Source organism: Heteronotia binoei, chromosome 9, assembly GCF_032191835.1.
Source record: "Heteronotia binoei isolate CCM8104 ecotype False Entrance Well chromosome 9, APGP_CSIRO_Hbin_v1, whole genome shotgun sequence".
NCBI lineage: Eukaryota > Metazoa > Chordata > Lepidosauria > Squamata > Gekkonidae > Heteronotia > Heteronotia binoei.
The window spans coordinates 104,107,042-104,221,652 of NC_083231.1; the positions used below are offsets into that span (position 1 = coordinate 104,107,042).

General features: G+C 44.7%; 2 protein-coding genes across 2 annotated transcripts; both read left to right on the forward strand.

Annotated features, from left to right (window-relative positions):
- Nucleotides 1-1,893: 1,893 nt before the first annotated feature.
- HPSE (heparanase) lies at nt 1,894-41,246 on the forward strand. The gene is made up of 12 exons (XM_060247398.1): nt 1,894-2,114; nt 14,292-14,437; nt 18,403-18,537; nt 25,452-25,625; nt 28,157-28,328; nt 29,860-29,907; nt 30,460-30,553; nt 32,467-32,573; nt 34,229-34,343; nt 36,639-36,757; nt 37,365-37,511; nt 40,762-41,246. Exons 1-12 carry the CDS (start codon nt 1,894-1,896, stop codon nt 40,919-40,921), a joined length of 1,638 nt encoding a protein of 545 aa, XP_060103381.1. The 3' UTR covers nt 40,922-41,246.
- Nucleotides 41,247-45,325: 4,079 nt separating this feature from the next.
- On the forward strand, nt 45,326-72,609 carry COQ2 (coenzyme Q2, polyprenyltransferase). Its single transcript, XM_060247114.1, has 7 exons — nt 45,326-45,913; nt 57,129-57,295; nt 61,177-61,298; nt 62,929-63,014; nt 65,321-65,454; nt 68,082-68,270; nt 72,105-72,609. The coding sequence occupies exons 1-7, from the start codon at nt 45,610-45,612 to the stop codon at nt 72,246-72,248; spliced, it is 1,146 nt and encodes a 381-aa protein (XP_060103097.1). The 5' UTR covers nt 45,326-45,609; the 3' UTR covers nt 72,249-72,609.
- Nucleotides 72,610-114,611: the final 42,002 nt, after the last annotated feature.

Genomic DNA, 114,611 nt, shown 5'->3' on the forward strand with positions numbered 1-114,611 from the left:
CAACCCAGAGTTAGCAAGCTGGATGACTCATTCTTCTCATCTTTTTGTTTGCAAAAGAGCAAAAACCACACAACCCATACAATATTGGTTCTAAAATAAAAGCCTGATGGTAAAAGAAATCTGTGTCAAGCTATCTGATTCGCACGGCCTGTCCCAATAAACAGAACTGTGGACTGCCTGGTTTCAAAAACCAGGTTTATTTAATATAAGCGAGTGAGCAAACTGATCTTTCAAAAAAAATAAATGAAGTAGATTTGAATTTGCAATTAGCTTAGAAAGTAAAGTTTGCAGTGCCTTCCTCTTCTCCTTTTGCTGCCACTTTTTCTTCGGAACAGAGATCCTCAATCTGCCTTTCGCTATCTGTTTAGACAAGTCAAAGTCAACCACTATCTTAACTTTCAAAGGATGAGATTTAAAGAAAACAGTGCATGACAAAGCAGAGAGGGAGAGAAAAAGCTTGGGGGATAAGAAGATGACTGCAGATTTATACCCCACACCTCTCTGAATCAGAGACTTAGAGCTGCTTACAATCTCCTATATCTTCTCCCCCCACAACAGACACCCTATGAGGTGGATGGGGCTGAGAGGGCTCTCACAGCAGCTGCCTTTTCAAGGACAACTCCTGCGATAGCTATGGCTGACCCAAGGCCATTCCAAGCAGGTGCAAGTGAAGGAGTGGGGAATCAAACCCGGTTCTCCCAGATAAGAGTCCACACACTTAACCACTACACCAAACTGGCTCCCTCTGCAAACATTAGTATGATGATTTCAAAGGCATTCCTGCTTCTATGCATGACATGTAAGGGTTGCCAGCTCTGGGCTGAGAAATTCCTGGAGATTTGGGGGGGGGGTGAAGAATAACAAAGGAATGGATGCTGCAGCCAAATCAAGAAGCTCAGAACCAGTTTCGGTAAAGACACCTTCTTCAACTTTTAGGCTCCACCTGCAGCCATTACAATCACGAATATCTGTTGGCTATGGAAGTTCCAGTCAATATTCATAATAAAACCGGTTCTGAGCTTCTTGATTTGGCTGCAGCGTCCGTCCCTTTGTTATTCTTCAACGATCCACTTCAGGATAATTTTGGAATAGTACCTGGACTGTTTATGGACATTACTTGTTATAGACAGTGCCTATTGGTCAGCTACATTTATTTTCTTTTATTATAATATACTAGAGGTTGGCTACAGAAATTGTCATCATCGTTGTTCCTTAATGACACAGTATTATGGTGCTACACAGTTTTCCATTGTTTACCAGTGAGCCCCACTGAACAGACTGGAGTTTAGATTCTGACAGGGCCGGATCTAGGGGTGGGGGCAGAGGGGGGGGGGCTTGCCCCAGGCGCCGACGGACGGGCCGCCAAATTGGGTATGGAGCCCATTGTATTCTATGGGACCAGGAAACTGAATGGCCCATAAGGGGGCGCCATTTTTTATTTTGCCCCCCCCCTCAAAAAACATGTAGATCCGGTCCTGGACAGTGCAGTCCTAGATTCTGAGTGCAGTCCTAGTTTCTGACAGTGCAATCCTTTAAAACACTTTCCCGGGAGTAAGCCTCATTGAACAGACTGGAGTTAGATTCTGGGTAGACCTGCCTGTTCTTCGCACAGGAGAGAGTCCAGGAAGGCTGCGGTGCCGGAGTGCCCCGGTTTGCCTCCTCCAAAAGGTAGAGAGACCCCACCTTCCTAGGGCTGCGCCTCGACCGGGCGTGGGACCGCCTCCCTCCCTCCGCCAGGCCTGGTGGCCTCTGCTCCCGATCCGAGGCAGGCGGCGGGGTTTCCCTTTCCTGCTCGCGAGTAGCAGAAGGAGGCGGCCGGGCAGAGGCAGAAATGCGCGCTCCTTCCTCCTTGGGCGGCCAGTGGCGACCGGCGGTGGCGCCTGCAGGAGCTGCATGCCGGAGCCTGGGAAGAGGAGGAGGAGGATGCCGCTGCCCGGGCTGCTGGCTTGGGCGCTGCTGCTGCTGCTGAGCGCGGCCGCGCCTCCGGGAGCCGGCGGGGCAGAGCTGAGCTTCAGCCTGCGGAGCCCTCCGCTGCGCCAGGTCAGCCCGGCTTTCCTGTCGCTCACCCTGGATGCCAACCTGGCCACCGATCCCCGCTACATCACCTTCCTCAGGTGAGTCGCCCGCCAGCCGCCCAGCCCCACATCGCGGGAGGGGGTGGGGTGGGAATCGGCGGGCAGGTCGGGGCTGGCAGGCGGACGTTCAACAGGCAAAGCGGTTTCTCCATCTGTTGAATGGCTGCCCGGGAAGGGACACACCAAGGGAAGTGACAAATCCAAACAGAGAGGTTACTGGTTTGTCCCAAAGTTTTAGTTCTTTGGGGTTTTGTTAAAGAATTCTGCATGCCTTTCAATAATAGTCTTTATTACTTTTGTAGTCTTTATTATTATTAATAGTCTTTAAATTTTTTTGCCCTTTTCCCCATGTTACTCTATGAAGGTGAACTCAGTGTGTAAACAGGGGGACTGGGCTGGTATCAGAATCATAGAAACATAGAGTTGGAAGGTACCTCCAGGGCCATCTAGTCCAACCCCCTGCACAAGACAAGAAATTCACAAATACCTCTCCCACACACACACTCAGTGACCCTCTGATAATAATAATAGTTGCTGTTGCTGTTCTTAAATAAAACTGCTGACTTTGCTAGCCAAAAAAGCCTTTAAATGATTTTTCTCTCTCCCAGATAGACCTTTGGGGGGGGGGGTTCATTAGGTTTAAAGGGGAAATCTTTTTACAGGTTTTTTTTCCATTTTTTGGTGTTTTTTGGGGGGCGGGGGCTAGAATGGGAAGAGAACCACAGCTGAAATTTAGACATAGTGGATGGCTGCCTTGCTGTTCTGTAAACTAAAGCTTGCCCTGCACAGATCAGTTGCTCCAGTCTCTCGACCAAGAAGGGCTAAGATCCAGTCCGATGTTCTGTCCCCCTCCTACCAGGCTGGCCATGGTTTCCCATGCTATTTCTCTACTGCCTTTTTATCCCACCAAGGTGCTGTCTATTTGACTCATTCGTTTTTTATCCTCACAACAACCCTGTGAGGAAAGTTAAGCTGCAAGTGTGTGACTGGCCCACGGACACCAAGCTAACTGCCGCGGCAGAGTGACAGTTTGATGCTGGGCCTTCCAGATCCTCGAATGCTGCTCTAGCCACTACACCACACAGGGGCTACATGTTCTCGGGCTATGCCTTCGACCCTGAAAACCAGTTTTAAGGCCTTTATCCTCTCACAGAGTCCAGGGAAGTCTTGCCTTCTCCCCCACGTGATCTGATAGCATCATCCTTGCTAGCCCTGCTTTTGCTGTCATCCCTCGTCCAACAGATTTATCTTTGTAGCACTTCTACAACGTGCACCATCTGTTTAACTGGAAGCAACGACGAAACAAACAGAAAGGGAAGTGGTACCCCCATGAGCAATGACAACACATGTATTAATTTTAAATTGTATATGCCTTCCTTTTCTTCTAGTAAGAGCCCCGTGGCGCAGAGTGTTAAGGCTGCAGTACTGCAGTCCTAAGCTCTGCTCATGACCTGAGTTCAATCCCCAGTGGAAGCTGGGTTTTCAGGTAGCTGACTTGAGGTTGACTCAGCCTTTCATCTTTCCGAGGTTGGTAAAATGAGCGCCCAGCTTGCTGGGGGGAAGTGTAGATGACTGGGGAAGGCAATGGCAAACCACCCCATAAAAAGTCTGCTGTGAAAACGTTGTGAAAGCAACGTCACCCCAGAATCGGAAACAGCTGGTGCTTGCACAGGGGACCTTTCCTTTCCTTTCCTTCTTCTAGTGGGGGCCCAACAGTGCTTACAACACTTTTATCCCTTTTCTTACTAAATATTATTCTTGCAACAACCATGTGAGGCAGGTTAGGCTCAGAGGCATTGTTTGTCCCCAAGTCACCATCCATGTCAGAGTGGCGATTTGATCCTAGTCTGTGACTGTAATCACTGCACTACACTGCCTCTTACCTCCTCCTGTTTCTTTCCAGAAGATTTACCTGATAAAGGTAAAGGTGCACGCACCATGTCATTATTGACCCATAGGGTGATGTCACATCACAGTGTTTTCTTGGCAGACTTTTTGTTAAGGGGTGGTTTGCCATTGCCTTCCCCAGTCATCTACACTTTACCCCCAACAAGCTGGGTACTCATTTTACTGACCTTGGAAGGATAGAAGGCTGAGTCAACCTTGAGCCAGCTTCCTGAACCCAGCTTCTGCTGGGATCGAACATAGGTCATGTGCAGAGCTTGGACTGCAGTACTGCAGCTTACCACTCTGTTCATTAGAACCCATCTCCTCCTCCTCCTCCTCCTCCTCCTCCTCCTCCTCCTCCTCCTCCTCTTCTTCTTCTTCTTCTTCTTCTTCTTCTTCTTCTTCTTCTTCTTCTTCTTCTTCTTCTTCTTCTTCTTCTTCTTCTTCTTCTTCTTCTTCTTCTTCTTCTTCTTCTTCTTCTTCTTCTTCTTCTTCTTCTTCTCTTAATCTCCCCTCTTACTAAGCCCATGTAAAGCTTACATATTCTCTCCTGAGAACCTCACTCACCTTGTTTCCTAATGACATGTTTTTTCTGCCAAGCATTCAGATGGCTCAGCTACTGCTTTTAGTATTCATTTTATTGTCAATTTTACAGTTTGTCCCATGCTGAATCAGACCATCATCCATCAAGTCTAGCATCCTGTTTCCCAGACTGGCCAACCATACACTTCCACAAGGCTTACAAGCAGAGCACGGAGGCTGGAGCCTCCTCCTGTTGTTTACCCGAACACTAGTATTCACATGATTACTGCCTCTGGATATGGAGGTTCCATTTAATCATGGTTAATCGCCATTGATGAACCTGTCCTCCATGAATCTGTCTAATCCTCTTTTATAGCCATTAAACTATTGCCCATGACTACATCCTGGGCTGTGGCTTGGTGGAAGAGCATCTGCTTGGCATGCGGAAAGTCTCAGGTTCAATCCCTGGAATCTCCAGTTAAAAGATCTGGTGGCAGGTGATGGGAAAGACCTCTGCCTGAGACCCTGAAGAGCTGCTGCCAGTCTGAGTAGACAATACTGGCTTTGATGGACCAAAGGTTTGATTCAGTATCTTGTGACTGTGCGCTCCACCAGCTGAGTGAAGAAATGCACATCACACTGCTAATGTTTTATTTGGATTTTTACATCTTTTGGTGTGTTTTTTTCTTGCTATGCTGTATGTCACTTTATGGCTCTCAAAAGGCAGGTTATAAATGCTCTTAATAATGCACAGAAATATTTGGATGTACACAGGGCTTTTATTTTGTAGCATATCCATTGCATATTAGGCCACCCTTCCCTGATATAGCCAATCCTTCTAGAGCTTACAGGGGTCTTAGTGCAGGGCCTGCTATAAGCTCATCAGGGGAGTGTGGCCTAATATGCAAAGGAGCTCCTGCTACAAAAAAAGCCCTGGATGTATGCTTATCCTTGGCTACCTTTGCCTCTCTCTCCTCTCCCTCTCTCTCCCCCGGTGTCACCTTTAGATTTGTAATCTCCATGCAGTTTTGTCTTTTTGTGCTTTATAGAACTCTGTAAAGAGCCAGACATATGGATGGCATTCTACCATAAACGAACATGAAGTAATGGCCTGTCTCTAGCTGTAAGGTGATAAAAGCGATCTGTAACAGAGTGCAATGGGTATTCCCAGTCTTTCAACAGCTGATAAAGAGGTGGGGAATCTACAAGAACTCCAATGCTAAAGGTTGTTTAGTGCAGCCAACTTATCTCTAGATGAACTACTTGTAGGTCAGCCCCATCCCCCCATGAGATCCTCACATCTTCCCTCTCCCACTTACTTTGAAAGGGGGACCACCCCCAAGAAGTAACCAGCCTCATATTGTATTCTTTTAATCAGGGTCCTTCTTGTAACGTTTAAACTTTACCAGGCTTCTCTTCTGCCTTCTCACTGTTGGCTAGTAAGGATGAATGGGATGAAACATGAACCCGTGAAGCTGCCTTCTACTGAATCAGACCGTCGGTTCCATCAAGATCAGTATTGTCTGCTCAGACTGGCAGAGGCTCTCCAGGGTCACAGACAGAAAAGGGTCTTTCATATCATCATTTTAACTAGGGTTGCCAGCCTCCAGGTGGGGCCTGGAGATCTCCTGCTTTTACAACTGATCTCCAGCTAAGAGGGAACATTTGCTAGTAACCGTATTTTTAACTGGAGATGCCAGGGATTGAACCTAGAATGTGCATGCCAAGCAGATGCTCTACCACTGCCATGGCCCCTCCCCTCTCCATCTTCTTAGTTAAGCATTTTGCCTTGCCATTTCCTGTGGTTCCCTCCTGATGCTTTGGCTTTTGAGATACTGTCCATTCCAGGAACACTGGCTTCCAAGAAGCTGAAATGCTTGTCATTTTCTCAGACTCAAGGCAGTTTCACCACCTGGCAAGCATTGCTATGACCTAGTTCCTACAAGCCCTGACCCAAATGGCCATGGCTAGCCCAGTCTCATCAGAACTTGGAAGCCAAGCAGGGCCAGCTCTGGTTAGTGCTTGGATGGGAGCAGGGCTTTTTTTGTAGCAGGAACTCCTTTGCATATTAGGCCACCCCCCCACCCCCCCGATGTAGCCAATCCTCCTGGAGCTTACAGTAGGCCCTGTAAGAAGAGCCCTGTAAGCTCTTGGAAGATTGGCTACATCAGGGGGTGTGGCTTAATATGCAAAGGAGTTCCTTGGTGGGAGACCACCACAGAAGTCTGGGATTGCCAATCAGAGGCAGGCAATGTTAAAATACTGCTGTTCCCCTGAGCTGGATGGCCAGGCTAGCCTGATCTCATCAGATCTCAGAGGCTAAGCAGGGTCAGCTCTGGCTAGGACTTGGATGGGAGACCACCAAGGAAGTCCAGAGTTGCGAAGCAGGCAATGGCAAGTCACCTCTGTTTATCTCTTGCCTTGAAAACCACATAGGCTGTGATTTGACAGCACTTTCCACCAAGCCAGACAAAGATGTGGCTCTTTTACTACCAGCACAAACCAGACTCGTCTTCTATACATAAGCAGCCGTGCATGTGACTGTTTATGGGTGTAAACTAGGCGTTGAGTCCCATTTACGTCAACAGCATATCTTGTGACAGAGCTGTTGCTCTAGTGTAGTCCTTCAGGCCATACATCTTTGGGTGCTTTCTGTGAACATGAAATCCCTGTTCATAGCAAATAGATCAGTAAGAAGGCCTTTCTCTTTGCCATCTAGATGGGTAGCCGTGTTAGTCTGTCTGCAGCAGCAGAAAAGAGCAAGAGTGCTGTAATACCTTAGACAAGCTCAGTTTGTGGCAGGGAACAAGCTGTTGTGAGTCACTGCTCATTTCTTCAGATACGGCAAGATTCTAGTTGGTTATTCAGATCCAGCTGTAGCTGAAGAACTGAACACTGACTCACAAAAGCTTGTCCCCTGCTACAAATTTTATTAGTTTTCAAGGCACTACTGGACTCTTGCTCTTTCCTTCCTATTTACCGTAGTTTGTACATCTAGGAAGGGTTTTTTTCATTTGCTGTTGTTGTTAGAACATTGTTTGGTTGAAATTTCCCCACATGGCTGTCGGGTAGCCACATTAGTTCATTGCAAAATCTCAAAACCAAAAGTGGAAACATGTCTCTTATTTGGCACCAACCCAAATAACACAAAAGAATGGGCCAGGCTTTGAGTCCTTCATAGGTCTTGATCAGACTTGATGCTAAAGATGGGGGGAGAGGAAAAAGATGTTTCAAGCCTTGATCATAAGTCTTCTTGTCTGCATTCAGAATAAACTTTTTTGGCACAGAATGTGGATTACTTTGTCACAAGGATTTTGTTTGAGTGCCACATATGTACAGCATTAGGGTTTCCAGCCTCCTGGTGGGACCTGGAGATCTGCCTTTACAGTTGATCTCCAGCTGGTAGAGATTAGCACTCCTGAAGAAAATGGCTGCTTTGAAGGTGGACCCTATGGCATTGTACCATACCGAAGCCCAGGGGTGGAATTCTAGCAGGAGCTCTTTTGCATATTAGGCCACACACACACTGATGTAGCCAATCTTCTAAGAGCTTACAAGGCTCTTTTTTGTAAGGTCTTGGAGGATTGGCTACATCAGGGGTATGTGGCCTAATATGTAAAGGAGCTCCTGCTAGAATTCTACCCCTGCTGAAGCCCCTCCTCTTCCTAAACCCCGCCCTCTCCTGGCTCCACCTCCAAAGTCTTCAGGTATTTTCCAGCACAGACCTGACAACTCTATATAGCACTGATGTATTCGTGGCCTAGGGCTGAATGTTGTCCAGAGCCATAGACTGGCTGGCTACTAGACAGTTCACTCAGCTTACCTGTAATGTCTCTGTATCTGCACACATTTAAATCTCCTTTACCACATTGAGAACTAAAAACTTAAAGAACATAAGAGAAGCCATGTTAGATCATATATATACACACTGTGGCTAATAGCCACTGATGGACCTCTGCTCCATATTTTTATCTAAACCCCTCTTGAAGGTGGCTATGCTTGTGGCCGCCACCACCTCCTGTGGCAGTGAATTCCACATGTTAATCGCTCTTTGGGTGAAGAAGTACTTCCTTTTATCCGTTTTAACCTGTCTGCTCAGCAATTTCATTAAATGCCCACGAGTTCTTGTATTGTGAGAAAGAGAGAAAAGTACTTCTTTCTCTACTTTCTCCATCCCATGCATTATCTTGTAAACCTCTATCATGTCACCCCGCAGTCGATGTTTCTCCAAGCTAAAGAGTCCCAAGCGTTTCAACCTTTCTTCATAGGGAAAGTGCTCCAGCCCTTTAATCATTCTAGTTGCCCTTTTCTGGACTTTCTCCAGAAAGAAAACTCCAGAAAACTTACTTTAAAAAGGGACGCTGACATTGTAATGGTGCCACATCATATAAGCCTGTGTGGTGATTCTGCATATGCAGGAGATTTGCTCACCTTTATATCTCCCCACTCCTCTGTTTACCCCAGGCCCTTTGAAAGTCTTTGTGTACAATGGATTTGTTGTTTCCTTCCTCTTTTCACTCGCTGCCCTTTGAGCCTTTGCCCTTGAGAGCTGTTGCTGCTGTTGCCACTAACCAGCAGAAACCACAATTTAAGTTGCAAGGCTTTATCAGCTCCAATGAGGAAGTAGTTGGAGCCTGATAATCTGCCACGGGCACATTGCCCTTTAACTGATGCAGAATTGTATGGTAACCAGGGGTGGAATTCTAGCAGGAGCTCCTTTGCATATTAGGCCATCCCCCCTAATCTAGCCAATCCTCCAAGAGCTTACAAAAAAGAGCCTTGTAAGCTCTAGGAGGATTGGCAACATCAGGGGTGTGTGGCCTAATATGCAAAGGAGCTCCTGCTAGAATTCCACCCCTGGTGGTAACTCACATCAGCCCCATGAAGAATTCTGCCAGCCCAGGCAGGCAGGGATGTTCAGATGGGGCTGCTTGGGGGCGTGGAGCCTGGGGAGGGCGGGATTTAGAGAGGGGAGGGACCTCAGCAGGGTATAACACCAGAGAGTCCACCCTCACAAGCAGCCATTTCTCCAGGAGGAACTGATGCCTGTCTTCTGGAGATCAGTTGTAATCCCAGGAGATCTCCAGCCCCCACTTGGTGGTTGGCAGCCCTATTTCAGAGCACATTCACACATGAGGAGTAAATCTGGTGTCTGCTGGTTTCTCCTACCAGAGAGGAAAGGAAATGGTTCCTTGACATGGTAATGTCAACATAAGCACATCTCAAAGAAGGGACAGCTCCCAGATACAGTCTTAGATCCTTCAGAAGAAGGGCAAAGAGCAGAAGAGAGAAAGGGAGGAATAGGAGTAACAAGGTACGTATACAGGGCTTTTTTGGTAGAAAAAGCCCACCAAGAACGTATTTGCATATTAAGCCGCACCCCTGACATCAGCATTGCTTCACACAAGGCTTTTTTTGTAGAAAAATTCCAGCAGGGATTCATTTGCATATTAGGCTACACCCCCTGATGCCAAGCCAGTTCCTGTGCATTCCTGCTAAAAAAAAGCCCTATGTTTATTTATTTATTTTATCAAATTTATATCCCATCCTCCCCTGGCGGGCTCAGGGCATGTAAAAGTTGTGGTGTAGTAGTTATGATAGCGTGTCAGGCTGCATCTAAGGAGGTGGGGGGAGGTATTTATGAGTTTCCAGTGCTGTACAGGGGGGTGGACTAGATTACTCTGGAGGTCCCTCCCAGCTCTATGATTCTATGAGACCCTGGTTCAAATTCCCACTCAGCCATGCAGCTCGCTGTGTTACTTTGGGCCAGACTCTTAGCCTAGACTACCTCACAGGGTTATTGAGAAGATCAAATTTTTGAGGGAACAAGCATACATCTTGAGATTCTGAGTTCTTTGGAGGAAGGTGGGATACAGGTACAATAAATATCTCACTTCTGAACATGGATGTTCTTGTTAACCATCTTGGCTAATAATGTTGGCAGTCCAATCCTCCATGAGGGCCGGTGTGGTGTAGGGGTGGGATCTACCTGGAACTAGACAGACCAGATGTCAGACTCCAATGTTGGGCTGGAGTCCGGGGCTGTCTGACCCTGTACACTGGGGTTCAAACCCCTGCTGTCCATGACATTTACTGAGTAACCTTGGGCAAGTCATTCCTTTTAGTCCAACCTCCTTCACGGGGTTGTTGAGAGAATAAACTGGAGATCAGGAGAACTATATATGCCCCACAGAGGAATAAAAAGTGTTATAATTGTCCTCGCTTTGGAAACCCTAAGTTAGGTGGAAAGGTGCCATATTGAACTTCTAAATAAATAACAAAAATAATATATGGGAACACATTGATTTGAGACATTTTTAGCCTCCCTGCCTTCCTCCTAAGGACACAAAACACATTACAGTGATTTTTACAATGCTCTGGTAGAAAACAAACAATGCAACATACTTCTAACGCAGATTAAAACTTCAGATAACTAAAAAGCCTTTATCTCTTGGAAGGATCATCTAAATTATTTGGTCTTGCCCTGCCATCAGAGCACAATGTGGAGGCCGTCCTGACATGACTTCACTTTTGTTTGGCTAGATAGTTTAAGCCAAGCCATTAAGGAAAAGATTTGAGGAGAGATTTGCAGGAAGGGAAAGACACGTAATGGGAGCACTCTCTGGCTCCACTATTAGATAGGGAAAAGAGGGAGAGATGGATATGGTCGGGGTGGGGGGTTGTAGATGAAGCCCAGCAGGAACTCATTTGCATATTAAGCCACACCCCCTGACATCACCATCATTTCACACGGGGCTTTTTTGTAGAAAAAGCTCAGCAGGGACTCATTTCCATACTAGGCCACACCCCCTGACACCAAGGCAGCTGGAACTGACTGAGAGCCAGTTTGGTGTAGTGGTTAAGTGAGTGGACTCTTATCTGGGAGAACCGGGTTTGATTCCCCACTCTTCCACTTGCACCTGCTGGAATGGCCTTGGGTCAGCCATAGCTCTTGTAGGAGTTGCTGCTATAAGAGCTCTCTTAGCCCCACCTACCTCACAGGGCCGTCTGTTGTGGGGGAGGAAGTTAAAGGAGATTGTGAGCCGCTCTGAAACTCTGAGATTCGGAGTGGAGGGTGGGATATAAATCCAATATCATTTTCTTCTTCTTCCTGTGAGTTCCCATTCAAAAAAAGCCCTGGATATAGTACTTTTGTAGCTTTATGTGAAAGTATAATTTTTGAATACTCTATGGGCTAACAACCTATAGAAATATAGGTCTTTGGGGTTGGGGTGGGGGAGAGACTCATAGGCTTGCCTTGGACATTCTGTTTTCCCATGTGGAAAAGGGGGGAGGTTTGCTGATACTGTTCCTCACTTGCAATTGGAATAGGTGTAGTTTCTGAACAGTTTCATCATGAGAAGAGCCAGATTCAGTGGGTAGCTTTGTTAGTCTGAACAGGGCTTTTTTTTAAAAAAAGAAAAAGCCCAGCAGGAACTCATTTGCATATTAGGCCACACCTCCTGATGCCAAGCCAGCCAGGACTGCATTCCTGCTCAAAAAAAGCCCTGAGTCTGAGGCAACAGAACAAATTTTTGAGTCCAGTGGTACCTTTAAGACCAACAAGTTTAATTCTGGGACTAAGCTTTTGTTTGCATGCACTTGAAAACTTATACCCAGAATTAAACTGGTTGGTCGTAAGATGGCACAGGGCTCAAACTTTGTTCATGAGATGAGCTGTTTCCCTAGAAAAGATTTAATGTATTTCAAAAGTGACTTCCATATCATGGGATGGCAACAGCTATGTGTAATTTAGCTTTAAACAGCACATTTCCAAACCAGATTGGTTCTGCATAGGAGAATCATAAAAAAAGTGGTAAGGTTAACATAAGAAAGTTCTAGAACAAAGCAGTAGACAAGTGCACCTTTAAGACCCACTAAGTTTTATTTAGAATGTAAGCTTTCGTATGCTCGTCCGCTTAAGAGCATACGAAAGCTTACATTCTAAATAAAACTTAGTGGGTCTTAAAGGTGCACTTGTCTACTGCGTTGTTCTACTGCTTCAGTCCAACACAGCTGCCTACTGGGATCTATCTGCAAGCAAAGTTCTGTTACTTTTCAACTGCTGATGCGTGTATATGACCAAAAGAAAAAAAACCCCACCAACACCAACTTGGTACTCGTGACTCAATTGCAGCTGCATCTGGAAATTCTCGTCTTGTCAGCCGCTAATGGCTCTTTGTGCTTTGAAGTACCAGTGTCAGATTCTTTGAGAGGAAATAGGCTATGGGGAGGAGGAGGACTGAAAATGTCAGTCATTCATCATTAACAAACAGTAAATACCAATTAGCCACCATTCTGGCTGCACCAGAGGCATACTGAGAATCTTCCATGGCTGCACTGCGGGGTGGGGGCTGTCATACAGCAAATGTGGTGTTTTGATGTTTATTATCAGAAATCCAAATTCTACAAAATGGAGTAAGTGGTCCAAAGCTTCATATATATTCCGGACTTGGTTCATATGTTCCTGCAGAGGTATAGGGCATCACTTCCCTGTGGCTAACGCATGAAGCTGCTTTGTACTGAATACTTGGGAGCTGTCTTACGCCAAATCAGATCATCGGCCTGTCTAAAGGTCAGTTTTGTCCAGAGGTTGTTTTGTAGAAAAATAGGTGGTGGAGCTCATCCAGGGATTGTTATGCAGCTATTCAATGGACAAGGAGGCGGAACTCTCAGAAGGAGGACGTGGAACTCTCAGAAAGGTTCAGGAGCTGTGCTCCTGTGAGCTCCCACTGAATCTGAGGCCTGGCTTTGTCTATTCTGACTGGCAGTGGCTCTCCCAGGTTTCAGGCAGCTCTCTTTCGCATCACCTACTACTTGTGCTTTTTAACTGGAGATGCTGGGGATTGAACGTTGAACTTCAGAGCTTCTGTGTACAAGGCAGATGCTTTACAGCTTGAGCTCTTGTGACGTTTTCCCATGCTGCGCCAATAATGTGGATGAAGGAATTATGGAGCAAGTGCTATAGTTCCTTCCTGAGCATATGTTCCTTCCTTCCGTAATTCCACAGTGGAATGTGCTGCCTGGGGAGGTAGTGAACTCCCCTTACTGGCAGTCTTTAAGCAGCGATTGGACAAACACTTGACAGGGATGCTCTAGGCTGATCCTGCATTGAGCAGGAGGTTGGACTAGATGGCCTGTATGCAGGGGTCATTTAATAGGAAAAGAGGTGCTGGAGCTCATTAGCACAGCTCATTAGCATAGTTCATTTGCATATGCCACAAACTCCTGACATCACCAGAAGGTGTACTGAATTATATCAGCTCAGCATCAACCTTAAAATGCTTCTTGAATTAAAATTGCCATCATAAAACCATCATACTTTTAATATTACTTTCTCCTATGTGGCCCCAGTGGCATGATGGAGATTTCCATCTCTCTGCTTCATATGTTTTGGTTATCTTTCCCATTTTTTAACGAAGAAAAATATTAGAAAGTTTGTCAAATCTTACAGTTCAGTAAAATTCTCACAATGGAGCCCAGAAGCAAGTATTTTTTTTGGGGGGGGAGGGTAAGAAAGAAGGACAATAAGATTTGGAGGTTCCGGAGCTCTGTTCCTGTGAGCTCCTGCCAAAATGAGGCCTGCCTGTATGGCCCCTTCAACTCTATGATTTTATGACTCTATGCCAGCTCTTCCCTCTCTTTGGATTTGACATTTGTGTAGGCAAAAGCCATTTCACCAGCTATCTTCTGCCTTCCAATGGAGGCGAATTGAGAAGAGGCATGATGACATCCTATTTGTTGGGGTAGTGCTTTTGGTTCACATAAGTTTCTGATTCCTTCAATTCTTGGGATTTGCTTCCCCAGTTCTCTGAAGTTGCGGACCTTAGCGAGAGGTTTATCGCCCGGCTTTCTGAGATTTGGAGGCACCAAAACAGACTTCTTGATCTTCGACCCCAAAAAGGAACCCACCTTTGAAGAGGAGATCTTCTCAGACTTGTTGGCGAAACAAGGTAAGTTGGCTGGTAAATATGTTTTTAAAAGTACCTGATTTTATGATTGGAAAAACTCCCAGACATAGACTTTGTCTGCAGCCATTCATAATCCATCACTGAACTTGTGGGGTGTCCGTGCATTCAGTTTCAGTGGCGTTTACAGTTTTGGCTGCCCAGGGAAGATGAAGGTGGCAAAGATCCCATCTCCTAGTTCTCCTCTGCTCATCATACTTTGGATCCAGCCAAGGGTTGCCAGCTTCCAGGTGGCAGTTGGAGATCTCCCGCTGTTACAGTTGATCTTCAGGCAACAGATCAGTTCAGCTGGCAAAAATGCATTTCCCAACCCAGAGCTGGGAATCTAATCAAGCCATTATTCCCCCTGTTGAATCCTTGTTAGGCATAAGAGGAAACGATTTTTGAGAACTGAACATTCCATATTAGGGCTGATTTATATGCTCACAAGGCCATCCTAGGCAGCGCTACACTCTTCTAAGCAGATGACTTTGAAGGGTAATTCTGCTTAAGATAATCCTGTTAAGAGCCCAATGTATGCATTTTCATGCCCTGCTAAGTATTATTTAGAGCTGAAACCGATACACTAAAGCCTGCAAAATGCTCTACCCTTTGAAACCACAGGTGAAGCACCAAAGAGAATTTCCCCTCCCCAGTGATTTATTTATTGTATTTATACTCGGCCTTTCTCTCCAAAGGTGACTCAAAGCAACTCACATTGTTCTTCATTTTATCCTCAGAATAGATCTGTGAGGTAGGTTAGGCTGCAAGGGTGTGACTGGCCCAAGGTTGAGTGGGGGTTTGAACGTGAGTTGCCCAAGATCCTAGTCCAAAATTCTAATCACTACACCACACTGGCCCACTGCTGAAAAATTAGATATTAAGGAGAAGGCCTTAATGCAAATTTCCCCCCTGACATGCTAATTTGCTTTGGGCTGGGAGCATTTTGTATGGGATGCTTTTCAGACATTCAGTGCTGCATGAAATGCCCAGTGACAGGTACTTCAGGGGAAAAGCATTTTTAGGACTTTGAAAACACGATTGGATGGCAGTCCAATCAAAGTTCATTGTGACTTAGATTTGTGACGCCTGCAAATCAGGTGCATAAGTGATTTGCTTTTGATAGGTATTTGTCAGTGTAACACTAGGGAACACCCAAGACTAGAAAGCCTGCAAATCATTTTATACTAATCTGGGATTCAGCTGAAAAGACTGAAGCAGAAAACAAGTTAGGTTGCAATTTTCTGGCACTTGTCTTTTTAGAAATTAAGCTCTGAGCCTTAGACTACTTTCTGCAAGGGCTGCTTCCTTGTGTGTAGGTGCTAAGATTGCCAGCTCGTGGCTTGAGAAATTATTTGAGATTTAGGGTCAGTGTCTAGAGCAGGGGTGGCCAAACTGCGGCTCGGGACCCACAAGTGTCTCTTTCACATATATTGTGCATCTCTCAAAGACCTCACCACCCTGTCGACTGGCTTGGAGAAGACATCTGTCTCTTTAAATCACTTCTCCAAGCCAAGCCAGCCTGCAGCTTGGAGAATGCATTTAAAGTTAAAGTTGCTTTCTTTCCACCTCTCCCTCCTTTCTCCTTCCCCATCTATTTTCCTTCCTTCCTTCCTATCTGATGTTCATTCTGTGTGGCTCTTATGGTGAGCAAGCCTTGATCTAGAGAGCGTGGAATTTGGAATAGGAAGGTGGAGCTGCGAGAATGTCACTCTAGGACTTCCGTTTCTCCTAGACTCTGTGTTAGATCTTAGAGTTCCCCCTCTTCCAAAGCTGTTGTTTCCGTCAGGGGAGCTGAGCTCCAAAGTATAGAGATCAGTTGTATTTCCAGGAAAATTCCAGAGCTCACCTTGAGATTAGTTACTCCAGTAGCCCCTCCCCACTCCATATCCCTCTCTTTGTGTTACTAGAATTTATCTGGGCATTGAAGTGAAAAAGTCAAGCTTTCTAGAAGTTCTGGTCTGGCTTTTTCACAGAGGACTGTCAGCAGTTCTATTATATTAGAGCTGTGAGTGTCAATTTCATCCTGTTACAAGAGTTCAGAGCTGCTGACCGGCATGGAATTCCTGAGCGAGGTTCGATCATTTGTTCAAACATCTATTTAGCACTTGGCAGGTTAATAAAACACAGTATCACTGTTACTATCAATGTCAAGACAATTCATGTTTTCTAGGCATTCAGTTTCCATTCTTTCCCAGCTATTTTCAGGTATTGTGGGTTATATTGCATGTAGGGTTGCCAGATCCCCTGGTGGAGGTGGGTGTCCTCCACCACCAGGCCTTACCCCCAGCTGCCAATCAACTGGTGGGCAGGGAAGACTTACCAGGAAAAAGGAGAAGGCCTAGGCCTCATGGCCTGCACTGCACAGGAAGTGACATCACCATGCCAGTAATGTCTGGGCAGCACTCTGGCATTTGGGCAAAAACTCTATGGTAAAATTGATTTCTACCATAGATTTCTGCCCATATACCAGGGCATTACCTAGACATCATTGAAGTGATGATGTCACTGCCTGTGTGACACCAGCAATGAGGCCCAGGCCTTTCCCTTTCTCCTTATAAGTCCTCGTATGCCCTGCTGGTTGTCAGGAGAGACCTAACAACCCTAATTGTTCCCCAGAGAGTACTGCGATCTGGCTCCCAAAATCTGCTCACAATCCCCGTGCCAAAGGAGGCCCGGTTGAAGTCAACCAGGGACAGGGCCTTCTCAATAACAGCCCCTTGCTGGTGGAACCAGTTACCGGAAGAGGTCAGGGCCCTGCGGGATATTGGACAATTCCGCAGAGCCTGTAAGACAGTCCTCTTCCGGTTGGCCTATAACTGACCAGCATCAAACCACCAAACTATCAAAATGTTGAAGGAAGTGTATAGATTGTATGCTGTTGGACTGATGCACTGTTTTAATGTTTTTAATGTTTTAATGTTCTAATTATGTATATTCTTATTATATTTAAAATATGATTTTTATGTTAGAATCCTTGTGTTGTAAGCCGCCCTGAGCCCGCTTTGGTGGGGTAGGGCGGGATATAAATCAAATAAAATAAATAAATAAATAAAATAATTGTGCATGGGGTGCATTAATGCTTTTTATTCTAGTGAACTGCCTCAGGCATTTTTGATGAGTAGCAATATATACTTTTTAAAAAATGCTCAAGCTGTTTAATGGGAAAGAGGGGTCTGTCTCAACAACACACATTCCATTATGGACTGGGAAGTCATGACACCATCCATCCATCCATCCATCCATCCATCCATCCATCCATCCATCCATCCATCCATCATCTTTCTAACCTATGGTGGCCATAGAGAATGCCCCCTACCTGTCCCAGGCATATCAATGGATATACAAACTGTGTTCTACTCATGTGCTGAATGCCTAGAAACAAACCATAACTACAGAAGCAAGCAGTTCTAAAAAGGATCAACTTCAGTGCAACCTAGGCATGGCATCCTAACCAGATTTTGGAGGGCAGGGGGAGAAGATTCAATTAAATTCAATGACCTTTATTGGCATATCTGCAGTCAGAAGCAAATAAAGCATTGTAACATAGCAATAAGGTCTAGGGAAAATTAAGTGCTTTTAAAAGCAGAAGAGACCGAACCCAGAGTTCCTCCTCAGGGCTGTAATACTGTTGGTTCCACTCTGAAGAAGGCTTTACGCCATACATCTTAGCTTCCAGTACAAGAAACACGAAGAGTGAAGCCTACCCTCTGGATTGTAGTGAACAAGGAAGTTCATAAGGGTGAAAGATGCTCAGGATTTAGTTTAATATTCCAGTGCCTTTGGGCATCTTCAGCTTAGTGGTCTCATTCAGTCCATGGAGAAATAGGTCACAGGGAAGTGGTTGCTTGTGCAGCGGCTATATTTCCTTGCAAAAGAAATGCATTTGGGAAAGGCTGCCATCAGTCTCTGGTTCTCCCTAAGATGTCTCTTTTCTCTCTCTGTGCATCTCTGTCTCTCAAATGTGCTAGATGCTGCAGACCCTTGTGGATTCAGACCGGCACCTTTGGACCTAATAGAGTACTTGGAGCTGCAATGGCCCTTCCAGGAGCTGCTGATCCGTGGGGAGCTGGACAAGAAGAAACACAAAAATACCACCATCACAAGTAAAATGCTTGCGGTCATTATATGCTCCTTAGAATGTCTTGCTTTGGCTGTTACTGGAAATAATGGAGCATGGGAACAGGAACTGAGAGCCAGTTTGGTGTAGTGGTTAAGTGTGCGGACTCTTATCTGGGAGAACTGGGTTTGATTCCCCACTCTTCCACTTTCAGCTGCTGGAATGGCCTTGGGTTAGCCATAGCTCTTGCAGAGTTGTCCTTGAAAAGGCAGCTTCTGGGAGAGCTCTCCCAGTCCCACCTACCTCACAGGGTATCTGTTGTGGGGAAAGAAGATAAAGGAGATTGTAAGCTGCTCTGAGACTCTGAGATTTGGAGTATAGGGCGGGGAGCCCTCTGCTCATGACCTGAGTTCGATCCCAGCGGAAGCTGGTTCAGGTAGCTGGCTCCAGGTTGACTCAGCCTTCCATTGTTCTGAAGTCGGTAAAATGAGTACCCAGCTTGCTGGGGGGAAAGTGTAGATGACTGGGGAAGGTAATGGCAAACCACCCCGTAAAAAGTCTGCTGTGAAAACGTGAAAGCAACGTCACCCCAGAGTTGAAAATGACTGGTGCTTGCACAGAGGACTACCTCTACCTTTTATAAATCCAATATCTTCTTCTTCTAATAGGGATAGGGGCCCTGGTCACCCATGGATTGAATGTGCCCCCCTTTGCCCCAAGGCCTCCTTAATATGTACCTTAGTTGCATTCTCTCTGCATGGTCTTCAGCTTATGCATATCAGCTGTGCATAAGGCACCAGAGCTGGAAAATGCTGCAAGAGAGTGGCTCTGGTGTGTAATTGGTGGGATCCACCAGGGCCTCTATTACTGTTCCTGCAGGGGAGGACGAGACTTAAAGAGCCCTTTGCCCACATCGTGGCTTGTGCAAGAGTGAGTCAGTCGGTGTTCGGAGCCAATGTTGCGGGCCCTCCGGTTTTCATATACTTCAGAACAGTGCACCTGGGGAAATTAAGTGCCGATCAGAGACTTCCTTGGATGCTTTGGATATGACATTTGTTTATTCAGGGCAGACCTCTTTTGGATCTGATGGAAATAGGGTTGCCAATCCCCAGGTGGGCAAACTGGAAACTGCAGTGTACTGATTAGCAAACACTAGAAATAAACCTCTGCGCTTTTATGATGCAAATAAGTGCTTAAGCAATTTCTTTCATAATGATGCAATTATATTATTATCATCACAAACCAAAGTTCATTAAATGTCCATAGAAAAATCAAAAAGTTATTTCACACCACTCTTGTAAGGCAGTACTTTCAAAATCAGAATGTTATTTCACATCATTCTTGTAAGGTAGTACTTTACAGTCCACTGTCTCAGTTCTCCTTTGCTTGAAAGACGTAGACAGTGCCACGCTTGTATATGATTCCTCCTGTGGGTAGCAGACCGAAGTCTGACAGGTGCGGCGGTTACACAGGTCCTGTGTTTCGTTCACCTTCCACTGGCTGCTTTCTTTTAGCTTTGGAACCCGTGCTAAAGGCAATTGCTCACACATTACAATACAATGTTACTTTGCAACTTGCACTAATGGAGAACCAAAGTAACATTGTATTGTAACGTGTGAGCAATTCCCTTTAGCAGAGGTTCCAAAGCTAAAAGAAAGCAGCCAGTGGAAGGTGAACAAAACACAGAACTGAACCTAGGACCTGTGTAGCCGCTGCACCTGTCAGACTTCAGTCTGCTACCCATAGGAGGAATCATATACAAGCGTGGCACTGTCTACGTCTTTCAAGCAAAGGAGAACTGAGACCGTGGACTGTAAAGTACTACCTTACAAGAGTGATGTGATGATGATGAAGATATTGGATTTATATCCCGCCCTCCACTCCGAAGAGTCTCAGAGCGGCTCACAACCTCCTTTACCTTCCTCCCCCACAACAGACACCCTGTGAGGTGGGTGGGGCTGGAGAGGGCTCTCACAGCAGCTGCCCTTTCAAGGACAACCTCTGCCAGGGCTATGGCTGACCCAAGGCCATTCCAGCAGCTGCAAGTGGAGGAGTGGGGAATCAAACCCGGTTCTCCCAGATAAGAGTCCGCACACTTAACCACTACACCAAACTGGCTCTCACAGAATGTTATGTGAAATAACATTCTGATTTTGAAAGTACTGCCTTGCAAGAGTGGTGTGAAATAACTTTTTGATTTTTCTATGGACATTTACTGAATTTTTGTTTGTGATGATAATAATATGATTGCATCATTATGAAAGAAATTGCTTAAGCATTTATTTGCATCATAAAAGTGCAGTGGTTTATTTCTAGTGTTTGCTAATCCCCAGGTGGGGGCAGGGGATCTCCTGGTTTGGAGGCCCTCCTCCTGCTTCAGAGTCATCAGAAAGCAAGGGGGTGAGGGAAAAGTCTGCTGGGCACTCCATTATTCCCTATGGAGATAGGGTATAATGGAGAATTGATCCATGGGTATCTGGGGCTTTGGGGGGCGGCTGTTTTTTTTTAGGTAAAGGCACCAAATTTCCAGCATAGCATCCAGTGCCTCTCCTCAAAACACCTACCAAGTTTCAAAAATATTAGACCAGGGTGTCCAATTCTATGAACCCCAAAAGAAGGTGCTCCATCCTTCATTATTTCCAATGGAGGGAACACGTTTAAAAGGTGTGCGGTTCCTTTAAATGTGATGGCCACAACTCCCTTTGGAGTTCAGTTATGCTTGTCACAACCTTGCTCCTGGTTCCACCTCCAAAGTCCCCAGATATTTCTTCAATTGGACTTGGCAACCCTAGACGGAAATACTGTGGGCAACCACAAAGGGCTGTACTAGAGCTGATAAAGCACTCTGGATCTCTCTCGGATTACAACGTTAAAATCCAGAGGTGATTAGAAGGTTTTTCTGCTTCTCTGACCAGAAATAGGAAGTTTGATAAACTAGTTTGCAGGAATGTCACCATCATTTAATGTGTGTGTGTGGGGGGGGAATAACCAGAAGGAAATTTGGCAGAGACCCACACATACATGTTTCCGGAATCTGTACTATAAATAAAAGGTGGTGGTGGAAAGTGCTGTCAAGTCACAGCAGATTTAGGATCAATGTTCCCTCTAAGCTGCAGAGTCTTGTGAGCAAAAATTCTACTTTGTGAGCTACTGGCATTAAAGTGGTGAGCTACTGCATAAATTATTGTGCTCTGGGGTCATCCTTCCTGAGCTAAGACAAAAATGTGCAAGCTGGAGGCTAAAAATCTGTGAGCTGGCTCACGCGAACTCAGCTTAGAGGGAACACTGCTTATGACCACTAAATAACTCAGACAGTATGGAAGCAAGCCTTAGTGAGTCTACTCTGGAATAAGGAGTAAGATATTTAACGGGGTGTGCTCCCAGGAAAGCATCCTTGGGATTGTAAACCTAAATGTACTGTGCTGTGCTTGCCAGGTGACCGTGACACCCAAAAGCGCCTTTGTTTTGGACAATGTTTTGTCTAACAGAGGTTATGCAATTTTAGCACATCGTAATCTTTGGTTTTGGGGCCCAGCCCTGATGTTGCGTTTGCACAAGGCCGAACTCTTAGCAGGCCTTGATCAGGTTCCAAAAGAAACCGCCCAATTTGCCTGTCAAGCTCCGTGCAGTTAACTCTGGCCATAAGCAGGCAGTGAAAGTTCTTCCTCATCTCTGCTGCATAAGACCCTTTTCTCTAGAGAAGTCCAGAATTAACCAGGGCTGGTCTTTATGTCATAAAAACCGAGTTGTGGAATTAGAAACAGGGCTCTTTTTTTTGTAGCAGGAACTCTTTTGCATATTAGGCCACACACCCCTGATGTAGCCAATCCTCCAAGTGCTTACACTAGGCCCTGTAAGAAAAGCCCTGTAAGCTCTTGGAGGACTGCAAAGGAGCTCTCGCTGAAAAGAAAAAAAAAAAGCCCTGATTAGAACTGAACTGGGCTTGGCCTTTTATAGGGTAAGTAAAGAAACATCCGTCCACCTGGTTCCTGGACATTTGGTAGGGTTGCCAATCCCCAGGTGGGGGCAGGGGATCCCCCGGTTTGGAGGCCCTCCCCCCATTTCAGGGTCGTCAGAAAGCGGGGGGAGGGGAGGGGAGGGAAATGTCTGCTGGGAACTCTATTATTCCCTAGGGAGATTTATTCCCATAGAAAATAACGGAGAATTGATCCGCGGATATCTGGGGCTCTAGAGGGGCTTTTTTTGAAGCAGAGGCAACAAATTTTCAGTATAACATCTATTGCCTCTCCCCAAAATATCCCCCAAGTTTCAAAAAGATTGGACCAGGGGGTCCAATTCTATGAGCCCCAAAAGAAGGTGCCCCTATCCTTCATTATTTCCTATGGAAGGAAGGCATTGAAAAGGCGTGCCATCCCTTTAAATGTGATGGCCAGAACTCCCTTTGGAGTTCAATTATGCTTGTCACACCCTTGATCTTGGCTCCACCCCTAATGTCTCCTGGCTCCACCCCCAAAGTCTCCTGGCTCCACCCCCAAAGTCCCCAGATATTTCTTAAATTGGACTTGGCAACCCTAATGAAATCAGAAATACTGGAAGCAGTTCCCACGACAATAAAGAGCAAGATTCAAGTCCAGTAGTGCCTTAAAGAGCAACAAGATTTCCAAGGTAGAAGAATTTTGACTTACAACAGCTTATATTCCAGAAATCTTGTTAGTCCTTAAGGGGCTTCTGGCCATGAATCTTGCACTTTTCTTGCAGACCAGTCCTGAAACAAGACAATGAAATACAATATATGCGTCCCCTCGCCCAGATTGCCCGAAGGTACGGGCTGGGTTGTCACCAGTATGCTGATGACACCCAGCTTTATCTGCTTATGGATGACCGGCCGGTCTGCGCCTCACAAAATCTGGACCGGGCATTACAGGCTGTGGCTGGGTGGCTCAAGCAGAGCGGGCTGAAGCTAAACCCGGCGAAGACAGAGGTCCTTTGCTTGGGCCGTCGGGGTCCGGGAAGGGAAATACCCCTTCCGGTTTTTGACGGTGCGCCGCTGACGGCGACGCACAGAGTCAGGAGCCTGGGGGTACTTCTGGAGCCTTCCCTAACAATGGAGGCCCAGATAGCAGCCACCGCCAAGTCCGCATTTTTCTATCTTAGGCGGGCAAGGCAGTTGGCTCCCTTCCTGAAGCACGACGATCTAGCAACGGTGATCCATGCTACGGTCACCTCGAGGTTGGACTACTGCAATGCCCTCTACATGGGGCTGCCCCTGTGCCGAACCCGGAAATTGCAGCTGGTGCAGAACGCTGCCGCCCGGTTGTTATTAGGGCTCCCAAGGTGGGAGCACATTCAGCCGGGACTTCGGGCTCTGCACTGGCTGCCAATATCTTACCGAGTTCGGTACAAGGTGCTGGTTATTACCTTTAAAGCCCTATATGGCCTAGGACCTGCCTACCTGAGGGACCGTCTCTTCCCACATGTTCCCCAGCGAGCACTAAGATCGGGGACCCAAAACCTCCTGGTCGTCCCCGAGCCAAAGGAAGCCCGTTTGAAAGTTACAAGAGACCGGGCCTTCTCCGTAATGGCTCCATCTTGGTGGAACCAGCTGCCGGAAGAGGTAAGGGCCCTGTGAGATCTTACCCAATTCCGCAGGGCCTGTAAGACATCCCTCTTCCGGCTGGCCCACAACTAATCGGCACAGAACACTGAGTACTGAACATCGAACACGGAACATCGAATATTGAACATGCAACCGATGAGTGTAGCTGTAGGTCCGCTTTGTGATTTTAATGTCTATGTATATAACAAATGTTTAGATTTTTAACTATAACTTATGAAATGTGGATTTTAATGCTTAATTTTAGATTTTATGTTAGTTTTATATGTTGTAAGCCGCCCTGAGCCACCTAGTGGGAAGGGCGGGATATAAATCTTAGATAAATAAAAATAAAAATACAATATGGGGTGAACATCTGAGACTGCCTTATGCTGCAGCTGTTACTGCTCCATCTAGCTCAATATCTGACTGACCGCATGTTAGGCCATGAAGGACCTTTCCCATCATCTACCACTTAAGTGTCAAACAACACATCGCCTATGGCACATGTCGGTTGGGATTCCCCTCACACCATACACTTTGTGCAGACAGACATGATGTTGGGGAACAACTGAGGGCCAGTTTGGTGTAGTGGCTAAGAGCTGCGGACTCTAATCTGGGAGAACTGGGTTTTATTCCCCACTCCTCCTCCACATGATTCCAGCTGGGTGACCTTGGGCCAGTTACAGTTCTCTCAGAACTGTTCTCTCAAGAGCAGCTCCCTCAGCCCCACCTACCTCACAGTGTGTCTGTTGTGGGGAGGGGAAGGGAAAGGAGTTTGTGAGCCGCTCTTGAGTGAAGGGCAGGATATAAATCCAATCTCCTCCTCCTCCTCCTCTTCTTTTCACAAGCACGCTGGGGCCTGATGCTGCTCAGGCTTCCCTCCAGCACACTTTTCTCAAGCTGAAATGGCCCCAGTGTGGGGCTCCACGTGCTGCAGTCATTGCATGTGGTCTCCACACAGTCGGAACTGTGACCCAGCTTGCAGGTAGTTTGGGACATATAAGATTCTTGCATTAGGTGTAGCAGAGACTGAACCTGGGATCTTCTCAATGCAAAAGCAATTGCTGACCCAACAAGCCACAGCTTTTTCCTATGGGATTTCTACAGCAGCAAAGTATCTTCCTTTGCAAGCTGCAGGTTGCCCATGCTCAGTCTGCCCTGGTCCGTGAACAACTCACAATTCCCTGTGCCTTCTGTACAGACAGTCAGGAGGCCAGGGTGCTGTGTGCTGAGATATGAATTAAGCGCACTGAACACATCTGCCAGATGACTTACAGATCGCCATAAATTGAATTCAGTCATTTGCGACTGGAAAAATTCCATAGAAACTCAGCCTTGTAATATGGGTGTGGGGTTTTTTTTTGGAGTGGGGGCTCTTATTTCCTCCCTCCCTCTCTTCACAGGAAGCACGCTGGACATTCTTTACAACTTTGCCTACTGTTCAGAGCTACATCTAATCTTTGGACTCAATGCGCTGCTCCGGACGCACAGATCCCACTGGGACAGCTCGAACGCTCGGTTCGTTTTGGATTATTGTGATTCTCAGAACTACAACATGTCTTGGGAACTTGGGAATGGTATGTCCAAAACGGGTGCATGTGAACGTGCGTCGTGTGAAAATGAACGCCAGGGAGATGGGAAAATAATTAATTCAGCTTTACAAAACTGCAGGATTGTGACAAATGGCCTTTCAGACCAGGCTCATAGCTCTGATCTGGATACCCAGGCTAACCCGATTTTGGAAGCTAAGGACAAGCCGTAGCTGGTATTAGGAAGAGTGACTTCCAAGGAAAACCTGGGCCAGGACACAGGGGCAAGCAATGGCAAACCACCTCTGAATCATCTCTTGCCTAAAAAACAAGTGTAGCTTGTCACCGAATGGTGCATAACACTAAAGAGCTAGAACTTCTCACTGCCAGACAATCTTAGGATCTCCTGGCAATACTACGCAAAATGCCATGCATTAATAATTTAGTTTAGTTTAGTTTATTTACGATTTATATCCCGCCCTTCCCACCAAAGTGGCTCAGGGCGGCTTACAGCATATAAAATCTAACATAAAAATATTAAATTTAAACATTTTATACAGTTAAAACATTAAAAAGCATAACTACACTCAGTTTTCAATGCCGGTTAGTTATAAGCCAGCCGGAAGAGGGCTGTCTTGCAGGCCCTGTGGAACTGGGCAAGGTCCCGCAGGGCCCTCACCTCTTCTGGCAGCTGGTTCCACCAGGAAGGGGCCATTACAGAGAAGGCCCTGTCCCTAGTAGATTTCAGGCAGGCTTCCTTTGGCCCGGGGACAACGAGAAGATTTTGGGTTCCCGATCTCAGTACTCTCTGGGTTCCCGATCTCAGTACTCTCTGGGGAACATAATAACATAATTGTTATTATTCATCACTTGCTGTCCTGTGACTTGATACCATCAAAGCAGGGTTCCAGTGGATGGCTGCTCAGTCCAGAGTTACAGCTGGAGATAATATACAATTGGCGGCTACACAAGTTACAACAGTCAAATTCAGTAACATAAAACATATTTCAAAGTAAATCCTGATATTACCCTATTCCTAGCCACCAAAAGACCACTTGAAATTAGTGGTTCCAGAAAACGTACAGGCCTAGATGTCACAAAAACTTGATCTATATAGCAAAGGAGGAAGGGCTTTTTTTGTAGCAGGAACGCCTTTGTGTATTAGGCCACACACTCCTGATGGAGCCAATCCTCCAAGAGCTTACAGGGCTCTTCGTACAGGGCCTACTGTAAGCTCCAGGAGGATTGGCTACATCAGGGGTGTGTGGCCTAATATGCAAAAGAGTCCCTGCTACAAAAAAAAGCCCTGAAAGGAGGCAACAACAAAACAATACATCCCTGCGTGTCTTGGTGGTGGAAAGTCCCATCATATTGCAGCTGACAGATGGTGACCCCTAGTGGAGTTTTCTAGGCAAGAGACAAGCAGAGGTGATTTTCTATTGCTTGCCTCTGTGTAATGACCCTGGACTTCTTTGGGGGTCTCCCATCCATATACCAACCAGGGCTGACCCTGCTTAACTTACAGGATCTGACAAGATCAGGCTAACCTAGGCCACACAGGTCAGAGCCTGAGCATCTTACTGATCTTGTGTCTGAGCTGTATGTAACATTTGAGATCATTCCTTGCTAACAGAAACAGCAAACAGCGCTGTCTGAAATGGCTCGTAGCGAGATGCAGTGGGATTTCTGAGATTAGAGTCTTGGAATCAGTATTATTATTGTTAGGGAGGTATATATGTAAATATTCCAACTAATCCTTCTTATGGGGCAAAATCCCTTCACTCACCAGGTGTAGGATAGTTCCACCTCTTCATTTATAGCAGAGTCTGTAGTGTGAAGTAATATCATTCGGCACACATATTTGCTTAAGTAATATTGAACATTGTTTAATAACTATGTACAGGTTGACTCAGCCTTCCGTCCTTCCGAGGTCGGTAAAATAAGTACCCAGCTTGCTGGGGGGAAAGTGTAGATGACTGGGGAAGGCAATGGCAAACCACCCCGTAAAAGTCTGCCGTGAAAACGTTGTGAAAGCAACGTCACCCCAGCGTCGGAAACGACTGGTGCTTGCACAGGGGACTACCTTGACCTTTTTTCAGTGAAGCAAACAGTAAACTGTGAGAGAAAACATGCTTATGTGACAAATAGTAGCAGTTACTTCTCTTCAATTGACAAAAAGAATGTTCCTTCACAGCAGAGAGGGGCCAGTTCAACAGCAACAGATAAACAAACTGACACTATACAATGTATCAAGCCCCCTTTCCACCTGCAATTACTCTTCATTCTTTCTATTCAAATTAGGCTATAGTGAACTACACTAACAATTATCTGGCGGATATTTCTGCTCACTGCTTTGCATGGTTCTGGGAAATGTCATTTTCAGGGCAACCCTGAACTAGAGGGCTTCATTTGTCTCTTGTTCTGAGTGTTCTCTGTGGCTTTGAAGCTTATGTCATGGTAGTTTTGATATTCTATACTTTGGGTTGATTATTACCACAGTACACATTTTGAATGAGTCACAGCGAGCCCTTCCTTGGGAAATTATCTGAAGGAAGCAACTGTCTCTGTGTTTTCTTTAGAGCCAAACAGCTTCAGGCTGAAGTCTGGCATTCATATCGATGGCTTCCAGTTAGGACAAGACTTCATACAGCTTCGTCACCTTTTGAGCAACTACAGCCACTATAGGGATTCCAAACTCTACGGGCCTGACGTAGGCAGGCCTCGAAAGCAGACTCAGAGGCTGCTGAGAAGGTGAGAAGAAAGTATTTTGTCAGGTTGGGTGGATCAGCTGACAAACTGATACTTTGGCCGAACGCAGGCATGATGACTAACCGTGGTTTGCTTTAACCTGTGCTTGTCGCCTGAATGCCCGTTAAAATTTTTTTTTTTAAATGTATTGTGCAGCTATGCTTTCACTTGCACACATAAGCCCTATCTTGGAGGTGAGGTCATAGCTCAATGACAGAGCATCTGCTTTGAATGCAGAAGGTACCAGAAAATACAGAAAGTATCACAATCCACAATAACAAGTCTCTATTCAAACTATTTATGCGGATTCATTCAATCTAGTAAATTTAAGCAAATGCATTCAGTCATATTGAATTCATTCAGTGTAAAATCACAATATTCAAAGGCATTTAAATGCACATCAGTATCTTCTTAGAGAAAGAGTACATATCTCTCTCTCTCTGAAAGCTGAAAATAAATAGAAAATGTTGAAGAAGTCAGTTCATTCCATAAACAAATTGGCCTATGAGCAGCCCCGAGCCTGTCGTGGTGGGGAGGGTAGGATGCAAATCTAATCTAATAAATAAATAATTTGCAAAGTTCTCTTATATATGCTTCTCACAGCCCCAGATGGGTGCATTAGAAACAGCTCTGACCAACAAGCGGTTGACTTGGTTACTTATTTCATCCACACTTCATAATAGGGTGGGACCTTCCAAAAAATATCCAAAAGTTCAAACAGCTCTGTAAAGCAAAAGCATTCATAATCACATCATGGCCATCCAATAGCATGTCAATTGGTCTGGGCTGTTCTAATGCACCCATTTGGGGCTTTGAGAATTTTCTATCCTTTAAGGCTTTGACAGCCCTCTCCCTTTGCTGCTGCTTATTGCACGAAGAAGGGCCTCGGGTCAATCTCTGGCAGGGGATGTGAAAGACTTCTGTCCAAAATACATGAGAGCAGCTGCCGGTCTGAGTAGACAATACTACCAGTGGTCTGATCCATCTGCTCATTGACTCACCACGTGGAGTTCTAAAGTGGGCACGAGCCTGCCCCACCATCTCCACCTGGTCATGGGGTTTATCTGTGTGTTAGGTATCTGTTCAGGCTGGCACACAACCTAGAGTTGCCAACTCTGGTTTGGGAAATTCTTGGAGACTTGGGGGCAGAGGCTAGGGATGGCAGAATTTGGGGAAGGAAGGGAGCTCAACAGGGATGTGTTGCCATAGAACCCACCCTCCAAAACTGCCATTTTCTCCACAGGGACTGATCTCTGTAGTCTGGAGATCAACTGTAATTCTGAGGGAACTCCAGGCCCCACCTGGAGGTTGACAACCCAGATGCCTTCCATCACCTGCCAACCTCCTCACAAATCATTTAGCCACTGAAATGCCCAGTGACTGACCGCCTTGCAGCCCCTGATTTGGTTTCTGGGTCTGATATCAGTTGTGGGCATTTTTGCCTAGTCAGCTTGTCGCACTTCCCACAAATGTAGACTTTGAGGTGAAAAGCGAGAGCGAGCAATGAAATCATCCCTCTTCTTTCCTTTTGCAGCTTCCTGAAATCGGGAGGGAAAGTAATCGATTCTGTCACATGGCACCAGTGAGTACACCATTTCCACCCAGCAGCTTTGTTCTTCAGCCATTCCCTAATGAGAATGTCCTATGCTGGGCTGCATCAAGGATTGTCCAGACCAGGGGTGGCCAAACTTGCTTAACTTAAGAGTCACATAGAATAAACACAAGTCTGTTGCACGTCCATGCTCTTTTGAGATCCATGACCCCTCCCTTAAGTTTTTATGACGTGGGAGTGCCTCTAGAACCTTGAGAACATCAAACAGGTGGCCAGGTTGGACAAACATCAAGGACGGCTATAACAGTGCAACCACTTAAAACTACAGGGAGATCTGCCAAGAAGGGGAAAAAGCACAACGGAACACCTCTAACTCTTGTTATTGTCTGAGATACTAGGAGGAATGATACATGCAGCAATATGATTTTAGGCAATTCATTCATTAATGCTGTTTGCTCTGCTTCTGTATGGCTTGCAGGCCATAACAAAGATTAACTTGGCTTGACTTCACAATTGAGAACCAGGTTGAATAGAAACAGCAGTGAGCCTCAGGTCTATATGTGTACCTCTTGGTTTTTGCAGTTACTATGTAAATGGACGGAATGCCACTCGAGAGGATTTCCTCAGTCCAGATGTGCTGGATACCTTCATTGCAGACATACAGAGTGTCCAGCAGGTACAAGGCATCTCTGTGGGTGGGTGGATTTGGGGGTGGAGCACAAAATATAGTCTAATAAACACTGTTTGGAGGAAGGCCTGGATTCTCCACTCCAGCGGCTTAAAGCTTCTCACCTCCCTCACTTCCTTCCAGTTTGCTCTCAAAGCCCATCTTTTTCGTAAAGCTTTTGGCTGAATCTCTGTTGCTCATCCCCCTGGAACAGGGGTGGCCTAACTGTAGCTCAGGAGCCAGATGTGGCTCTTTCACACCTATTGTGTGGTCCTTGAAGTCCCCACCACCCTGTTGGCTGGCTTGGAGAAGGCATTTGTCTCTTTAAATCACTTCTCCAAGCCAGCCAGTGGCTTGGGGAAAGCATTTAAACTTGCTTTCTTTCTACCTTTCTCCCTCCCGATCTATTTTCCTTCCTTCCTTCCTTCCTCCCCTCAAACATCTGACGTTCATGTCTTGTGGCTCTCAAACATCAGATGTTTAGTCTATGTGGCTCTTACGTTAACCAAGTTTGGCTACCCCTCCCCTGGAACTTAATCCTCCCAAGTACAAGTCACCAAATCTGTGCTTATTCTTCCCGATTTAATTCATTCGTACCCTGCCTTTCCTCCAGATGGGGACCCAAGGAACTTTACATCATTCTCCTCTCCTCCATTTTATCCTCACAGCACCCCTGTGGGATAGGTTAGGCCGAGAAAGTGTGACTGGCCCAAGGTCACCCAGCCAGCTTCTGCTGCACGAGTGAGGGTTTGAATTCAGGTCTCCCAGATACTAGTCCAACACTCTTGACCATTACACCACACTGGCTCTCATTAGCCTTGCCTCTTTCTCCCATCTTTTTTTTTTTATATTACCCTTTCTGACTCTTCCAGGTGAACGTCTCTTTTTTATTCCATGGGGGGTACCTGTGTCAGTCTGTTCCGTCAAGTAGAAGTCCAGGGGCACATTAAAGGCTAGCATCATTCATTTCAGCATATGTTGGCTTGAGTCACTCACTTCATCAGAGGCGAGCAGCATACATTCATACCTGCTGTCAGAGCTTTTTTTGTAGCAGGAGCTCCTTTGCATATTAGGCCACATACCCCGGATGTAGCCAATCCTCCTGGAGCTTACAGTAGGCCCTGTAAGCTCTTGGAGGATTGGTTACATCAGGGATGTGTGGCTTAATATGCAAAGGAGTTCCTGCTACCAAAAAAAAAGCCCTGATTGTTGTTGTTATTATTTATTGGTATGTAGCCAACCATCCAGGGACTTTACAGAGCAGAACTTTCTAGCTTCTCCTTTCTGATGCAGCACACTTCCCCCCTCCCACCATTTTGTTCCTGGAGGTCATCAGGCTCTCCACAACAGAACAGGGAAGGGGGGAATCAGCGGAAATCGCCACCCTCCCTTCTGCTAAAGGAAATGCCTCTTTCTAGGAGGAACTGCCTGACTACAACTAAGCAGTTATTAGTTCTGCATTTGTGGCACATTAAAAATGTTAATTTAGCAGCATAAAACGCAGTGGGTACACCATAGTTACAGAACAAGCCCGCAGAAGTAATCTCTAAGTAGTTTGTGAACATCTGTCCCTTCAGTCCTCCCTCCGCGAAGTCCTCCCTTCCACATTTTATCCTCACAACAACCCTGTGAGGTAGGTTAGGCCGAGCATATGTGTGACTAGCCCAAGGTCACCCAGCAAGCTTCCATAGCAGAGTGGGGATTTGAACTCAGATACAGCAAGGTAAAAGTATTTTTGGCGGCATAGCAAAGACTGAATCCTGCACCAGCTAGCAGATGCACGCAATAAGCTCAACAAAGCCAACTTAAGTGGGCAGCTCAAATGCTTGTTCTGTGGCTGGGATGAGCCTTCAGCTCCACGGCCCTCTGGTGTCTCCCAGGGCCAGGATCTTATACTGATTTTCCCTTCTGTGTCTTCCTAGATTGTCGATGCCACAGTACCAGGGAAGAAAGTGTGGCTGGGAGAGACAAGTTCGGCCTATGGAGGGGGCGCTCCTCGACTGTCCAATACATACCTTGCTGGTTTTATGTAAGGATAGTGGTACCTATTTGAAACACACCTGAACATCCCATTTATTGAGAGATCGCATCTGTCCGCAGCCGACACACTGGCAACTTTTCCTTGGGCCAAACAGGAGACATTCTTGTATTCGCTGAAGTCTGAGGACATCCTTCCAACCCAAAGCTGCTAGGATCATGACACTCTTGGAAACTCACCCCTATTGCATGGGTGAACCATAGGGCGAGCCCTAAAGGAAACAAAATAGACATAATTGTTTCTTTTATTAGCCTGATGTTGTAATGTATAAGCAGGCCCATTTCTGAGTTACACAGAGCTCTCCTTTTGATCAACGTCTGCCCAAGAGTTCTGTATGCTCTTGCACTTTCTGTTTAAACAAAAAGAAGTCACGCGTGTGGATTGCTGTGGAGCTCAAGAATTCTTTTTAAAGGACAGACCTTTGAAATAAGTGTTTGTTCTCTCTACCAAGGCCTGAAGATGGCCTCCTTCAATGCCCACTTCTCCTCTCAGCTACAGTTACTGACCCAAAGTTAAAACACCACAGCTGCAATTCAACGCATAGTTTCCTGGGAAACTAATGTGTTGAATTGGCCTAATGAATTAAGTGGGTTTACTTATGAGTAACCCTGCTTAGGTTTGCTCCTTCCACATCATTCAAGAATATGTAGAATCCTAGAAGCGGCCATACAAGCCATCTAATCCAACTCCCTGCTCAATTAAGGATCCACCTAAAGGAGTGGTGGCCAAACTGTGGCTCTTTCACATATATTGTGTGGCTCTCAAAGCCCCCACCATCCCGTTGGCTGGCTTGAAGAAGGCATTTCTCTCTTTAAATCACTTCTCCAAGCCAACCAGCAGCTTGGAGAATGCATTTAAAGTTGCTTTTTTCCATCTCTCCCTCCCCATCTATTTTCCTTCCTTCTGTCCATCCGTTCATCTTGCACCTCTCAAACATCTGACATTCATGTCTTGCAGCTCTTAAGTTAAGAAAGTTTGGCCTCCCCTGGCCTAAAGCATCCATGAGACGTGTTCGTACAACTGCTGCTTGAAGACTGGCAAGGGAGCTTGCCACCTCCCTAGGCAGCCGATTCCACTGCTGAACTTGGAACTACTCTTACTGTAGACAAAAATTGCCCCAAATATACATGAACACATGAAGCTGCTTCATACTGAATCAGACCCCTTGGTCCATCAAGGACAGTCTTCTCTACTCAGACTGGCAGCAGCTCTCCAGGGTTTCAGGCAGAGGTCTTTCCCATCACCTACTGCCTGGTCCTTTTTTAAAAACCAGAGATGCTGAGAATTGAACCTGGGACCTTCTGCATGCAAAGCAGATGTTCTACCACTGAGCCACAGCCCTTCCATCCTACAGCCAGCATCTTTCTGCCCATAATTTAAAACCATTTTTGTGAGTCCTATCCTCTGCTGCCAACAGGAACAGCTCCCTGCCCTCCTCTAAGTAACAGTCTTTCAAATGTATTTCTCTGATCTTGTGGAATGACTCAGAGGTAGCACTTGTGGATGATTGCATTGGCCAGCGTTTCTGCATGCAGCGGAGGGGAAAAAACCACCCAATTTTGCCTAGAATATATTCCTTCCCACTTTCTAACCCTTTTAAGATTTTTTTTCCGCATTGAAGTTTGTCTCCTATCTCTGTTTGCCAGGTGGCTGGACAAACTAGGACTGTCTGCTAAGCTGGGTATCGATGTGGTGATGAGACAGGTTTTCTTTGGAGCAGGGACATACCATCTGGTGGATGCCAACTTTGAACCGCTGCCAGTATGTATACAATAATAATGTTCTTTAAACAGATCCAGGTGGGCAGCCATGTTAGCCTGAAGCAGTAGAACAAAGCTGGACTTCAGTGGCACCTTTAAGACCAACAAAGTTTTATTAAAAGTATGAACATTTGTGCAAACGCACACTTCCTCAGATACACTGAAACAGAAGTTAACGGTCCATACATATAGGTAGAGGGTGAGCAGCAGATTAGCATACAACATAACGAAGATGTTTAACAGATGCAGAGACCAAACAGGAATAACAAGCTAAGTTTATGTGGTCACCATCAGTGTTCTCTCTAAGCTGAGCTAATGTGAGCTAGCTCAGTTTTTTAGCCTCTGACTCACAGTTTTGTCTTAGTTCAGGAAAAATGGCCCCAGAACAAACTAATTTATTCAGTAGCTCACAACTTTAATGCCAGTAGCTCACGAAGTAGAATTTTTGCTCATGAGACTCCATAGCTTAAAGGGAGCATTGGTCACCATTTGTTTAGATTTAATTATGGAGGGGGGGGGGACACAGCAAAGCAAATAAATATGCCAATATAAAAAGGTAAAGGTAGTCCTCTGTGCAAGCACCAGTCGTTTCCGACTCTGGGGTGACGTTGCTTTCGCAGCATTTTCACGGCAGTCTTTTTACGGGGTGGTTTGCCATTGCCTTGCCCAGTCATCTACACTTTCCCCCCAGCAAGCTGGGGACTCATTTTACCGACCTCGGAAGGATGGAAGGCTGAGTCAACCTGGAGCCGGCTACCTGAACCAGCTTTCACTGGGATCAAACTCAGGTCGTGAGCAGAGGGCTCCGACTGCAGTACTGCAGCTTTACCACTCTGCACCGCGGGGCTCTCTGCCAATATAGGAGACAAAAATGTAAATATATCCTTAATTGTGGGATGCTAAGAGTAATTAACTTGGATCCTGTTGTTATGCTCCATTCATCTCCTCTCAAGCAAACATCCAAACAAATGGTAACCATATAAACTTAGCTTGTTGTTCCTGTTTGGTCTCTGCATCTGTTAAAACATCTTCATTATGTTGTATGCTAATCTGCTGTTCATCCTCTACCTATACATATGGACTGTTAACTTCCACTTCAATGTATCTGAGGAAGTGTGTGTGCACACAAATGCTTGTACCCTGAATAGTCAGAGTGTTGGAAGGGATCTCCAGGGTTATTTAGTTCAACCCCTTGCACAATGCAGGAAATTCACAAATACCTCCTTCCACACACACACACCCAGTGACCCCTGCTCCATTGTTGGTTTTAAAGGTGCCACTGGACTCTTCTTGTATGTTTTTTGCTATATGCTTTCTGTATTCTATCCTGCTATGGCACAAATTATGCATTATCTGCATCCAGATCAGGAAGAGCAATTTAGAACCAGCCTCAGGGCCGATCCAAGGGCTTTTTGCACCCTAAGCTAGATGGCTTGGGCACAGGTGGGAAGTGCTATTTTGACAATGAAATTCTGGAAGAGCGAATGGCCAGTGTTCCTTCTAAGATGAGTTAGCATGAGCTAGCTCACAGATTTTAAGCCTCCAGCTCACACATTTTTGTCTAAGCTCAGGAAGGATGACCCGAGCACAATAATTTATGCTGTAGCTCACAACTTTAATACAAGTAGCTCACAAAGTAGAACTTTTGCTCACAAGACTCTGCAGCTTAGAGGGAACACTGTGCCACTGGTTGATATATGGCTTCCTAAAGCTATGAGTGTTCTTCTGGTGAATAAATTGACCTGTTAAATACCCACGAGAAGGAAACGAATATGAAAAAGGAATTCATGAACAATGTTATCCATCTGGTATTATCCTTCTCTTGTGTTGTTTACCTAGGAGAAATCCCCTCAAGCTGCTACTAGACATAGCTGGTGAAAAATACATATATTCATATTGCAATTGTCTTTTTGGCTGAACTGTTCTAATAACTCTTGCGAGGGCAATTACTTTCAGAGAAATGGGGTTGGAGGGGAAAGACTGAACACCTGCCTGCCCCACAATGCTTTTCAAGTTTAATCAATTCAATGCTAGAACACACCAAAAGCACTAGACGAGGCTACCACCAAAAGCACTAGACAAGGCTAACAGTAGAACAAGGGGATCTACTGTGTGGCCTGTTATGCAAATGAGTTCCTGCTGGGCTTTTGCTGCAGAAAAAAATCTCCTGGGATAACTCTTTGCTCAGCGGACTTCAAGGGATTATTTTTTTAGGGCAGCAGTTCTTGGAATATGTTATGTTTATGTACGGTATATTGTGTTTATGATGCCATCTATCTTTTAAAATACAAAATAGGATTATTGGCTCTCTTTGCTGTACAAGAAACTGGTGGGCAACAAAGTCCTGAACATCAGCCTGACAGGTGAAGACCACAGGCGGCTTCGGGTGTATCTTCACTGCACAAATGAGCACCAGTAAGCATTCAGTTCCAATGGGCGTTGTTAAGAATAGTGATGGCTCCATCATGTTGGTTTGCTACCCAGAGAAGAAAGTGGCAGGGAGAAAGGCTCTTGCATTAGTGCGGATTTAGCAAGTTCTGCCATCGATCTGGTGGAACAACTCAGGAAGGCTTGTATATGTCTCATGTGGTACTTTATGGCTGCAGTGAAGGACGTGTGATTCAATCAAAGCCACACTTTGATCTTTGCATTTGAAAATTTGGCACCGTGCGAAATGAGTTTTGGAAGCCTCCTTTTTGCAGATACCTGCCTGGGCCGGGAGACTCTTTAGTTTAGTTTACCATGGATGGAGCTGCAAATGATGTGTGTGTGTGCAAAGTGCCTTCAAATTGCAACCAATGTATGGCAACCCCCTTAGAGTAATCAAGGCAATGGATGTTCAGAGGTGGTTTGCCATTGCTTGCCTCTGTGTAATGACCTTGGACTTCCTTGGTAGTCTCCCATCCAAGTACTCACTACGGCCAACCTTGCTTAGCTTCTGCAATCTGACAAACACCTGCATTTTGTAGTGCACTTGCTGTATGTATTCATTCATGAGATGTTCATTTATCTCCCCTTCTAGTCCAAAATACAGAGATGGTGACATCACCCTGTTTGCCTTAAACCTCTACAACAGCACAAAATACCTGCGGCTCCCCTCTTACCTCTCTGGCAAGACTGTTGATGAATACCTTTTACTGCCTTATGGAAGCGAAACCATCCTTTCCAGGTAAGCCAGCCAGCATTTCCTGGCTTTCTAAACCAGGTTTCTCCAACATGGGGTCTGTGGGTGGCCTGGCACCTGCCAATGCCTTTCCTTGGACCCACCAAATGATTTTAGAAAGCCAGCAGGGTCAGGTGGGGCTTTTCTCTAGCGAGGCTTCTAATTAGCTGGGCAGATGTTTTTTAAATGTTGCTTTGGCAGCAGATGCCACCAAAGCACAAGGACTTTTACTGTGTGACTGAAGATAAGTTGTGGCAGCCATTTTGTGGCTGGTTCTGTCTCCCATGGCTGCCATTTTGTGGCTGCTGCAACCACACCACACTGTGTCAGAATTCCAAAGGTGCCAGTAGCATGACTATTTAAGATCTGGGGCTCTTTCACAGGAAACAGGGATGCTTTGTTGTCCCCAACATGTCTTAAAAATCTTTTCCCATGTATGAATATGGCATATGACATGGAAAAATGTAATTTAACTTTATGAAGCAGCTGCAGGGCCTCTCAGTTTGGATCAGAGTCACTGCACTGGGGCAGTGGGAAATAATCCTTTCCCTTGTGTTGGTTACCCAGGAGAAATCCCCTCAAGTTGCTATTAGACATAAGTTTGTGGAAAATACATATATTCGTATTGCAATTGTCTTTTTGGCTGAACTGTTGTAATAACTCTTGGGAGGACAATTACTTTCAGGGAGATGAGGTTGGAGGGGAAAGATTGAACACCTACCTGCCCCACAATGTGGATCCAGTGCTTTTCAAGATTAATTTACACACGGGAAGAACTGATCATAGATCCCCAAACATATCTTGTTAGATGGGCTGCTGAATAATTATTGGATTCAGTTGCCTTGATCTCACAAGTTAGGTCATGGTTTGTACTTGGATGGGAGACCACCAAGGGAGTTCAGGGTTGCTGTGCAGAGGCAAGCAATGGCTAATCAGTTCAGTTCATCTCTTTCCTTTAAAACGCTATGGGGTCATCCTGAGTCAGCTCCTACTTGACAGCATTTTCCAACAACAGTGAAATGCAACTATTTTAACACCACTATTTTAATTACAACAAATGTGCTGTAAGTATGCAGCTGGAAAGCAGCAAGACACAGTTGTCAAGAGTCACTCCATCTTGTTCCTCTCGTCATATGTATCCAGCTATACAATAATGTGCTTGTGCTAGCTACACTGCTTTGATGTAGTTGCTGCTTGCTGCTTATCTGAAGGGAGGATGGTATGTCTGGGAGTTGGCTAGTTGCTATGTAACCAAGGCCATGAACAGGAGGAGATGCGACCTGAGAACTGATAATGACACCTGTGGTGATGAGAGCTTAATAGAAACCCCGCGCAAAACCCCCGCTTTAGCTTGGCGCGCTTTGGCTTGAATTATAACAATCAGGGCAAAGGTTTATAAGTTGGGGGAACTGGCAGGCTTGTCTGTTCTGACAACGCGTGTATATGCCCATGAAGCTGAAATAAAGATCTTGAACTCTGTCTTTGCCTTGGCTCTGGGTCTGACAATGCCCTACTTGAAGGCGGGTGATGGGATTGTTGAAAATGGTTCACTCAAAGGTGAGTGTGGATCAATTAGGGTAAGGAAGAGCTTGATTAGGAAAAGGTTGTCATAGATCACTGCAAAAGTTTATTCTGTCACCTTCAGTGGAATGCATATATTTAAGCACCTCAAGCTTTTACAGGTATTAAAATTACTTCTTGTCCTAGCTGGTTGAAATTCCTCATGATTCAAAAATGAGGCCAATAGAAGGAAATGTGTCCACTTTGCTGTATTTATTATGTCATGTCTTATGATGGTGTTGGATGCTCCTTTGCCCTCTATAATCTACAGTTATACAATTTAACTAACTTCAAGGATTTAGAAGGGCATAATTGTTTCAGAGTGCATTCTTAATTTAAAAAAAACAACAACCCTGTAGCCATGCAGTGAATGGACAATGCTTTATCCAATTATTGCTCTATCCACAGTCATTTCAAAACACAAGGCTCTCAGGTAAAGTGCCCTGTTATGGTACTTGACCCTAGAATTTTTATAATCCCATATGAAAAACATGCTGCAAACTGATACTGTTCCCCCGCTTCCTATTGCTGGTATGCTCACAGCTGTTATGTTTAGAGTGGATTTTGTTTGTTCAATTTCCTAGAAAAGTGACTTAGTTGGAGACTATAAATTGTCCCTTTCAGTTCTTTGATGCAAGTAAGAATTCTCAGAAATTGAATCTTGTGGTTCTTGCAGTGTTTTGTCTGACTAATCCAAAGTTTTTATGGACTTCTGATCAGTTTGGCGGGGGCGGGGACTTCCATTCAGTCTGATTCTGTTCTGCAGAGAGGAAGGAAACTGAAGTTTGCCCAATATTGTACCGTCTCATGACTTGGTAATGCTGAATTTCTAGAATTTCGGGATTTCTAGAATTGCTTCTCCCTACTCTGCCCTTCCATTTCTGGTCACCCCCTCCCCATGTGACCTGCAAGGGATTGCTCCCTGTCAACATGGGCTTCCTGATTCAATTTAATTGGCCACCTTTCCACCGGCCACCTGGTGAATGGACAGTGTCCGTCAAATTTTACCATCCAGATTCAGTTTTCTGGAAACGCTTGGATTATTTTCTGCATGATAGGAGCATTCAGCTTAAAAAGAGGGAGTTTGGTGTAGTGGTTAAATGCGCGGACTCTTATCTGGGAGAACCAGGTTTGATTCCCCACTCCTCCATCTGCAGCTGCTGGAATGGCCTTGGGTCAACCATAGCTCTCACAGAGTTGTCCTTGAAAGCGCAGCTTCTGGGAAAGCTCTCTCAGTCCCACCTACCTCACAGAGTGTTTGTTGTGGAGGAGGAAGTTAAAGGAGATTGTGAGCAGCTCTGAGACTCTGATTCAGGGTGGAGGGTGGAATATAAATTCAATGTCGTCTTCTTGTTTGTTTTACAAATGCAACTGACAGCTGTTCTTCCTTCAGGGGGCTTCAAGTGTGAAGGTAAAAGCTTACCTGTTGGCCAGAATGCCCTTTTGTGTAACAAATTCCTCTTCTGCACAAATGATGTTCATATAAATAGTTAAGTTAGGTTAGAGAAAATTTAAGCATCATGCAAACAACAGGAAACTCTGCAATCACTTCTCTTACTCTATTCTAATGGAATCCGGAAATGTGTTCAAAATGTCATGTTCTGGAGACTTATATTTCAGTATGATTTATGATTCTGCACTTACAGACATTCTGGACTAGAGTTTCCTCTAAAATGTTCATTGCTTCCTCTTGCAGGTCTGTTCAGCTAAACGGTCACATCCTTAAAATGCTGAATGATGAAACCTTGCCAACACTCAGGGAGAAGCCTCTTAGCCCAGGAACCAGTCTTGGACTTCCAGCTTTTTCTTACGGCTTTTTTGTAATCCAAAATGCCAAAGCTATAGCTTGCATCTAGCCAGCGAATGCATATTCCGAGAATCCCATGGAAGGTTTTGTAAGAATGTCTCCCGGGCAGTCCTGCTCCAGATTTGCAGAAACCAAGGGCTTATCATGAACCTGATAGCTTGGGAGCTGGCTAAGGTTTGGTGTTCTTCCATCTCTCAGGTTTTTTAAAATGGTTCACTTGGCAGCACTTTATTGTCCCCACCATTGTCTGCAGTGATCAGAGTCATTCTCATTGAGTCCCAGAGTTTTGTAGTGGTCTGACTAGGATCTGAGAGACCAGGGTTCAGATCCGTACTTGGTTCACAGAGTGACCTTAGGCCAGTCGCTTTCTCTCAGCCTCACTACCTCACAGGGTTGTTTGAGGAAAAAATGGGGACAGGGGATGTATACCACCCCAAACTTCGTGGAAGGATGGGATAGTGCTAGATTGAATAGCATATCCGGTACCTTGTCATGGGGCAAGCTGGAGGCACAGGTGGTATAAGTGATGAAGGGAACGCTAAGGCAAGGACCATGAAGGCATGGCAAAGCAAAGGCAACAGAGGAATGAGCAAGCAGGTTAATGCCACAGACCAGAATCATGAAATGGGAGCTGTTGACCTGCATGCCTGTAGGGTCTGTTTCTTTCTATAGGAGCTGCTGGTGGGCCAGAACTAAAATTCTTGGTCATTGTGTTTTTAAGTTCTAATTTTCTGGTGAGGTCCTAGATCCAATCTCAGGTGAATTTGCATTCCAAGGGAGGAAAAAGCCAAGAAACTTAGTGATAGGCTCTTCCACAAATCAGCAGCCCAAATAGCCCAGGCTAGCCTGAGCTTGTAAGACCTTGCAAGCCAAACAGAGACAGTGCTTAGTGGTGAGTGCTTGGATGGCAGACCACTGAGGAGAACTCCTCCCGCTAGAAACCCAATTGACCCTCTCATTCCTGGGCTTCCAGAAACCCATTAAGACTGTTGGTGCCTTGAGGGTCCTTGAAGAGAGCTAACCTAACCTCACACAAGTGAATAGCTTGTGTGCCAAGCTTTTCTTTTGTGGTTTTGTCATCTTTGGGTATTTGTACTGCTGGGTTTTCTTAACTATAATAGGGAATTCTTGGTCATTGCTGTTTTTAAGTTCTAATTTTCTGGTGAGGTCTTAGTTTTGGTTGTTGTAGCCATTTTGTTGATTCAATTTATTTAATACTTTAAATGTTACTATTGCTATTCTGTGATTTAGTATTTATGATGGGATCCAAACAGTTTTCCTGGCAGCCTCCCCTTTGCCTACCAAAAAAAGCTTTTATAGGGATCACAGGATCTCCCTGTACAGAAGTCCTGGGGGCTATAGTACAGTGGGGAATTAGGGGAGACTGAGAGAAGAACCTGGTGGTATCCAACCCGGTAATTAAAAAAAAATGTGCAAAGGCCAGCTGTCCTGAGGACTGCAGCTCAGACTTAGCAGGCAATAGCTGTAAACAGCCATTCTTGGATACATCTGGATGCAGTCTACACCTGAATACAAGGGCAAAACCACCTTGGATTCCAACTACATATATCTGGATGCTTTTCACGGATCACCTATTTTTCTTTTTGGTCGTGATGCGACCTCATCCCAGAGTCAGAAACGCCTGGTGCTTGCACAGGGGACTACCTTTACATATATATAGATTTTAAAGAAAATATGAAATTTTAACAGCCAAAACACCTAACTACCTAAGAGAATGCAAACCGTCCTTAAACCTGTGCAATGGGAAACAATTAAGCAGAAACACAGCCCTTTAGGAAAGACTTTGATATGACGCCATCAAATGCAATCCTACAGACTACCCCCCCCCCCGCAACTTTATCTTGCTTTGATGTTTGTATGCGACTTTTGATATTTCCACATTTGAAATAAACTAATTTATATCAATATCTCTTCTACTGACTGTTCTGCCGGTTGGCTATCACATTAGTCTCCTTAGGACCTCAATCTCTTAAATGGTATGTTGTAGACCATTTTCACACATAACACGAGACAGTTATGCCACCTCTGAAGAATGCTCTTCCTGTGCCCCACCCCAGTCAGGACCATACCAAGGGGAGCCCCAGAGAAGTTCTGGAGCACTTCATGGACCTTGGTAGCAGCAGGGATGCTCTGGTAAGTGACAACTGGTAGAAGTCACACCCATCATTTTCTCCCATATCACCAACTGTGATGCTCCAAGTGACTAATTTCTTTGAAAAAGTATATGCATTTATTGAGCAAAAAAAATCATCCTGAAGACTTTGAAGATTCACCATGTTGCAAAAAGAAAAACAAAGAGAGGAATGAAAGAGACTTGGGAAGTATAACATTCCAGAAATGTAGAAGTCTGTTGCAGCCAAAATAGGAAGCAGAGAAAGTCTGGCAGCACCTTCAAGATTCCCAGATTTGTTATGAATTTAACTTTCGTTGACTGTACTTCCTTCTTCTAGTTGCAGAGCTCCCTCTGGTGGACAAATTATACACTCTTTTGCCATTGGATTTTAACTTTGTACCATTTTGCATTCTAAACTTCTGCCCACCAGCTATATGCAGCTCTGCTCACTGTACTTCATTCCTCGTCTGAAGAAGTATGCGTGAATACGAAAGCTTACATTCCAAATAAAACTCTGTTGGTCTTAAAGGTGCTACTTGACTCCGACTTTATTCTACCAATTTCTTCAGTTTTGCTCTTACCAAGTTGTTTTTTCCAGGTTTGGGGCTCTGCGCGCAACAGGTCCCAAAACTGACCCTAAGTCCAGCACTTTTGCCTTCTGACTGGTGGATGATCGTCACTGGAGGATATGGAGGTTGCTGATCTTCCTGAATCCCACTATAACTAATGTAAATAAATGAATAAATAAATCCTTCAGGAGCCATGGTAATTTTGTATTGCTGACATAACAAGCAATTTGTCGCCAACAACCTGTGGGGGGGGGGGGAATGACAGGCAGTTTAAACCTCAGTAAAACCAGCTTGATTAAAAAGAATAGACTGGTTTTCTAAAAAAAAAAAAAAAAGGATTACTCCAGGATCAGTGACACAAATAAGGATGCCAACATCCAGGTGGGGCCTGGAGATCTGGAATTACAGCCAATCACCAGGCTGCAGAAACCTTGGAGAAAATGGCTGTTTTGGAGAGCAGACCCAATTGTATTATACCCAACTTAGGACCCTCAAATCTCCAGGAATCTCTAACCCAGAGTTGGCAACTCTACCTGCATAGTACTACCTTAAAAACTTAACAGAGTGGGTTAAAATATTATTATTATTATTAAAATATTTTTGAATACTATGTTTATTATGAAATGTACAGATATTGCTAATATAAATAAGTTTAAACAAATGAATGGGTATGCTGTGTTTTAGCATGCTGTCATGAAAATTATTGATTCTGATCAAAATTTCATCTATTACCTCCCCACTGAACTGCGAGCTAACAGGCATTGCTATGCAATCTTAAGAACAAAGTTTGAGTTCAGGGGCACCTTTAAGACCACCAAAGTTTTATTCCTAGTATAAGCTTTCATGTGCACGTACACTTCTTCAGATACAATCTTTAGAATACTTTCTTGGATGGAACTTGACTAACTCCTGTAGGATTCCAAGTACACCTGCTAAGATTGCACTGTTACGTCCCCTTTAAAGCTGTCTAAACTAGTGTTCACTGTCCCACCTTGTGGCAGTGAATGGCATAAAATATTAAAGTAGTTTCACAATCCTGATACCTCCAAGTCAGTCAAGTGAGGCCCAACCATCTCTGCACTGCATATGGGCTGATATCACTAATTGGATATGTATGAATATTCCAAATATCAGAAATCAGTGGACAACGCATTCCACTGCTAAAGAAAAAAAAATCTGTATCATTCGGAGGCACAGCTGTTTTGGCTCACGTTTCCCTGCGTTTTTAAGATTGTCAAATAGAGAGCAACAATAACGTGTGTGTAGTTTTAATTGGATTAGAAACCCATACACCGCAGCAGTCCCTATTTTTCAAGCAGCTGCCCCTATCAACTTCTCGCCTCATTGTGCCTTTGGGGACATTGGGAAATATATTTTGCAAATAAACCATTAGTGTGTTTAATGGAGATCTATTGTAAATCTAGGAACTCTCCAGGCAGGTCCCACTTGGAAGTTGGCAACCTTTCTGCCTGGAGGTGTGGCCATATAGAACATAAGGCACACACGGGGTGGGTGAGAGGGAACGTAAATTAGTCTGACCCAACATCGAGCGCCAACTGCGGAAAGCGCACCCATTCACAGGAGCGACGGTTAACGGCTGCGTTTTCCCGTCAGCCATCACGCGCCTCCATTAAAGGCGGGAATTCTACTGCGCACGCGCAAAACACATCACCCAACACTGTCTAGCACAAACCCGATTAAGGTAAGGCGCCTGGAGAAATTATAAAATGAGAGTCCGGAGCCGCCTTAAAGATACTTTATTCTTTCCTCCTTGCCTTTCTACCCTCATAGAGCCCTCAAAACCTACTCTCGTATCAGCTTTTATTGAGTCAAATGAATAAAATAAATAAATAAACCCAAGCTTCTTCCTGCTAAAAAAGCTCGCCGATATCAGCCAGGATCCCTTCCGGCTGGGTCTCGAGTGGTGCCTCTCTAGCCATGTCATCTCTATGGTGAGATTAAAGGTTCAAATCCGGTTGCGGAAGCACCTCTGCGGACGGAGATAGAAAATAACCATAGGCCCGCGCTATCTCTATGGAGACGGCCGCCGACATTCGTCGTGACGTCAGAAGAAGGCCGGCAAACATGGCGGCCCTGCCGCTGCTCTCCCGCCTAAGTAGGCCGCTTCGTCTCAAGTGCTGTCTCCTCGCGCAAGCAAGCGCGGCGCGCGTCCCCGAGGCCGCGTCCTGCGCCTTGGCCAATCGCCACCAGCCTCCCCACCCTTCGCTCCAGAGTGCTCGGAGGCCTCTCAGTACAGTCTCCACGGAGGGCCTCGTCCGTGCGGCTCCCGCCTCTCTTCAGCCCTACCTACGCCTCATGAGGCTGGACAAGCCCATTGGTGAGTTTATTTGTCATTCAAGGGGCAGGGAAGTTCTTTTATAATCTCCGCCCTCAACGTAGTTTCCGCACTGTGATTGGTTTCTTTGCTTGGAATTTCGCGAGGCTCGGCAGTCCCATTGGTGAATACAGTTGTCATTCAACGGGCGGGAACGGGACGTGTAACAGGCTCTTCCTCTTGGGTGTGCATCAATCGAGAGTAGGGGAATGAGAGCACGTTTTTTAACTTCCTCATTTGTTTTCTCAAAAGTAAAACCGGTTCCTTGGATTTACTTCCAAGTATGTTTAGCGCTGGAGTCTCTGGATGTAATTCTGCGGGGTAAATTCATATGCCCTTATGGGCCACACTGAGGTGCCTGTGTGATGAATTGGTTTAGACAGCAGAACAAAGAAAGAGTCAAGTTGCACCTTAAAGACCAACGAAGTTTTGTTCAGAATGTAAGCTTTCGTGTGCTAGAAGCACACTTCATCAGACAACAGTATGGCATGGCAAGCAGCCCCAAATACAGAGAAAGTGGGCAGTGAGTTAGTGAGTCATGGAAATGTTTTTTAGCAGATAAAAAGAATCACAAGTTGGGGTCTGCATGCTAACTCACGGCCCACTTTCTCTATATTTAGGACTGCTTGCCATTCCATACTATTGTCTGATAAAGTGTGCTTAGAGCACACGAAAGCTTACATTCTGAATAATTGGTCTTAAAGGTGCAACTTGACTCTTTCTTGTTCTACTGCTTCAGTCCAATATGGCTGCCCACCTGGTTTAGATAGCATTGGCTTAAATCTAGCGATAGCCAGCATCAAATTTCCTCTTGGTCATGAGACTCTGGTTGGCCCTAGGCTCAGTTTACCATATTTTGAAAAACAAAAAGAGGGCATATTTCCCAACTACTTCAAACGCAAATGATCACTATGACAAATCTCACTTTAAATACCCCTACTGTGATAATCACTAATAACTAGGACTATTCCAAACCTTTCAACCCCAAGAGAGGACATTTTCATCAGGTTTTTTTAAGCAAGCCTGAAAGGATGAAAACTAAAAAGAGAATGTCTCCTTTAAAAACAGGACATCTGGTAACCCAGCCGTAGGCTAATCAACTTAACATACCTTCAAGAGCTGTTGTAAGAATGAAATAGGTGAGGTGAGAACAGCCCAGAGCTTCGTAGAGAAAGGATGCCATCAATATAATGTAAGTGTTTGGACTTAAACTTCGTTGTATTGCTTCAGAACAACACCACTACCCACCTGAATCAAAATAATGTGTGTTTGTGGTTACATATCATAGAATCATAGAGTTGGAAAGTACTTCCAGGATCATCTAGTCCAACCCCCTGCACAATGCAGGAAACTCACAAATGCCCCCCCCCCCCCCAAATTCACAGGATCTTCATTGCTGTCAGACGGCCACCTAGCCTCTCTTTAAAAACCTCCAAGGAAAGAGAGCCCGCCACCTGAGGAAGCATGTTCCAAGATGCTTCTGTTCAACATTGTAGATTCAAAAACGTCTCCAAGCCCTGGTTCGATAAAGAATGCAAGCAAACAAGAAGAGATCTAAAAATAGTGTATCATGCATATAAGAATTCCGTGGGCCTTGATACTCTGTGTACACAACACCATCTCTCACGTTCTAAGAAGTTTTATAAAGAACTGATTGCCACAAAGAAGCATGAGGCCATGAAAGTGCTGTTGAATAGCATTATACAGTCATCCAAGCAGAAGATCTCAACAGAGTTTTGGAAATTGATCTCGAGTCACTCCTACAAAGATATCTCCCCCCTTGACTCTTTTGTTACCCCTAAGAATTGGGAATCATTTTTTCCAAGAGCTGTATTCTGATCCCCACCATTCTGCAGTTCCCCTGATTCATGAGGCCCTTTCAGACCTGCCACCTTGGCCTCCGGTGACGGTTGGAGAAGTCAGATCTCTGATCAGCAAACTCAAGAGAGGCAAAGCTCCAGGCCCGGATTTCATACCCCTAGATCTATTGAAAGATAATATTGACTGGTGGGCCTCTCTCTTGGCCCCATTGTTCACATATATTGATTCAATGGGATATTCCTGAGGCCTGGAGAGAGGCTATCATCATCCCTTTTTTCAAGTCCGGGCAGAAGGATGATCCAGCCAGTTATAGGCCAATTAGCCTCCTGAGTATTTTGGGCAAATTATACGCTAGTCATCTCAGAGAAATTGCAGTGCTGGCTGATTCAGGAAATGTATTTAGTAGATGAGCGGGCTGGGTTTAGGGAAGGTCGATCCACGTTGGGACATAATTTGATCCTATCCCATTTGATTGACAAATATACAACCAGTAGAACGGTCTCTCTTTATGCAGCCTTTATCGGCCTAAAATCTGCTTTTGACTCCATTTCCAGAGGGAAATTATGAGAGAAGTTAAGTGCCACCTCAATTGACAGGAGACTTTTATTCCTGATCCAGGCATTATATACCAACACGTCTATCAGGGTCAGATGTAATAAGCAAGGTCTCCTTACTGACCCTATCCCATCACAGAAAGGAGTCAAGCAAGGCTGCGTCCTGGCCCCTTCCCTTTTTGTCATCTTTATTAACGATATGATCAGCAACCTCCATCTAGTCGATACTCATCCCCCCTCCTTGGCCAATAGGCAAATGGTAGCCCTACTCTATGCAGATGATACACTGAGGAACTGCTCTAACGGTCAGAAAGTTCTTCCTAATGTTGAGCTGGAAACTCTTTGATGATGCATTGGACTTTCCTGTAAAATATTTAGCACAAATCTTGGTGTTATTTCTCAGAGCCTTTTTAGTTGGCTAAGGGTGCCTGTTGCTTTTGGCTGCAGGCTTGTTGTACCCTTCTTTGGACTTCCTCTACCTATTACTTAACAAGATCTTTGCAAAAATATCAGTACTAAGTTTCTCACAGGCCTGGTACAATTATGATGCCTGCCTTTTAGAACACACTGAACATTGCAGATGAATCTCGTCAGTTAACTGCTCTGACACTCAAACTTCTACAGGATCCGTGGTTTTCTAGTCTTTAGACATCGCCTTTAGGTTCTTGCCTCACTGTCACACACTCTTAGCCTGATCTATTTCACGGTGTTGTGATAATAAAGTGGAAGACTGGAAAATGATACAAGCCTCTTTATGCCCCCATTAGGGAGAAAGGCAGGGTAGAAATGAATTACGTATATAAATAAATATCTATCATTGTGATTTTCTTTGGAGGTATATCAAGATACTTTGTACTGAAAAATGTATAAACGAATATTGTCAACTTTTCCTGGTTAAAACAATTTTATTTGGTAACATATAGTAACAAATTGTATTTCTTGCATCATTAATAACTTCTTTTATCTATCCCATATATTACTTTCTACCCACCCCTCCCCCCGTTACTTGACCCTCGCCGGTGTTATTTATTTAAAGTACTAATGTTTAAAGGTACCCTTAACTAATAAAAACAAAAATTCATATTCTTTTTTCTAAGATTTAATCATTATCAAAAATTGTCAAATGTCCTTTTATTTTCCTATATGTCCTACTCTTTTTCTACATATCTTCTGAACTTTTTCCACTCCATCTTAAAAACTTCTAAATCATAGTCTCTTAAAATTCTTGTTAATTTGTCCATTTCACTCCATGTCATAACTTTTACAATCCAATCCCATTTCTCTGGTATTTTTTCTTGCTTCCACAACTGCGCATATAATGTCCTAGCAGCTGAAAGCAAGTACCAAATTATAGTTCTATCTTCTTTTGGAAATTTTTCCATTTGTAATCCCAACAGAAAAGTCTCTGCAACTTTCTTAAATTCATATCCCAAGATCCTAGAAATTTCTTGTTGAATCATCTGCCAATACTTTTTTGTTCTTTCACAAGTCTACTACATATGGTAGAAAGAACCTACATGTTTTTTACATTTCCAACATCTGTCTGGCATCTTCTTATTCATCTTTGCCAATTTCTTAGGAGTTATATACCATCTATACATCATTTTAAAACAGTTCTCTTTAATACTATGATACGTTGAAAGCCTCATAGAGTTCTTCCACAAACATTCCCAAGTTTCCATCTGTATTTCTTTATTTACATTAATTGCCCACTTAATCATTTGAGATTTCACTACTTCATCTTCCGTAGACCATTTTAAAAGTAATTTATATAATTTTGAAATTAATTTTTCGTTGTCTCCAAGCAGAACTTTTTCCATTTCTGTTTGCTCTTATTTCTTATTCCTTCATTCTCCACCAAACTCTTTATTTGTTGCATTTGAAACCAATCATATTTATTATTCAGCTCTTCAGCAGTTTTCAATTCTATTTTGCCACTTTGCATTTTTAATAGTTGATTATATGACAACCACTTTTCTTCACCCGTCTCAGCTGTTATTTTTTTCACTTCGGCTGGCACTATCCATAACGGTTTTCTCTCATCTCCGTATTTCTTATATTTCATCCATGTATTTAGCAAGCTGTTTCTTATATAATGGTGAGAGAAAAAGCCATCTATCTTTTTCCCCCCATAATACATATAAGTGTGCCAGCCAAATTTATTTCCATGACCTTCCAACGCTAAGAGTTTTTTGTTTAACAACATTATCCACTCTTTTATACATACTAAGCAAACTGCTTCATGATATACTTTTAAGTCTGGTAACTGAAATCTGCCTCTCTCTTTTGCATCTGTAAAAATTTTCATTTTAATTCTTGGTTTCTTCCCCGCCAATACAAACTCTGAAATTTTTCTTTGCCATCAATTAAATTGTTTACTGTCTTTTACAATGGGAATAGTTTGAAACAAATACATTATTCTTGGTAGAATATTCATTTTAATTGCGGCTATTCTACCCAACAGTGACAAATTTAAGTTTATTCCACTTTAACATATCTTCATCCATTTTACACCATAGCTTCTCATAATTATTTTTGAACAAATCAATATTCTTCATTGTTATCTCCACACCCAAATATTTTACCTTGGAGGTAACTTCACAGCCCGTTAGTCTCTGCAATTCCTGTTGCTTATTTATTTGCATATTTTTACATAGAAGATTTGATTTTTCTTTATTAATACCAAGTCCCACCAACTCCCCATATTCTTGTATTTTGGCTAACAACAAAGGTGTGACTTGTATGGGGTTTTCATTTATAAACATTATATTATCTGCAAATGCTCTGTATTTGTAAGTAAATCCTTTTACTTTTAATCCTTCTATTTGTTTATCTTCTTGAATTTTCATCAGTAATATTTCAAGAGTCATTATAAACAACAGTGGGGAAAGTGGACAATCTTGTCTTGTACCTTTACTAATTATCATGTCTTCTGTAAGATCAGCATTTATACATAGCCTTGCACGTTGTTCAGTATATATTGCTTTTATCATTCTTATAAAGCTTTCTCCCAGCTCCATTTTCTCCATTACTGCAAACATAAAATCCCAATTTAAATTGTCAAATGCTTTCTCTGCGTCTGCAAAGATTAATGCTACTTCCTTTTCTGGATATCTTTCATAATATTCTACAATATTTACAACAGTTCTGATATTGTCTCTTATTTGCCTTTTGGGAAGAAACCCCGCTTGATCTTCCTCTATAAAATTTATCAAATATTGTTTAAACTGTTCTGCCAGGATTCTTGTATATATTTTATAGTCATTATTTAATAATGAAATTGGTCTTTAATTTTTTACGTTCGTAACATCTCTATCTTCCTTTGGAATAAAAAATATAACAGCTTCCTTCCACGTATTTGGTATTTTCCTTTTTGTTCTTATCATATTCATCAATTTCTGAAGTTTTGGGATTAACTCCTTTTTGAGGGTTTTAAAAAATTTAGCCGTATATCCATCTGGCCCAGGTGCTTTTCCATTTTTCATTGCATTAATTGCTGCTTCAGTTTCTATTTTTTCAATTGGATCGTTCAAAACTTTTTGCATATTTTCTGCTAAGGGTGCTATTTTTAACTTTTGTAAGTACTCATCCATCTTTTCTTTCCTTATTTTAACACCTTTAAATAACTTGGCATAATACTTAAAGAATTCTCTTTTTATTCCTTCTTGATCTACCACCTCTCTTCCATCCACCACAATTTCATTAATAATTTTACTTTCTCTCTTTTTCTTCAGTTGCCAGGCCAAATATTTTCTGGGTTTGTTTGCTCCCTCAAAAGATTTCTGCTGCAGTCTTTTCAGATTCCATTTCAGTTCTTTATTTAACAAATGTCTCATTTGCATTTGTAATATTGTAATCTCCCTTATAATTTTCTTTTTCCCTGGCCTTTTTCTCAGTTCCCCTTCTTTTTTCTTTATTTCATTTTGAATGTCCAATATCTGTTTTTCTTTTGCCCTCTTATCTTTGTTATTCAATGTAATCAATATTCCTCTCATTACTGCTTTATAAGCATCCCAGACTGTCTGAAATTCTATATCCTCTTTATCGTTTATTTGGAAGAAAGCTTTAGTTTCATTTTCTAGAGATGTCACTATTTCTTTATTCTGTATTGAATCTTCATTCAATCTCCATCTTCTCAACTTCTTAGACAATTTTGTAATCCACATTATTGGGTCAGCCCCAATTTTAGGTAAAATCTCTATTTTCTTTGTTATAAGGCCTAAGTCTTTAGTGCCCCACAACATGTCAATTCTGGAAAAAGTTTTGTCTTGCTGAAAAAAAGGTATAGTCCCGCATTTCAGGATTAAATTTCCTCCATATATCCTCCAAATTTTCTTGTTTGACCAGTTCAAAAAAAGACTTTGGCAATTTTCCTTCCTTGTTTTTTTTTTTTACCCCCAGACCTATCCAGTGTGTTCTTAATTGTTCCATTAAAGTCCCCCATTATCAAAACTTGGTCTTAAGTCATTTCATCAAATTGTTGTATAATGTCTTTTAGAAAAGCATCCTTTGCACCATTTGGTGCATACAGTCCCAATAACAGTGGGTTTTTTGCATTTAATATTATTTCTACCGCTACAAATCTTCCATCTTCATCTTTAAACGCTAATTTCGGCTCCAATTCTTGTTTAATATAGAAAATCCCCTTTTCTTCTCTTCAGCCAATGAATAAAATTCTAGTCCCAGTTGTTTATTCCATAAAAATTTGTAATCCTTTTGTTTGATATGCACTTCTTGTAAACAAACTATATTACAATTTTGCTTTTTAATCCAATGAAACGTTGCCTTTCTTTTTTGTGGTGAATTTAGTCCATTTACATTCCAAGATAATAATTTGTAATCTATCATGGTGCAAATTCTTTATGTTCTTCATAAAACCTATGCAGTTCCTGTGTGCTTGTAATTGCAGTCCTTTTTCCTTGCAGCTCAAAGCTCAGACCTTCAGGTATTATCCATCTATACCTCATTTCATTGTCACGTAGTTTTTCTGTCAATTTTTTGTATGCTTTTCTGTCATTTATCACTTGTCTTGGCAATTCTTTCATGATTCTTACTCTGCTGCCTCCCACTATCAATGTCTTTTCAAAATTTTTCCCACCATTTCTTTTGTTATATATCTTATAACCACATCTCTTGGTAGATTATTTTTCTTGGCGTATAGTGAGTTCACTCTATACATATAGTCATACATGCTTCTAGTTCCTTCAGGATCTTCCTCCAAAAATTCTGCAATTATTCTTATTATATATCCTTTCAAATCAGTCTCTTCATCCTCAGGTACTCCTCTCAGATGTATCTGGGTTTCCATCAATTTGCAGTCATAAATTGCCATCTTTTCTTGCATTTTTAGCAAGGTGGAATCATGTACTTTCACTCTCTTATCCACCTCTTGCACTTTCTTTGATGTTACCACAATCTCATTTCTGAGATCTTCTGTATCTTTCCTTAGCTCTTCAATGTCTTTTCTAATTTCTTTTTTAGAAGCAGTTATCATGTCTCTCACCCCTTTCATCATCCTGGTTTCCATTGCTTCTAATTGCTCTTCCATTTTCTCCATTGAGGCAATCCTTGCATGGGTTAACTTATGCTCTGACATTTAAAAAAACATCAAAAATGTTAACCAAATTAAATTTAAACTATCAGGTTTGATAGAGTAAGGCTTGCCCTTTTCAATACGCCTAATTTTGCCATCCTCAGAGCCTCCTGGGCTCAGATATTAATTTTTAAAGTTTTTATTTCTTCCAAAATGGCGGTCACGACTTTCTGCTTCCCTTTAAAAAAAAATTTCCTTCAAAAGGCTTCTAAAATAATTATCAGCGATAATGTCCAATAGTATTTACCTTATAATTGTCACCACTGTCAGCTTCATCAATTTTTAATGTCCTTGAACACTTTAAAAAAACTTTGTTTAAATTTTGACCTGCTAGCAATGACCGCCGATGTTTCTCTATGATATTATAGTCCTAGAGTAGGCTAGCTGCTTCAATGATTTCCCTTTTCCATCCGACACTTCCTGCTTTTCTTGAGACCAAATCCCGTTTTCACTGGTAAAAAGATCTCGTGATGTTTGATGTATTTCCTGTGTTGACTGTGAGAGCTGCAAATCTGTGATGATGGGGCTTTTTTCACCAAAACCGCAAGTAGACAAAACAATAAATTCCTTTCCACTTTTTAGCACTGTCCTTTAAATTTACAAAACTCAAATTTCACCCCTTCTCCCCTTCTTCTTCCAAGCTTTCTGAATCTCTATTTCCCACCTTCTGATTTTATTTTGTTTAACGAATATTACACCGCCTGGATAAACAGAGAACTGTAGCACCACTGTATTGTTTTAGCATACTCTTAAATTAATTTATATTTTATAATTTTATTGTTGACTGTTTTTATCTGTTATTGTTGTATCATGATATGGTATCATGCTCTGTAAGCCGCCCTGAGCCTGCTTTGGCGGGGAGGGCGGGGTATAAATAAAAACTTATTATTATTATTAACTTTAAATAGTCCCAGAATGAAGATAGTCATCAGTACCTTTTTCTGCAGTTATCCAGATCCAACACCAGTCTTGTATAGCTTTAGATGTTTAGCAGTCTCAAAGAAGGTTAGGATCCTGTTGAGCTTATGTCAAATAAATGACTCTGGAAACTTCTGCAGATTATGAATATGCAACTCGTCTCCGGAGACCCCTCCAAGCCTCAAAGGAGCCTCCCCCCGGGACTCCCTTTTAGCCAAAGTAAATCTCCTCAGAGTTTCCTGTGCATATCTTGGACTGATCTCTGACTGAGAAAAGTAGGCAGTAGGCATTAAATTGCCCTCCACTACCCCGAACAGAAGCCCCAGCCTGCTCCCCTTCTAAGAAGCAATTCAGCTCGGCATTTTCCAACCCCGGAAGTCAGTATTGTCAACTTTTCAACTTACCCTTGTTCCTGTGTCTCCAATACTAGCTTAGTGTAGATGCACTGGTATGCAGTTACGCATCTCTGTGTTGTGGAAAGCTACTGTAGACGTCAAGATGTGTGCTCAAGAGCAAGCCAGTTTCTAGCTGACAACCCTAACTAGCACCCTGTAGATAGATATGAGTGAGTAGCTGTGTTGGCCTGAAGCAGCAGAACAAAGTTTGAGTCTAGTGGCACCTTTAAGACTAACAAAGTTTTATTCAAGGTATAAGCTTTTGACATGAAATCTTATACCTTGAATAAAACTTTGTTGGGCTTAAAGGTGCTATTGGATTCAGACTTCGTTCTGTAACTCCTTGTGTTCTTCTTATGGAAAAACTGACTCTTGTGAGTAGCAAGAGAGAACTTGCAAAGCAGCCAGTCTCCTCCCTTACAAGTAGGAGTTTCAGCATACCTTACCTTTTCTGTGTTTGCCTCATTTCCTGTTGCCATATGATGCTGGTCACACAGAACTAGATGGGAGTTTCCCTAGTTCTGTCTCTTAAAATCTCCACCCTGCAAACAGGAGACTGAACTTTCTAGGATTCAAAATTGCTAGGTGTCCTACTACTGTGGTTTACCAACCTAGCAAGCTGTTAGGGATGTTTTCATAAGGGAGTGGATGGTGTCAAGTAAGCCACAACTCCATGCCAACTCTGCCAGACGCCCTGCTGCCAAGGCCTGGGGTTGCTGTTGGTACTCTCCCATACTTTATTTATAGCCTACTTTTTTCACTGAGAGTCAAGGCAGATTAAACAGTGTAGATCATGCAATCAATAGCATATCTGATGAGCAATGAAATAGGACTAAAGCAATCTATACTGAGGTGGCAATTGAAGGGCTGACAGGCAGCATTAAGGGGAGGGGCTGGGTTAGGTCAGGACCTGCTGGTTGCTGCTGACCCATATATTAGTACCCACAGGTGTTGCACAGAAGACAGCCGGTGCTGCTGTCTGAAATGCATATCCTCAACACCATTTCATTCAAGGGAGGAGGGTTCCTTTGAGTGCAAAGACAAAATTATTCTGTGTTCAGGGACTCAGTAAAAGTTGACATCACTGCTTCTCGGCTTAAAAAAAATGGGGGAAAGCCCAGTTGCATTAACAGCTCTATCTGAATGTAGTACTCATGACTGGGGTATCTGAGTTTCATTTGGTGGAACTTCACCACCAAGGATTGTAGTGTAGTGTAGTGTATTCAGAATGCAGCGCCAATACATGATCCTAGCTATCATCATTGGCAGCCACTGTGGTCCAGTTCTCAGAGCTCCTCAGAAGGGTGCTATTAGCAGGACATATTCCACTACTAGCAAAAACATGGAAGCATGATCATAAGTAGGAGAGCTGGTAGTTTCTGCCCCATGCAGTGTATTTTGTATACTACTGCTTTTGTACATTGTGAACAGTTTGTAAAGTTGTTGGGGAAATAACTGTCTGTGTGGTGGGAACTCCGGGGAGGAATTGCTCCTGTGTTGTTTCCCTAATTCTCTTTCACGAGAAGTTGTGAAATACCAAATAAGGAAGTGTTCTCTTGAAAACAAAGTTTCACAATGAATCATCTGCTTTTTTTCTTGGAAAGGTTAGTGTTAACATCTACTCCTACCCCTTCCTATTTACTTTTCTCTTGTGCCAGTTCCTCTTCCGCTGTGCATTATTCTATGCATGTATGCACTGTCTCATGGCTGTGGATTTATGTCTAAATTCTCAAATCTGGGATCTACTCCCCTTCCCTTTAACTGTTCAATTTTCCACTGTCTTCTCCCCCACTCCTTGCCAAAGGGAAAGGAAATGCCAGTAAAGAAGAAAGTAAAACTGGGAAGTGGGATTTAATTAAGGCATTTACATCTTGATCTGATATTGATTTCCCCTACAGTTCTCTGTCCTTTAATTTCATTTATAATTTCTGTTGCAGGGACATGGTTGCTGTATCTTCCTTGCACGTGGAGTATAGGCCTTGCAGCAGAACCAGGCTGTCTGCCCTCCTTGTACATGCTGTTACTCTTTGGCACTGGAGCGGTCCTGATGCGGGGAGCAGGCTGTACAATTAATGACATGTGGGATCAGGACTATGACAAAAAGGTAGAGAGAACTCCATGGACTTGAAAAGAACAGGCAGGCTCATAGTGTTTTGCTAAGTAAGTAAACTAGCCTTTTTGTAAAGTGAGTTTTCTTATCTAGGAAAAGCTGAATGAAGGCAACAGCATTATCACCATCTGCACTCCACAGCAAGGGTTCAATGGATACACATCAGGCTTCCTCCATTGCTCCCAATACTAAACAGCCAAACATCTTTCTTGCATCCAGGACGTTTTTGTAGAAAAAGCCCCACAGGAACTCATTTGCATATTAGGCCACACCTCCTGGAGCCAAGCCAACCAGAACTGTGTTCTTGTGCATTTCTGCTTGCATCCCTGCTTCCCAAATTTAAAAGCAGCTTGCTGAGCTGTGCTGGAAGTTGCAGAGAGAGAAAGCTAAAGTAAAACCTGAAATTCAGAACTGTTTTCCATTGCTTTTCCTGATTGAAGCAAGTTGAAATCATTTGCTTTTTGTTAGCTTCGTTTATTGTATTTGCAATTTGTGTGGGGTTTATGTAAATGGTTATTTTTGAGAACAGAACATCTGCATTTCTGAGCAAAACATAATTCACAGCCAGCCAGAGGCCTTTGTCCTCTGTAGGTTCCCCAGCAGATATAATGCTGATGACATCAGAAAAGCAAGCTAGCCTTCCCGATGCAGTCTCTCAAATTGATAGGCATGTTGCCAGCATCTTTCAGAACAAGCCATAAATAAATCCAGAAAACAGAAGCAGAAATACAGTATGAAATGAGCCAAACAACAACTGTGTGCACAAATATGAATATAGAAAAAAAAATTGAATATGGTAACAATTGATTTTATAAATGTATGAAAAATTGGAAATTAGGCTGAAAAGTCGCCAATTGCAAAATAAAAGGAATATAGATGACCTCAGAAAATTCCTCATGAGCCCAAGTAAGGGAACACAGTCACTATTTCAAATAAAGCAGTCCTCCAAAAGTCCACAGTAGGATTTTCAAAAGTTCATCTTTGGTCCCAGGAAAATCAATCCAATGAAGAGTGTAATCTTGTTGTGGAATGGAATTATAAATCCATGCTCTCTACGTGTTTGCCACCTAGTTATTCCCATGTTTCGGGACTGTATCTTGCAACCAAAAATTTAAGAGCCTACAAACATAACATCCCATATTAAAACATAATGAAAACCCACTCTCTCTTAAACAACATACATACCACTATCCAAACCAAATAACTTATCTCCAGGTTGCAAGCACACTCACAGGTAATTCATTCCATAGTACATTTCTTATAATAGCTTGTTCCATAGTGCATTCCATTTCATATATTTATAAAATCAATTGTTATGATATTCAAAGTTGTCTCTATATTCATAGTTGTGCACACAGTTGTTGTTTTGCTCATAAATACAGAGCAGGTACTTAAACATTAGAAAATGCTGCTCAGGGATGTTGTGAAACTTTTGATTTGTGTACCCGAATCTAGACTTAAAATGAAAACTTTACAAATATTTGGAAATCAGTCGGATAGCTCAGCAGCCTATTCCAGAATAAACTGTTCAGAGCCTATCACTACAGATAAAATGAAGCTTTCATTTGTGATTCTCAGGTTCCACAGTCACTTTAAAGGTAAAGCTAGTCCCCTGTGCAAGCACCAATCATTTCCAACTCTGGGTGACGTTGCATCACTACGTTTTCACGGCAGATTTTTTAATGGGGTGGTTTACCATTGCCTTTCACAGTCATCTACACTTTCCCCCCAGCAAGCTGGATACTCATTTGACTGACCTCAGAAGGATGGAAGGCTGAGTCAACCTTGAGCCAGCCACTTGAACCCATCTTCCACCGGGATTGAACTTAGATCATGAGCAGAGAGCTTGGACTGCAGTACTGGAGCTTTACCACTCTGCACCATGGAGCTCCTGTTACAGTCACTTTATATAAAATCATAAAGCATATGATGCTTCCCCTGCAGATGATGAGTGATGTGCCATCAGTATTGAAGGGCGGTGGGGAAGGTGTGCCCCAGTCACACTTCAGTCTTTCCTTGTTGAGGGCTGTTTGTGGTGGCTCTGCTCAGAGTGCCATCTTGCCTCCACTGCAAGGTTGCCAACTTCAAGCTGGGGCCTGCAGTTCTCCTTGAATTACAGCTGGTCTCCATACTTCTCTTGGAGGAAATGGCAGCTTCAGAGAACGGACTGTATGGCACCACAACCCCACTGAGCTCCCCCTTCTGTCCGAACTTCCCCTTCTCCAGGCACTGCTCCCAAATCTCCAGAAATTTCCTGAGCCAGAGTTGAGATGGGGAAGCTGCTATAAAGTTGAGGTGGGTGGGGCTGAGAGAGCTCTGACAGAAGCCGCCCTTTCAAGGACTGGGCCTCTAACAGGCACTTAAGTTGGCAAAGTGTTGTAGGAATGAGAAGTCCCAGTTTCCCAGGGCACAGTGTGTTATATCACACTGCAGAGCATAGATGAAAACAAGCTGTAGTCAAAGGAATAAATGATTCCCGGAGTGGGTGTGGACGATTCCCAGCTGTTGATGCATTGATAATTCCATTATTAAATGGTCCATTGACCTCTTTCAAAATACAGTAGACCAATTAAGACAAACCGGATTTTACGAAATACTTTCATCATTTAGGCTGTAGTCTCAAAGGCTACATAAAAAAATAGCTGCTGTTTCAGTAATACAGACTTTGTCTCCCGAAAGAAAAAAGAGTAACTAGATCTTCTGCTGAATGGCCTGGCACAGTAGCCAAAAATAGAGCAATTATGTTCTCTCGAACTCCTTTATAGCACAGTAATCACACAATAACAGGACATAGTGAGTGTGAAGTCTCTACAACTCCAGGACCACATGGGGGAAAAGGATCATTTGAAGGAATTTGCTTATAAAGATCCTCAAGGATAACTGGTAGCAAAATGTTATAGCCTAATTTAAAAGCTCACCTGTATTTTGGTACACTTACGATGTTTAAATCATTTGCATTAGATTGTTACACCCAACAAGGTGCCTTTACTCAGGCTTGCCATTCTGATAAAGGTCATCTTATTAATTCCATCCCCCCACTAGCTTTGTATGGCAAAGCTGGGTACTTGTTCCTGGTTTTGTTTAGCCTATATTTAAGTGATCTGATCGCCAGTCCGTAAAAAGTTGATTCCTGTCCTCCATAATTAGCTGAAACTGAGATTAATGCCTAATGGTATGTTGACGATGCAGTAATTCTTTCTAAAACTAGACTGGGCCTCTAACAGGCACTTAAGAAGTTGGCAAAGTGTTGTAGGAATGAGAAGTTGGAACCTAATAATGACAAAAGTAGACTTCTGATCTTCTGAACTGTCGATGAATTGACAAAGCAGGATGAATCTGAATAATGGACATATACCTCGAAGGGGAGAAAATATTTTTATAGTAAGCTATAGGGACCCAAGTCCCTACTGATTCCAAAAGTCGAATAGTATCAGATCTTCATATGCATTGCAATTCAGCAGCTTCTTCCTGATCTCTCCCTTGGAAACTTCTGCAGAAGTACAGCAAGCTAATCTGGGGAAAATAGAAGTGCTTCCCGAGTGGTACTTCAGTGGTGGAAAGTGCCATCAAGTTGCAGCTGACTTATGGCAACCCTGTAGGGTTTTCAAGGCAAGAGATGACCAGAGGTGATGTAGGGACCCTGGACTTCCATGGTGGTCTCCCATCCAGGTGCTAACCAGGGCTGACCCTGCTTAGCTTTTGACAAGATCAGGCTAACCTGAGACATCCAGCTGGAACTTTACTGAGGTTCATCTATGAGGAAGAATTATTTGATATATGGTCTAAAGTGACAAAGCTTGTGTGTAGTGTGTGTGTGTATGCGTGCACATTACTGATGAAATAACATAATAACTGAAACACTTCTCTGCCTTTAGGTTGCAAGAACAGCATGTCGGCCACTGGCTGCTGGAAAGATTTCAACTTTTCAGTCTCTTGTTTTCCTTGGAGGACAGCTCAGCTTGGCGTTATGTATACTTCTGTGTTTAAATTATTACAGGTGAGTAAAGTGCTCTGGCCATTCCATCATAAGACTTGAGCCCCTTGAAATCCTTGCACAGGCCTGAATGTGGAAATGCTGTATCAGAATTCAGCAGTGTTTTTAGGAAATGTGTGTGAGCAAGAATGTAGCTGCTTTGTGGATCGCTCTGGGAAATCTGCATGGCTGATCCATTCTAATATTGATCCCTAGTGTCCCCAGTGAGCTTCATGAATGAGCAGGGGCTTAAACCCCGGTATCAGCACTCCTCCTCCTTAGCTTGGGCCCTGTGTCAAGCTAAGCCATTCTGGAGCAGCAGCTTTTTGTTTCTGAAATTGAAAAGTTCTGTCCAGAATTATTTTGTTGGGGTGGAGGGGGTTGGCCTGAGTCTTTATTAGACCTTCAGTGCAATAATATGTGTTGCAGTAGTAAACGTAGGTAGGACATATGTATATGTGGTGGTAGAAACTGGCATCATGCCGCAGCTGACGTACAGCAACTTCAGAGGGTTTTCATGGCTAAAGATGGTCAGAGGTGGTCTGCTATTGCCTGCCTCTGTGTAGTGATCCTGGGCTCCCATCTGAGTACTAATCAGGGTACACCTGCATAGTTTACAAGCTCTAATGAGATCAAGTTCACCAGGTGATCACCAAGTATTTGAAGGGCTGTCATGTAGAGGATGGTGTGGAATTGTTTTCTGTGGCCCCAGAAGGTAGGACCAGAACCAATGGATTAAAATTAAATCAAAAGAGTTTCCGGCTCAACATTAGGGAGAACTTCCTGACCGTTAGAGCGGTTCCTCAGTGGAACAGGCTTCCTCGGGAGGTGGTGGGCTCTCCTTCCTTGGAGGTTTTAAACATAGGCTAGATGGACATCTGACAGCAATGAGGATCCTGTGAATTTAGGGGGAGGTATTAGTGAGTTTCCTGCGTTATGCAGGGGGTTGGACTAGGTGACCCTGGAGTTCCCTTCCAACTCTATGATTCTAAGCTAGCCTGGGCCATCCACATCAGGGCATCTATGGATAGTAAATTATTACTTATAAAATTATTTTAAAATGCAATACTGTTAAAGTACATGCATAGTAAATTATGATTTTTAAATTATTTTATTTTTTAACAGTATTGCTTTTTAAAAGCAGTACATTTTGTGTCCTTCCTACTAGGCACCCAGGAAGGCATGTGTGGCATTCTTTCTTTTTCTTAAAAGTGGGTGGGGGAAGACTTGAACAAACCCCTCTGAAAGAGGTTAGGTTGGGTGTGACTGTCCCTGGTGTCCTCAGTGAGCTTCATGAATGAGCAGGGGTTTAAACCCCGGTATCAGCACTCCTCACTATCTGACACTGGTTGTGAGTTAATCTTTCACAATGTTGTGCTCTGTGGGATGATATCCATTCATCTGTTTCGTTAGCTCATGCACCTTCCTCTTGTGCCTTGGACTGGAGGAAGGCACTATTAGAAGAACAGACCTATGGGATCTGACTCTCCATCTGCTGTAAAACATATCATTATGTACTCTGAATCGCCTTAGCAGATGGGGCCGCAGATGCAATCAAAAGCTGTTCTTAAAGCTAAGGGAAAAAATGTGTACAATAGTAATTACTTGCACTAGAAAAACCTCGTTTTGAACGCTTTTCTTCCTCCACATACAGTATTGTGCTAGGAGCAGCCTCTCTGTCTCTTGTGGTGACCTATCCCCTTATGAAGAGAATAACATACTGGCCTCAGCTGGTCTTGGGTGAGCTTCAGAATTTATTTTTCTTGCAAGTGGCTTGTACCTCCCAACTCTGTTATGTTTTGGAAGAATTCAGCAGCGTTTATTTATGGAATTTAGGTTCTACTTCTCCTGAGGCCTCAGAGAATTCTCAGGATGCCTCTTGGGCGCACATGACTAGTAGGGCAGTTGCTTAGCTGAGAAATATTGTGGTGCTTGCTGCCTTTATGATGGCTCAGTCCCGTGGCATTTAGTGCATTTTTGAAAAGAACGAAAAAAGAAGTTGATGCTGGCAAAGGTAGAATGGGAAAATTAAAATCCTTTCCCTGTTCTGCGCTCCCGCTCCCTGCCACTGCCCCATACTTCTATTTCTATATGTATTATCCTAACATCCCTTTTACCAGTAGGGCTTGAGAGCTATGTAGAAATCCTGGGCCAGTGCCACTTATTGCATCCCAGAACTTGGAAGTGTGGAAAGCTTATCTGCATAACCATTAAAGAAACAAGAGCCCTGCCCTCCTTTAACATCTGGCCATGTCACAGGATGGAATTAAAGTCACATACCATGTCCAGTAAGGTTCAGAAATGGGAGGGGCAGGGCTTGAGCAATATCTTTGTCTGATGGGAATCACATCCCTCCTTATGTAGCTCTGACTCACTTCCATAGAACTGTGTGAAAGAAGTCCTCCTTCTGCTGAGGCCCGGTGCTGGAGTAATGTTGCATTTCGCTATGCAGAGGGAGATGCTTATTCTGGGCCATGGTGTGGGCGAGGCTACTATGCACACTTCCCACACCTTGCATTACTAGTGAATTACTTGTGATATGTGGTTCTTTTTGCCCAGAAGCCACAGAGGGTGAAAAGAGCTGAGGCTGACTGGCTTGTGGGCAAAGACGCAGTATTTTGCCAACAAAACTGAGATCTCAGTGCTCAAGATTCTCTAAGCAGCCATGGAACTTTTTATTGCTCCTAACTAACATTGCAGCTCTTCTGAAGTTTAATAAAAAGGGTTTCACATCTGCCTGTCTCACAGGTTATTTTGAATCTGATTCCATGCATAGTCTTCTCAAAATACTGTTAAAAATATTTATATACCCACCATTCTCTTGGGTATCTCAGAATCCAAGGTGGGTAACAATAAGGTAAGTACAACTTTGTAAAAAAAAAAAAAAAGATTAAAACTGTGGATATAAAAAGAGCCCCATGGCGCAGAGTGGTAAAGCTGCAGTACTGCAGTCCTAAGCTCTGCTCACGACCTGAATTCGATCCCGGCAGAAGCTGGGTTCAGGTAGCCAGATTGAGGTTGACTCAGCCTTCCATCCTTCGAGGATGGTAAAATGAGTACCCAGCTTGCTGGGGGGAAGTGTAGATGACTGGGGAAGGCAATGGCAAACCACCCCATAAAAAGTCTGCCATGAAAACGTTGTGATGCAACATCACCCCAGAGTCGGAAACTATTGGTGCTTGCACAGGGGACTGCCTTAACTTTTAAAATAAAAACATTAAGGCCAATGGGAAAACACCTTATGCCCTCCTCCTGCCCACAGGTAGTTTTCAGGCTCAGACTGCCCCCAGAATATCTGGACCAGCTTTGTTTTGTTGATGGATAGGAGCATCCTAACCATTTCCAAGAGGCTGTTCCAGAGAGACATAATAGGTACAGAAAGGCCGTATAATGCAGTGTAGTGGTTAGAGCAGTGCTTCTCAATCTTTTTGCATAAGGACTCCTTTTTACCATCAAAAAATTTCATGGACCTCATGTGATAATCGTTGTACTCAATACTCCCTCTGTGGAAACTTCTGAGCAAAAATTCTACTTCATGAGCTACTAGCATTGAAGTTGTGAGCTGCTGCATGAATTAGTTTGCTCTGGAGCCATTTTTTCTGAGCAAAGACAAAAATGTGGGAGCCAGAGGCCAAAAAAACTGTGAGCTAGCTCACACTAACTCAGCTTAGAGGGAACACTGGTTGTACTATAAATACTCATTGATTGAGGAAATAGAAAGGTAGTGGTATACAACATGACAAAAAGATCAAAATGGCAGTGCTTAGTGTATAAATACATTTGTGGACCCTTGCAATTATTCCATGCCCCCTCCAAGGGTCGCCACCCTCCAGGTTAGACTAGGATCTGGGAGTCCTGAATTCAAATTCTTGCTCTACCATGAAGCACTGAACCCTAGTCACTTTTGCTCAGCCTAACCTACCTCAGAGGGTAGTTGTGAGAAGATAATGGGGAATGAAGACCCATTTATACTTTCCTGAGTTCCGTGGAGGAAAGGCAGATAGAAATGTAGTAGATAACTTTGTTTTTTCTTTGTAATCTCGTAGGTCTTACTTTTAACTGGGGTGCATTACTGGGGTGGTCGGCCATCAGAGGCTCTTGCGACTGGTCTGTTTGCTTGCCCCTGTATTTATCAGGAGTTCTGTGGACGCTGATATATGACACCATTTACGCTCATCAGGTATATAACTTTTTTCTTCCTGGTTTGCTGTAAAACCTGTGTTCTGGGATGAACTTCCTTCCTGGTGGTGCTTTTTGATAGAATTCAGCTCTACAACTTTTAGGCTTTTAGGCAATTGCCACCTGCACATTAATAAACAATGTACAGCCAAGATGATAGCCACGTTAGTCTGTCTGTAGTAGTAGAAAAGAGCAAAAGTCCAGTAGAACCTTAAGGATTAACAAAATTTTTGGCAGGAGGATGAGCTTTCATGAGTCACTGCACACTTCAGCTCATGAAAATGACTCTTGAAAGTTCCTAACCTTCCATAAATTGTTAGTCTTTGATGCTACTGGACTGTTGCTCTTTTCTAAAGTACAGCCACTTACTCAACACAGTTTCCTTTCTGCAAGCAAAAAAGTACAGAATACCCCCACAAAAATAAACTGAATTTGCATTTTAGGCTGTTTTCCCCCCCTCCCAAATAGCAGAATTATTTAGAGTGTCCTGCTTGGGTCAGCTTATAGTTAAAAACTACAGTGTAAAGCACAAGCCATTAAAAAGCCCCACAAGAATTAATGAGAGTATCTGGATTAAAAATGTACAAACAGAATTCATTCTTCTAGAAAACTGTAATCTAGGGGAACATTAAGCACTCTGGCGAGATACAGCCTCTCCCACTTTTCACAGAACAATATTATATATGCAAAATTGGTGGTGGGAAATAACATGAGAAGGCGGATATTAAGGCTACTGGTGTGGAACACCCTGACCTCTGCCACTAAAAACAAAACATGGTGGTGGGAAGGGGCAGATATTTTATTACTCATAGATACATTGGAATTTGATTTAGGGCATTAAATACATCCCAAATAACAACTTGTATAAGCTGTGTCACACAAGTGTCCAAGGTTTAAGTGTGAAAAGCCCTCATCTGAACATAAGAGCATAAGAGAAGCCATGTTGGATCAGGCCAATGGCCCATCCATTCCAACACTGAGTCACACAGTGGCCAAAAAAATTATTTATACACACACACACACTGTGGCTAATAGCCACTGATGGATCTCTGCTCCATATTTTTATCTAACCCCCTCTTGAAACTGGCTATGCTTGTAGCCGCCACCACCTCCTGTGGCAGTGAATTCCACATGTTAATCACCCTTTGGGCGAAGAAGTACTTTTATCCGTTTTAACCCGACTGCTCAGCAATTTCATCGAATGCCCACAACTTCTTGTATTGTGAGAAAGGGAGAAAAGTACTTCTTTCTCTACTTTCTCCATCCCATGCATAATCTTGTAAACCTCTATCATGTCATCCCACAGTCGACGTTTCTCCAAGCTAAAGAGCCCCAAGCGTTTCAACCTTTCTTCATAGGGAAAGTGTTCCAACCCTTTAATCATTCTAGTTGCCCTTTTCTGGACTTTTTCCAGTGCTATAATAATACTGATGCTGATTAACTTTGTACTGCGTTGCTGTGGGGTGCTCTGTTTCTGTGGAATGCAAAAGCAGATTTTAAAAATGTTGGTTTTTGATTCCTTGGGCTGCTTTACCCACCACGATTTTCTTTTGCCTGCACTGTTGATGTTTTTATGTTGGTGATCAAGAGCTATCTGGGGCTAAAAAGGCAGGATAGATATACAAAAATAAAATTTCCATTGCTATGGATGCTTATAGGCTGTCCTTATCAGCTGCCCTCTTTATTCGTGATGATGATGTGAAGACTTTGGAATGACTACGCATTAGATATTATCCATAGCTGAGAATGATTAATTGGGGGCTTGTTAATCATACAGCTTCTGGCTGTCCCTAAGTAAAAAAGCAATGGCAGGGGATTACATCAAAATCTGCCTTACCCCTTAAAATTCCCCCCAAGCATTCTCTACTTTCTTAGGAGTTGGAGCAGGGGGATTTCTCCTCCCCTCCTTTTTTCTTGACAATTCTTTGCCTACATTGGCTGTTTCATTTGCTTACATTGTTTTCCAGTTCTTCTGTCTGAGCCCCCACTGCATTGTTTTGTTTATTAGAGATTTGTGTTTTCTGAATTGGTTTTATGTTTTATAATCTGCCTTGAGTCTCAGTGAGAAAGGTGGGCTATAAATGAATAATAATTGACCTTTCCCCCCTTCAGCTGATGCTCAGATGCTCCAACATTCTGTGTTTCCAAAATGTATCCCAGGGCTTTTCTTGTAGCAGAAACTCCTTTGCATATTAGGCCACACACCCCTGATGTAGCCAATCCTCCAAGAGTTTACAAGGTTCTTAGTACAGGGCCTACTGTAAACTCCAGGAAGATTGGCTACATCAGAGGTGTGTGGCCTAATATGCAAAGGAGTTCCTGGTGTATCCAGTGCTCAACTGGCTAATATTTTTTGTGGGGACTGTGATAGTCTTTGATTCAGGAGCTTCTGGCTATGTACATCATGCTCTTAACTGATGCTCAACAAAGGCTGTTAATCATCTTTGCTTGCTTTTTTCCACCTAAGATGCTGTCTGTTAGAGGAAATGTCTTTACATGTCAGTAATATACTTGAATGCAAATGGTTTAGGTTGCGTATATTTTTTATAATAGATTCCTCATGATTTGGCAGCTTTTCTTCAACCACTGACATTTGACTTCTATGCCTATACCAACTTCCATTTGTAGGATAAAAAAGATGACGTTGCCATTGGTGTGAAATCCACAGCATTACGATTCAATGAAAACACAAAGCAGTGGCTCAGTGGCTTCAGCGCTCTGATGCTTCTGGGACTGACTGTGACAGGAATGAACTGTGATCAGACTTTCCCCTACTATGCAGCTGTGGCAGCTGTAGGCATTCACTTGGCACAGCAGGTTAGACTCCCAATGTTATGCTATCGTTTGACGCAATAAATGTTCTATCTGATGTAGATTAAGTATCTTTACTGCAGCAGCCAGATAAAATGCTTTGTTTTGTATCTTTTGGCTTTCCTAAGAATAGTGTTAGTTTTTTTTCCTGTGCAATTTACTTTTATCAACTTTTCTGAAAGGTGAGTTCCAGTGTAAACCAGTTAGACTACAAATATTAGCTGACTCACTCCTCTCTTCCCTTGCAGTGGAAGATGGGGACTGTACAAGGGAAAGAGAAGGAAGTCCAGTTCTTCTGACCTTGATTTCTTTTCTCAGTCTTGGAGATTTCTGGGGATGGGGAGGTGAGATGCCACTGCCTGCAGTGTGGCTTGTGGGCCAGGTCATGCGCTCAGCAGAATCAGGTGTGTGTGTGGCATCTTGACCTGGATGGCCCAGGCTAGCCCAATCTCATCAGATCTGAGAAGCTAAGCAGGGTCAGCCTTGGCTAGTTATTTGGTTAAGAGACCTCCAAGAAATACCAGGAGTGTGACGTGGATGCAGGCAATGGCCAACCACCTCTTAACGTCCCTTGCCTTGAAAACCCCACTGGGTTGCCATAAATCTGCTGTGACTTGACAGCACTTGCCACCACCACATATGCCTACGGCAAGGAACTCCCAGCATGTAGAAGAAAAGCCTAGCAGAGAGAGAATGAATCCTTCTCCCTGACTTTTTAGCCTTGAACATGCACTGTGTAGCCCATTATTGGCTATGGACTGATGGAGAAATTTATCAGGGTTCTTTCCAACGAGAGATTCAATAAGAATGGCAGACTTCAGTGAAAAAGAATTTATTTAATGGTTTGAACTGGAGAGAGAAAAGCCCATCTGGGCATTCTCTGCACATTACACGCATCTCACATATTATGTAGTACTTTAATTCAGCCTTCTGTCCCTATAGGGTGTCATCACCGTGTTTCCCAATCGTGTTTCTTATTCACCTTGACACATGTTCCGGTTCTTAAGTTTCTCTTGTTTCCCTTACAAATTTCTTCATCAAGCGGCATAAGCGCTGAAAGCAGAGTGGGAAGGATTCTTTTTCCAATGCTGAGGGTGTGAGTTCCCCCAATTCTGTATTCAGTTTTCCCCCTTATTAGTTCCCAAGCATGATGCAGACAGGAAGGAGGAAAGGAAGTGGCAAAATCAGCACACTACTCATCTCAATATGGTGGGATAAGGTCATGTGTTGAGAAATTCCAATGATTTGGGTGTGTGGGGAGAACAGACTACAGGGTATAGGCTGACACTGAGGAGTTGTAAGTGCAGCCTTCTGCCCCACCCAGGTATTCTTTATGACCCTGAGCAGTCACTTTACAATCTTTAGTTCCTTTAGTCATCACATGATAATACTGGCTCAGGCAGGGAGTTGTTTGCTTGCAGGTATACTTAAAAATGTAGTTATCCTACCTGCAGTCTCATGTACTACAATCACATAAATGTTTATTTTACTTTATTTTTAAACACCCTCAGAGCAGCTTATGACAACATAAAGGTTTTTTTAATTCACAGCACCCTGAAGCTCAGCTGCTTGTTGAAACAACATTGTTTGCACCGCCCTTATAAAAACATCAGTTGCCTAGCTGTGACTGAACAACTTCAGTGGGCAATTCTAAGGCTGTCACTGATAAAGCCTTGGGGTGGATCATAATTCACTGTTCTGTTGGCACTGCAGACATTCCGCTGGTGGAAGAAGAAGAAAACTGCAGATTTATACCCTGCCCTTCTCTCTGAATCAGACTCAGAGCGGCTTACAATCGCCTTTATCTCCTTCCCCCACAACAGACATCCTGTGAGGTGGGTGGGGCTGAGAGAGCTCTCCCCAGAAGCTGCCCTTTCAAGGACAACTCCTGCGATAGCTGTGGCTAACCCAAGGCCATTCCAGCAGCTGCAAGTGGAGGAGTGGGGAATCAAACCCGGTTCTCCCAGATAAAGAGTCCGCACACTTAACCACTACACCAAACTAGAAGGGAGGGCTATTTCCCCTGAATTCTCCTTCCCACTACAAACCTCTGCTTTGTCCCTCCCACTGTTCCTGGGGGGTTCATTGACTAGCAGGAACCCAAGTTCAGGGGCACAGAAGGGTCATTGGATGTGGGGGGAAGTCACCTTCTTCTAACATGACTTCACTCACACTATGAATCAATGGAGCCAAGGCACTAGAAGCCCTCCCACTGTCCCCCCACCCCAGCCAAAGAATATGGAGCATCACTTGCTCTCTGTCTGGGGCAAATGATTCTCTGTATTCTTGGTGCTTGGGGGACACAGTGGGGGGGCTTCTAGTGTCCTGGCCCCTCTGATGGACCTCTTGATGACACCTGGTTTTTTGGCTACTGTGTGACACAGTGTTGGACTGGATGGGCCATTGGCCTGATCCAGCATGGCTTCTCTTATGTTCCTCTTATGTTCCATCCTAGCTTCAGGTAGTGCCTGTACACAAAGAGGAGACTCGTCCCCTGATCTTGGGCTTGATGCATGGCTTTTTTTGTAGCAAGAACTCCTTTGCATATTAAGCCATACCTCCCTGATGTAGCCAGTCTTCCAAGAGCTTACAGGGCTCTTAGTACAGGGCTTCCTGTAAGCTCCAGGAGGATTGGCTACATCAGAGGAGTGTGACCTAATATGCAAAGAAGTTCCTGCCACAAAAAAAGCACTGGCTGAATGTACAAACTAGGCCCTGAATTCATCACTGCCCCTGTGTGTCACAGGCTTATACGAGGCTACATTGTTTGATTTTAATTTAGCTGGACTGAGAGAGAGCCTTGCCAGCTGTAAGATGGCACATAACGATAAGCATTATGAGCGTCTTTCCCATCTACCTTTGATGTCTAGTCATTGAACCTTGGCACATCTTCTATTACCACCGTTAAAAACGTTGGGAGGATCAGCCCTTGATTTGTCTCTTTAATCACCCTTTAGTGATAAATTTATCTTTATTGTGCTTATGGTAACATGGGCAGGTGGTCATTGGGAGGGGTGGAGTCTGCAGATGAGGCTTTTACTGCCTTCCCTGCCACCCCCAGGTTTGTCTTAAGCACTCATTCATAGTAGAGTCCTCATCTCCCTTCCCCCCCCCCCCCCGGCAAGAATTACAGCTGATGAGCTACCATGTAGATCTGTGACCTGGATGGCACAGGCTAGTCCAGTCTCCTCAGAGCCCTGGTTAGTACTTGGATGGGTGACCACCAGAAAGTCCATGCTTGTCATGCAGAGGCAGGCAGTGGTGAACCACCGCTGTTAATCTCTAGCCTTGAAAATCATCTCAGGTCGGCATAATTTGGTTGTGACCTGACAGCCTTTTAAACTCACACACGAGTTACCACGTGGTTGACAGGAGCCATCCCTATTGGCATTGGCATTGCAAAGCCAGAGCTTAAGGGGTGTGTTGTACTGATTACTGGAATAATTCTACCTATTTCTCTTCTCCCCCACCCTCATTTTGGTGTGCTAACTTTTTGGTTAGTGACAGAATTGATGGTAGCTGTGGTGATTTTGTCTAGTGCTGTCCCTGTATTTCTGTAGAGTGTAACAAACGGAAAAAGGTTTCTGTTTTAGTGGTTTACCATCTGTCAGCAGTGAGAAGAAAAGAAGAAGAGAGAGGCAGGGGGAAAAGACTGTTGATAAAGAGCTGCAAAAAATTGATGGAAGACTGTGGCCGCACATAATATGAGCAGTAAACTGACAACCTGGAAAAGGACTCTGAAGGGGAGATCTGAGGGGGGAGGGGTCCAACGAGGCTCACAGAGTCAGCAAATAATAAAAGCAGATAACTTTCAGTTTTAATATATGTCTCTTTCTCCAGATATACACTTTGGATATACACAGTTCTGAAGATTGCTGGAAAAAGTTTTCTTCTAATCGCACAATAGGACTCTTGCTTTTCGTAGGGATTGTTCTGGGGAATTTACAGAAAAAGAAAAATACAGAAGAAACAAGGAAACTTTAGGTAGTACTTAGTGCGAACATACTGAACTTCGTTTTGTGGTCAAGAAAATGATTCCAAAGAGATTTTTTTTTAAAGTTCTGCACAATTAATTTTTTTCTTTGCCCTTGCAAGACTTTGTGGAAGTGGTCCTTTGTTTGGAAGATCATGCATCTTTTTTTGTCTAAAGTCTGTCAATGAAATAAAAATGTGTGAGATTTTCCTACTGAAGTTCCAGGAAAATGCTTACAGGTCTACACCCACATCTGAGTACTGTAAAAATGTAGCTGGTGTTCTGGAATTATTTTGTGAATACAACCCATTATTTTGCAGTTGTAACACTATTTCAAATATTTAAACTTATTAAACATTGAGTCGGTGTAAACAGTTCTATTGTGATGCATTTGGGAACAATGAAGCATAAACTATACTGTGACTTTTGTCAAGGTGACATTTGGTTTTACTGGATTCTCACACCATGTAAGTGCTAGATCAGGGGTGTCAAACTCATGAGGGCTGAATCTTACATAAATGAGACCTTGTCAGGCCAGGCCATTTCGGTAACAGAGATATAAACTTTATGAAGGACACAGACAAACGCAAAGATTTTTTTAAAAAAACCTTAAAACATCCTTAAAACATTAGCACTTGGTCTTAAAGGTGCTTTCTTGGTATTTTCCCCATGGGATCCAGGGAACTGGGCAAAGGAAGCTCTGGCTCTTTTCTTCCTTCCCTAGGGGACCAAGAGGGGGAGGTGCCTCAGGCAATAGAAGAAAGAGAGGCTTGGATCAGTAGGTCTGTGTGATTGAGAGAGCCTGGCAAAGCGAGCTATTCCTCCCCAAGGGAGGAGCCTCAGCCAATGGAGAAAACAGAGGCTTTGCTCTGTAGTTCCTGTGCAATTGAGCAAGCCTGGCAAAGCAAGCTGTTATGCAGAAGGAATCAAGAGAAGGAGAAGGAAACAGATGACAGCCAGTTACTCAGGGGCCTGATAGGAGCCTTCAGGGGGCCTGATTCGCCCCCAGGACGCTTGTTTGACACCCCTCTTTAGATCCACATGGCAGGCTCCTGCTCAACAGTGTAATACTGGGATAGCCGCCAGCAAGGGTCGACCGTGAAGTGTCAGGCTAGTACCTGGGAGACCCAGGTTCAGATCCCCACTCTGCCTGGGAAGCTTGCTGAGTGATCTTGGGCCAGTCACATAAAGGGGTGTTGTGAGGATAGAATGGAGGAGGGGAGAAAGAGGTGAGCCTCTCGACCTCCGTTACGGTATAAGTAAAGTCAATTAAAAAGCTGCTACAGGCTGTGCTTGGGCAATCGCTTTGGGTAGGTTTGTCTGTCTCAGGATGATCTGGCAGGCCCCAGTCTCCGTGCATTCACTGGAGCCGTGGGTCATAAGTCTCAGTCAAGATTTACAGCATACCAAGCAGGTGTACTGGAGGCTTAGCTCTTCATTTACTTCTTTGACTCACACAGGTCGTAATTCTGCCCCCAGGTGCCAAGACTACTTTTATTTAACATGAAGTAATAGGGTTGCCAGGTCTCCCCCACCCAGCCAGCCACTGGCAGGGAATGAGGGGGTGTAGGGCTGCCAGATCCAGGTTGGGAAACTCCTGGAGGTTTAGAGATTGAGCCTGGGGAGAACAGGGACCTCAGTGGGGTACAATGCCCTCAAGTCCACCCTCCATAGCAGCCATTTTCTTCAGTGCAACTGATGTCTGTAGTCTGGAGATGAGTTGTAACTCCAGGGGATCCCCAGGTCCCACTTGGAGAACTGGCAACCCTGCAAAATACTAGCTTCCTTTTTGTGGAGCTCTTCTTAGACAAATTATTGCTTCTTTTTTTTTACTTTGTTTATACCATACCTTTCTCCTCAAAGGGGACACAAATTGGTTTACATTGTTCTCCCCTTTTGCATTTTGTCCTCACGACCTGTGAGGTTGAGGGGAACTTTTTTCACCATGTGAAAGTAAACTTTCCTTGGTCTAAAGTTGTGAATGCCTGCCGCGGCAAAGCCTTATGTGGTTTGGTACTGACCAATGTTCCCTCTAAGCTGCAGTCTTGTGAGCAAAAATTCTGCTTTGTGAGCTACTGCATAAATTATTGTGTTCTGGGGTCATCCTTCCTGAGCGAAGACAAAAATGTGTGAGCTGGAGGCTAAAAATCTGTGAGCTAGCTCACGCTAACTCAGCTTAGAGGGAACACTAGTACTGACATAATGGAAGGGCCACGTAATTCCTTAAGAATGGGGTTGCCAGCTCCAGGTTGAAAAATACCTGGCGATTGGAGGGGTGGAGCCTGAGGAAGTTGGTGTTGGGGGGGAGGGACTTCACTGCTTAGGTCAACAAATGCTTTATTTTCAGATTGCTCTAAGGGTATTAGCCGCACCCAGAAACTCTGCCCTTGTAGCAGAGCAGCAACTGAAACTTTATCCCGTTTCCTATTTAGTTGCCATCTGTAGTCTATAGCCAGTTTCATCCTGCCTTTATTGAACAGGTTTCCCTGCTGGTCGCTTGATTTCCATCTGTTACATCTTTTAGCTATGATAGGAGTGTAACTCTGGCTATGGCAAAGTTATTTCCCATGCTCTTAGAATCTGGCAGGCATACATTTAAAATAATAACTCTGGGCTTAAGTACTAATAGTGGAACTGTAGATTTTATTTGTCTCGCCAAAGTGCCTTGGGGCACATAGGTGTTCTGATTTTGGCACAGGAACAGGAGTATAAAGCCATAACCTTCCAAAGCAGCCATTTTTTCCAGATGAAATATTATCACCTGGAGATCAGTTGTAGTAGTGGGAGATCTCCAGCCACCATCTGGAGACTGGCAACCATACTTATGAACCTGCCCAACCACTATGATCATCTTTGGAGGCCCTGCTTCAGCATGCTTCCCCCTTCTGAGATTAGGCAGGTGGCAACCTGGGAGAGGGCCTTCTTAGTCATGGCACCAAAACTCTGAAACTCTCTCCCCAGGGAGTCACCTGACCCCTTCTGTTGTCATCTTCTGCTAGCAGGTGAAGACTGTTTTGTTTCATTTGGCATTCCATGACTGATGTCTCCTTCTTAGCCAATGTTTTTATGTTCTATGTGTATTTTAGCTCTGTTTTTTAATAGTTTTAATGATGGGTGTCTGGAGAGGGTTGTGATTAATGGTTTTAAAATCTGCTGTTACAATGTATTTTTAATTTCTTTACTGCCTTGGTGGCCCTTGTAAGGCCCTTGTATTTTGTAAGTCAAAGAAATGAATCCGTTGCTGAGGTTTCCCAGTGCTATCTGCAAACCAACTTGCATAGGTGAAAGCTCCCATATAAAGAATTGGAACCCGTGGCTTATCCAAACTAATTTGTCAATTAACTGATTACAGCTTTTTAAAGTTGCTCCCAGTTCTTTTTCAGGGAGGTAGACTCCTGTCTGGGATTATCCAGAAAACAATTTAAATTGCTACAGGCCACACAACGCCTTTAATCTGACACACAACAGAACTGGATTGTCAGATAAAAAAGGATTAATTACATTGCAGAAATTGCAGAACACTCCAGCAGCTGATTTAGAAGGGCACTCTTCAGCCAGTAAGGTAGCCATGCTTCCAGTAGACTTCTGAACTGGGCCTGCAGAGATCAGGTTCATAGGATTTCTGAGTTCTTTAGCGGCGAATGACTTTGTATTTTTCCCCCCAAGGCTAAGCAACCAAGTTGAGTTGCCCTTCCCTGGGTTAAGGAAGCTGTGTAGCACTGCAAAAACACCTTGCACAATCATTCTTGGAAGTCATTTCTGTAGAAGGTGTGGTCTGTACACCAAGAATAGTGACAAGGTCACTTCTGTGGCATTTTATTTGACTGGGTGCATACCGTTTCTTGCTGTGATGAGATTAACGAGGTTTTCCCCCTGAGTCTGAATAGGGGCAGGTGCGCTGTTCATAAAAAGAATCACGTGGTGTTCACCTTGATGTGAACATTGGCTTCGTTGACTCAACCAATAGTTTATGGATGTTAAAAGGCTCTCCTGTCAGGTCCCTTTATTCCAGGAACTTTTGCATGTTGGCCCTTGTATGTAGTCTAACATATTTGTTGAGACATGGCAGGAGTGTAACTAAATCAGACTGCAGATTCTCAAAACAGCTAATCTGCCACATGTCTATAAATGGGGATAATCTCACTGCCTTTCAAAGTACGTTCCTTTTGGACTTAACATTTCTGTGTCACCTTTCCACCCAGATAGGGTCCCCAAGTCAGCAAACGTAGGAAAGTTGACGTGAGCTTTCAAAGACTCCTTAAAGTCTAACAAAATCTGTGGCAGGGTATGAGCTTTCGCGACTCACGAAAGCTCATTCTTGCTTTTGTTGAATACAGATAAACCAGGGGGTTTTTTGTAGCAGGAACTCCTTTGCATATTAGACCACACACCCCTAATACAGCCAGTCCTCGTGGAGTTTACTATAGGCCCTGCACTAAGAGCCTTGTAAGCTCTTGGAGGATTGGCTACATCAGGGGCGTGTGCACTAATATGCAAAGGAGTTCCTGCTACAAAAAAAGTCCTGCATATAGCAGAGCTATGTTCCACAACAGAAATAAAGCATCGCAGAGACATGTGTTTGGCTTATAATAAGATTTAACGCAAAAACAGAAAGGTTACATAGAGAAAAAATAATAACATCCTAACTAGTTCTACATCTTGCTCAGAACTTATATCTAGTGTGCCCATTCCTGCCGCTGTGTCCATTCATCAGGTTAATATGGGGAGAAGATGATGATATTGGATTTATATCCCACCCTATACTTTGAATCTCAGAGTAGTCACAATCTCCTTTACCTCCCCCCTCCCACAACAGTCACCCTGTGAGGTGGGTGAGGCTGAGGGAACTCTCACAGAAGCTGCCCTTTCAAGGACAACAACTACAAGAGCTATGGCTGACCCAAGGCCATTCCAGCATGGAATCCATGCTTGAATGCTAAGCAGTATCAGTACTTGTATGAGAGATCACCAAGGAAGTTTTTGCAGAGGAAGGCAACGGCAAACCATCTCTGCTTAACGACATGACCTGGAACCCCCTTGGCGGTTGCTGTAAGTTGGCTATGACTTGATGGAACGTGATAATACACACACAGAGAAGGGGTTAAAAACCTTGTGGCAATTGGATGATTGTAGTGATTTCTGTAGCTACTTGCGATTATCGTATGTTTTTATTACTTTTTTTCATTTACACCTCGCTGTTCTCCCCAATGTGGCTTGCAACATCCTCTCCTCCATTTTACCCTTGGAACAACCATGTGAGGCATGTTAAGCCAAGTGTGTGACTGGCCCAAGATCAGGGAGAGATTTGAACCCGAGTGTCTCAGATCCTTGTCTGGCACTCTAAACCACCAGACCATCATGGCATATTTTGTTCTGCTGAGGCATTTTTTTAAGAAAGGCAATCTATAAATGCGTTAAGATTCTTCCATTTTTAGAAGGGTGTTTAATATATATATTTTTAAGAAAATGGTAAAGGTGGTGCCAGCCCAAGCATGTCTAGAAGTGATGGAGGTGGAAAGTGCTGTCAAACTGCAGATGATTGATAGTGACCCCATAGTGTTTTCAAGGCAAGAGAAGAGCTACTCAAAGGCTCTTACTCCCAAGGAAATGTCATTTAGATAGCAGCAGAATGTCATAAGCATGCACCACTGGGTAACTGTTGGTGTCTCACTGGGCAGTAGCCATTAGGTACCCACAATGCTAATCCAACCACAGTCCAAACCATCCAAACGATTTTGTTGCAACTGGTGAGATATGTGATTGCTTCTCTCCCCCCACCCCAGCTTCTCACCCATTCAATCTTAAGTCCTGAAAAACATCTGGGAAAAGATCTGGTCTTCAGTTGCAGTTCAGACCACTCACAGGAAAAGTTTCATGTGTCCAAATCCACTGGGACATTCAAGTTTAAATGATGCTGCAGAAAAGAACTATGAATTCCTGGTTAGATCTTTTTCGCTGCGGCTAACCATTTTTTAATGGTGGGGGTTTTTTTAGGTGATCAGTTGCACCAAGAGAAAGTGATAAACACACTTCCGGTTCCCCTTCACATGGCTTCCCATGTCAAATACCACTTCCTCTCATTTACAAGAACAGTCCTCATGCAGTTACCGTTTTAAACTGTGGTAGGCTGCTCTTTTGGGGCCATTAGGCAATATTAGTCTGCTGTAGAGCATTTTGGATTAACTGGTGTTGATAGATGATCCCAAGCCCTTTTTACCCCTAGGTATGTAAGGCAATCCATTTCTAAGGTTTGCCAGCCTCCAGGGGGTACCTGGAGATCTCCTACTCTTATAGCTGATCTCCAGCTGGCAGAGATCAGCTCCCCTGGAGAAAATGGCTGCTTTGAAGGGTGGACTATATGGCATTGTACCATGTTGAGGCCCCTCCTCTTCCCAAACCCTGCTCTCTCTCAGCTCCACCCACAAAGTCTCCAGGTATTTTCCAACACAGATCTTTTCTTCTATAAGGCAAGTGCATATTGCCAGAGGGCTTTGGGGCAGAATGAAAGGACTCCATACCCCTGGGAGGGGGTTGTAGAAAAAGCCCAGCAGGCACTCATTTGCATATTAGCCACCCCCCCCCGATGTTACCATTGTCTCCCACAAAAAGCCCATCAGGAATTTATTTGCATATTAGGCCACACCCCTGACACCAAGCCAGTCGAAACTGCGTTCCTGCTGAAAAAAAGCCCTGCGTATGCCCCCGTGCCTTCAACACACGGTTGATCAGACCTGTGGTGTGACAGGGAAAATACACAGTCACAGATCCAAAGCTCATAGTTGTAGGTGCATCTCAAACTAAGGGCCATAGTCCATAAAAAATTTGATCAGGTATTAGAACCCAAGTCCTTGAGAGCTGGTGCCAAGTAACAGCACAAGAAGAACCTTGTCAGACCAGTCCATTGAGTCCAGCATTGTGTTACCCATGGTGACCAACCAGATGCTTATGGGAAGCCCACACAGACCTGTTCTGTTTTTGCTCCAACCACACCAATAACTGATTTCAGTGGCATGGAGTTTTCATTTAGTCATCTTGGCTAATAGGTATTGGTGGGCCTATCTTTCATGAATGTGCCTAATCTAGTTTTAGAGCCACTTGGCAGCAAATTCGGTAAATTAGTTGTACATTATTCTGAATTGGCTGCCCCCAAGATTGCCAGCCTCAAAGTAGGGCCCAGAGTTCTCCTGGAATTACAAGTCATATCCAAACTGAAGAAGAAAGAGTTGGGATTTCATAGACTCATAAGAGTTGGAAGGGACCTCTAGGGTCATCTTGTCCAACCCCCTGCACAATGCAGGAAACTCACAAACACTTCCCCCTAAATTCACAGGATCTTCATTGCTGTCAGATGGCCATCTAGCCTCTGTTTAAAAACCTCCAAGGACGGAGAGCCCACCACCTCCCGAGGAAGCCTATTCCACTGAGGAATCGCTCTAACGGTCAGGAAGTTCTTCCTAATGTTGAGCCGGAAACTCTTTTGATTTAATTTCAACCCATTGGTTCTGGTCCTACCTTCTGGGGCCACAGAAAACAATTCCACACCATCCTCTATATGACAGCCCTTCAAGTACTTGAAGATGGTGATGATATCACCTCTGAACCGCCTGCTCTCCAGGCTAAACATGCCCAGCTCCTTCAACCTTTCCTCATAGGACTTGGTCTCCAGACCCCTCACCATCTTCATCGCCCTCCTCTGGACCCGTATATTTATACCACGGCTTTCACTTGGAGTCTCAGAGCAGCTTACAATCTCCTTCCCATTCTCTCCCCACAACAGACACCTTGTGAGGTACGTGGGGCTGAGAGAGCTCTGACAGAAACTGCTCTTGAGAGAACAGCTCTGAGAGAACCATGACTGACCCAAGGTCATCCAGCTGGCTGCCTGTGAAGAAGTGGGGAATCAAACCCAGTTCTCCAGATCAGAGTCCACCACTCTTAACCATACACCAAACTGTCTCTCTATAGAGGCTCACTCCCCTGGAAGGGACAGCAGTTTCAGATGGTGACACTATGGTATACCACAGATTCTAGGAGAAACTGAAGTCCTAGATGGCAACACATTCCCACTGAGCCCTTGTCTCTCCACATGCTTCACTTTCTCCAGGCACCACCCTCAAACTTCCAGAAATGACCCAAGGCAAAATGGCAGCCCAAACTGCCCATCAACTTCATTGGGTAATCCTGAGTTTGGCCAGACTATATGTCATTTTATATATCTCTGCCATGCCAAACCATATACCCCAACCCCATCAAACATAATAGTTAAGAGTGTGAGTTAGGAAGACCCCACATTGAATCTCACATCTCTGCTATGAACTTATTGGGGGCTTTGACAAACCACTTTCTCTAAGGCTCAAACCTGGCATCCTATGGATAATATTAACTAGCAGTGGCCTACCTCACAAGATGGTGGGAGTTGTAAAAATGTCTGAAAAAACAAACAGAGGGAAGAGATCTTCCAAGCAAGAAAAAAAAAAGACACAAATAAGGACCTCTAAAGTAAAGGCAAGTAATCATGATATGAATCATTACATGGATAACATAGACATAAAAATTGTTCATAACAAATATTGTACTAATGAATGTTTGCAGAACAAAACCACCCAGTGTAATTACAAAATAATTAACCGCATATAAACAATAAGGGGAAAAGGATATCAACATTTATAGGGAATAATAGAGAACAGCAAAAAGAACATAGATGTATCAACGCAATACAAAAAAGACAAGGTCCCAGATAGGGTTCTTTTCAATACTGACAAGATCTTCCTCAGTTTGTACAATAGCATGTCTTCATGGATCCAAACTGTGACGAGGAAAAATAACCAACCTTCTGGCACAGTTGTGGCAGCATTCTGATAGAGGTCTGTAGAATTAATTGGTGGTGGTAGAACGTACTGTCAAGTCACAGCTGATTTATGGCACCTCTGTAGGGTTACTGAGGCAAGAAATATTCCGAGGTGGTTGGCCCTTGTCTGGCTCTGTATAGCAACCTTGCTGGTCTCCCATCTATTGGGATATTTGGTTAAAATACTTTCTATACAATCTATGCTTTTGCGTATTGGTAGGGTGGCCATAATTTCTGCAGGCCAGCCAGGGACACCTTGAGGGGGGAATAAATGTGCGTGTGCGCGCGGCTTGTGCGCACGCCGCCGGAAACAGGAAGTGACGTCACTTCCGGTGACAGCATGCCGCCGCCAGAAACTGGAAGTGACATCACTTCCTGTGACATCATTCCCCCCTGCGCCACCTGCCGGAAGCAGGAAGTGACATCACTTCCTGTGACATCATTTCCCCCCGCGCCACCTGCCGGAAGCAGGAAGTGACTTCACAGGACTTCCTGTGACGTCCCCAAAAATCCCCCAAATATCACTGCCGGAAACACCAAGATTATTTATAGAGAGGGAAAGGGAAAAATAAAGTTAAATAAAACTCTTTTTTTTTACTTTTTTCAAAGTAAGAAGACTAGAGAGAACGGGTTCCACGCTGAGAAGCCAGTCAGATTCCAGTGAGATTCCAGGGGAAATTCTCCAAGAGAGTTATGCCTACACTATTAGTACAGTGTAGTGAAGCAGAATTACAGAAATCCTGACTGTCATTTGGAATAAAAAGAGAGCTGTTCCTCAAGGACAGAGTCAACCATGCTTTGCTGTTATGTATGAATGCAGCTAAGGGACCATTTGCAAAGGTGGTATTGATGTAAAAATTCCCCCATCTACTGACTATTCCATAAGATGTCCCTTAATCTTTAAACCTATATTAGAAGCATCTCTGCTTTAGATGGTGGGAAAGTGGTACACTGTAGGAGGGCACTAGAGCAGAGACACTGTACACATCTTGTTTTTTGACCTCTAAAATACCAATGGAGGCTAGATACTTGCCCATTTATAATGTGGGACCCAAATTCTCCAGTCTCCTGCAAATGCTACTGTTATTTTAGAAACTAATGTATTAGGTTTCTTCTTGCTCACCATGAACTCAACTGCTTGGGATGACACTATCAGAGACTTTAAAAGTTTGTGCAGCTATCTCCAGCTGAGGAATGGCAACTCAATGGAGTGGAGCCACTTGGTGTACAGCAGGGATGGTCAAACTGTGGCTTGGGAGCTAATATTGTGAGGCTCTCAAAGCCCCCATCAGTCATCTTGGAGAAGGCATTTCTCTCTTTAAATCACTTCTCCAAGCCAAGACACTTGGCAGCTGGGAGAATGCATTTAAAGTTGCTTTCTTCCCACCTCCACCTCCCATCTATTTGCCTTCCTTCCTTCCTTCCTTCCTTCCCTGTGGCTTTCAAGCATCTGCCATTCATGTCTTAGGAATTTTACTTTGTGACCTACTGGCATTAAAGTTGTGAACTACTGGCATTGAGAGAGCCAGTTTGGTGTAGTGGTTAAGTGTGCGGTCTCTTATCTGGAAGAATTGGATTTGATTCCCCACTCCTCCACTTGCAGCTGCTGGAATGGCCTTGGGTCAGTCATAGCTATCGCAGGAGTTGTCCTTGAAAGGGCAGCTGCTGTGAGAGCCTTCTCAGTCCCACCTACCTCACAGGGTGTCTGTTGTGGGGGGAGAAGATATAGGAGATTGTAAACTGCTCTAGTCTCTGATTCAGAGAGAAGGGCGGGGTATAAATCTGCAGTCTTCTTCTTAAAGTTGTGAGCTACTGCATAAATTAGTGTGCTCTGAGGTCATCCTTCCTGAGCTAAGACAGAAATATGTGAGCTGGAGGCTAAACATCTATGAGTTAGCTCACGCCAACTCAACTTAGAGGGAACACTGAATGAGACTTCCCCCCATATGAACTCACTCCCCTCCCCAAACACAGGGATACCATACCAGGGAGATCCCCAGCCTAGCCATCTTTCTTAATTCAGGGGAGAAGTTTCATGACTGATTGGAGATTTGAATGTGGGTCTCCCAGACACTTCAGCCATACCACCATGCTAGCTCTAAATTGAGTTGTTAAGGGAAGACAGAATCTACAAGTTTGTAAAGTAATTTTCAAAACTCACTTCAGTGTGGGGGGCTTCCCCCATAAGCAGCATTTTGGGCTGCAGAGGGAGGGGGGAAAGTAAATCAGCAAGTCCTGCTTTGCCAATTCCCTTCAGAATCCAAGCCACTTTTACTGAATGTACACAATACTTGGAGTTCCTCAGATTGCAGTCAGATGCTGCTGAAACAGGTAGACAATGGGCACTTTTTGATTTAGCCTAGGGGTCCCCAGTGCAGTGCCCATGGGTGCCATGGTGCCTGCCAATACCTTTCCTAAAAAAACACTAATAAAATCAGTTTCACCAGCAAGTTTAAAATAGGGTTTTTGACATTTGAAATGTAATGCACCATGTTCTCTCTGTAACTTAATCACTTGTGAAGAAACAAGCATTGGGGTGCTGCCTCAGCACCCTTAATACCTTCCAGAAATGATGCAACTTTCCCAGTTTTTGCCGTATTCCACCACCAATTTCCCTTACTAGTTCTGGCCATCAGGAGACTGTAATTCTGCCCCAGAAAAATTGGTAGAAAAGGATGAGTCATTGGACTAATAAATAAAGTGTCCCACAGTGTGATCCTAACAATACTTTCTTGGGGGTAAGCCTCACTGAGTAGATTGTAGTAGGATTCTGAATAGACCTGCTTGGGATGACACTATCAGAGAATTTAAAAGTTTGTGCAACTATCTCCAGCTGAGGAATGGCAACTCAATGGAGTGGAGCCACTTGGTGTACAGCAGGGATGGTCAAACTGTGGCTTGGGAGCTAATATTGTGAGGCTCTCAAAGCCCCCATCAATCATCTTGGAGAAGGCATTTCTCTCTTTAAATCACTTCTCCAAGCCAAGACACCTGGCAGCTGGGAGAATGCATTTAAAGTTGCTTTCTTCCCACCTCCACCTCCCATCTATTTGCCTTCCTTCCTTCCTTCCTTCCTTCCTTCCTTCCTTCCTTCCTTCCTTCCTTCCTTCCTTCCTTCCTTCCTTCCTTCCTTCCTTCCTTCCTTCCTTCCTTCCTTCCTTCCTTCCTTCCTTCCTTCCTTCCTTCCTTCCTTCCCTGTGGCTTTCAAGCATCTGCCATTCATGTCTTGCAGATCTCAAACATCTAACATTTATTCTATGTGGCTCTTATGTTAAGCAAGTTTGGCCACCCCTGGTGTAGAGCAAAGATGGGAAAGAAACAGTTGGTTCTGTATGTCATGTTTAAACTACCCAGTATTAACAGCATGACTAAGAGTTCACACTGACTTGTTTACTTTACTCTTTGTCTTTTGGCAGCAGCAAGAGTGTGTTATAGTTATTCCAGTGATTTATATTCTCCACGTATAAACATATAAATATTGATAAGGCATGATAACAAACCAAGTTTGTAAAGACTGGTACAAAGAAGCATAAACTATTCAGTACAAATATTAAACATGAATATTCTGCATTGTCCAAGATCAATTTTCCAAAACTTTTACTGTTAAATGCCTGCTCTGTTTTTCAATGTACACCAAGCTAAACACGACTCCTACAAATCAAATGATCTTCAGTACATTCAAAACTATTTGGATTTCTCCAAGACATTTAGGTTAGTGAGACTGAGCTTCCATTTATCTCATGCAAGCTTCAAACAGAATAATCTCAACTGAATAAAATCTCAACTGACTTTCGTACAAGAGCATCTAAACCAGTCAAAAGACCAAAGTTCTCCTTTCTGCCTCTGAACACTGTGTTCTTTTTCACATAAATACTGTAGAAGGAAGTCTTTCTGTTGTTTCCAGGAAAGCCATTATGAACTAACTGCTAGAGCCTATTTCATTTGTTCCTGTACGCCTAAATTATATCATTTTTAATTTTTTTTTAAATGCAAGTTGTTTGCATTAATGTATTCTTCCACAGTCCCACAACCATAACTTTGAAGGAAGGAGGGAGGGAAGGAAGGGAGGAGGGAGGGAGGGAGGGAAGGAAGGAAGAAAGGAAGGAAGGGAGGAGGGAAGGAAGGGAGGAGGGAGGGAAGGAAGGAAGGAAGGAAGGAAGGAAGGAAGGAAGGAAGGAAGGAAGGAAGGAAGGCCGGCCGCCCCCTCCCGCCAGCCGCCCCCCCCGCTTTCGGCCCCCTCCCTCCCTGCCTGCCTGCTTACCTTCTTCGAGGGCGGGTGGCGGCCTCCCCGGCGGGCGGGCTGGCCAGGAGGCGCAGCGGCGGCTGGTGCTGCCACTCCCTGGCCTCCGCCGCCGGGCCGCGCGCGTGGGCCTCCAGTGACCAGCGCCGGCCTCTCCGCCGCTCCCCGGCCTCCACCGCCGCCGGGCCGCGCGCGCAGGCGGGGAAGGCGGTGAGTGAGGGAGGGAGCGTCCCCACGCATGCGCAGAGCCCGCCACACCGCCGCCAATCGCCGTGCGCAGGTGCAGGGACGCTCCCTCCCTCACTCGCCGCCTTCCCCGCGCGCGGCCCGCCAGCTCTCTGGCTGGCTAAACCGGGATCTCTAATGGTCCCAGTATAGCCAGCCCGGGAGGCGGGAATTTGCGGGACTTTCCCGGGCACCCGGGACGATCTGGCCACCCTACGTATTGGTTTGACATCAATCAATCAATATCCTTATTACGATCATAGATCATAGTAAAACAAAGAGGTATTAGTCAGGGGAGATAATATAAAACTAGATGAAAATTCTATTTTGCCCTGAAATAAAACAAATCAACTTGTTGCTGTGGATCTCTGGCATATTCTATAAAAAGCTGCGAAGAATTTTGCACAGTTAATGGTTGTTTCAGAGTTAGTCCCTTTCAGAAGACTCCCTGTGATTTCTTTATCTGAACATCCTCGGGCAAGATGAACTTCACACAGATATCCTTGTACATACCACAGTGTAAAGGATATGCTCAACTGATTCAGTCTCATTAGATTCACAGAGACATAGACCGATTTCGCACACAGCTTACCCCGTGGTCACGTTCCTCTTTTCTGCACAGCGTCCGTCAGATTTCCCACTATCTGCACTGGAGTTACAGGAAGTGCCGCGGCTTTTGCATAGCAAACATAAACTGGGTTTTAGCAGGTTACGTTTGCTATGCGAAAGCCTTGACACTTCCTGTAACTTTGGTGCAGATAGTGGGAAATCTGATGTACGCTGCGCAGAGAAGAGGAACGTGACTGTGGGGTAAGCTGTGTGCGAAATCGGTAATAGTCTTTGATCCAAGGAAATCTTCTTGAATTTTCCATCAAGGACTGTAAAAGGAAGAGCCTGCCATCTTGCCCATGTATAGGCTCTTCTATGTTTGGGTACCACCAATAATGAGAGATATGCAGCCGGTGCAAATAAGCACTTGCGGTTCTCTGGAATTAAAAAATGAGGTACTTCAGTGTTATCTTCCTGCCTCTCAATATCAAGTATCCTTTGTTGAATCAGTGCTTTGGCATGGGAGCTGTCTAGTCGGAGGATACTGTCTTCTGCCAGTCCAATAGACTGGAGATTCTGAAGAACCCCTTTTGCCCAGGACAAATAAAATCCGACTTTTAAAAATAAAGTCATAAGACCCTGTAGATTTTGCTTTAGTGTCAGCCAGTAAAGAATGGAGGTAAGTTTCACCTTTGCTTCAACTTTATTTGGTTAAAATAGAAAAGTTTTGCCCAGTCATAGCGGCTTACAATCTCCTATATCTTCCTTCCCCACAACAGACACCCTGGGACATAGATGGGGCTGAGAGGGCTCTCCCAGCAGCTGCTCTTTCAAGGACAACTTCTGCCATGGCTGACCCAAGGCCATTCCAGCAGGTGCAAGTGGAGGAGCAGGGAATCAAACCCGGTTCTCCCAGATAAGAGTCCGCACACAACCACTACACCAAACTGGCTCTTTTGGGGGAAAGGGTGGATAAGTAATAAATTATTAGTATGTTCTGCATCTCTGAAACTTAATCTCTTTGTATGCCCCTCTGTAATTAATACCTCTGTAAGCCATAACCTGGATAGCCCAGGCTAGCCTGATCTCATCAGATCTAGGTAGGGCTGGCCCTGGTTAGTACTCAGATAGAAATACCAGAGATGGGCAACGGCAAACCACCTCGGAACATCTCTTGCCTTGAAAACATGTCAACTGAGACTAGATGGCAAAAACACAAAATGACACATTTATGAATTGACTTTATGTATTTGCTGTTCTGCTGTTTTGACAATGTGAATATTGAAAAAGCTCTCCTCACCGGAAGACTTCACTTTTTCGTATTTCTTCTTCTCAATCCTGTGTTTCTATATGACACAATTTTGAGTGACAAAGAGCAGTATATAAAAGGTTCAGTATTATTGTTATTCCTGGACACTATCTTTCGGGTCTCTTCAGGGGTTTTTTTCTGAGCAGGAACGCAGAGGAACGCAGTTCCAGCTGGCTTGGCATCAGGGGTGTGGCCTAATATGCAAATGAGTTCCTGCTGGGCTTTCCCTACCAAAATAAGCCTTGTGTGAAACAATGGTGACATCATCGACAGGCCTTCAACACCTGAATCTGGGAAAGAATCACCACCTCTCACTGCTGAGGAGCTACGAATATAATGGGATCATTAACAGAAAAATAGAGATCCCACCATATCAAAGTGTATAGCACCACAAAATGTTTTAAATGTATTTTATTGGTTTTAAATTGTTTTATATAATTGATTGTCAGCCACCCTGAGTCCGCTTGCGGAGAGGGCGGGATACAAATTTAAAGTAATAAATGAATAAATAATCGGGTATGGTCTGATATGCAAAAAAAGTCCCTGCTGGGCTTTTTCTACAAAGAAAAGAAAAAGATCCTTCCATTTGAATTTTTTTTCCCTTTAGGCTTTCATTTCATCTTCTTTTTTTTCTTTTTTGTTGGGGGGCAACCTGAGCTGCTGGGTTGGATCCTCCGGAAGAGACAGACAGGATCCAACCTTACACAATTTGGTTCTCCCCCTGAAACTTTAAAATGAATCTGTTCAATTTGCTTTCTTTTCATTTCCCATTCATCGCCTTTAGAGCAGCATTGCAAACCTGATTTCCTCTGGCAGCAGACATATAAGCCACGCCTCTCCAAATATAGAACCACGACATTCTGGAGGAGTGTGTAATCCAAAGGTGACTGAAGGACCGAGCCTTGATGTTTCCTGGATGGTGCAATACAAATAACCTCAGCGACTAATTTACTATTTTGTCATGAAGGGCTGTTGACTGTTCCCCACTATTAGCATGTCAGGTCAATTATTGCAACTATTAATTAAATTGCCAGCACATTAAATAGCCACTGACATCTCTGAAAACACCAGAGCTCTTTCGATGTGATGCCAGAACCTCCTTAGATATAAAAGGTTTGTTGGTTGAATCCCAAAAAGGAAAAAGAAACCTTTCTTACTGGAATAATTCAGCAAACGGTACGTGTACACGGTGGTGTTTTTTTTGTTTGTTTGTTTCCTGCTTAACTGGAGATATTTGAAAGTTTTTAACACACTACCAGCAAGGCACAGGGGCTATAGGGCCAGACTAGAATCTGAGAGACCTGAGATCACATCTTCGCTTTGCCATGAAGTTTTTTGGTTGAGCTTGGACCAGTCAGGCTCCGCTACCATGTAGGGTAGTTGTGAGGACGAACGGGAAGAGGCAGGAAATGATGGAAGCTACCCTGAACAACTTAGAGGGAGGGCAGGGTAAAAATATACTAAATACATATCACTTCAGAGAGAGATTCAGGTAGGGAGCTGTGTTGGTCTGAAGTAGCAGAACCGAGTTTGAGTCCGAGGAGACCTTTAAGACCAACAAAGTTTTATTCAAGGTCTCGGCTTTCGTGTGCCTCTAAGTGGACATGCACAGGAAAGCTTATTGTTTCAGAAGTCAACCATGTTGATCGGCAGCAGAAGAGCTAGATTCGAGTCCAGTGGCATCTTGTTGTTCTCTAAGGTGCAACTGGATCCAAGTCTAAATAAATCTCAATATATTCTGGGCAATGCTCCCTCTAAGCCAGGGTGGCCAAACTTGCTTAACATGAGAGCCGCAATATATGAATGCCAGATGTGGGAGAGAGGGAGGAAGGAAGGAGAGGTGGAAAGAAAGCAACTTTAAATGCATTCTCCAAATCACTGGTTGGCCTGGCTTGGAGAAGTGATTTGAAGAGACAAATGCCTTCTCTGAGCTAGCTGACAGGGCAATGGGGAATTCAAGAGCCACACAATGTGTGTGAAAGATCCACATGTGGCTCCCAAGTCACAGTTTGGCCACCCCTACTCTAAGATATGGAGTCTTGTGAGCAAAAATTCTACTTTGTAAGCTACTGGCATTCAGTGAGCGATTTGACTGTTGCATCAATTAGTTTGCTCTGAGGCCATCCTTCCTGAGCTAAGACAAAAAAATGTGTAAACAAGAGACTGTGAGCTAGCTCACACGAACTCAGCTTAGAGGGAACACTGATTCTAGGCAAGATAGAAAGCATTTTTACCAACCAATAGGTTGGTGGCAGAAAAATCCCAGTCCGTTGCTTCCATTGATATGTTTCCGCCTAGAAAACTCTCTAAAGCCTCTGAAATTTTTAATAGTCTCTATCTGAAATGGGCATCTCTGTCATAAAACTTTTTTATCCAGCGGCCATCAAGTGGTGTGAAGAATTAAAAACGGTTGTTAATGCAATGCAACTTAACAAGCAGAGACAAGCCAGTTACTGGCCAGGGCTGACGGCATTGCTCGTGTTAGATTTCAGCGGATTCTTGGTTTTGCCTGGGGGGGTACCCCGTCATTCTCCGTACCCCATCATTCTCCTACCTGATGACACAGCAGACTCTCCCACGTATAAAGTCTTTTCACCTATTCAGTTCGATTGCTTCAGTTTAGACCTCGTCACAGCTAAAGTTTGCTGGACGGAGCCAGACTTTCAGTTGAGGACGGCAACTGTTACCGTCTTAGCCAGCACCCTGCTCAGCTCTCTAGATGTGTTTCGCCTCCTCCCCCTGCCTGCGAAGTAGCCAAAAGCCTGGACTGGGATTAACTATCACCATCTGATTTTTAAAATGTTTGTGAGTTATTGTTTTACTTGTATGTTTTCTCATGACCTTGGACATCACCTAGAATCCTGCAGTAGCAGGGCCTGGGCGATTCATAAATACAATTGATGATGATGATGATGATGATGATGATGATGATGATGTTGTTGATGATGTCTTCAATAATTCAAGTCATTAGCGATAGCAGAATGAATTGTTTTACCTTTTATTTCAGCTGTCTAGCCACCTCTCATAGGGTTGCCAATCCCCAGGTGGGGGCAGGGGATCCCCCAGTTTGGAGGCCCTCCCCCCATTTTAGGGTCATCAGAAAGTGGGGGAGGAGAGGGAAATGTCTGCTGGGCACTCCATTATTCTCTATGGAGATCAATTCCCATAGGGTATAATGGAGAATTGATCTGTGGTTATCTGGGGCTTTGGGGGGGGCTGTTTTTTGAGGTAGAGGCACCAAATCTTTAGCATAGCATCCAATGCTTCTCCTTAAAATACCCTCCATGTTTCAAAAGGATTGGACCAGGGGTCCAATTCTATGAGTCCCCGAAGAAGGTGCCCCTATCCTTCATTCTTTCCAATAGAGGGAAGGCATTTAAAAGGTGTTCTGTCCCTTTAAATGTGAAGGCCAGAACTCCCTTTGGAGTTCAATTATGCTTGTCACAACCTTGATCCTGGCTCCACCCCCAAAGTCTCCTGGTTCCACCCCTAAAATCCCCAGATATTTCTTGAATTGGCAACCCTAAGCTCTCATGGCTGTATGGTCGTGTAGCTCCAGCAAGATCAAATGGCAAAGCTTTTTTCAGAATGTTCCACTCCAGGCTGCAGAGAGTGGAGGGGGTGAGTTTCACATTAGAACCAGTGTGGTGTAGTGATTAGAGAATCATAGGGTCAGGGGAGTTGACCGGTTGACTTGGTGCTGGTCACTTTCTCCTAGCCTAAACTAGCAGAGGATGTTCTAGAGAGAAAGTCAGAGAGCGAAGAATTATGGATGTTGCTCTGAGTTCCTTAAAGGAACAGTGGAATAAAAATGTAATAGACAGTTCACATTAAAACAACAACCCCCTCTAGATAAAGAGATGAATAACAAGGCATAGATTTAGCACAAACCAAGTGCTGTCCAACAAGCGTGCCAAGGGCCGCAGTTAAGAGAGCCACGATCAGATCCCTGAATATTTTATTTCGTATTAAAAAGGGTGACAGGGACCTCCATTTGGACTGGTTCAGTTCAAGTTCATTGTTACAGTCAACGACCAGTTCACACAATTGAATTACATAAAGCTTTTGCATACAAAACGTATGATGAAACCAATGATGGTATTCATAAAATTGAGTGTCTATGACCATAACAAAGAAATCAGATAAGAACCCCATAACATTCATTTAAAATTTGGATGAAAGATTTACCTCATGTTTTACGTTCCTTAAGGACCAGAGCACAGAGATGATCACCCATCTTGTTGTCCGATGGCTCCTGTCAGACAGGAGATAGTCAAGTTTAATATTGTTTGATCTGCCAGGAAACCTTTCAAGCAATGAACTAAATAATCTCCATACGGATTGACCTGTGGTATAGGTGGCTGAAGAATACATGTTCCAGGGAGTCTGTTTCAGGCAGGGGGCAGGAACAGAGTCAGAGTATATAAGGGATCCCTTTAAGTTTCCCCTCCAATACAGCAGGACATACTTCTGGCTAGAGTAAATGCCCTTCTAAGAGTTATTGGATTCGAGAAACTATAAGTAGGCTGCAGGAGCGGCTACATATCTGGTGTTTGCTGGGGAGAAATAACCTGAAGAACTAAGAATATCCATTTATCTTTTGGTGTCCGTCACTTTCTGCTTAATAGGTGATTTTGCCTTATCGATGCCAAGATCCAGAAGGGCTTGGGGAGAGAAGCCTAATGTCTCAAATGGTATTCAAGACTGCTCTATGCCACTTGGGCTGAAATTGGTCCTGAAGGGTTAGAGGGAACAGACCTCTGGGGGTTATACTTCCTGATATCCATTGGAAAATTGAGAGGATACAAATTCTAGCCTCTACCTGAAGCATTTCTGTTTCCAGTCTAATCCAAGTGTTTGGCACACACTTAGATACTTGTAATACTGCTGTAAGGAATTTGGGATTGGGATTGGAATTGTGGCAGCAAGATGGGGGGGGGTGTTAACCTCCCTCCTCATCTCTTGCTATTAGAGCGCCAGTGCAGTATACTGGTTAGAATGTCAGACTAGGGTTCCCACTCCGCAGTGAAATTCAGTGGGTCACTTTGGGCTACTCACTTTCTTTGAATCGTGCCTACCCTGTAGGGTCGCTGTGAGGATAACAAGGGGAAGAAAGTATATGAACACATATGAAGTTGCCTTATACTGAATCAGACCCTCGGTCCATCAAAGTCAGTATTGTCTACTCAGACTGGCAGTGGCTCTCCAGGGTCTCAAGCTGAGATTTTTCATGCCTATTTGCCTGGACTCTTTTTAGTTGGAGATGCCGGTGATTGAACCTGGGACCTTCTGCTTCCCAAGCAGATGCTCTACTACTGAGCCACTGTCCCTCTCATTAAGCTTCTTCCTTGAAGGGTGAAATTCAAAACACATGAGATAGAAAGAAACTAGAGTTACTTTTACTGGGGGAGTGATCACTTCCTCTGACATTCCTGCACTTAGCAGCTCAAGAGGTGATTTACAAGGGCTTTTTTTGTTTGTAGAAAAAGCCCAGCAGGAACTCATTTGCATATTAGACCACACCCCCTGACATCACCATTGTTTCACACAGGGCTTTTGGGGTAGAAAAAGTCCAGCAGGAACTCATTTGCATATTAGGCTACCACCACCACCCCAACACCAAGCCGGCCGGAACTGCATTCCTGTGCGTTCCTGCTCAAAAAAAGCCCTGGTGATCTATATGGGGAAATGCCATGGGAGAGCTACAGTCCCTTGATCCAGATGAGGAACATTCACAGATTTTTTTTTCCACGTGAGGAGATTGCAACTCATATTCTTTGTCTCTGACAAGAAGAAACAGTGCATAAACCCTTTATGAGTTGCTCCTTATATACAAATCTCTCTTCGCTTCCTGACATTTAAAAGGCAGGGTGTGCCTGGCTGGAAATGTAGCATGCAGCCTCCCACAGCTCCTTTGTTTTGGCTAGTATTTGAAAAATCAGAAGGGTGATCTAACCGAAAAGCATTCTGATTCCCATTGGCTTCAGCAGGGGCTTAACATAGTCCCTACTCTGACATCAGGGGATATTAAAAAGGAACTTCACTGTGATCCTGCAGTGCCTGCTTTTATGCCAGCAACTTGATTCCCATCAATCAATCGTCTACTGGCTTGTAGAGTTGCCAGCTTTGCTTTGGGAAATCCTCGTAAATCCTTCATGAGAACTTTACTGCAGGCATCATTGAGAGGACGACGTTTGTTACATCACTAATCGAGCAGTGGTTCCACAGAATTACTCACAACCTGATGAAGATGGTGTGTTGAAACATGCTGATTTAAAACCTAGGTTGCGTGTGGTCGTCGTCATTTCACCTACAGCAATCACTGCACAACTTTGTGCTGCAAGCAGCTGCCCCAGTGCCGGATTAAACCCTGTGGAGGCTCCTAGGGCAGTCAAAATCTCACGGGCCCCCTCGCAAATTATCTCAGCGTCAGAGTGCCCACTCCACCGCCCATGGCCCCCACTGCAGTCTGCAGACACCTTCTCAAAAGCCCCTTTGACAAAGCTGTGGGAGAGAGGCAGAGACGGGCAAACTTGGCAACAACGACAGCAGCAGATGCACCAGGCAAGTTGGGCAAAGAGCGGCTCAGTTTCTGGCTGCGTGTGCAGGCTGGGAGAGCTGCATGCAGGGGGGAAACCAGGGGAAAAAGCCAGTCCGGGGTCCCTGAAGGTGTGGGGGCCCATAGGCCAGTGCCTACTTGGCCTAATTGTTAATCCAGCCCTGCCCAGTGCTAGTGTGAATTACAGGACATTGTACTATGGGCTTTAAATACTTACATGTTAATACAGTGAATTCTTGAATGTGTTAATTTCTGTGGAATTGACATGATATATGGCTCTGTAGTAGATACTGGAGAATCAAGACGTAAACAGATTTTGTAAAGAAGGACTGGACACTGAGGTATAAATTGTTGAATAAGTGCTTTATTTGATACACACTGTTGCTCTTGTTTTGCTACAACTTCTAGGTGGGGCCTGGAGATCTCCCAGAATTACAGGTGACAGAGATCAGGTCCCCTGGAGAAAAGGGCTACTTTGACAGGTAGCCTCTATGGAATTATACCCAACCTCTCACCCTCCCCAAACTCTATTCCCTCTAGGCTCCACCCTCAACATCTCCAGAATTTCTCAGCCCATGGATGGCAACCTTAAGAATTCCATAGAGCCCACTCTCCCAAGCTGCCATTTTCTCTAGGGGGACGGATCCCTAATGCCTGGAGAAAAGTTGTAATTCTGGGAGATCTCCAGTAACTCTGGAAGGTCTCCCTACAATTTGTATCATACCATTCTGTTCAACTAATGGTAATGCATTCCACTGGCACAAAGAGCCTTCACCTTGCGCCAGAGGAAAGCACCACCCTTAGCTGAGCAGAGAGGTGGGATACACCTTGTTTTGTTTTAGGTGTGATCGAAGCTGCAGGGAAGCCTATCCACAGGACATTGGGCAGTCACTGTATTCAGTTATTGCAGCTATTACTGTAGCCATCGCAACTGCCGATGTTGGCATGGGCAGGGTTCTAGTCCTCATTGCTGGGGGGGTGGAGCTTGAAATTATATAGGCAATATATATAGAAGAAGAAGACAAAGATATTGGATTTATATCCTACCCTATACTCTGAATCTCAGAGCCTCAGAGCAGTCACAATCCCCTTTATCTCACTCCCTCACAACAGACGCCCTGTGAGGTAGGTGGGGGTGAGAGGGCTCCTACAGAAGCTGCCCTTTCAAGGACAACTCCTACAAGAGCTACGGCTGACCCAAGGCCATTCTAGCAGTTGCAAGTGGAGGAGGGGGGAATCAAACCTGGTTCTCCCAGATAAGAGTCCGTGCACTTAACCGCTACACCAAGCTGGATTTGAAGCAAGGGCCAGGCCCCATTAATAGGCTGAGGCAGCCCTCCTCAGGGAGCAGCATCTGGGGTACTACTGAAGGGAAGCAAATTATCAGGTTTTTTGCATAACATCTTGACTTTTTTTTTGAGCAGTGGAGGCTGTTCTGAAAGGGTAAAAAAATCTGCTCGTCATTTTCTCGGCAAAGTGCAACTGAAGAATAACTAGCCATATGATAGATCCAAATGGGCAGCCGTGTTGGTCTGAAGCAGTAGAACAAAGTAGGAGTCAAGTGTCACCTTTAAGACCAACAACATTTTATTCAGAACGTAAGCTTTTATGTGCTCTAGGCGCACTTTGTCAGACAAGGAATCAGGTACCGTGAGCAGAGCTGCATATAGCTGGTAGGCACACCCGACAAGGCATCTGCTTCATTGAGCCATATGATATAAGCCACTGAGTCCCGTAGATCAGGACCAAAATGGGAGATAACTATTGTAACATCACAAGCGGAACTGTTAAGGACTCCACCCTATAGCACTTAGCTATGGACTACGTTAAGGCTGTTTCCTATGTAGAAATTTCAGAGTGCACAAACTGGGGGAGTACAGATACCTTATTGTTCCTTTGTATTATTTTGTCTTATATTTGCACTAAATCAAATGCACATACACACACTGAGAGTGTGAATATCTTTATTGTTGACCGGTGGTTTTTGCACATGTTCCACCTGGAGAACATGGCTGCTTTGGGGGGTGGATTCTTATGGCATCACAACCTTGCTGAGGTCCCTCCCCTCCCCAAACCCAACACTTCCCAAGCTCCACCCCAAAATCTCCAGGTATTTCTCAGCCCAGAGTAGGTGACCCAGAGTCAAAAGTAAACGGGAGAGGCCTTATTATGGACATCTGCTTTCAAGCTGCCAACCTAGGGGTGGAACCTGGAGTAGGGTTGCCAAGTCCAATTCAACAAATATCTGGGGACTTTGGGGGTAGAGCCAGAAGGGTGTGACAAGCAGAATTGAACGCCAAAGGGAGTTCTGGCCATCACATTTAAAGGGGCTGCACACCTTCTAAATGCCTTCCCTCCATTGGAAATAATGGAGGATAGGGGCACCTTCTTTGGGGGCTCAGAGAATTGGACCCCCTGGTCCAAACCTTTTTGAAACTTGGAGGGTGTTTTGAGGAGAGGCATTGGATGCTGTGCTGAACATTTGGTGCTTCTACCTCGAAAAACAGCCCCTCTCCAAGCCCCAGATACCCACAGATCAATTCACCATTATACCCTATGGGAATCAGTCTCCATAGGGAACAATGGAGTGCCCAACAGACATCCCACCCCGCTTTCTGATGCTCCTGAAGTTGGGGGAGGGCCTCCAAACCAAGGGATCCACTGCCCCACCTGGGGATTGGCAACCTTAACTTAGAGATCTCCCATTATTATAAGTCAGGGGTGGCCAGCACTAGCTCTCCAGATGTTTTTTTGCCATACAACTCCCATCAGCCCCAGCCAGCATGGCCAATGACTGGGGCTGATGGGAGTTGTAGGCAAAAAAACATCTGGAGAGCTACCATTGGCCACCCTTGTTCTAAGTGATCTCTAGATGAGCAAGATCAGTTCCCCTGGAAAAAAGGTCACCCTTGGAGGGTGGACTTTGCAGTATTATACCCCACTGAGGTCCCTCATCTCCTCAAACCTCAATATCCCCAGGGTCTACCTCCCAATCTCCAGTAATCCCGTTTCTCATAGTTGACAGCTTTTCTTATTAGAGGAGTGATTGGCAGTGACTTACAGGAGGGCCATACCTGTTGCCATCCTCAAGTCATGGAATTCCCTCCTTCAAGAGCAGAGGCTGGTGCTATGGTTGCTGCTGGTATGTGCTCTGATCATGCTACTTGTAAGGCTGTGTGTCAAAGATGCCACTGAGTGAGCAGAGTTCCCTCTGAGTTAATGTGAGCTCATTCACAGTCTTCTTGCCTTTGGCTCACACATTTTTGTCTTAACTCAGAAAAGATGACCCCAGAGCACAATAACCTATGCATTAGCCAAATCTCTCGCTCACAACTTTAATGCCAGTAGCTTGCAAAACAGAATTTTTGCTCACAAGATGCCACAGCTTAGAGGGAGCACTGCTGCTGAGTATGCTCAGTTTCAAGAGAGCAAACGCCGTCGCAATTGAACTCTGTGCCTTTTTCTTGCTCACAATCAGTATCAGATGTGTAGGTTAACAAAGTATGAGTCCAGTGGCACCTTTAAGTTTCTTTCAAGGTATAAGCTTTCCTGTGCACACACTTCTCTAGATACAGTGAAATGGAAGTTACCAGTCCATACATACAGGCAGAGCGTTTTTTTTAGCAGGAATGCAGTTCCAGCTGGCTTGCCATCGGGGGTGTGGCCTAATATGCAAATGAGTCCCTGCTGGGCTTTTTCTACAAAAAAGTGCTGTGTGGAACAATGGTGATGTGGCCTAATATGCAAATGAGTTTCTGCATATAGGTAGCAGCCCTTTCCAGTTCTATGGATTTATGTTTCCCTCAAGGTACAAATAAAAGTTTTTATAGGGAGCAAACAAAAGAAATCAGTTCCCTTGTGGAAAAAGGCTGTTTTGGAGGATGGGCTAGACTCGGCATTCTACCTTTCTGAGGTCCCTTCCCTATCCAAATCCCACCCTCCACATGCTTCTCCAAATCTCCAGGAATCTCTCAGCCTGGAGTTGGCAACTAATGACTTGCTAACTCTCACATAGTCCATGACAGAGGCCCAGGGGTAGAGCAACAGAAATTCAGAATATTAAAACCAATTCTCCAGGTCATAGTTGTGTATAACCAGGGCTTTTTTTTTTAACGCAGAAAAAGCCCAGCAGGAACTCATTTGCATATTAGGCCACACCCATCATGTCACCATTGTTTTGCACAGGGCTTTTTTGCTGAAAAAGCCCAGCAGGACTCATTTGCATATAAGGCACACCCCCGACACCAAGCCAGCCAGAACTGCATTCCTGTGCATTCCTGCTTAAAAAGAAAAAAGGCCTGTGTATAACCAAAGCCATCTTGCTTAGGGGAATCCTTTTCTGAACCTTGAAAATGCTGCTATGGTTTCTTTAATTATGACCCTTGACTGCCTGCATTTTTTGAAAGTCCCAAATGGATTAATCTTTTTTTTCTTTTTAGAGTATAAAATACCATCCCAACAACGTTGTGACCTTGGAAATGGCATCCCAACCTGTGATTATGGCTCAGCCACAATATTTCACATCCACACGGAGTTTTGAGTGGCAGTCGGATCTCTGTGATTGTGGCGGCGATGGCCAGATCTGTGAGTGAACCCCTTGCTGTTGGGATGACACCATCTTTAATTCCTGTGAATCTCAGACACAATCTGCTCTGATAGGGTTGCCAACCTTCAGGTGGTAGCTGAAGATCTCCTGCTATTACAACTGATCTCCAAGTGACAGAGAAGTTCACCTGGAGAAAATGGCCACTTTGGAAGGTGGACTCTATGGCCCTTTTCACATTACCATTCTAAACCAGACGTTCTTTGCTGTTGGCCAGATTTTGAGTGAAGTGATACAGACTTCGAGTAAAGTGATAAAAAGCAATGCTTTTAAAAAGTACTTGAAGAACTGTCATATAGAGGATGGTGCAGAATTGTTTGCCCCAGAAGGTAGGACCAGAACCAATGGGTTGAAATTAAATCAAAAGTTTCTGGATAAACATTAGGAAGAACTTCCTGACAGTTAGAGCGGTTCCTCAGTGGAACAGGCTTCCTTGGGAGATGGTGAGGATTTGGGGTATGGCGCCTGGGGAGAACAGGGACTTCAGCTGGGTACAATGCCATAGAGGCCACCCTTCAAAGCAGCCATTTTCTCCAGGGGACCTGATCCCTGTTGCCTGGAGATCAGTTGAAATCCCATGGAATCTCCAGGCACTACCTATAGTAGGGGTGGCCAAATTGTAGCTCAGGAGCCACACGTGGCTCTTTCACACAGATTGTGTGACTCTTGAAGCCCCCACCACCCCATTGGCTGGATTGGAGAAGGCATTTGTCTCTTTAAATCACTTCTCCAAGCCAACCCAGCTGGCAGCTTGGAAAAGGCATTTAAAGCTAATTTCTTTCTAACACCTCCCTCCCTCCCCCCTCCTCCCCCCATCTATTCTCCTTCCTTCCTTCCTTCCTTCCTTCCTTCCTTCCTTCCTTCCTTCCTTCCTTCCTTCCTTCCTTCCTTCCTTCCTTCCTTCCTTCCTTCCTTCCTTCCTTCCTTCCTTCCTCTCTATAAGTGGGAGTTGGACTAGATGACCCTGGAGGCCCTGTATGATTCTATTATTCCTTCCTTTCTTCCTTTGTGGTTCTCAAACATCTGACATTTATTCTGTGTGGCTCTTATGTTAAGCAAGTTTGGCCACCCCTGACCTAGAGGCTGGCTACACTCCCTTTCCCTCAGAAGCAAACTGTTGTGAACTACACTGTCCGCCTAAAGCCATTTTACCTTTCCGCAGGCCTCTGTGGATTTTTCTGCTTCTTCTGTCTGGGGTGTAAAGTTGCCAGTGACATGGATGAATGCTGCTGCTGTGGACCAAGTGTGGCTATGAGGACTCGCTACCGGACCCAGTACAGGATCCCGGTAAGAGGATGTCATCATTTCATTTTCATGTTTCAGGGAATCCCACAAGCAATCCTTTAAAACAACCACCCATGTCCTTCAGAATCCAATTCATTCTTGCCACTTTGTTTCTTTCCATTTCTATCTCCAGGACAGATAAATCATAATCCTCAATTTACATATTGTGTCGTGGGAATAGCATAACAGAAAAAATAAGACTTGTCAGCGTTTACCTTGGAATGATTTGTTTACTAAACTATCTGGAACATCCAAGAGATAATTGCAATTGCAAAAATATCTGCTACCAGTTTGTCCTTTTCTGGCAGGCTCCTCCTATATGCATATCCAGTCTAAGATGGAGGCATGCTTGGAGTGTGTTTCAGACCAGCTGGGTGGCTTAAAACCTGTTTCAGGGTTTCGATTTCAAGCAGGGCTCACTTTGTAGCAGGAGCTCCTTTGCATATTAGGCCACACACCCCTGATGTAGCCAATCCTCCAAGAGCTTACAGGGCTGTTTTTACAGGGCCTACTGTAAACCCTTGGAGGATTGGCTACATCAGGGATGTGTGGCCCAGGCCTCAGATTCAGCAGAAGCTCACAGGAGCACAGCTCCAGAACCTGTCTGACAGTTCCCCCTCTTCCTCCACACCTACCTTTAGGTTGCCAAGTCCCCCACAGCCTCTGGCGAGAGACTTTTTTCGTGCGTGCGGCATGATGACATCACTCGCAAGTGATGTCATCGCACCGGCGACATAATGTGCCGGGCACTCTACGAGCTTCCAGGAAACCTCTATGGTTTTCCTGAATGCTCTAGCAATTTGGGAGTTAAAACTCTATGGGACAATAGGTACCATAGAGTTTCCCCTCCCAAATTACTAGACTGTCCGAGAAAACAATAGAGTTTTGGGCAGCTGGTGGCTTGATGGCCTTTTGACCCACACATGGATCTCTAGCCAGCCCAAGCAGACCTTGCTCACCTGGGGCTCTCCTTTCTTGCATTGGGTTGCTGTTGGCTGGGGGGGGCATATGCTAATAAGCTCCACCGCCTATTTTTCTACAAAACTCCCCCTGATGTGGCCTAATATGCAAAGGAGCTCCTGCTACAAAGTGAGCCCTGATTCCAAGTTGTACAGATGTGTAGAGTGTTCTGGTGTACACCAGTCCTCTAACACTGTGTAGCCTGTACGGTTTGTGCCGTTTGCAGCAGGAGCGCATCCCGGAGAACCAGCATAACCTTCTCCTAGGGATTCTTCTATCTCTTGAGCTGTGCCCCCAAGTGCACAGTTGTGAACACAAAAATCCGCAGTGTGGGCACATTCATAGTGTAAGGTCTCTCCTTCCAGTACTGTCGATGCACATCAAAACCGCAACCAAGTCTCTGTGCAGGCCTTTGACATCTTGCCCTTTTATACTCCACAGGGATCCATCTGTTCAGACTGCCTCACTACCACCTGTTGCGCTCCCTGCAATCTTTGTCAGCTGAAGCGGGATATCAACAGGAGAAAACAATTAGGAATATTCTAAAAAGGTTTGTGACTATATCGATCAGCAGGAAGGAGTAAAGTACTATCAGGGGTGTCAAACATACAGCCCGCGGGCCTGATCTGGCCCCCAGAGGGCTCCAATCAGTCCCGCCAGCAACTGACTATCATCTGCTTCCTTCTCCTGTGCCTGCTTTCTTTGGTCGCCATTTTGTGTTTCTCCCCTGCACTAAGCCAGCCAAGCAGCCTCTCCTCCCACTTTTCCTCCTCCACCTCTCTTTTCCCAAAGTGAGGAGGAGGAACCTCAGCCAACGAAGGAGCTTGGCTCTGTAGCTCTGCTAAGTGATTAAGTTTGCTAGGCTCGATCAGTCACATTGCAGATCTACTGAGCCAAGCCTCCCTTCCTTCTAGTCGCTGAGGCTCCTCCTTCTCCTTGTCCCCTGGGGGAGGAAGGAAAGAGCCAGAATTTCCTTTGCCCAGTCCCCACCCAAAGAGCACAAAAGACTAGTGACGTTTTATTGAAAGTGTGAGCTTTTTGCCTTGCTACAAAGAGAGAAAGAGAGCTTTGTTGCACTGGTTATGGGTGCAACTGGGTCCCTGTATTAATGCCCTCCAGTCTTTCTCAATAGGAAAGCACATGAACTATTGAGAACAGAAATAACAACAAGCCAGGATTAGTCTGAGAGTGTGTGTCCAGCCTTGGTTTACTCAGCAAATTTCCCTTGATTTTTCTTTCACATTTTCCTTTGATTGGGGATCTTGAACTTCCCAGATAGTAGGCTGATATTGACCACTGTACATGGCTGTTCTTGCACTGCCACATAGGAATTGTAGTTATTTTTCTGGGGAAGACTATGGTTTTGTAGATAAGCACATAGCCTAGTCTGCGCCATGGTGCCTTCACATGTTCTTGACCAGAACATGAAGCAACTTATGTCCAAAAGCTCACAATGCCCAGCTGCTTCATGTTTTCCTCTGGCTCAAAGTGCTTGGACTCTCTGTAATGAGATCTCTGTAATGAATGTCAATAAATAAAAGTAGGTTTGCAACTTATAGATTTGCACACCTGAACAGCACATTCAAGATTGGTACAGGCAAAGACATTGTCTGCAGTTTTTGATGCAATAATTCACAGCAAGAAATGGCATTTATCAGATATTGTAAAACAATATATTGCAAGTATGCTAATGTTTTAAGCATGTTTTATTTTAAGTTAAAAAATCTTTGTGTTTGTGCCCTTTATAAATTTTATATGTCTGCTACCTGGCATTACATTTTATGACACACATGGCCTGGCCCGACAAGGTCTCATTTATGTCACTTCCGGCCCTCACAACAAATGAGTTCGACACCTCTGTTTCAGAGCCAGACCATCCACTAGGCAAATTAGGCAATTACCTAGGGCACTGACAGTCCAGGGGTGCAGAATTGGATGTGGCGCCCCCAGTGCCTCCCAGAGTCTCTGAGACGTGCAGGCTGCAGGGATTTCTTCTTGCTTTTGCACCCTGGGTTGCAAAAGCAGGAAAAAGATCTCCTCACCCCCTGTACCTCTTGGAGTCTCCAAAGGTGTGGGATGGTGGGGCAACTCCTTCTCTGGGGTCATGCTGCAGCAGCAGCCCAATCTCTTCATTCTATCCTATGGGCCCATAGTATAGAATGGAGTCCATTCTATCCTATGGGCCCATAGGATAGAACTGAGAGATTGGGCCATCACTGCAGCGGCACCCCAGAGAAGGGGTTTAAAGTGGACTCCATTCTATCCTGTGGGCCCATAAGAGAATGGAGAGATCGGGCCACCACTGCGGCATCATGCTAAGGAAAGGGTTTTTACTTTAAACCCCTTCTCTGGGGTCAGACTGCAGTGGTGGCCTGATCTCTCCATTCTATCCTTATGGGCCCGTGTGTGTGTGTATGTGTGGTTGTAGGGTGTGTGTGTGTGTGTGCAAGTAGTTAGGGTGCCAAACAGTCTAGGCCCAGCCTTCATTGCCTTAGTACTTAATGGTGCCCCAGTTGACTGGAGTGACCCCACAGTTTTCTGTAACTAAATCACTTTCCCCCTCGTTTCAGTTGTTCCTGCCTTTATCATTTCAGAAATTCCTCTAACCAGAAGCCCGGCCTTCAGTCTTCCACTCTGCTTCATTACAGTATCCAGAAAATATGATAACACTCAGGCTGCCACCCCACCAGAAAGAAAAGAAGGCCCGGGTCTTCCAAACCAGCTGTCAGATGTAGTGTTTGTATCAAATCCAGATTCTGGGAGCCAGGGCTGGCATAAAGATTCTGGGTGGCCTACTATGTTGCCAACCTCCAGGTGGCACCTGGAGTTCTCCTGCTATAACAAGTTGATCTTCAGATGGCCAAGATCAGTTCCCCTGGAGAAAATGGCTGCTTTGGAGGACGGGTTCCATGACACTGTGACCTGCTGAGGTCCCTCCCCAAACCTCACCCTTCTCAGGCTCCACCTCCCAAATCTCCCATCCCAGAGCTGGCAACCCGAATTGCCCTAGGCTAGGGAGGGAGAGCTGCCCACCCATGCTGCAAGATAGTGGGAAGATGCTGCTACCCCGACCCCCCCACGGGCACCTCCCATTGCTGCCAGTAGCCACAGCAGATGAGGGATAACAGAACTGGCCAAGACGCCTACAACTCCCCAAGGTCAGGGTGGCCAAACTTGCTTAACCCAAGAGCCAGATGTCAGATGTTTAGAGCCACAGATGTTTGAGAGACACAAGATCAGAAGGGAGAGAGGGAGGCAGGCAGGCAGACAAGTAGATGGGGAGGGAGGTGGAGGTGGAAAGAAAGCAACTTTACCTTTAAATGCATTCTCCAAGCTGTCGGCTGGCTTGGAGCAGGGGTTTAAAGAGAGAAATGCCTTCTCCAAGCCAGCCAATGGGACAGTGGAGGCTTTGAGAGCAACACAATATGTGTGAAAGAACCACACGTGGCTCCCGAGCTGCAGTTTGGCCACCCCTGCCCTAGGTGAGCCTAATGGATAAGTTAGCCGTGTCTGCAGTTAGTTGCCCCTGGTGCCGGATTCAACCCTGTGGAGGCCCTAGGCAGTCAAAAACTCGGGGGCCCCTTTGCAAATTATCTCAGAATCAGAGCGCCCACTCCACTGCCCACAGCCCTCGCTGCAGCCTGTAGACACAGACGCACCAGGCAAGTTGGGCAAAGAGCGGCTCAGTTTCTGGCTGTGTGTGCAGGCTGGGAGGGCTGCGTACAGGGGGGAAACGGTGTGTGTGGGGGGCAGCCCTGGGCCCCTAAAGGCGTGGGGGCCCATAGGCCAGTGCCTACTTGGCCTAATTGTTAAACCAGCCCTGGTTGCCCCAGAGCTTTTTTGGGGGAAATGGCCAGTAGCTACTCCAATCCCCAGACTGACTGTGGACACCTGGAGCTGCTTTACACTGAATCCATCAAGGTCAGTATTGTCTACGCAGACTGGCAGCTGCTCACATCTCCTACTACTGGGTCCTTTCCACTGGAGTGTCAGGGGTTGAACCTTGGACCTTCTGCATGCAAAGCAGCTGCTTTACCGCTCAGCCACAGTCCCTCCCATACAATGACATTTGATCAGACTTGAGCCTGAAGCACAATCCGATGCTGCAAACACACCAAGAGGACTGCAAGATGACTCTTCCGAGGCACTCTGTTTCCATTGCACCCTACTTACCCTCTGCTGGTAGGGCTGGGACATCAGCCAAGGGACTGTTTATTAGTTGCTTGCAGTCCAACAGGGCCCGATATTACACGCAGTGAAGAATACCCTTCTGTGAGTCAACCTTTTTATTGCAGTTTTTCCTCCTAGCCCTGCAGGATCAGGGTCACGTGGATACTCACCTCACTTGCAAGCAGGAAAAAACTGCCGTGCATCTCTCTCCTCTCCTCTGGATTAAGCCACACGGCTTAGTTTTTTTGACTGGCCACATGCTGTAACATCAAGGAGACTGCGACTAGGAGGACATGAAGAAGAATGACCCACCAGCCATCATTGCAGGGACCCGCATGTCACACACGCTCAGCTCTTTGTTACTGTTTCAATAAAACAATTTAAACCTTGGACTGGTATTTTTTAAAAATTATTGTCTATGTGAGAGCCAGTTTGGTGCGGTGGTTAAGTGTGCAGACTCTTATTTGGGAGAACTGGGTTTGATTCCCCACTCCCATCACATGCACCTTCTGTTGTGACTTTGAGCCAGTCACAAGTTCTCATAGAACTTTTCCTCTCGAGAAGTTTTTGTTCAAACTCTCTCAGCCCCATCTACCTCACAGGGTGTCTGTTGTGGGGAGGGGAAGGGAAAGGAAAGGAAATTGTAAGCCGCTCTGAGACACCTTCAGGTAGTGAATGGCCAGGTATACATCCAATCTCACCCCTCCCTCCCTCCCTCCCTCCCTCCCTCCCTTCCTTCCTTCCTTCCTTCCTTCCTTCCTTCCTTCCTTCCTTCCTTCCTTCCTTCCTTCCTTCCTTCCTTCCTTCCTTCCCTGGCCATTGAATGCAATTTGGATCCAGTGACACCTTCAAGACCAAACTTTGTTCTGCTGCTTCAGACCAACATGGCTGCCCACCTGCCCATTATTGTTTTATTTCATGATCTCATTTTCTAGCCATTAATATTATTTTATTTCATGATTATTCATAAAAATAATTTTGTCTTATAGAGGAGGGGTCCTGACCTGGTTAGCCCCAGTCTAGCCGGATCTCAAAAAATTAAGCAGGGCCAACGTGGAGACAGGCAACGGGAAGCCACCTCTGAAGATCTCTTGCCTTGGAAAACCTGCAGGGGTACCATAAATCAGCTGTAGCTTGATGGCCAAAAAATTAGAGGGGGGTGACAAAAAATTACCAGCCCCGGGCACCAAATAGGCTAGGTATGCCATGGGTTTATCAGTTGGTGTGATCGCATGGATTGTTTCCAACCCAGTGGTTGCTGTTAGGAATATGAAAACATATTTATGTATTTATTTATACCCCACTTTTCAACGCAGCAGAGATCAAAAGCCACTTACGACGCCATTCTCCCCTCCTCTATTTTATCCTTACAACAACTCTGCAAGGTAGGTTAGAATAGCCCCTAAGCCGCTTCCTGAGCTCCATGGCAAATGGGGATTTGCTGCCAGGTTTTCCAGATTCCAGCTCAATGCACTAACCACCATGACACACAGTGGACCATGGAGTTCACACAGATACCCCTGAAAGATCTACAAGCAGGCCACAGAGGCCAAAGCCCCCAGCAGTAGTATTCAGAGGGCTACTGCCTCTGAAACCCTGAGCTGGATGGCCCAGGCTAGCCTGATCTCATCAGATCTCAGAAGCTAAGCAAGGTCAGCCCTGGCTTGTATTTGGAGGGGAAACCTCCAAGGAATACCAGGGTCACGATTAGGGTTGCCAATCCCCAGGTGGGGGCAGGGGATCCCCCGGTTTTGAGGCCCTCCCCCTGCTTCAGGTTCGTCAGAAAGATAGATGATAGATAGATAGATGAATTTATTGTCATTGTTCTCAACAAAAAGAGAGCAACGAAATGAGGTGCTCTTCCACAAACATACCAACACATCAAACACACATATTCATAAACCATTTAAATACATCTGAAACCATTAAACCATTTAAACCATTAAAACCATTTAAATACATCTAAAACGGATAAACATTCATAAAACCATTAAAACCATTTAAACCATTAAATAAACATTCATAAAACCATTAAACATTCATAAAACCATTAAAACCATTTAAACCATTAAATACATCTAAAACAGATAATCCTTCATAACCCTGCATTTAACCTAACCACAGCACTTGGATAGAAACTGTCCTTAAATCTGTTTGTCCTAGCCTTCAACACTCTATATCGTCTACCTGACGGTAAGATCTCAAAAAGCAAATGGCCCAGATGTGTATGGTCCCTTAGGATCATTTGTATCTTCCTTTTACATGCCATATTATACAGATCCACCAATGAGGGGAGAGAACATCCACAAATCTTTTGTGCTCTTCTCGTCACTCTTTGGAGCACCCTTCTCTCTGCTTCCGTGCAGCTCCCAAACCACGCGCAGAGGCAATAAGATAAAATGCTCTCAATGGAACTACGATAAAAGGCAACCAGCAGACTCCCTGACAGTTGTAGTGATCTTAAGAGTCTTAAGTAGTATAGTCGTTGCTGGGCCTTTTTCTCTAGAGCTAAAGTATTTGCCCCCCATGTTAGATCCTGTTTCATGGTAATTCCCAGAAACTTCCATTCTGTCACCTGTTCTACCATAACACCATCAATAAACAACGGCTGGGTGTCCAAACTACTCTTCCTGTAATCCACTATAATTTCCTTCGTCTTATTTATATTTAAAATAAGATTATTTACTTTACACCAAAGGGACAGCTGTTGAACTTCCCTCCTGTACGCAGACTCATCATCCTCAGAGATGAGCCCTACCAACGTTGTATCATCTGCATACTTAATGATTTTGTTACTCAGACTGCTGGAAACACAATCAGACGTGTAAATAGTGAAAAGAAGTGGACTCAAGACACATCCCTGAGGGGTGCCAGTATTTAAGATCTTCACGGAGGAAATATATCCATCCATTTTAACCCTTTGTGAACGACCTGACAAAAAATTCAAAATCCACTCACATATAGAGTCCGACAGCTTCAAATCTTTAAGCTTAGACAACAATCTATGGGGTGATATTGTATTAAAAGCAGAACTAAAATCTGCAAACAACATTCTAACATACGTCCCCTTTTTATCCAAATGCGATAAAGCAGTATAAAGAACAGTATTAACAGCATCCTCAGTAGATCTATTTTTCCTGTAAGCAAACTGATATTCATCAAAAATAACAGGAAGGCAGGAAATAATATATTTTCGAACTAATTGTTCAAAACACTTCATTATCACAGAAGTCAAGGCCACTGGCCTATAGTCATTTAAAACCTTTGCTGGCGTCCTCTTTGGTATTGGGACAATAAGGGAAGCCTTCAAACAAGTGGGAACAATGGATTGTGACAAAGAACGATTGAAAATCTCAGTCCACACCCCGGCTAACTGCCCTGCACATTCCTTTACCACACAACCAGGGATATTATCGGGACCTGCAGCCTTTCTAGAATTTACTGCCTTCATTATACACCTAACATCGTGCTCCCTCACAACGAAAGGAGCACCTTGCTCGGTCCCCAATGATGATGTTACTAGTAATTCCGCTTCCTTTTGATCCACTTCAAACCGGGCATAAAAAGTATTTAACTCCTCTGCCAGCTCCTGCTTTCCATTCGTACTAGCCTTTAGCGCCTTGAAATTAGTTAACTGCTGAATCCCCTGCCAGGCTTGTCTCAAATTATTCTGAGAAAGCCATTCTTCTATCCTGCCCTTATATGCAGCTTTGGCCTGTTTAATACCCCGCTTCAAATTTGCTCTGGCCACACTGTAAAGTGAGGCATCCCCAGACTTAAAAGCCTTATATCTCCTATGCAAGAGAAACCTAACAGTGCCAGTCATCCATGGCTTTTGATTTGGATAGGTTCGAATACACTTGTTTGTTGTAACAGTATCAATACAGTGGGCCATATACCCCAAAACTGTATCTGTATAACACTCTAGGTCTGGATGTTCAAAGATGTCCCAATTTGTTCGTTCAAAGCAGTCTTGAAGCTGCATAGTCGCCCCCACAGGCCAGCATCTCACTGTCCTAGTTACAATCACCCCCCTCTTCCGCTTAGAAATATACACAGGAACCAAGACCAAGGATAAATGATCAGACATACCTAACTGTGGTAGCTGCAAAACTCTATACCCCTGTGCTATATTTATATAAACTTTATCTAAAATATTCAAACCCCTAGTCGCACATGTCACCTGTTGATAAAACTTAGGAAGAACAACTCGCAAATCAACATGATTAAAATCCCCTGCTACAATAAAAACAGCATCTGGATACTTAGTTTGCAACTCACTAACTTCGTTGCCTAAACAACTCAAAGCTAAATCAGCTTTTGCATCTGGTGGAATGTGCACAACCAATATAATGACCGCACTAAATTCCCGTGGCAAATAAAAAGGTCTAATCTTTACAGTCATATATTCTACTTCAGCAGAACAATGGCTTGTTATGATCTTTGAGTTCGTACTCCAATCTTCTCTCACATACATACAGACTCCTCCTCCTTTGCTCTTCCCGACAGTCTTGTTCCTATCCAAGCGGGGGGAGGGGAGGGAAATGTCTGCTGGGAACTCTGTTATTCCCTATCAGTCAGTCAGTCAGTCACATTTTATTTGTATCCCGCCCTCCCCGACCAAGCGGCTCAGGGCGGCTAACAGCAAAACTCAGTGTATACATTGTACAGTAAATAATATTTAACTACAATTAGTTAAAATCCATTAAAATTCTTAAAACATTCTAAAAACATTAATACATTTAGTGCTATTTCACTGGCAACTTATTTGGCAGTTTAGTAGTTTCAGCTGGTGAAGGCTGCTTGGAGCAAGATGGTTTTGCAGGCCCTGCAGAACTGTTCAACGTCCTGCAGGGCCCGCATTTCCTTTGGGAGCTGATTCCACAGCTGTGGCGCCATAGCTGAGAAAGCCCGAGTTCGGGTGCTCTGGAGTCTTACCTCCTTTGGCGCGGGGATAGTCAGCAGGTTCTTCCCTGCTGACCTCAGTGCTCTCTGGGGCTCATACGGGGAGAGGCGGTCCCTAAGGTAGGCAGGTCCTTGGCCATATAGGGCTTTAAAGGTAATAACCAGCACTTTGTAGCAAATCCGGTATATAACTGGCAGCCAGTGCAGTTCACGCAGCCCCGGCTGTATGTGCTCCCGCTTTGGAAGCCCCAGCAACAGTCTGGCCGCCGTGTTCTGCACTAGCTGCAGCTTCCGGGTTCGGCACAGAGGCAGCCCCATGTAGAGGGCATTACAGTAATCCAGTCTCGAGGTGACCGTTGCGTGGATCACTGTTGCCAGGTCCCGATGCTCCAGGAAGGGAGCCAACTGCCTTGCCCGCCTCAGATGAAAAAAGGCTGACTTGGTCGCGGCTGCTATCTGGGCCTCCATTGATAATGAAGGCTCCAGTAGAACTCCCAGGCTTCTGACCCGGTGCGCCGCTTTCAGCAGCACCCTGTCAGAAACCGGGAGAGATATTTCCCCTCCTAGAGCGCCTGGACCCAAGCAAAGGACCTCTGTCTTCGCCGGATTCAGTTTCAGCCCGCTCAGCCTTAACCAAGTTGCCACGGCCTGCAGTGCCAGGTCCAAGTTCTCTGGGGCGCAGCCAGGCCGGCCGTCCATTAGCAGTTAGAGCTGGGTGTCATCTGCATACTGGTCTTACCCAAGCCCATACCTCCTGGCAATCTGGGCAAGGGGGCGCATATAGATATTAAATAGCATCAGCGAGAGAACTGCTCCCTGGGGCACCCCACAATTTAGTGTGCGCCTCTGGGAGAGCTCACCCCCGATTGCCACCCTTTGTCCCCGATCCTCAAGGAAGGAGGAAAGCCATTGTAAGGCCAACCCCCCAACCCCTACATCGGTGAGGCGGCGGGTCAGTAGCCGATGGTCGACCGTGTCGAACGCAGCCGACAGGTCCAACAACATCAGCACCACCGCACCGCCCCAATCCAGATGCCGCTGGAGGTCATCCACCAAGGCGACCAGCACCGTCTCCGTCCCATGACCTGGGCGAAAGCCGGACTGGCAAGGGTCTAGGATGGAAGCGTCATCCAGAAAACTCTGTAACTGCAATGCCACTGCCCTCTATAATTTTACCTAAAAACGGTAAATTCGAGACCGGCCGGTGATTTGCCAATTCGGCCGGGTCTGCTGTACTTTTTTTCAAGAGGGGGCGGACCAAGGCCTCTTTTAAGGGCGTTGGAAAACGCCCCTCCAAGAGGGATCTATTTATGATGTCCCGTAAAGGACATCTGAGCTCCCTCAGGCAAGATTTAATTAGCCAGGAGGGGCATGGGTCTAAATCGCAAGTTGTTGGGCGTGCAGAAACGAGAATTCCGTCGACTTCCTCCAGGCTGAGCGGGTCGAAATGATCCAGAACTAAACCTGAAGACAGGCACGGAGCCTCCAGTTCACGTACTGTATCCAATGTGATGGGCAGGTCCTGGCGGAGCGACGTGATTTTGTCTGCAAAAAATTTCGCAAAAGCCTCACAGCCTAATTCCAATTCTTTAATATTTGGCCTGCCCTGGGGCAGCGTAGTTAATTCTCCAATTATTTTGAACAATTGTGCCGGGCGCGAATTTGCAGACACAATCTTGGCCGCGAAGTAATCTTTCTTCGCGGCCTTGAGTGCCATCTCATATGACCTCATAAGCATTCTATAAGATGTTCTCGCCGCTTCACCCCGAGTGCGCCGCCACTGCCTCTCTAGTCGTCTGAGTCCCTGTTTCAGCTGGCGTAACTCCGAGGTGTACCATGGAGCCAGCTTCAGACGGGGGCGCAGAGGACGTCGAGGTGCGATCTTGTTGATTGCCCCAGTTAGCCGATCTTGCCAGGCATCGACCAAGGCATCAAGGGAATCGCCAGAGAGCCAGGGGTCCCGAAGAGCCATCTGGAACCGTTCCGGGTCCATCAGGCTCCGCGGGCGAGCCAAAATAGGCTCTCCGCCCTTACAGGGTTGGAGTGACGTCTCCATACGGACCTTGAGGGCTAGGTGATCTGACCATGGCACCGCCTCCATTGCGATATCGCTCACCTGGATCCCGGACGCAAAGATCAGGTCTAATGTGTGTCCCGCCTGATGCGTAGGAGTCGTAATAAATTGAGAGAGTCCCAGTGTTGCCATGGAAGACACTAGGTCCATTGCCCGGCTGGAGGCCGCGTCATCGGCATGGACATTGAAGTCGCCCAGGACCACAAGCCTCGGGTGCTCCAATGCCCAGCCCGACACCGCCTCCATCAGGGATGGTAAGGCGCTGGCTGGTGCGTTAGGCGGACGGTACACCAGCCAGATCGCCAACCCCTCTTCGACATCCCACACCAGGCCGGCACATTCAATGCCATTGATCGTTGGGGCCGGGAGAGCCCGGAAGGAGTAATCCTCCCGTATGAATAGCGCCACCCCTCCCCCCCCGCCCACTAACCCGCGATTGATGAAAGACCGAGTAACCCGGGGGGGTCATCTGGGAGAGAGCCACTGTCTCCCCCTCTTGCACCCAGGTCTCGGTCACGCAAGCCAGGTCTGTGTCCTGCCGAAGCAGGAAATCTCTAAGGGTCTCGGTCTTATTATTTATAGACCTGGCGTTGCATAACACCAATGACGGGCATGGGCAAATCCTCCTGGCTCTACTACCTGTCACCGTCGGGATGGGAAGTAGACTGGAAGGGAGCCGAGCCCTGTTTTGTCTCAGTCCCCTTCCCCCACCTCTCTGTCCCCTCCCACCACCATATCTTCCCCTCCCCAGGAGCACTGGAATCCCCTGGCCAGGCATCCACAGCTGTGCTCCAGTGTACTCTAGTTGTAATAATATGTCCGTGCCCACCTGGCTATGGAGATTTATTCCCATAGAAAATCATGGAGAATTGATCCGCGGGTATCTGGGGCTCTGGGGGGGCTGTTTTTTGGGGTAGAGGCACCAAATTTTCAGTATAGCACCTAGTGCCACTCTACAAAACACCCCCCAAATTTCAAAAAGATTGGACCGGGGGTCCAATTCTATGAGCCCCCAAAGAAGGTGCCCCTATCCTTCATTACTTCCTATGGAAGGATAGAATTGAAAAGGTGTGCTGTCCCTTTAAATGTGATTGCCAGAACTCCCTTTGGAGTTCAATTATGCTTGTCACAGCCTTGATCTTGGCTTCACCCCTCATGTCTCCTGGCTCCACCCCCAAAGTCTCCTGGCTCCAGCCCCAAAGTCCCCAGATATTTCTTGAATTGGACTTGGCAACCCTAGTCACGATGCACAGGCAGGCCATGGCACACCACTTGTGAACATCCCTTGTCTTGAAAATCTTAAGTCAGCTGTGTTGATGGCACTTTCCACCACCATCACTGGCTCTGAACTTGGAGGTTCCATTGAGTCATCATGGTGAACAGCCATGAATGGACATATTAGGGTTAGGACTGCCAAGCTCCCACCAGGGGCGGGGGATCCCCTGCCCTGGATGGCCCCAACCCATTGCAGGAAGCAGGCCACTGGGAGGATCCCCACCCCCAAAGAGCCCCATTGGCACGTGCCGTCCCTGAGCACGTTGCGCCGGGGATGCTCTAGGACTTACACTAAATCTCTATGGTACCATAGAGTTTTACCATGAATCCTAGAGCATTTCCAGTGGTACCACAGAGTTTTATTGTGAGTCCTAGAGCGTACCTAGTGCTACGTCTCCCGGTGCAATGACGTCACTTACGGGTGACATCATCACACCACGCACTTCACACATGCAAGTAACAACTAATTAAAGTTGCCAGGTCTCCTCTTGTCACCAGTGGTGTAGGGCTGCCAGCTCCAGGTTTGGAGACTCCTGAATATTTGGGGATGGAGCTTGGAAAGAGGAGAGACCTCAGTGGGTAAAATGCCACTGAATCCACTTTCCAAAGCATCCATTTTCTCCATTGTCTAGAGATGACACTGTTATGGGTAAGTGCAAGATCTTTTAAAAAGCTTCCATGTGACTCCAAAATAGACCCACCAAACAGAAATGATTCTACTTTCATTCTGAGTTCTGCCTTATACTTTGTTCCCTCTCAGTTTCCCAATTCTTGGCTTCCCCTGCCCTCCACAAGTTAGCTGTTTGCTTAGCAATGACCATACGGAAAAAGAATTGGGCAAAGCAAGGTCACATTTCTGTTCCTTCGTTTCCTCTTGCGATATCAAAGGGCACACTTTGTGCAAGGACTCAGGCGTGGAACTTGCCCGCATCATCAGCCTTAAATTCCGGAACATGTGAAGTAACAATAAAATTGCAAGGCCTTCCCGATAAAACGTTTACCTTCCTCTCCCTGTCTTTTCTTTAGCTGCAATGACAGAAGATGCTCGCTTGAATGAGTGTTCATGGCTTTTCAGGGCTAGTGGGTACTACCTGCTGAACACCCCCCATAATTGGGGTAAGGTGCTCCCAGGGCTTTTTTGGTAAAAAAGGCCCAGCAGGAACTTATTGCATATTAGGCCAAATCCACGGATGTCACCATTGTTTCACATAAGGCATTTTGCAGAAAAAGCCCAGCAGGAATTCATTTGCATATTAGGCCACACCCCTGGTGCCAAGCCTGACGCCAACTGCATTCCTGCTAAAAAAAAAAAGAAGCCCCAGCTGCTCCTAATCTTCCCCATTTTGGAGCAGTTGGCACAAGAACTGAGCTTT

Bases quoted from the DNA above. Each gene is read 5' to 3' on its own strand.
- HPSE (XM_060247398.1), top strand. From the start codon at position 1,894: ATGCCGGAGCCTGGGAAGAGGAGGAGGAGGATGCCGCTGCCCGGGCTG. The intron at 2,115-14,291 runs GTGAGTCGCCCG...TTGCTTCCCCAG, and splicing joins CGCTACATCACCTTCCTCAG to TTCTCTGAAGTTGCGGACCT. The intron at 32,574-34,228 runs GTAAGGATAGTG...TCTGTTTGCCAG, and splicing joins ACATACCTTGCTGGTTTTAT to GTGGCTGGACAAACTAGGAC.
- COQ2 (XM_060247114.1), top strand. From the start codon at position 45,610: ATGGAGACGGCCGCCGACATTCGTCGTGACGTCAGAAGAAGGCCGGCA. The intron at 57,296-61,176 runs GTAGAGAGAACT...CTCTGCCTTTAG, and splicing joins ATCAGGACTATGACAAAAAG to GTTGCAAGAACAGCATGTCG. The intron at 61,299-62,928 runs GTGAGTAAAGTG...CTCCACATACAG, and splicing joins CTGTGTTTAAATTATTACAG to TATTGTGCTAGGAGCAGCCT.